This window comes from Cupressus sempervirens, chromosome 1, assembly GCF_028749045.1.
Source record: "Cupressus sempervirens isolate cs-2001-9-10 chromosome 1, ASM2874904v1, whole genome shotgun sequence".
In the NCBI taxonomy this organism is placed as follows: domain Eukaryota; kingdom Viridiplantae; phylum Streptophyta; class Pinopsida; order Cupressales; family Cupressaceae; genus Cupressus; species Cupressus sempervirens.
This window is the reverse complement of record NC_143118.1, coordinates 517,834,985-517,979,163: the sequence shown is the minus strand read 5'-3', so window position 1 is coordinate 517,979,163 and position 144,179 is coordinate 517,834,985. Positions and strand designations below refer to the sequence as shown.

The following is a 144,179-nucleotide window of genomic DNA, read 5'->3' as shown; positions in this document are numbered from 1 at the left end:
AGTGAAAGATTATTTTCACAATATTGTGTTTTCCATTTGTCCTTATTGTTTTCATTATCTAACAAAGTTTCCTTGTCCAATATGTGTGCTTTAAATACAGATTTTGTGAGTTATTCATTTCTATATATCATTCTATTTCATTATTTATCAATTCATGTATTGATATTTTTCCTATCTAAATTAAGGCTTGGACTAGGCACAATAGTGACATAGTAGTAAATATATAATTATAGTATTAAACTCATTTGTACAAACAAACACTTAGCACTTAGCCTTTGATTCAAGTAGTACAAAAGTTTATTTGTGTTTATTGGTTCCTTCAACTAGGGCTTGGACTAGACAATACAACATGATCAAGTTTTTATTTTTTATTTATATTTTGTAAAAAAAATGCATTCAAGAGAAAATAAAAATTGGAAAAAGAGAGAGGTAGCTTTTTATTTTCATGTGAGTCTTTATTAAAGCATGCAATAAGCATTTTTGTGTTGACGCAAATGATTTCTTGTTTCATTGATCTTATAGGACAAATGGTTTTTTTGGGAGGTTCGAGTAAAGAACCTTACAATACAAGACAATCAATTGCATAGAGTTAGAATTATTCCCACTTATTACAGAGAGAAATAAACACACCCCACTACCAATCAATGGTAGTCTTGATTATTCCATTAGTCAAAAGGCTCAATAAAAAGATATCATCAATATAAGTATCTGCACCATGATACAAGTAGTTTCTAATTAATATAGTGATAGATGAAACATATTATATCAAATGTTTTTGAAAAAATAAGTAGCAAGAGGGTAACATTGGCCCAAGGTTTAAAAAAACCCAAAAATTACAAGGCCCAATAAATAGGCCACCGATAGGACAAAGTCAATATGAGGGGTGCTAACACAAAAAAAATCAAAGAGCAAGGAATACATGTCATTTCTCAAACTAGTGGGCCAAATATCACGCCACAAGGGAAGGTGGGAAAGAAAAAACAAAAGCCTACAAAAAAAACATAAAGGAAAATCTCACAAAAGAGGGTCAAACTCACACCACAGAATATGGGGGGCATGAGTTCCTTTTTCACCTTTGGACTATTGTCCAAGCAATACAATCCTTAGGCTCCTCAAAAAAGGAGACCATGGTAGGATAATCAATAACACAACTACCAAAGTGTGGAATAAGTTGAGCCATGTTAACAGAACCATTGTGCAAGGCTACAAAAGAAGATAGACCAGAAGTAGATGCCAAGCTAGAGGTTTAAGCACTAGAAGCAAAGGTGACAATAATAGGAAGACTTGGAAGAGAAGGATGAAGCTAGTCCATAAATGTTAGTTGTAGTTAGGTCATGATCAATAGAAAGAGCCTCAATAAGAACATTTGTAGGAGTAACATCATCATTAGAAGAATGGGAGCCATTGAGGAGGACTCTGAGAGTGATCCATCTTCACAAACCATCAAATGGTTGAAACAAGCAGCCTTACACCAACTAGAAGCACCTTTACAACACAAAAGAGAACAATCCAAAGCCAGGTGACCAGTAGCAAAGAAGTCTCAATAGTGGAAGGGGAGGTTCTCATAGTCCATCCTTGTAGCTATGGCCAATACCCAACCATGACCACTACATCACCAAGGAGTGGCTGAGACAAGTCCAAGTCAACCAAAATACAAGAAAAATTAATAAGGCCCAAGGCTTTCAAAGCATCGTCAAACTTCAAGAACTACCCAAGGGAGTTCCCAATAGCCTCATAGAAAGAAATCTCTTATAAATGTAGTGGGATATTAGGAAGGAAAACTCATGGTGAATACATGTTAAGTGGTTCAATAAGAGGGTTGAAATAAATTGTCCAAGGTTTTTTGGAAAGGGAATGATTCCCATAAACTCACATCTTGATCACAATAAGATGTTGATCTTAAGGAGAGAAAGTGTAAATATTAAAGAAACCCTATGCATAGGGGTAGATCTTAAAAATCACCAGAGACAAGGGGTTTATAGTTGTTAGTTATCTAATAGTGAAGATCTAGGAGAGAAGGCCAAAGACTTGAAAATCAACCCACCAACCCATGTTGCTAGTAGCAGCCAATATTCTCCACCACTTTAGGACCACAAACCACTGTAGGTGAGGCCTTGGCATGGGAAATAGGATGATTTTTTACTCTTGAAGGATCAATAGAATAAGACTTAGCAACATGAGCATAACTCCTATTAAGTTAGAAGCATATTTTGGGAGGGTAAAACCTCCACTCCTAACATTAGGCCTAGGGCCACTAGAAGCAACCGCTTGAGGGCCAGCAAGAGAAACAAGTCCCCTATAATAGGGACCAAAGGGGAGGTAGAAAAAATAGGTGGCACACCCAAGACAAACACAAAGCCAGAAGAAGTCCCAAGCATGGAAGACACATTGGGAGAACTAGTAAAAATGAAAGCCACAAAAGAATTACCAATGACTGGGGTCAAAGCCCTAGCAGATTGAGGAGATCCAACACTAAAAAAGATAACGCTGAAAGAAGAACCCCAAACAACAGAAGAGGCCTAAAATGAATGATCCCTACTAATGAAACTAGCATGTACAACCAAAGTAGATGTGGAATAAGCAAGATCCACTGAATTTGAAATGGCATGGGCAGGAGAGTGAGCACAAGTCACAAGGCTTCTATTTTCTTAACTCAAAATTCATATATTATCTGAGACATTATGTCATCCCAATGGTTTATTTATTTCTATGCAAAGCTCAAATTAATAGAGCATTAAATGGTACATTGTTCCAATAATTACAAAATTCACACTAATATTGAATTTTTCACAATGTTTCAAAAAATAGAAAGAAAAAAATTTCATAGCTGGAAGGTGACAAATCCAAATTTGAATTTTCATGAAGATTGATTTAGTATTTGTTTTGCTAGATAAGATTTAGATTTCTAATGGTTGAATAGACAATGCTCTCATAACATGAAAATTTTTCACAACAAGAGTGTAGGTAAGGATTGAACATTTAAGAAGTTTTTAATGATTTATTTTTTTTGATATTTTAGGGACTTTTTAAATAAAATTATCTCACTGTTTTTACATTTTTTTTATTTTTTTAAGTGAAGAATCCAAACAAAATGTTTCAAGTTAAAAGAAATTTTAAATGTATATTTGTAAGTCTATTTGCATTCTTAAACCTTTTGTAATAAAGAAAATTAAATCAATATCAATTGTCAATAGTCAATTTGATATAGCAAATTTAATAAATTTTAAAGGACTATTTTCTTAGATTATTCTTTTATAGTGTGTCTTCTTTTAAATGACATATAGCTTAGACTTGTTATTAATTAAAAGTATTTTTTCTAATTTCATTTATATGAATCTTATTCATTTATAATAAAATAAATGAATATTATTAATTCAATATGTTTATCATATTCTTATTTTTTTAAAGTATTATTATTATTTTTTATTAATACATAGTCATAAAATTATCATGTTAAGAAATCTATACCAAAGCAAGATTTTAAAATATCAAAACTAATATTTTAAATATATAATAATTGCAAGTTCATATATATATATATATATATATATATATATATATATATATATATATATATATATATATATATATATATATATATATATAAAATCAAATAGAAGGAAATGTTTTAAAGTTAATTCCATATCTCCCCAATTAAATTAAAAATCAAAATATAATTATATTTATATATATTTCAATAAGAAAAGTTTCACATCATATTACAGTGACATTTAATAAATATTAAACTATCAGTGTAATTCTTGCACCCTTCAATGATGCAAGTGCTAGTTTAATAAATAACTTTAACTTGAAATTGTGTAGTGAGTAGTCTTAAGTTGTCAATATATTTAATAATATGATATAAGAAACATAGATTGGTCACATTGTAGCTGATTGATAAGGAATTTCATTATAAAAATTCCATGATGATGTTATTCTAAATCCCAATATTTTTGGGCATTTTAGGGTTCCCAAATACTAAAATTAAGCCACAACAACTACTAGAATCTATCTAGCACAAACAAAATAGTTCACAAATATATCAAACATATGAACAATATTTAAAAGAAAATATTCATTTCAATGTCTCATTTATGCCATTTTATGTAAATTTAATTCTTTTATGACCTAACAATCTTATTACATCCATATGCATCTCTTAATGATCCATAGCATGTGAGGAATCAAAATACAAGATTCTCAAGAAGCAACCTCAGGTTTTGATAATCTTTTCATAACTTGGTATCTCTAAAATTGAAGGAAGAGACTTTTAAAGTGCATTAAAGTGAAATGTTTATAATAGGCATTAATTATTTTTAGAGTGAGTAATTGTCAGTTAATTAAATTAGACAAAAAATTGTAGGATCATAAGTGTTGTTGACCAAAATGACATATTGACTATTCTTGAAAAATCACTTGTCATCCTTTTGTTACATTCTCTTTTGTTTTGTTTAGTACCCATTATATTATTACTTGATCAAGATGTAAAAATTCCATCTCGTTGAACATAAGTCCTTTAAAAGGTCATCTAGTCTCTCATTTCTCATGCTCACCTTTTTTTTGAAATTAATTAAAGTTTAGAAAAGAATACATCAAAAAAAGATAGTTGGGTTGCAAAACCTATTATATCTCTATGTGGTATAATTCTTGTATAAAACTTGACTTCTAGAATTTGTTCATTATTGATTCCTATACGTGTTTTGTGATACTTGTAGTGAATCAATCTTAAGGTTTAATTAATCTCACTATTGCAACAAACCCAACATTTGAATTTCGTGTCCTCAAGAAAAACTCTTAATTATTCACTTATTTTTGGAATCCTCCATCACTATTGAACATAGCACTGAGAAGCTTGGATATTGAACTATCACAAATTCCCTTGTCAAGTGTCATTTGAATTTTATTTATAATATAACAATAATTTGATAATTGATTTAAAATGTTACATGAACCTTAGAGAGAAGTAAACTAGAATGGATAAATAATAAAAATTAGATTATGTGTTAAAAAAGCACAAGGGGAAAATTAAAAGAAAATGGTCGATAAATCAAAGAAGTTATAATAAAGTAAAGATGAAATTAATCAAAGAGAAAACATAATAAAATTAAGAAAATCTCAAGATAAATAATAGGAAATTTTAAACAAGCACACAAGGGAAATGACAAGGAAATGTTAGATTAATCTGAAAAGGAAGTGATCAAAATTATCATATTAAACTAATGTAGAATAAAGGTGTGAAAACCCAATAGTGTGTGTGTATATATACTTGAGAAGTCAAGATTGTAGCAAAAGAAATGGTCCCAAAGACAGAAAATACAAAGCCAATAGAAATCACAAATATGTTTGTAAAAGAAAACCATAAAACTATATATAATATATGTAATATGGAAGTATATGAACTTGATATCATGACAAAATATATGAAAGTTTCGTGCAGTTGTATTAAAAATTACCCTAATGATATATTTCACCATTTGTTGTACTTGTGATGTCATACTAGGATAGTTAGTCTCAATAACTACAAAATCCTTGTAAGCACTTCCTTATGAATCCTATAAAAGCCAAATGCGGTTATAAGAAGCTACAAAAAATTATATTCAAGGTGCTCATGTCATAATGACTCATTGGGAAGGCATACTTTCAAGCTCTCTAAAGGTGTTGATGCAATTTTTTGGATCTTTATTCCAACTTTCACCTTCTACGTTCTTTGTAGCTCAATATTTTAACTTTGCCTTAAGTGGGGATTTATACATATTGTCTTTAGGAACTCATTTGTGGTGGTGATGTTAACTAATTTTTTTAACATATTCAAACCACTTTATAAGAAAATACCTTCCATTGAATAGGTCAAGCAATGATTTTGACTGCATACTTAACTAGCATTGCATCAAAAGGAGGTGCAACGAATATGCTAATAGTAATAATATGTTGAAAAATATGAAAACCCACATATAATCAAATACAATTTTACTCAAGAATGTAAGTTATAACAAATTATACAATGTCAAAATTGATTAATTTAAATAAATTTGTTATTGGCTATGAGAAAAATCATTCTTGACATTGTTGTCTTGAAGATGACCTTTTGTAGTATCTACTTGTAGAAAGATACATCATTTTTAATATATGTGTTGTATTTATTTAAGCATTTTATAACAAAAAATTATTCTAGTCAAAATGACTCTAAAGAGGAATTGAGTGTAGTCAATGTTCTTCATTGATTTTGGGCTATTGTAGATGAGTTCTACCTAGAATGAAAACATATAAACAATTAATATTGCCATGTTATAGTTCAATACTACTCACAGAATATAATATATAAAAATGGAATTCATGTGATGTGATTAATTGTAGGAAGCATGGAAGAGATTAAACTCTAAACTACATACCTATGTTTTGAGAGATAGTTATAATCAAAATTACAATTATTTTTTCCTTATAATTATGTACAAATTCTTTTGCATTTGATATAATAATTTCTCTTAAATTTATAAATAATAAATTATTATTATTATTATAAATTCATACAATTTTATAAATAATAGAATAGATATTAGATAAGAATTAAATATATTTAACTTAATTATTTTATATTATTTAATATATTAGATTATAATTATATATTAATTATATAAAATTATAATCAATATATTAAACCCAAATCTAAATTTTTAATATTATATTATATCTATTAAAAAAAGTAAATGTATTTGATCAATATTTCTTTCCTCTTTCTTTGTTAAAATGAGCTTTTTTTTGTTAAAATGAACCTTCATGATGAGTTTCCTTCGTTCTACAATAATAAATAACAAAAAAAATTAAAATTAAAAATTTTAATTTATTTTAAAAGAGAAGAATGGCATATAGCAAGCTTAAGTCAGCATTGAGCCTTGAACAAAATCAATGATTTACTAGCAAAATGTTTATATAACAATAAAGAGACTCTAGCACAAAAACAATAGTTGTAAATTGGTGTCATAGTGTTATCATGTTCAAATGTGATGTGTAAATATGTTTGTTGAAATTATAAGTGGTGGTTGTGCAATATCATTAATTAGAATTAAAAATACTCCACCAAAGTAGACACAGTGTTAAGGGAGAAAGGCCTCGTATAGCCTAGCATCTATTTTCTATGTGCTTCATATCTTCTTGAGATATTATTAATTTTTTTTCCTTTAATGGTTTCATTTATTTGATTGGAATTCTAAGTTTCAATATATTTAAATGTATGTTGCATGCAATGGTTCTAATAGGGGATAGTATAAGTATTAGGCTATTATGTTCTGGTGTCAGTCCCTCTAGTGCATTCCTTATACAAAGTTAATTAGGTATTATTTTGATGAACTTGTGGTTCCTTGAATGATCATACATAATAGTTTGTTTGAGTGGCACTTGTTGTTGTAATTTTTGAAAGCATTGGTTTTTGCTTCAATGATAATTTATAGATGGACCAGTAATAGTTGCACATCCAAGAACAAAAATGTGAAGAATAAAGAAAATATATTACTATAAAATATGAATAATAGAAATGATCATTACCTATGCTTTCTCAATTCTATAAAGAGGGGATGTTAACGAATCTATCATCAGGTTTTACAAAATATAAATCAAAAGGTGTGTGCTAAAGATAGATATAACCAAAATAACCCACCTAAACTTACTTATTTATAATATATTTTGCATACACTTATTCAAGATCAAATAAAAAGAAGAAGCAACTGAATTTTCTATGTAGCCAATAGTTTTTTTGTACACAAAGAAAGCCTTAAGTATAATATTCTATTAAACCACATATTAGAAATAGAACACCTTTGAATAGATTTTTACAAGATTGATTTTAAATAGTTGTCTCTAGAAAAATGTCTTAGCCAAAAATAGCTAGTTTGATGTTGGTAAGTGTATCTTTGATCTTCAAATACAAGTTCTTCATTTTGAGCATGGTAGATCCTCTAAAAATCCCTAAAATTGACAACACACAAAATAATCTTGGTGGCTTGTATTTGGAAACAATTTCTTCATTTTCTTTGTATGCAAGCTTGCAAACCTTGTTTTGAAACTCTATGCCAGTCACTTAAATATCCCCAAGAGTCTATCCTTGGTGCAATCATTTCATGACAATATTGAAATTCCTTAAATGAAGAGTGTGAGAAATTTTTTGTTCATAAGAATGAGAACAAGTGCTAATAACACAAAAAACTTAATGTAAGTAGAAGGATCTACCACTAATGATAGAGACAATGATGGGAACTTGCTTCAATTATATTTGTTTATGTTTTTAGGTAAAATGTGGGTTGTTCCATTCTAGCATCAACAACACCATCTTTTGTTACATTCTTTTTCTTGAACTAGTATTTGTATTAGCGACCTCTTTCTTGATTACTCTCTCTAAGGTGATGGATCTTTTTCCCTGTAGCCCTTACTTAGATAGGTCCTCAAAGGACTAAATGTGTTGGAGTTTAGTTTTCACATCATGTCCAATTGATTTTTTTTTATGAACATGTGGATCTTTTCCTTTATGGTTATGTTGAAAGATGCATTGGAAGAAACATTCCTCCAACATTGTAAAAATTAGGCAAAGATCTCCCCACCTTTCTACTTGGTAGTGCTAAGATGCATTAATGTTATTTCTATGATAGTGTTGTCTGAATAATGGGATATGAACTTTTCAAATAGCTCATTCCATGATCTTATCTCAAGAGGAAGTTTAGAAAATCACTCCATGGTTTATTCACAAAGACTAAGTGGAAATAGCCTCATGAGGTATATGTCACCATATGTCACTTCTATGCAGACTATGAAGAATTCTTGTATGTAGTCATGACTACATACAAGAATCACCCTTTTACTTGTAATTATCAAATGTAGGTGTCTCAAAGTTATCTAGAAAATGTGGCATGTATAACATCCTATCAAATGGATAAGGACTAAGATCATTTGATGTGTAAGACCTTTATGTAGATCTCTCTAAGTTTTGTTGTCTATTAATGTCAAACACTTAGTCCTATACAAGGTAGAGTTGGTTGGTCATCTTTGTGACTGAGTAACTCTATAAAGGTTGATTTGTGTAAAATAAATGTAAATAATCATGTATATGTCAAGCTCTATAGGAGCTAAGCAATTATTTGGTCATCGAGTACTTCCATACAAGCCAAGTTCAGTAATTGTCGAGTAAACAAAACATATGGATGTTGAGTCGTACAAAAGGATACAAGTTAGTCAAGGTTGAGAAGCAGTAGGAAGAATAGCTATAACTAAGAACCAAATACAATATGTACTGAGTAACATGGTGTGTACAAAAATGTCAAAAATGATACAAACTTTGAGGTAAACCATTTTGAGCGAAAATATTAATAACATTTAATGATTGTAGATTTTATTACAAAGGTTGCTATGCATTTTGACATGGATCATCAATCCCTATGAAGGAAGGACAACCAATCAAATGAAGAGGAAAAAAGGGAAACATCCAAATCATTGATCGAAGACTCTATAGATATCTTTATAAGGGAATATCCAAACCCTATTTTTATATAGTGAGTGTATGCATAAGATTAGAAAGGAAGAAAAGTATTATGTGAAGGAGTTAGGTTTTGGAGGTTGCAAATGAAAGTTTTAAAGTAATAGAGTTTAGAAACCTAGTAAAGTAGTGAAGGACAAAGCAAAGATATATCAGATAGGAGATCATATCAGAGACTAGAAAGAGGAGATCCATAATCAACATTGTAAGTGCAGACTAAAGGATTAGGCACTGAATCAATTTTGATAGATTGAATAAGGGAAAATCTCTTAACAGAGTGACTCTAATAGGCCTATGTAAATATCTTAACCAATTCCTTACTTTATTGTAAGTGTTAAATCCTTTAATCAAGGTAGACCTAATAGTTTTTGTAAAGCCTTTAATAGGGTAGACCCCTCACAAGGTAGATCATTAAAAGTGGTCAAATTTGTAGTCCTAATAGGATAACTTTGTTACTATAGTAATGAAGATTTGTGAGTGTCACCCCCACCCCAATTTTACCTTCACCTTGGAGGGTTTCTAGGTTAAAAAAATATGTGTTGTGTGTTTACATTTTCATGCAGATGGATGTGATACACAGTTAGAATTATTACAGTACTTGAAGTTGATGGATAATGCAGTGAATGTAGTCAAATTTTTTTGAAGGTTAAAATTTTTAGTGATCATGATTACCCCCCCCCCCCCCCCCCCCCCCCTCCTTAGTATCTCAATTTCCCAATAATACTTCTAGAACTTTCAAGAGTGCCTATTTGTATATTTATGGCCTATTGTTGGAGGGTTAAAAGTTGTTGAGAAAGGACTTCCATGGAATCATTGTGGATAAAACTACATTAGGATCAACAAATGGGATCCCACTATTTTAGGACAATGCCAAATTGTATGGGTGTATGTACCCCATGTTTGTATGTGTTGTAGGAACATAGGGTGGTGTTGTAAAATAGCAAGTATTAGATCTGATTGCTCCATATATGATAGAAAGAATCCACATATAACTAGGGTTGGTAGGAGATTGTGTTTGAGATACCCACTAAATGAGTAGAGGTGGTCCTTGGCTAGAAGGGACACCTAGTTGAAAACTAATAGGATTGTAACCTTTGGGAGTTGTGTTGGAAGAATCCAAGAAATAATAGAAATAACTTACACAACCCTATCACACTACTAAAACTTAAAAGTCCTCTTCTAGATGCCTGTGATTTTTACTTTTACCTTGTATTGTTGTCATGTTAATGAAGATCTCTTTCATAACACAATACCCTGGGACACATATGATGGGGATCTTGGGGGAGTATTTCCCCCCTCACACTAAAATAAGACAATGATTCATATATAAACCAAGTGAGCTCTAATTAATAGGGTTTTGGTCAATCTATGGAGTCTCCCTAATTAGTTTGTACATGTGTGAAACACTAAATTCCCTATTTGACCACATTAAGTCAGTAGGCACATAGGTCAAATCTAAACTATCATCAATGCACCTTGTCTGAGCTATGATTGAGATAGTTCTTGTATTTATCTAGTGTCTCATTTATATCTCGATTAGAAGGATTTGTCATTTTGAGGTCATCCTCTTGTGATTAAGTGCACCCCTAGAAAAGCCTCTCTAAAAAAGAAAAAGATTTTTAATCTAACACTAGAATGTACAAATGCACCAAACATTCAAGACACAAGGTCAATCAAATCAACCACAAAAAAAACAAATGTTAACTAATCTATGCATCACAAACACATGGGCTCATTTTTAAGCACCACACCAGATGAGATTTGTCTTATTCAATTTTAACACACTAATGCCAAACATATTTTGTCTTAACCCTATATCAATATTAAGCTCCAAATTAATTTTGTGATATTTTCTAATACACTGTTAATTTTAGGTGTACCAAAAGAAAATTGGATTTATTTTAGATAGAAAAATTAACACTATTTCCATGCCACAATCTACAAAACAAAAGTTAGTAACAAAAAAGACTAGGCCCTAGTAAATCAATTCTGGTAATCCATTAGTGCACTAGCATTAATATGAATGTGATCAAATTTATCTATTATCCTATCTAAATTTACCAAGTATGTGTTGAATAACCCTTCATATCTAATCTTTTCTTTCAATTCTTTGATTTGTAGCATGTGTGTTAGTCCTTTTTTCTACTCTCTCTCTCTCTCTCTCTCTCTCTCTCTCACACACACACATTATTCTCAATTTATGTAGATAAGTTTGTCAAAACAAAAGGGTATATAGTACTCTAATATAATAGTGTTTATGGCTACCAAAGACAATAACTGTGGTGAAAGCACATTGTAAAGATAGATTTTAGAAGTTGAGTGCTTCACAAAAGAGGAAGCAATAAAAACAGAAAGTGTAAACAATCAATAATATGCTATCAATTCAAACCAATGAATATGCAAATAAATAATTCTTTATTGTTCACCTTTTTAATGAACATTGGACTTTCACTTTTAAGCTCAATGTGGACAGCATAAGAATTCAAAGCATAATTTTAGTTGCAAAATAAGAGAAAGAACTCTCATTATATAGTGTTTTGGACATTCCAATCAAGATCTCTTGACTTATGAGACTGTTATAAGTGATTGAAGAGTGACTTTAAATTGACTAAGGAGTTGGTTCACTTTATTTCCATGTCAAAAAAACTCAATTGATCTATCAACTAAATAGATTGAATAGTTAAAGACTATAGAATGATCAATGAAGTGAATTAATTATAAGAGTTAATGATACACAAATATTTAAATACATTAACTTTTTTTGGAAATCACTTTGTTAGGGTTTTGCATGTTGTATACAATTTTTTATGAATCCACCTCTAGTTATGCATCTATCATACCACATTAATTGTGGGATCATTAGGGATTTTTATTATGGATTTTGTTCAACTTTAGCCCATTAATTTCAACTGGTGCTAGAGTTTCTATGACGGATGCTCATGGTTCCTCCTCTAAAAAATGGCCAAGAAAGTTTGTTTTGAAAGTATTTCACAAGGTAAGTACTCCTCCCCTAACATTTTTTCTTAACATTGAAGAGTTTTAAGATTTAAAAAAATGGTTAGAGCACCATACCCTAATTGGGTTTTTTTGGGATGCAATCCTCCTAAAAACATGCTCAAAGAATGGGTTGCCAAGAACTAGACTCCGCATGGAGTCTGACTTGATGACATCTAGATTCTTACAAAGGGCTTCTTCTCGTTTCACTTTGGTAACCCTTCCCTGGAAAACATGGTGTTTAACTATGGGTCATGGCCAATTAGGTCCTCACTTCTAGTGTTCCAATAGTGGTCTCGTGATTTATCAATGTTGGCTAACAAAAAACTGAAATTCATTATCTAGGTTGAGTTCTTAAGCCTTCCAATTCCCTACTGGAAGTCTATTCATGTTATTGCACAAACCCTTGGTTGGGTGGTTTGTGTTGAGCCAAAGAATTTTTCAACACTTGTCCTTAGAGGAGAGTTTGCATTGAGGTATACCTCTCTTGCAACCTTAAGGAATCTGTGGATATTTAGGTTGGTGTGCATAACTTTCCCTAGAAGTTTCTTACCACAACCTAGCAAAAAATTGCTATAGGTGTCAGTTGACTGATCACAAGATCAAGGACTACCTATTGGCCATGCCTTGTAAGCCAGCTCTTATCAAGGAGTCACAAGTAAAGTCTATTGATAACACCAAAAAAGATGAGTGGACAAATATGACACATAAGAGTAAGACCTCATTATTTCCTAAAAAAAAAGGGTTCTCTTCTTCACAAACTTCTTTGGAGATTGGTCATGTTTCTGCCTCGACAGTGCTTGTTTCTCTAGTACTCCATACACTCGTTTCAAACCCTGGTTTCTAGGGGATGACCTCGACTGCAAATTCTTCTTGACTCACTTGGGTCTACACCCCATGGGTGGCTTCTATAGTTTTTCCCCATGAATTGTAGCCTTTATATTGCTCATGAAGTACTGATGGATGTGGAGAAGACTCGTATGGGGGATGCCTCCCTAGCTGTCACCTCTAGTTCCTCCTTCCACAACATTTTCTCCTCTCTTGGGGAAGAGGATGATATGTAAGATTTTTTTCCATGAACGTTATCTTATGGATGGTTGAGGTCTCACTAACCTCTCTTGCAAGTACTATGTGTGAGATACTAGATGCAAGATAGGTATCGTAGATATCCTCTATCTCCAAGAAGTCACAATTTTTTATTTCATGTTAAGTGTTGAATGCCATATTATTTGGCCTAATGGCACTATTTTTTCTTTGTAACATGATGTTTGTTGAGGTGGTGTTTTTTCTTTGCTCTCACCTCATTTAATTTCTTCTGTTATTCATCATGGTTCTCAGCCCATGCATAGGATTGTGTGGATTTTGTTGTCCTTCCAAAATCATTCATTTGGGATTGTTAATCTTTATGCTTCCAATGATGTTGTTGAATGATCCCAACTTTGGTGTTGGATGTTGGATTCTCTACCACCTGCTTCTTGGGTCATTTGTGGGGAGTTTAATATGGTTGAAATGGCTATGGACAAGGAAGGCATTTTGTCATTTAGCTAGATAGCTAATGAATGAAAGGCCTAATACTACATGCACAATAAATTAGGCATTTTTTATCCCAATATCCATTACCACCAGATTGGTGGGATTTGGCACATGTGGTCTAATTTTAGAGCTGGTTCTAATAGGATTTTTAAAAGGCTTGATTGTGTGATGAACTCTACATAATCTTTTTTCTCCTTTTCTAAAGAATGGGATTTACTTGTTATTCCCATACCTGATATGACCTTATCTGACTATTTCCCTATTCTCTTTACTGTCACCTAGAAAATAGCTTAGCGACATCCTTCCAAGACTCATTTTTTTCTCAACACATCATTGTTGCATCATAAGCCCACTATGGCTCATATTCTACGTGTTTGGAATTTAGAGCCTCAATCCCACATGTAATTTGGATGGATACAATGGTGGAATGATGACATCACCCATATAGCTAGATTTCTCTAGATCTATGGTAGGAAACTTGTTATGTACCACAGGAATTTTTATGAAACCACCATCAAAAATTTGTGTGTCACTTTAGATGCTTTGATCTTAAATCCCTTCGACACTAATCTACAAATGAGGCTTGTCAATCTTCATCGAAAAAAGAAAATTGCTAACAATTATGCTACCAAAGGAGCCCAAATCAAAGCCTACCTCTACTAGCTTAGGATTGGAGATCGAACTTCCAAATATATTTTTTCAAGCTCTTTGTGCCCATCATACGTATGTGAGGATCAAAATAATCAAAGATGGGTAGTAGGCTCTTTCAAACATTCCTGGCATTCTTCAAGACTTTTTCTATCATTATGAAAATATTTTCACTGCCTAGGATTTCACTCTGGAGCATGAGCAAGCCTTGAAAGAGTGCATTGATGTTACTCCAAACTAGCTTGCAGCTAAGAAACATACTTTTTGTGAGAAATTTCTTACCATCAGTGACCTCAAGGAGGTTGTCTTCTCCATGGCAGATGAGAAAGCCCCTGGGTGTGATGGGTTTCCCTACAAATTTTACAAAATTTATTGGGATGCTATTGGGTCTGATCTTCATAAGACTTACCTAGAAGTATTTCACTCCAAATATTTAGGCAATATCATCAATAAGGGAAACATGAAGTTCATACCTAAATTTGGCGATCCAGGGGAGATTTGTAAGTGGCAGTTGATCACTTTGTTGAATGTTTCTTAAAAGATCACAACTAAAGCATTAGCACTCAAAATTCACCACCTTTTGTTGGAAATCTAATTGAAAAACTCATTGTTGAAGATCAAAGAGGGAGATTGTTGCAAAGAAGGAAGATTTTTGTTTTCAATCATTTTTCTATCATTGATGTCAAACATGCTATTTGTAGGAATGAAATTTGCTTATAATATCCAAGTACTATCACTTAGTTGATTGATGAAGAGGATTTTATCAATAAGATGTAACAAGGGAAAGGTTGAGTTATGATGGTGTAATGAAGTGCAAAGATCAGTTAAGAAAATGGTTAAATGATGTATTGATAACATACCAAAACATACAGAGGTTGCTCACACTTAGTAACATTGAGGGAACAAGTTGTAACAAGGTTGACTACAAAGCTTAAACTAAGATCATTAGTAGGTGTCAAGCATGTTAGTTGAAGCCGAGAAAATTCTCAGTTGGAGCTGAGTAATAGAACATTCTAGTGTGTGTTGAGTGATCTTCAGGTGTCGAGTGAAGTTCAAGTGTCAAGCATTAGAAAATCTTAGTTGGTGTCGAGTGATCTTTAGATGCTGAGCATCAGGAAAAACACAGTTGATGTCGAGTAACACAGTATGTGTTGAGCACCATTATTTCAATAGTGTTGAGCTACTACATTATTTTAATTAAGGAAGATTCACCAAATCTAAGCTGACAAAGTGGTTACCTTGAATTTTGTGAACTAGTTGGAGCATAAGGATGATGAGCTAGTGGCACAAAATTCTATGTAAACCATTCTTGGGTGAATTCAAAAGGATTATTCAAGAAGTTTCTAGAGGAAAAAAAATATGGGTTAGATGCAATGAATCCTACCTAATCCATACAAATTGAAATAAAAGAAAGGAAGAATCAAGCAGGAAAAAAGGAACTCCAAGACTTATATTTAAGGATTCATAGACCAAGAAGCAAATGTTGTTGATGTTGCTGCTACCAAAGAGCCAAATTACAAAGTGGTTTAGAAGGGTGTCAAGGAGAAAACATCTAGAAGAAGGAAGAGCATAGAGGCTCTACTTCTACAAGTGGTCAAGAAGAGATGATTGCATTGGTACATTGAGCATAGAGACTCAAGGAGATTAAGTTTGAAAGGAGGAGAAGTTTTCAAAGTTGCAAAGATTGAAGTCTAGGAAATGGTATGAGTTGAGAAGTGATCTAAGATCTGCAAGTTTAGTTGTATGTTGTAATCAGGTCAAAATCCCTAATTGTTACTCTGTAGCAATTGTATCAGTTAGGATAGAAGGGAAAATCCTATGGACTTAGTTTTGCCTAACAGCTATTTGTAAATCCTTTAACAAGGTGGCATTCCAAGTGTATGTTCTAAAGTCCTCTAACCAGGCCCACTTCTAACAAGGTGGTAAATCCTCTAACAAGGTCACATTTAACAGTGTGTTGTAAGCCTTTAACAGGTCAGGCCTTTCATAGGGCATCACTTCAAAAGAGTGAGAATTGAGTAGCATGTTACTGGTGGTTTTTTCCAAATTGGGTTTCCACATAAATCACTATGTTATGTGTTGATTTCTTATGTGTTATGCTTGCATGTTGATTTATAGTAACTTGTTGGTTAGAAAAGTTAAAGCTTGGATGAATGAATGATTGAATGGGCTCACTATACTTAGTAAAAAGTTTGAATAGGACATTTGGACCTTGAATAACTAATTCACCCCCCCACCCCCCCTCTCAGTTATTCTAAAGCATTTCTAACAATTGGTATCAGAGTCATCTGTTGATTTAGTTTCAAGGTACTAGAAGTAGGAAGATCAAGATGTCCAAGAGAGAAATTCCCAAGCTCAAAAAAGAAAAAATTTATGCATGGTATATTCTAATGAAATTGCACCTTGGATCAATAGTTGACTATGTAGAAACCTCAATTGGAATAAAACATGTAAATCTAGCAGGACCTCTTACTACAGATGATTTGAATAAAAGGAAGGAGCACAATCAAGAAATGTTGGAGATTGCCTCTACACTTAGTTATGTAGAATATGATGACATCAAAGATTGTGAAATTGCATTCAAGATGTGGAAAGCCTTATTAGATATCTATGGAGGAGACCAGAATGTCCAGAGAGAAAAGAGAGAAAGCCTAAGAGGAAAGTTTGATGAAATGAAAATGAAGGAAGGTAAAAATGTTGTTCAATATGTTGCAAGGATAAAAGAAGTGGTGAGTGAAATAAGAAGTCTAGGTGGTCAAGTGGAAGAAAAAACTGTCATCAACAAATACTTAAGAACTCAGCTCCCTATCTATGCTATTAGAGTTTCAGCCATTCAAGAGCTACGGTGTGTACAAGGAAACACAATAACCTTTGAAAGAATAGTGGAAAGCCTTATTGAATTTGAATTGTCCAATTTTGATAACTACAGACCTGAGAACCTTGAATCTACTTTCAAGGCCAAGATGACAATAAAAGACACTAAGTAGGAGTCATTAAGAAAGAAGAGAAGAAAGGAAAACATGCATCTAGTGATAGCAACACAAATGAGGTGGATGTGGAACAGTTAGAAGCACTACTGGCTAGAAGATTCCATAAAGGCAAAGGTAAATTCAAAAGTAAGCTCCCTATCATATGTTTCAATTGCAATGAAGTAGGCCATATTGCTGCAAGATGTACACAAAAGAAGAACTACAAAGAAGGAAACAAGTACAGGAACAAGAGAGAAGATGATAGAAAAGACTACAAGGAAAAAGGCAAGAGATGCTACATTGTTGAAGAAGATTCTAATGAGAATGATAATGAAATAGTCTATGTGGCCATGAAGGATGAATCAAATAAAGATGAAGACAAAGCAACAACACTGGTTACCTATGTGAACAAGAATGACAAGTGGATCATAGACAGTGGATGCTCACATCACATGATAGGAGATAAAAGTAAGTTCATTACCTTTACTCAATATGATGGAAATAGTGTTAGATTTGGTAATGATGCTCCATGTAAAATCAAAGGAAAAGGCTCTACTAAACTCATAGAGAAAATTTCATGTGATAATGCATACTATGTTGAAGGATTGAACTACAACTTGTTGAGTGTATCACAGTTAGGTAATGTAGGTTGCAAAGTAGAGTTTGGAAACAAAACTACACAGATCTATGACACCGATGGAAATCTGACAGGAAAAGGTGAACAAACTAGAAATAATTTATTTTACCTAGATATGGAAGATGCAACATGTCTTGTTCTTAGACTTGATAATGTGTAGTTGTGGCATAAAAGGTTGTGTCATGTTAACTTTGATAATCTGATTAGCATCAGCAAGAAGAAGAAGATCAGAGGGTTGCCCAAATTAAAGAAACTTGAAAACACAATGTGCAAACAATGTCAACTAGGGAAGATGACTAAGTCTAGCTTCAAAAGAAAAACATACACTTCCAAGGAATTACTAGAGTTGGAACATACAAACTTATGTGGTCCAATAGAAGTGCAAAGCTACCTAGGAGACCGATACATAATGCTATTTGTAGATGACTATTCAAAGATGATGATTGCTATGTTTTTAAAGCAAAAATCTGATGAATTTCAAATGTTTAAGTGCTATTTGGCCAAAGTTGAGAAGGAAACAGGAAAGAATCTGAAGTGCCTAAGGTCAGATAGAGAAGGTGAGTTTACATCAAAAGAATTTGAAATATTCTGCAATGACAAAGGCATCAAAAGGAAAACATAAGCACCAAGGACCCCACCTTAGAATGGTATTGTTGAAAGAAGAAATAGGTCAGTAATTGACTATGCTAGAACCTTGATGATGGAGAAAAATGTTGCACTAAAGTACTAGAGAGAAGTTGTAAGCACTGCAGTCTACACACTGAATAGAGTTTAAGTTAAGAAAGGTACAAATACAACACCTTTTGAATTATGGTATGGTCACTCACCCAATGTTAAACATTTCAAAGTCTTTGGATGTAAATGCTATATTCTTAAAGATACTAGAAATGGAAAGTTTGATGCAAAGAGTGTCAAAGGCATATTCCTTGGATACTCCACCAGAAGTAAAGCATATAAGTGTTTGAATACTAACACTAACAAAATTGTGGAGAGTGCAAATGTAAATTTTGATGAGCATGCAGAAGTTTAGGTTGATGAAACTAAGAAATTAGAGGATTATAGATCCTTGTTGGGAGTTAGCAATAAATTTCAGTATCAGTCAAGTCACAGCCAGTGAATGTCAAGCTGCATTTAGAAGATAAGCTACAGAATGTAGAAAATACACATTCTAATTTTGAAAATAACATACACAAGAGGAATAATGAAATATCAGATAGAGAATAAAAAAATGACTCTAAAGCTGAAGGATCAAACATAGAAAGAAGGACAGAACCAAGATTAGCCAAGTATGTGAGAAGATATCACCCTACAAATCAAATCATTGGTGACAAGGATACCAGAACAATGACAAGGAATAGGCTCAAGAATGAATCATGTCTATTAAGCAAGGTTGAACCCAAAATAGTGAAGGATGCATTGCAAGATGATGATTGGTATAAAGCCATGGAAGAGGAGATAGATCAGATTGAAAAGAACACAACCTAGAGCCTAGTTATTAGACCAGCTGATAAGAATGTAATTGGTACCAAATGGGTGTTTAGAAACAAACTTGATGAGAATGGTGAGATAACAAGAAATAAAGCTTGATTAGTTTGTAAATGTTATGCACAGGAAGAAGGACTAGATTATGGGGAAACATTTTCCCATATTACAAGAATGGATGGAGTAAGAACATTGCTTGCATATGCTACTTATAAAAGTTTCAAAGTGTACCAAATGGATGTGAAGTCTACTTTTCTAAATGGTATATTGGAAGAGGAAGTCTACATAGAACAACTAGAGGGATTTTTAATGACAAGAACAAGGACATGGTATGCAAACTGCACAAGGCACTTTATGGATTGAAGCAAGCACCTAGAGCATGGTATGAGAGATTGCACAAATATCTTGTGAAGATAGGATTTGAGAGAATAGATAACAACAACAACTTGTATATCAAAGCTGAAAAAGGTAAAGACATTTTGATATCAGAAATCTTTGTTGATGATATAATATTTGGAGGAAAAGATGTTCTTTGCAAAGATTTTGTTGAGCAAATGAATCATGAGTTTGAGATGTCAATGTTTGGAGAAATCAAATTCTTTGTTGGATTGCAAGTACATCAATTGAAACATGGCATATTTGTTACCCAATTAAAATACATAAAGGAGATACTCAAGACATTTGGATTAGAAGACTCAAAATCAGTTAGCACACCAATGGCAGTAGGACATAAGCTATCCAAGAATGATGAGTATGCTGAAGTGAATTAGACATTGTATAGATCAACAATTGGAAAGTTGCAATATGTTGTACATAGTAGACCAAACATTGCATTAGTTGTTGGAATAGTGGCAAGATTTTTTGCAAATTCAAGTGAAAATCACTTAATGATAGTAAAGAGAATACTAAGGTACCTAAAAGGAATTGATGACTTTGGTTTGTACTGCAAGAGGAGTGAAAATTTTAAACTAAAAGCCTACACTGATGCAGATTGGGGAGGTAACATTGATGATAGAAAAAGAACCAGTGGAGGAGCACTTTTCTTGGGAAAAAGGTTGATTACATGGACCAACAAAAAGCAAAGCTATACCTCACAGTCCACTGTTGAAGCTGAATATGTTGTAGCTACTATAAATTGCACCAATATTGTATGGATAAAACATTTGTTGCAAGGTATGAAAGAAGAGGTAACTAAGCCTATGATACTTTATTGTGACAATACAAGTGCAATCATCATATCAAACCAAGCACATTGCAATCAAATATCACTATGTAAGAGAGTTGGTGGAAGATAAACAAGTGAAGATGGAATATGTTAGCTCAAAAGAATAGATTGTTGACATCTTCACAAAAGCATTACCTAAAGATGCTTTTGAGTATCTTAGAGGCAAGTTAGGGGTGATACCCCTAGCCAAGGCTACTTGAAGAAAAAGCAAGAATGCTCTGCATCAAATGAGTTGATTGTTGAAAATTTTATACATTGATGCAGAGGATGTTTACTTTAGGATTCATGCCTAAAGTAGTAGAAGTGTTGAAGTTTCAAATCAGTCACAAGCAAGGTGACAAAGGGAGAAATTGAATGAACCTACAAAAGCTAATAAAATGCTAATAAGTCTTTGGCATTGTTGTCAAAGAGGGAGAAATTATGAGAAACTGATCAAATTTTGATGGTCTAGTGATGAGAATCTAATCAAATGAAGATAGACAGAGAAGTTGATAGAAATAATCAAAAGTTGATTAGAACAATAGAAGATGAGCAATATAGAGGGAGAAAAACAAAGAACAAGGATACAATAGCTAAGAGGGAGAAGTGGAAATGAAGCAATCAAGATAGTATAGGGAGATGTGAAAACTGATGGTAATACAATTTTTTTTTGCATCTAACTTACTATTCTAACCTAGATAGCATTTGGTTAAATAGTTTAGTCTGATGGTTGATCGGTTTGGTTTTCCATCAATGCCAAAGAGGGAGATTGTTGGAAATCTGATTGAAAAGCTCATTATTGAAGATCAAAGAGGGAGATTGTTGCAAAGAAGGAAGATTGTTTTTTTCAATCATTGTTCTATCATTGATGTCAAACCTATTATTTGTAGGAATGACATTTGCTTATAAGATCCAAGTATTATCACTTAGTTGATTGATGAAGAGGATTTGATCAACAAGATGTAACAAGAGAACCTAAGGGAAAGGTTGAGTTATGACGTTGTAATGAAGTGCAAGGATCAATTAAAAAATGGTTAAATGATGTATTGATAACATACCCAAAGATAAAAAGGTTGGTCACACTTAGAAACATTAATAGAACAAGTTGTAACAAGGTTGACTGCAAAGTTTAAACTAAGATCATTAGTTGGTGCCGAGCAAGTTAGTTGAAGCTAAGAAGATTCTAAGTTGAAGCCGAGTAATAGGAAATTCTAGTGTGTGCCGAGTGATCTTCAAGTGTCGAGTGAAGTTCAGGTGTCAAGCATCAGAAAATCTTAGTTGGTGTCAAGTGATCTTCAGATGCTGAGCATTAGGAAAAACACAGTTGATGTCGAGTAACACAGTATGTGTCGAGCACCATTATTTCAATAGTGTCAAGCTATTACATTATTTTAATTAACAAAAATTTTCCAAATCTGAGCTAAAAAAGTGGTTACCTTGAATTTTGTGAACTAGTTGGAGGATAAGGATGATGAGTTGGTGGCATAGAATTCTATGTAAACCATTTTTGGGCAAATTCAAAAGGATTATTCAAGAAGTTTCTAGAGGAAAAAAATATATGGGTTAGATGCAATGAATCCTACCTAATCCATATGAATTGAAATAAAAGAAAGGAAGAATCGAGGGGGAAAAAGGAACTCCAAGACTTCTATTTAAGGATTCATAAACCAAGAAGCAAATGTTGCTAATGCTGCTACTGCCAAAGAGCCAAATTATGAAGTGGTTTAGAAGGGTGTCAAGGAGAAGACATCTAGAAGAAGGAAGAGCACAAAGGCTCTGCTTCTACAAGTGGTCAAGAAGAAATGATTGCACTAGTACATTGAGCATAGAGACTCAAGGAGATTAAGTTTGAAAGGAGGACAAGCTGTCAGAGTTGCAAAAATTGAAGGCCATGCAATGGTATGAGCTGAGAACTAATCTGAGATCTGCAAGTTTATTTGTATGTTGTAATCAGGTCAAAATCCCTAATTGTTACTCTCTAGCAATTGTATCAGTTAGGATAGAAGGGAAAATCCTAGGTACTTAGGTTGGCCTAAAAGCTATTTATAAATCCTTTAATACGGTGGCATTCCAAGTGAATGTTCTAAAGTCCTCTAACCAAGCCCACTTATAATAGGGTGGTTAAATCCTCTAACAAGGTCACATTTAATAGTGTGTTGTAAGCTTTTAACAGGGCAGGCCTTTCATAGGGCATCACTTCAGAAGAGTGAGAATTGAGTAGCATGTTACTGGTGGTTTTTTCCCAAATCAGGTTTCCACATAAATCATTGTGTTATGTGTTGATTTCTTATGTGTTATGCATGCACATTGATTTACAATAACTTATTGGTTAGAAAAGTTAAAGCTTGGATGACTGAATGATTGAATGGGCTCACTATACTTAGTGAAAAGTTTGAATAGGACATTTTGACTTTGAATAACTAATTCACCCCCCCCCCCCCCCCCCCCCCCGCCCCCGCCCCCCTCAATTATTCTAAAGCATTTCTAACACCTTTTTCCATTGATTGTTTGTCCTAAGTACACTGGTTTCATCAAATCTTATTTTATCCTAGAAAACATCATTGATGTCTAGCAAGGTATGGAATAGGCCCATAGATCTAAGCAGCAAGCTCTTTTTCTTAAAATTAAATTTGCCAAGGCTTATGATTGTATAGAGTAGTATTTCATTCTTCCCATGCATTGTGCTATTGGCTTAGGTCCATTTTTTCTTCAGTCTAAAGAGATAATTTTTAGAGATTCCTTTGCATGCATCACCATCAATGGTAGACAATCCAAGGCCTTTGGTCTTTTCAGATCCATTTGCCAGGGTTGTCCCTTGGCCCCTGCTCTTTACATTATGGTTGTTGAAGGTTATGGCTATTTTTTGGTTCACTCCATTTTTTTTGGTCAGGTCTATTGTATTTCTATTATGAAGTCTCCTTCCAACTAGTTAATGGTCATTTTTTGATGACTCATTTCTCACTCTTATTGAGGATGAAGCTAATGTCAACAATGCCCTTGAATGTTTGGAAACTTTCTGCACAGCCTTTGGGTATGCCATCCAATAGCACAGGATGCTTTGTTACATGTAGTCCTTCCTCCATGCTCCACCTTGGCTTCCTCAATTCTAATGGAGATGGATCCATCATGGAGATATTTTTTGATTTTTGGGTATCCCTTTTGCTTTTCAAGCCTTGACAGTTGATCTTTAGAATGTTGTGTTGGAAAAAATTGCTAAAAAGTTGGACCACTAGCTTACTAAACCTCTCTCACCTACTGGAAAATTCTAAATTTTCTCTAAAGTTTTAATAGTGACCCATGTCCACTAATCTTCCTTTTGGGCTCCTTCTAGAGCCTCTTATGCCAAACTAGAAAAGCTTCTTAAAGATTTCCTCTAGGCCTCAGATGTGGAGCATCATGGCTTCCACCGAGTTACCAAGGAATATTGTTGTTTGCCCAAAGAATCAGGTGGTTTGGGCCTTATCTCCACTCAAAAACAAGGCACTTCCTTGTGTGTCAAGTGGGTGCTTAAAGCTCTCACTGGGGATGAAGCTTGGAAAATTCTCCTACGGCATTGCATCTCCTCCAATTTTCTTGCTTATAGGCCAGCATGGAAGGGGATGGGATTTCAGACCCTTCTCATCACCTCTAAACCTGTGCACATTCAAGGCTCTTTTATGGTTAAGAGCATCTAGAAATCTTGGTAAGTGGTCAAGTTGTGGCTTTTTTGGGTTGGTAATGGATTTAGAGATGGCATTTTCGTGAATCATCATAACTTGTGGTGGTCACTTTTGTCTTCCATTGAGGTGTTACTCTAGCTAAGATTCAAGGGGTCAGTGCTCTAATTTTTTTCAAATGTGGCATTAGGACACTCAAAGATTTATTTTCTAGAGTGAATATGAGTATGAGATCTTGGGAAGATTTGCAGGTCTAGTTTCATCTGTCTCACCCAGATCAACAGACTTTTGATTTACTAGTTTCTACTTTACCCTCTCATTTCCTTCACAAGCTTGGTATCTAGTCTATCAAGACTTGGTGGAAGGACTAGAAATGGTATCTTTGTACTACTCTTGCTAATTAAAAACCTAAAATGGGATACTTGTGGTGGGTGCCTCACATTCCTATGGTTGTGACTCTCAACCAACACTAGCACCTCCACTCCACATAGCAGAATTGGAGATATCATATTGATATTGTTTGGAAATCCATTATTGAGCCTAGTATTGCACACTCTTCCTAGTGTGTCCTCTTTTAGGTTCTACCCCTAGGTCCTTGACTCAAGAATCTGGGTATTCCTAACCCTTGGTGTTCGTGTTGTTGACAACTAGAGTATTTCCTACACATTTTCTGGTTTTTTCATAGAGCTCAACAATACTAGCTCTGGATTCATGATTTTTTCAAACCCTTTAGGCTAGATCCTTTTTCTTGACATATGATCCTACTTGGTGACTCCACTAGAATTCCCTTTAAGTTTTCTTAGATTTGGAATGCTTTCAAGCTAGAGATTTTATTCACTTTATGGAAAGATTGAAATGCAATTGTTTTCACTTGCACTTTTCTTGATATCTATGTATACGAAACCTTTCATATGTGATATTATTTTTCTTCAAATTCAAGTACAAGCCAAAAATGTGGCCCTAGATTTGACCTACCTATAGGAGTTTCTAAATATTTGGGGTAATTATATGTGTAGAGTTGACTGGGTGCCACCAATTTTTTCTTTGACAGAGTAGACTCCACCTCATGGGTGTCATGATGGGTGCAACTCTTTGTCCCACTTTCATAGATGCCCCTCTCTCGAGCCCCCCATAACTCTTCCAATGGCTAGTATGTTCATTTTCATCACTCTGCCTCTCTATGGCATGGCTCTAAGTGGTCCTCAATCGCTCCTCTAGCCTCTGTCAGTTGGTCGCTTCCTCCTACCTTTGATCCCAAGTGGTCCTTCCCTCACCTAGACCTATTCATTTCACCTCCTAGGGTTGAGGGAGAAGATAAAGATGAAGTTGTTGCTATTGATGATGGATGGACTCCCCCTAAGCTTCCTTCCAACCCCGTAGATTATTGGGGTTTTAATGATCAATAAGATCCTCCTCCCTCGGTTGGCACTACTTTGGCCACCTAAGGGCTTTTTTTTATGAAGCCTGGTGCCAAGTTGACTCTTGCAAGGTGATATTGTATCCCTAGCCCCTTTTTTGTAAATATTTAACTTTAATATTTTATCTAATAGAGAAAAGACTATTCATCAAAAAATTATAAGAGTTAACATACTACATTAGATAAAACGAAAGACTAAATGGATTCATTTGATAACTGAATTGATTGATCCATCAAAAAGAAAGGTGATTGAGGAGTTAGAAAACTTCGTATTAGTCACAAGCGGAAGAATAAATATGATTTAAAAATAAAAATAAATTTTTATTTGAACATGTAGGAATTATAAATAAATAAGCTTATTCATTTAAAAGAGAAAAAGTAAGTTCAATTAAATAAATATCAATTATTTAATTATTATTACATAAATGTAATAATTATAAAGAATAAAAAGTAAATTAAATAATGTAATATTTAACTTAAGTGTAGATATAGGTAGTAATTGATTAACATTCATTAATTATTTAATTACTTTATAAAGAAATAGTTAATGAAGAATGATTTAGACATTTAATAATTAAGTAATTAATTAAAATTATTTAATTATAGAAATAAAGAGAATGATGAATTTGAAATTAGAATACAATAGGAAGATGCAAATTAATTAAATAATAAATATTATGTGATTATTCATGAAGAATGTTAATAAAGTGGTTGCTTAGAAGGAATTGATCATTTTTAAGTGTCTAAGTAGAAAAACTTGATACATCCACAAAGAACGTTGCTAATTATCTAATAAAACAAAAGAAATTAAAAATCACTAGATCAAAATACTAAGCCATTTCTATCATTTTCATCATAAATTGAAAAAATTCCAATAGCAAAAAGAATCTTCAATAAATAAACATATTTCTATAAAATTGTAATCAATTTGGATCCCACATAAAACCATTTTAAAAATAAATTTTGTTTTATATTATACTTCCCAAATAGATATACCACCCTAGTAAGTTAACATGTGGCACCATGCTCCCAACTTGAGCCCAAATGGGAGCTTTGGAACAAGGTATGAACATCCATTGAAGGAGTGTGTTTGTTATTTATTGCAGTTGTAGACGTACTAATTGAGATCCAACCTCTCGGGTGCCCTCCTCGTCATCATTATTTTTCTCAAACAAACAAAATGGTTCTTATAATCATCATCTCTAACCCCATTTCCCTTGATGTAGAGGCTTGATTGAGGTCACTAGATTGTTTTCCATTGTTGCAATGGAATTCCTCCTAACGAACTCTTCACTATTCATAATGGTGATCACTGCTCGACAAAATATTTTAGCTAGCAATGATCTTATTCAAATTTGTATTTTATCAATCCAAAAACCTTTACCCCAAAATATTTCCACCACCAATGTGAGACTTTTATTGTGGAAGGTTTTATTGATTTCTTATAATTGAGTTATACATTAATTGCACAATAAATTCACAAAATAGAAATTCTACCTAATTTAGAACTGTTGGTGTAAATAATTATTTACTTATTACACTTTACTTAAGTTTATTTAGGTTAATGCATTATTTTATTATTATGAATTATTTTATTATTTCTTAGGTGACACACTTAAGAGTTTGCATACTCTTATGAGTTGTCATATTGACAACACTGAAGTAAGCAACTCTAATTCAACACATGGTGTCTACAACACTATCTAGTTTGCGTAATTAACTGAGTTGTCATGTAGACAACACAATTATTCACACTCATAATTTAGAACATGGTGTTTACAACATAATTTTGTGTGCTACACCTTTGTAGGCTTATCCTCTCATCATCACACTTACTCTTGTGCTTAATGAAGGATAATCCACATCAGGTGGACATGTGCCTGGTTGTATGACTTATCATGTTGATGATTCCTATGCATTTTAGAAGCATTCCAAAGGCCTATATATACAGGCACTCCTAGTGTACTTTCACATCATACATTAAATGAATATCATATCATCATTCTGATCATACTCTTTTGGTCTACTATTGTGCTTGTGCTTGAGTTCCTTGGTCTTGGGTGAATTTTACCTTAAGAAAAATTCTTACATGGTATTAGAGCTATACCAAATTCTTACATGGTATTAGAGCTTGGGGAGATTCTCTTTAAATAGTCGTTCGACACCATTCTTGCTTCAACACCTCAGTCCAAATCTAGAGAATCTGTAGATATTAGGAGCATCTAAAGCCAAAGCAAACCTCGTCATTACATCAAGAACATCAATTCGGTGAATTGACTATATGTTTGCCTATGTTAGGCAATAGTCAAAATTGAGGCCAAAAAATTTTGCAAACCGGCAACCCAAAGGCCTGATTTGCGAAATTGGTATGATCTTTTTAGATCTCTAAATTAATTTTCAAATTTACATTTTTTTCATCTGTATCTCTACAAAAAAAATTTGGATCTGCATTATTTTTTTAAAAAAAATTGGCCATCAGGCTAGTTGGAGAGATTTTTTGTAGGTGAAAATTGAAGCTTCTTGGTGCAAATCAAATATTTGCATCACATTTAGAAGATCAAAAAATCTCCAAATTAGATTTTGTTTCATCCAAATCAGACATTTGAGGCAAAATCTAGAGCCATTTGATTTTCAGAGGCACAATGGCAACGATTCAGGAAAGATAATTATAGCAACGATTTTCAAACAATAATATCTCCCTCATACAGACTACTTTTTGCGAGCAATTTTTTTGTTTTGGGATAGAATTTTGTGATCTACACATTGGTGTAGGTGGTTTGAGATCTCTATTCCTAAATTTTTATGCAACTCACAAATCCCAATTTTTGTCACTTCAAATGCTTAGTATAGGCTCATCTGGACACATAATCAAGTTCCATTTTTTTTTAAAGTGCATATTTTTTGTCTACTTTCTAGATCTGCAATTAGATTATAGGCTTTTGTGGATAAAAATACTACTTTTAGAAATAGGCCCTAAATTGGCATGTGGCTATTGCACTAAGTGCCAAATCATACATTAGTGGGGGTTGATTGAATATTTTTGCATTGTGGGGGGGTGCTTACATTCATTGATCTCATGGATGAGTTTTTCTTCACATGTTAGTTTAGGATTAGGCCTCCATTGACAAAAATGAACTATAAAAAATGGAGTGCTTTAGTCATTGATCATCTAAAAAGTGAGCATAAGGAATTATTTCCTTATTTATTTTCCAGCAAACTAATCTCTTACATTGAAAGATAGCCACCTATTAGGAGACTCTTGGATATTATTATAATGAATATGAGTTTTGATCCTTGGCATGTCATTAAAATGCTCATTCACCTATATGATATGTGGATGGCTCTTTGAAAAGAATATGGAGATCCCACAGTTCCTCCTTTTCCAGATGGAATTCTATCTTTAGTAGCCTTAGTATTGGTTCCTCCAACTCCAGATGAGATCACACCTCTCAATGTTCCTATTGATTCTACTAATCTAGTTCTAGCCATAACTGCTTCTAATTTAGTGCAACAGGAAATACCATGTCTTCCTACTTCAACTTCATGGGATCACTTCCTTCCAGACATTGCAATTCTATTTATTGAGTCTAACATTGAAGATGTGGGAGACATCATCAATGATATTTTTCTTCTCTTTGTTGAGGTGAATACTTCATTCATTTCCACAGTGATAGGTCCAACACAATAGGGTACACCTCATCTTCTAGCTCTAGCATTAGTGGATGACTTCTTGGAAAACATTGCAGGTTTGTTCATGAAGTCACACATCACAGATTTGGGAGACAACATTGATGATATACATCTTCTCTTTGATGAGGTAGATCCTTCTTTAGTTGTTGCAAGGGCTCACTCTGACCCTCAAGTCCATTCTCTACATGATCAATCTTCACAGACTGATGTGATTGTGGATTCTTATGTTCAGCAATTGCAAGAGGTCTCTTTATCATTTGAGGAGACAATTTATTTCTTTGGAATAGGTTCTTCATCAATCCTTGCCAAATCTACACTAATTCTTTTTAGAATTGTTGGAAGGGGTGACCATCAGCATCAACATAGGGATAGTTGAGCAAGTTTCAAAGACACCATACATCTTCAAGATTATTTCTACACGTAGGGAAAGCATCTCACTTGTACCTTTGCCATTATTTCTTCCAAAGGGGAGGAACATTATTCAGCGCTCATGGATCAGCTTCTACTTTGGAGCAGCTATCATTGATTGGTACACTACATTTAGGGGGGGAACTACCTTGTCTCCTTCTTCTTCTCTTTTATGGGGGGGATTTTTTTTCCTCGAATGGGGTTTTGTCCTTCTCCCATTCTCTCTTGTACATATCTCTCTTTTGGGGGAGGGCTTTTCCCATGTGGTTTTACCTCTTTCCCCATTTGCAAAGAGATTGTGTTGTATTATGTGTTCAACATTGCATTATGTACATGGGTACCTAACATGGCCTAGTAGTCGGGACCCATTATGCATTTCATCCTAGCTTTCATAAGCTTAAGTGTATTCTCCTAAGTTGCACTTAAGGGGGGTGTTGGTTTAAATAAGTATTTACTTATTACAGTTTACTTAAGTTTACGTAGATTAATGCATTATTTTATTATTTCTTAGGTGACATACTTAGGAGTTTGCATACTCTTATGAGTTGTCATGTTGACAACATTGGAGTAAGAAACTCTAATTCAGTACATGGTCTCTACAACACTAGAGTTTGCATAATTAACTGAGTTGTCATGTAGACAACATAGTTATTCACACTCCTAATTTAAAGCACATGGTGTCTACAACATAATTTTGTGTGGTACACCTTTATAGGCTTATCCTCTCATCATCAAACTTACTCCTGTGCTTAATGGAGGATAATCCACATCAGGTGAACATGTGCCTAGTTGTATGACTTATCATGTTACTGATTCCTATGCATTCTAGAAGCATTCCAAAGGCCTTTATATGCAGGTACTCCTAGTGTACTTTCACATCATACATTGAATGAATATCATATCATCATTCTAATCATACTCTTTTGGTCTACTGTTGTGCTTGTGGTTGACTCTATTGGTCTTGGGTGAATTTTTCCCTAAGGAAAATTCTTACAAGAACAAATCAATAAATTGGATTAACTAACAAACAATAGTCCAAGAAGTCAACCACAAAATAACAAATATCGCATGTATATTTAGGAAACCCTAGTGTAGGGGAAAAATTAACTTTTAGATCTTCTATTTAACCTAGGGGAGAGGACCTAGTAGTTGAGCACCCTAACTTCCCTCTTCTCAAAATCTTGTATGAAAATTTTAAATCACTCCCATTTTTTAGAGTAGTTTACTTGGAAATTCCCCTACTTATAACTAAGGTTTTAGAGCCACATCATCAAATATGATGTCATGTCACTATTTTTTTTTCCAAGGTGTCTAAAATAGCCCAAAAGAAAAGTGAGGCCAAATGTAGTGCATTAGAGACTCTTCTACTTGTGCAGTTGATGTGGCATCACATGATTGGTTGCTTCTAGGGAAAGGGGACACATTACAATCAATTAAGGGTAGTTGTCATTAACATAAAAAATTAAAGTCACAACTATTGGTACAATCTTGTCAAAAATGTTCGATATTAAATCAGCAAGTGTGGGTATTAAGTTAACAACTCCTATCACAACCATTGTAACATGTCCAAAAACTACGTCCTCTCCCCTAATAGTAAACTTTCTCTTCAAAAATATAATATACGTTTGCTAAAACAATCTTACATATATATAATTCATATATTTTATGTAATTTGCAAGAAAATAATATATCATTTCTTCCTTTGATATTTAATTATATATAAATTCATTTTTGGTTTTATTCAACCTTGCAAACTTAGAAATAATGTTTTTATGAAAAACAAAATTTGTTGTTTTTAAAATTCCAACTTTCGTCCTCTTTATTTGTCATTCTAAACAAAAGTCAATACTTCATCTTATATAGGAAGGTGTTCTACACAAAACTCAACTTATCCTTGAAGAATATATTCTTACTCTTCATCAAAGCCTTTGTCAAGATGTCTTCTATGTGATGGTCTGTAGGAATGTAGTAGGGTTTCATTGTCCCCTTCTTGACATAAACTTTGGTGAAGTGATACTTGATCTCATTGTGCTTTCACTTATCATGAAACACTGGATTCTTAGAGAGCTTGATGTAAATCTGACTATCACTATAAATGATTGTATTCTAATCAAAGTTCCCAACAAGAAGTTTTTGAAGTCATATAGCTTCATGTGTAGCTATATTGGCTTCCATATACACTTCCTTTGCAAAACTTGGTGTTATAGACTTTTGTTTCTTGTTGTACCGAGAGACTATTCATGATCCTAAACTAAAACCACACCCTAAAGTGATCTACGTATCATTTGTACTACTTTCCCAATCTACATTAGAAAACTCCTCAAACTTCACTTCATCTTGTTGAACATGATTCAACCCATAATCAATTGTGCCTCAAAGATATCTCAAAATATACTTTATATTTATCCAATGCACATGTTTAGGTTCAACCATAAATTGACTAAGAGAGTCCATTGCAAAATAAATGTTTGGCCTATTGTTGACTACATACATAAGAGAGTGTATCAACTATCAATATTAAGTCAAGTCCACTACCTTTGATATTGAAGAGTTAATCTTCTTCTAGATGCTCACAAGTTATGTGGATATGGGCTTACAATTACCCATCCACTTCAAGATATCAATTGAGTATGTCTCTGATCCAAGGAATATTTCCCACTTTTATACCGCAGCTCTAATCCCAAGAAAGTAGTGCATCATCTCCAAATCCTTTACTCTCCGACAAGATTTTCTTGTTGTGTGTTATGAGCTCCTCTAACCCTGTTAGAAATTAGTCATGAACATATGACAACAACAACATGAGAGGTTCCTCCTTCTCTTGAACATAGTACAATTTTTAGTCTACCTCACTCTCGATGAATCCCATTCTTTACAAGTGACTATCAATATGTAAATACCATGCCTTAATTAGAATCTTACTTGAGTACATACTAAACTCTTTTCAATCTAAAACCATGAGAATCCCTCTCATGTGCTTAAAATCCTTCTAGTTTCTCTATCTAAATCTCTTCCTCAATTACTCCATTAAGAAACACTTTAACATCCATGTGGTGAATCTTTGAATCCATCCATGTACCTATAAAAATTATAGCTCTTATGGATGAGTACCTAGATATAGGAGTGAGGAGTATTTTCATAGTTGATTCCTTCCACTAGTAGAATTGGCCTCTATTTTTGACAAAAATTGGTCAAATTTTCTACCCAAGTTGGTCGAATGATCCACAAATGGCTTTGTTGTTATGTTTCCAGTCAAAATTTTGATGAATCCTTGTTCAAGTCAAACTTTCTATGCTATTCCTTTTCAAAATTGGCACCAACATTTGGCCATTTTGGTTGTCACAAATTTGACCATTCTTGGTTGAAATGGATGCCTCATCTAACCACAATGCCAAACCAATGATGGTATGTTGGTCAATTATTTTGTCAAAATGGCAACAAAGGTTGGTCAAGATTTTGACTAGTCTTGGCTAAGGTGAGAAATGGGCACCACCATTTTTCTATATGTGGTTTTCAAACTTTCCACCAATGTTGGTTAGAAAGGGTGACCCATCTAACCAAGATGCCAAACCCACGATGATGACCTTATCGGTGTGTTGGTTAGAAGTTTGACAACCTCTAGTTGATAGTTCAACTAAACTTTTTTAGGTTTTAACCAAGGTTCGTCAAAATTGTGATGAATATAGAAAGTCAGAATTGAGTTGTTTTGTTTTGGTGATCAATGATGAAGTGGGTTATATCGCTACATGATATGGCAATAAGTGCTTTTAGTGATCAAAGAAAGGAAGTTTGTGTTATAGCAATTAGTGATCAAATTGGTTGATCACCATGTGTTATAGCAATAAACAAGTATAATTTTCAAAAGGGGTCACTATTGCCTATAGTGATGGATTGGAGTTGATTGTGGATTGTGTTTGAGTTGTTTTGTTTTAGCGATTAGTGATGAAGTGGATTGTATCGCTATATCATATGGTGATAAGTGCTTTTGGTGATTGAAGAAAGTAAGTTTGTGTTGTAGTGTTTAGCAATAAGAATGGTTGATCACCATGTGTTACAGCAATAAAGAAGTGTGATTTTCAAAAGGGGTCACTATTTGTTAGATTGTGGTGACTGATCAGGAAAGTACTGTACATACTTCATAAATAGTGGGGTTCGGGGCATCACCCCGAAATAAAAAAATTTGGGTAGTAGCCAACATGGTAGCCAACATATTATGGCCGACATATGGCCAACATGTTATAACCCTAAAGCGGATTAATACTTGTATAAAAAGGGCTTAGGGTTGGGTATTTTTTTCATAATGTTGTGATACAAAATTGGTTCTTGCGGCGGTATTGAGCTGTAAGGGATTACGTATTGTAATCAGGTTGTAATCATTGGATTGTAATAAGATCGGACTTGCTGTTTGGTGGACCTAGCCCAGGGATTGGGTGAACCACGTTAAATCTTGGTGTCTTGTGTTCATTTCTGTGTGTTCTATTATTTTTTGTTATTGGTTATATTTGCATGTAGTTTTTATTTCTGTCCGTGGTTTATCCTAACACTATTGTCTATAGTGATGGATCAAAGTTGATCACAGATCGCATTTGGAGAATAATGGACATCGTGATGAGCAATGGACATTTGCGTATCGCTGTGTATTATAGCGATAAGATGAAAACATGCAATGAAGATTGAAACTTGTGATCGCTATACTCTGTAGCAAAAACATCAGAGGTTGCAAAAAGGGGATTTCTTATATAGCGATGAGTGATAGGGTTATCACTATTTCTATAGTGATAGGTGTGAAAAGTAGAATAGATCGCTATTTAGGGGATAATACATAGCGATCAAAGATGTGTAGGCATTATTTGCTAGGAGTTGCAACAATCAAATATTTGAAGATATTTTATGGATCAGAAGAGTAATGACTAGAAATGATTGGTGACAATCTGTGTTGTATTACAATGATCAAAATATTTATGACATAGATTCATGTAAGGAAATAAATGCATAAGCACATAAGGCACATTGTACTGAGAGGGTGATCATTCTGCACTCCAAACTCAGAGAATTTCATAAAAGATGTAAAATTTTTTGTTAGTATACAGAGTTTGCAACAATATTATTCAGAAAAGACTTTTAGAGATGCATGGAAAGTTCTAGCTCAATAGCAAAGAGGAAGGCTAAGAAAGAAAATAAGGGAAAAAATGAGAAGCAAAAAAAAGAAGATGAAGTTCCTCCAAGAAAGTTGAATGAGGACTTGATTGAACAAATGGATATTGTTAGGCCTAAATCTAGAAGGAGTAAATTTGCTTCTTCTAATAAGTTGGAAGATAAATATAGTGCAGTAGGAGACATATGGACAAGGATGAGGGGTTATGAACTTTTCTTATACCATTATATTAGAAGAAATCACAAAGTGCCTATTTTTCATCCATGAGAGATGAATTTGGGAAAACTAATTGTGCTCACAGTATTTGTGAATGTTGAGTTGTTGAAGGTTATCATCAGTAAGTATTGTACACTTGATTGTGTCACACTCTAAACCCTTCTATCCAAACGATTCCATGAGTTTGGAATGCTTGGATGCCGGCTTAGAGCTCCCTATCCATGGAGTGCAAGAGAGTGTATTTCAAGTTCAAGGGCTCTCAGATGAGCCTTAGAGATACTCTTCTTGCTAGTAAACCATGCAATGGGAGGTTCCAAAGAAAAGATGCAAGAATGCAAATGTCCCAAGGAGTTCCTCAAGAATGCAATGCAAGTATGAAAACTAACCTAAGATGAGAGTGTTACAATCCAAATATTAAGCTATGTGAGATAGATTATTGCAAAATAGAAGCTAAACTAACATGCAACATGAATCTAAGTTAAAATGCTATGGTATGAGAGAATGTAGACAAGAAATAGAAGTTCTCCACAAAGCTCCAAAGAAACCTATTAGAAAACCTGCAGCATAACAATATTCAAAATGAGGATGGATTGAGGGGGAAAGCTCTCTCCCTTTTAAAGATGTATGGACGGTAGAGATCAAGATGAAGATGGTGGATGATCAACGGTGGAATTCAAAAAGAGGAGTGATCCATGTGCACACACAAGTCAACCAATAGAATATAAGTTGACTTGTCATATAAGACAAAAGTCACAAAGCCTTTTCTTTTAATTGCAAAATAGAAAAAAGGACTTTATGTGTGCACTTTAAGTGGGTTAGAAGAATGGGGTCTTTTATTTAATTAAAAGGGGACATGTTCTTTTAATCAAATAATGAACTTAGGATAGCATAGACAAACTATAGGTTATAATCAAATAAATTGATTATTAGCAATTTGGCTTAGGTAAGTGATTAAATTAATTTAGCCAAAATGTTGAAAAGGGGGCTAATAGTCTAGATGACCATTTTTAGGTGATTACATTTGCCCCTCTTTGACTAATGCGTGATCGATTTGGGAACACATTATGTCAAATAAAATCGAAGCCAAGTAGGCGATGATAGATATAGATGTTTAATTCCGAAGAGTGAAATGAAAAAATAGATAGCAAGTCCTGAATGCACAGCCTGATAGCAGTAGTACTAAACACTAGGAAGAGATGATTTCAGAATTCAAGAAGAATACTAACACCTAGAAAAGTAGATAGAGTGAGAGCAAGTGAGAAGATCAAACAAATGCTCCTAAGCAGTGATAGAGTATTTCTGCCCCCTCGAGATCGAAATTGAAATGAGGTAAGGGGATGCAAAAACTGGCTAGAAATGAGAAAATTAGAATATAGCAATGTCCAAGATGACAGATATATGATTAGAACCCAAGAATGACTATATAAAAAAATTGATAAAATGCCCCAGTTTGACTAGAGTTGACCTTGAAGGATATAGCATAAAAATAAGGTCGAAATGAGTAGAAAGGTGATTTTAGACATGAAATAGTGAATTTAAGTAGATATGAAGTATGGAAATGATGAAGACATGAAGACATGAAGATGCCCCAGTGATGATTCAGAGATTAGACCTCAAAAGGTCAGCTAACTACTTAGAAGAAAGGAGAATTTTAAAAGACAATTTTGACTATCAAGATGAACTCGGATTTGGATTTCGATCTTGAAAATGAATCTAGGACGTTGAAATTATTTAAGATGTCAAAACTTTATATAATGTGATGATAAGATAGAAATGAGATGAAGTGAAAGATTAAGAAGGTAAAGAACATGAACAAGAAGAAAGTAAAGAAATATATGAAAGGAGTTAGCCGATATGTCTATGAAAAGATGAAGAGAGAGCTCTCCCCATATGCAAGAATGCAAGACTAAGCTATAAAATGAACCTAAAATGCAAGCTAATATGCAAAGTGGTTTACCATCAAGAAGCGCATAACGTTTAGACTCTTAATTTCATCATTGAGCATTTATTAGGGACATCATGAGATCATACAACCATCACTAGTATAACTATGAGGATATGAATATGATTGATATTAGATAGGTATGTGGAAATCCAATCTAAGCATCAGAGACATGTAAGTTAAGAAAACTACACGACTAGATTCCCTCAGTTTAATTTAGCAAGATTACACCTGTATGAAGGCATAAGCGCCAGGATAAACCCTGAGTGTGGTCTTGCAAAATAGTCAAGGATGATACATTTGTAAGTCAACGTGTTGAATAGGACCAGCATAAATGCTTACAACACTATAGAAAAACAAAAGTATACCCACAAGCAGAAATCAAGAAAATATGTTCCATGCCCCCAGTCTTCTAGTCAATGACATCCTTGAAAGACTATTAGGGAGGGAACACATGGAAAAGAAATCATCATAGACAGCACACAAAGTAGATAAAGATCAGCATAGCTCAGTCATTTAAGTGTTAAAGTGCGTGTGTGCAAGTCACTTGGCCATTTCTTCAAGACTTGATTCTGATAGTGAGAAATATTGCGACATTGGAGACTATAGGTAAACTATCTGAAAAGTGTTGAAAAACACTTGATGTCAAGGTGGGGGAAGTGTTGAGAAATACTATTTTGTGATTTGTCAAAGAAACCCTAATGCACAAGAATACCTCAATAGGCTAAGAAATTGTGGCCCCAAGACGAGGACAAGAAACAATTCCAAGCTAGGAAATGTGTAGCAAAATAGGTGATTGAGACTGATAGACAGAGGTGCAAGGGTCTCAAGTAGCACCTGTTTCTAGATTTTCACCACTTGACAACTTTTTTCAGGACTTTTTTCCATTTTTTGTATTTTTTATATTTTTGATTTTTTTGGTGAGACATCAAAGTGCCTATTGCTAGGTTTTCACTAAGAAGATCTTTTTTTTAGGACATTTTCTGATTTTTAGGATTTTTTCATCATCATATATGATTTTTTTGGATTTTTTTAGAATAATTTAGAGATCACTAGTTCTCAAGCAAGATCACATCATTTTCTCCCAATGTCTAGCAAGGTATAAGACACGATGGAGAAACAAGCCGATAGATAAGCAAAGATGCATAAGAAAGGAATGTGAAGCAAGTGAAAGTGATCCTCAAGGACTGACTCCTCAAGAGTACCCAAGCTAGGGAAAGAGGTGAAATAGTCATATGAAGCATGTTTTGGATAAGCAATGGAAGTAATGAGAAAGATAGCGTGTAGGATAAGCGATGAAGCAAACAAGTGCGATAGCATATAAGATAAGCGATGGAAGCTAATTAGTAAGATAGCATGAAAGCATGTAGTCCAAAAGAGTAGACATATCAAGAGACCTAAGAACCATTTTTATTTATCATGATCAAGACCAAGGGGTCAACTAGATAGTATAGCAATGGGATAGAGCAATAAGAATAAAGCTCAAGATAGAGGCTATGAGTGGATGGGAGAGCACAATAGAAAATCTGGTGGATAAGATAGCCAATATGCAAAGATAGCTCAACATTGTCAAGATCAAAGAGAGAAGAAGGGATAGATGGATGATGGAAGAATTACGCATGATGCCTGTTTGCCAGGTTTTCATCATGGTACTTATCTAAGGTGCCACAAGAAGTAGTTTTCACCATAGGATAAATTTATTTCTCTTTACTTTTGCTACCAAAGTGCCACAAGCAGTGGTTTTCACTAAGGTACATTTTCATTTTTTTCATTTTTTCTATTTTTTTTGAATTTTGAATTTTGAATTTTTAGAAAGAGCTCAAGCTTTTTGAATTTAGATAGTGCTCCTATAGGAAAGATAAGCCATGATAAGCTAAGACCATAGAAAGGTATGCTCAAAGATGTTGATAGGGTGATGAAAGGGAAATGGTAGTAGGAAGAATATATTGAGGATAAGAGTTCATGTATAGAAAGTAAGTGTAAGCTTTAGAGGATTTCATGAGGGTAGTTGAAATATTGGACAAGATCAACATTGACACACACCTTGAAGGGTATTGGAACGATGGAGGAATCATAGATGAAATAGCTTGAGATTTAGATGTATGAGGTGGTAGAATAGATTTGGAAAAAAGTGGAGTGGAAGGCTTTGGAATATTTTTAGAAATATTTTTGGAAGAAGATGGAATAGAAGCCTTTGGAAGCTTGAATGTCAACTTTGAAGTATTTTCAATATTCAAGTCTTTTAAAAGAGACTTGGGAATCCATATAGCTTTAGATTTTCCTTTGGATACTTCAAAACACATTTCTTCAATAATGGGTTTAGGTACCCATATTTTCTTTGATTTAACTTTTTTAATAGTGGACCGTTGTGGTCTCTTTTGTGCATTTTCCTTCTTAGCATTCACATGTTGATTAGATGGGACATAGTGATCTTCATTTTTCAATGGATTCTTATGTTTATTCTCACTTCTAAAGGACTTGGGATTTGTGGATGAATAAGGATGATATGATTGGTTTAGATGTATAGATGGGTGAAAAGTCATCAAGGATGAGTGTCTTTGTTGATCTTGAGGTATTATAGGAGAGCTAGGGAATGAGCTAGGAGTGAATGTAGGAGATGGAGGAATATAAGGCCCCAATATGGATGGAAGGTTTGAATGCTTTAGCTTAGATGGATAAGGACCAAGGATAGATTTAGAAGATGCAAAGGGATAGTGGGAAGGGATATCAACATCTTTAGAATGAGCAACATGGTCAAAGCCATCAATAGACTCATAAGTACCTTTGATAGGAACAACATTTTTATTAGAAGCACTTGAAGCTTGAGCATAATTTTGAAGTGGATGTGGAGAAGTAGAACATGAGGGGATGCTTTGATCTTGACAAGTAGCTTTGGATAGCATATGAAGAGAAATTTTCTCATAATTTTTCAGTAAGCTCAAGGGAGATAATGGAAGTGGTATCTTCATCATAGTTGGGGGGTGGACAAGATATAGGATATGGAGGGGGAAAATCTTGAAAGAGATGAAAGGGTGCTTGATCTTGATCTTTCTTAACATTTATAGCTTTTTGTTTTTGAGAGTCCTCTTGACATGGAGCCACTTCTAAGGACAAGGGAGAATGAAGAGTGAATGGATTAGTGTTTAGATTAGGCATAGTACTACATGAAGGTTGAGGATGTTTAAGATTAGTAGCATGGAAAAGGTTTGCAACCAAGTGAAGGTTAGCTTGAGTTTCTTTTAGAGGTAGCCCTTGAGGATACACATAGTCAATGTGGAAAGTATTAGGTTCCTTTTTTGATAGAGGCATGTTGGAAAGCTTTGAAGTGTTGGGAGATGCACGAGTGTTAGAAGAAGTGGAAGATGTAATAGAGCTGCTACTAGACATAGGTTCATTAATGTAATCTTGCTCAAGAAAAGTATCCTCATCGCATGAATCATTAGAGGTATCAATAATTCCATTATCAATAAGATCTTGGATTTTATGTTTTAGCTCAATGCAATCTGAAGTACTATGCTCATTATGTTGATGATAAGCACAATAGATATCCAAGAATGGGTTTTCATATGAGCTAGACTTTGGTAACATGATGATCTTATTGCTAAGAAGTTTTTGCAAAGTGTCATCATAAGAATCTTTCAAGGGAGCAAAATTTCTATTAGAAGTATGTCTAGGATCTTCTTGTTGTTTCTCAAGTGAATAGAATGCATTCATGTCTTCATCATTATCTTGGTCAAAGATAGGTCCATCATGAAATTTTGGAATAGGCTCAAAGTAGGTATCACTTGCTTGTCCTCTAAAGAGGTCTTTAGATCTAGAAGATGAAGACATTTGATGTCTTGAAGTAGAGCATGTAGACCTAGAAGAAGAGGATGACCTCAAAGAAGGTGACTCACATGCATGTAAAGACCTTAAGGAAGATTCATGTAATGATGCAATCTTCTCCTCTAACCTTTTCTCAAGTTTAGACTTCATTTCCATCATGCGCTTAGAGAGACGAAGGTAAGAAAGATCATTTGTCTCTTCTAGTTCTTTGTATTGTGCATATAGATCTTGAAACTCTTTAGTCACATGGAGAATATCATGATCATCTAGATTTGGCCAAGGTTTGATAGCACAAGTTTTAGATCCCATAGTTTTAGATGCAAAGCCAAGCATAAAAGAGCCTAGAAGATAACTTGATGTTGAAACTATAGGAGGTAGAGTGTTCACTTGCCAAGAAAGTAGAGAGAGATTAAAGCGACTTGTCAAACAATATGTCCAAGAAAATTACGACATGAATGACTCAAGTCAATAGCTAGGCAAGATGCCCAAATAGCCAAATAAATAGAGCAAGCGGGGTGACAAGTGAACAACTCTCCAACCCAAGAGTGTAGTCAAGAAATCAAGGTAACCATTTCAGCAAAAATATAACTAGCAAGTGGACATAGACTATGAAGATAGAAAGACCAAGAGTACCAAGACCAAAGAGCCACTTTAAGCATGTTCAAAAACTAGAGACATAGAAAATCAAAGTCAAATGATGAGACTCCCCTTAGCAAGCAACACAAGAAAAATGTTAAGACTTAATGCTTTGACTTGGTTGAAAATTTTTGACAATAGTTGATAGCATAGCAAGTTTGATGTTCAAAAATAATTTATTTCCAAGCAAGATAGTGACACATGAAGTAGTCTTAAAACAATCAAACAAGGGACAAAGCACCCTTGCATGATACAAGCATATGTGAGGTCTTAAAATAAAGCCATATAATTATCGTCATGTGTATGTTCAAAAGATTTTCATAGGTATACCACATTCGAGAACAAATCAAGCAATATCTACCTAAAGTACATGGTTCATTACTCATCAACTTGGCCCACACTTGATGCTCCTTTGCCTCACACCAAGTGGTTTCTCACAAGAGATATTGGCTTTGTCATGAAAATGCCATAAGCATAACCCAGGGAACACATATGGTGAGTGTAAAATCTTGGGGTGATTCGGGTAGTCCACTAGGATCGATCCTTGCACCAAGAAGTTGAGTGGCTAAAAAAGGGTAGTTACTAACTTAGGGTGTTTAGATAGGGCTTCCGTTTATAGTGTTCCTCTTGCTCCCAATTACGGGACACCTCACCTTGCGATGAGTAACTAATCTTGCGACCACAAGAGTACCTTAAGCATTCTTGCCTAGTGATCTCCCTATGGTCAAAATCCCATAAGCGATCACACTAGGCAAAGACAATCACTATGTCTACCAAAGTTTTGTGTCCTTGATAGCCTTGAGTTTATAGTAGGTTGGAAGAGCCAGGTAATCGGCTTGTCCCCACTTGGGTCGTTCCTCTCAGGTTGTCCGAGAGCAGGCCCTCTAAAGGATTCTAACTACACAAAGTGGATCAACTTTTGGAAGTCAAGATTTCTGGTTCACCACAAAGGTGAAGAGCATACTCTCCTATTCCAATAGTTTTCTCCAAAACACACCAAGAAGATTTAGTTATCCCTTGCTTTTGAAACCAAATGGCAAGTCAAGATTTCTGATTCACCACAAGGGTGAAGAGCATACTCTCCTATTACCAAAAAAATCCAATCACAAGTTTTATGTGCCTATGAAAAATGAACAATTAGTCAATGCCACACATGAAAACAAAAAAGAAAGAAATTTTGAGTTTTTATGCTTTGGGCAGCCCTGCAAACAATGTTAGTAGCCCTTGTGCATTTGAAGCTTTGACATGCGTTCTTTTTATGCAATGTTTCAATTTTTTTTTTATAAGGATGGCAACCTGTAATCACAACTTGTTAGCACCAAAAGTTAGTATGAAATAACATAAAAATCTGCAATAAAAATTGGTGAGTTGCCTCAAAAATCCAATTTATCTTCCAACCAAGTGCATGCAAAGAAAGTGCAAGTTAATCACAAATGCTCTCATTTTTACTCTTTGATTTTGACCTAGTCGACAAAATTGGACTTTTTTGCTATGATTTTGTATCCAAAAATAAAAATGAAAAGAAGAGACCCCTGTTAAAAATCAGAGAGCTTTCCAAAAATGCAAGAAATTTAAAAAAATCTATTCATTTGCGCTCTAGAGATTGATTTTGTCAAAACAGGCCAAATTTCTCAAATTGAATTTTTGATCCTTAATACGACCTAAAAATTCAAAACACAAAGAAAGAACCTCCATTAAAATTGAAAACTCTTTCTGGAAATGTAAGTTTTTCTGAAAAATATGCTGATGTGAGACCAAAAACGACTTTTTATGAAAATAAAAGAAAATATCATAACTCCCGAAAATCACATCAAAATTCTCTGAAAATATGACTGAGACATTTTGAGCATATACCCAACCAGAAAAAAAAAATTCAGAACTAAACTCGAAGCGGTTTAAAAGATATGATCAAATCTTTAAACCAACTAAGTTTTTGGCCTTCAAACCAATTTACTTATGGGTTGGCCTTAAAACCAAAGTGATAATTCTACAAAAGCATTTGATTAGATACAAAAACTAGAGATGAAAAATAAAAGCAAATGGAGCTAGAAACTTGATTCAAACCCCACGGTGGGTGCTAAAAATGTACACTTGATTGTGTCACACTCTAAACCCTTCTATCCAAACGATTCCATGAGTTTGGAATGCTTGAATGCCGACTTAGAGCTCCCTATCCATGGAGTGCAAAAGAGTGTATTTCAAGTTCAAGGGCTCTCAGATGAGCCTTAGAGATACTCTTCTTGCTAGTAAACCATGCAATGGGAGGTTCCAAAGACAAGATGCAAGAATGCAAATGTCCCAAGGAGTTCCTCAAGAATGCAATGCAAGTATGAAAACTAACCTAAGATGAGAGTGTTACAATCCAAATATTAAGCTATGTGAGATAGATTATTGCAAAATAGAAGCTAAACTAACATGCAACATGAATCTAAGTTAAAATGCTATGGTATGAGAGAATGTAGACAAGAAATAGAAGTTCTCCACAAAGCTCCAAAGAAACCTGTTAGAAAACATGCAGCATAACAATATTCAAAATGAGGATGGATTGAGGGGGAAAGCTCTCTCCCTTTTAAAGATGTATGGACGGTAGAGATCAAGATGAAGATGGTGGATGATCAACGGTGGAATTCAAAAAGAGGAGTGATCCATGTGCACACAAAAGTCAACCAATAGAATATAAGTTGACTTGTCATATAAGACAAAAGTCACAAAGCCTTTTCTTTTAATTGCAAAATAGAAAAAAGGACTTTATGTGTGCACTTTAAGTGGGTTAGAAGAATGGGGTCTTTTATTTAATTAAAAGGGGACATGTTCTTTTAATCAAATAATGAACTTAGGATAGCATAGACAAACTATAGGTTATAATCAAATAAATTGATTATTAGCAATTTGGCTTAGGTAAGTGATTAAATTAATTTAGCCAAAATGTTGAAAAGGGGGCTAATAGTCTAGATGACCATTTTTAGGTGATTACAAGTATAATGTTGATGATAGGTGTATCTATGACATGCATGGAAAAAATTCATGGAAATTTCAATTGATTCCTTGAATGAGGTCTTCAAATTGACAGACGGGCTCAAAAAGAGGTTGTCATTTACTGAGTTGAAGAGTGACTACAAGATGTTAGATGTATCTTATATGCAATGGAAGCTAATGCTACATAAGATTATCAGGAAACCATTGACTAAGGTAGATGGACCACCATTTAACATTAAGATATTCAAGACATATCTTGATATGACATATCAATCCTGTAGGCAAGTGGGAGGAGTAAAATTTCTAGACCTAATAGAAATTAGACCCATGGTATTGGTATTTGATGTTCAAATGTTGGAGCCTAGGCCCTATGACTATGTTGACTATATTTTTGATAATATTCATTCTTATTTTATTGATTTCAATGATGTTGATTTTCCTACTTTTAAACATTATTCTCTACTGATGCACATGATTTTATATTATGGTGTTAATTGAGAAATTTATTGCATAAAAATTTGAAACTGAATATACAAGAAACAAATGGGAAGGAAAAGAAAGTTCAAATGTGGTCTTCCTTATGGGATTATAGATATAGTACATCTTGTTACCTTACTTTTGAAGATTATTTTGTCCATCCCCTATATACTTTGTTTGGGCATCAAGCCTTCTCCTCCATTAGCCCTGACATAAAGAGATTTAATTTAAGACCTAAGGATAATGGATTTGGGAAAAAGATCAAGCATAATTGAGGTGATTTGTATTCATATGATTATTTTGCATATTTTAGAGTATTTGGATTTGGGAGTATGTCATACAGAATGCTAATTTTAGTACTTGATAAGATTGATTATTTGGAGATTGTGAAGGAAATGTTAGAATCTAGCAAGAAGCATTTTGGAGGAAAACAAAAGAAGCAGAATTTTCTCACTGTCACTTTATCTTTTGGTGATTTTACAATCTATGCAATTAAATCATATGATAAAATTTGAAAAAATTTGCTAACTAAATATCATATCTACACTATGGATCTATGGACTCATTCTGATCCTAAAGGTTACATCCATGCTTGTAGAAAGTCACAGAAATTGGTTAACTATGTCCATCACAACGTTGAGAATGAAGAAAAATTCAAGACTATGGAATGGCTAGAGATTTAGCAGATGCTACAAGAATGAAACAGATAGTTGGAGGAGAAGAGGCAACAAGAGTTGCAACAATTCATAAATGATATAAAGAATCTGCTAGACTCCACTATTCTAGTAACTAGAACTCTAGAGATGCCAGAAATTCAAGCATTGGAATATGATATCCAGGTGGTTGGTAGAGTAGATGTTGAGAAGGATGAAAGGATCCTTGAGTCTAAAAAATTTGTGAGTGATGATGATTTTGTTAAATCAAAAGGATTTATTTCTTGTTTGTACAACTATAGAGGCAAGATATTAAGATAAAATGTTCAGCATATCACTCCAGAAAATGAAAAGGAGTTGATGGCTAACCTAAAAGAAGATATCAAGAAAGAAGTGGAGAATATGACTCCAGCAAAATGGAGACAATTTTTTAATGAAGCAGGAATCGGGGTTTTACCTGGATGGGATTTGAGTGTCTCCTATATATTTGATAGCATAATCAAATATGGAAAAAAAGACATGAAACTAGATGTGCAAGGTGTAAAGGATGTAATTATTGGTTCCAAATGTGTAGAAGATGAGAAGTCTATGATGTTATAGGCTCTTTATCCTTTGCACAAGAGGCCTCAAATTATTGATGTTGATCAAGCTTTTGGGCACTTGATGACATTGAAAGTGGGGATAACAGACCTTAATAAATTAGCTACCATGCAAGTGAATGTTTCCTTGTTTAATCAAGCATAGACAAAATAGGTGAAATTTGAACGAGATAATTAAAAGGCAATGTATGGGGCCCTATTGAAAATAGGAAGGTCACAGATTCAGCTTATGATTTGGTCACCTAATGATGCCTTGAAGATTGAGTTGAAGAGACTGCAGGAGGACAATAAAAGGTTGAAGGATATATCTTTGGTAAGGAGGGAAATATCTAGCTCTATGTTGAAAAATTATTTCAAAATATTGTTGACCAAGTTAGGGAAAGTTTGGGGCTTATACAATGGATAAAAGCCCTTGGCTATCTAGCATAATGAAATATATAGAAAGCTTATTAAAGAGAAGAATGAACTTGTAGAGGATGAAGATATTTGAGATGCAAACAAATTGATCCAAGTTCATGATGTGTACACTAAGGAATTTAAAGATACTTTTAAGTTATTTGAGAATCTGGTAGCAGATCATGGAGTTCCAAATTGGCATAATTCAAATGGATAGAAAATAGATTAGGAGATTTGGATGGAGATTTTCCATGCAATGTAAGAACAGGCCCTAGGAGCAACAAGGAATGATGATCTAGAGCTCACAAGGACCAATGAGCAGATTGACTAGATGATCGAGATGGAGGTTCATGAGCTTATCGCTGATGTATACTTGTTGAATGATGACAAATACAAAGCACATGTTCAAGCATGCATCAATTTTCTAGAGGAACCAATGTCAAATTCCTCTTGACTGACTCATTATGTTTTGGAACCTTTTTTTGATTAAGTCAGTGTATAGTTATGGGTTTATCAATTAGCCATTTTAGTTTATTTTGTAAACAAAAAGTCATGCCTTTTCATATTGTAACCAATTCATTGTCTTTAAATATAAAGACCGAATTTGGAGAAAGGACACCCATATATTTTCATATAGACATTTTTCAATAGAAAGGTTGATATTCTTGTCCATTTTGGATTGTGTTATCTATATGCACCAACAACACATATATTCATAGTTCACAATATCAACTTCAATACAAGGATTATATGTGCTCATTTGATCTTTTGGTGATATCATCTCTATCTCATTTATCTTTTTCCTTAGATTAAACTTCAAATTTACTTTGTTTGATTGTTCAATTGATTGAATGTTGTAAGTTATTTCAATATTTGTTAAATAGTAATTTTGTATTAATTGCTCAATCTCTATTGTTGTCTTATTGGGCTCTTCAAGAGAGTTAAATTCAATAGAACCTAATATTGGAATATACTTAAGTATTTTAACAATTTATACTTCATTAAAGTGATATAAATTTATCTTTAAATGGATTTATTATTTGTCTCTAAGGGTTTCTTTAATAGTTTGAATGATTGGCAGAATAATAATAAAGACTCCATCGATTAAGGCACTGGTCTTTGATTATTGTTTTGAGTTTTCATGTTGGATGTAAAAAGGACACGTATCCAAGTGACAAAGATTTTTGATCGATTATAAATTTATTTATATATCACACCAAAAAATATTTATCAATTTTATAATTAAATTCCTAACACCCAAGTCTCACAAATTATCTGCTCTAAAAAGCTTCAAGGGTGTGAGGTTAGGCCTACCAGCCTTGGTTATACGGAGCCAAAATTCTAGAGGTTCGCATTTAGCTTGAGTGGAACCTATCAATTGGAAAAATTCTACTAGGAATTCCTATAATTGGAATTTTTTTCTATACTGAACATAATGTGCTTTATTTTTCTATACAAATACTTTTGAACCTAGATGATGTATGAGTTAAGGACTAGAAATCCTGACTTTAATAGAAGCAACTATGTGATGAAAGGAACGTTGTTGCATTTCTTCCCAAAGGATGTGAAATTAACAAAGATGGAAAATATTCAATAATCTTTACATCCTAATTGAATCAATAATGAAATATGTTATTTTGAAGGTATGTTAGTTTGAGCTTCGCTTGGTTTCAGAAATAGTTTAATATTCTCTACTTAACAAGGTCAACCACATGAAGGGGGAAGCTCATCTGGCCTCACCCCTACCTCCCCCTAACATCAATCTAAATTCCCCATTAACATCTAATTCCATACTTCATGTATTCATCCATTCATCCATTCATGAACTATCAATACAATCACATAAAATTCATTAATACTAGACACTAATCAAGAATTTATTAACACATAACAACATTAACTAACATGACATAAAATTCAATATTAATATGCAACATTCATAGATAATTACTTAAAACAATGTTCTTTTATTATTCAACAAAGTTTATCAAACAAGGTTTATCAAAGAGCATTTTTTTAAAATTATTTTTTTCCTTAGATTTCTTAAGGAAAAGGCTGATAGGAGCATTAATATCTTCCTCATTCTCCTCCTCTAGTGGTTGTAATGTCAAATTATGATGCATCCTCCTACTTTGAGGAGCACGAGGTTGTTGCACTAAACCAGAGCCTCCTGCAATAACAAGTAAATGGGTTAAATTTGCACACATTTTTTTGTACTTTTACAAGTATTTCATTAACTAGTAGAACATAACATGCATTTTTCTTTACCTGACAATGCCGCACTATGTACAGTAACATTTTGATCAGCCGCCACCTCAACATGTTGAACACTTTGAACATGCACCACTTGTTCACCATGATGTTCAACATGCTCTAAAATATTCAAAAAAAGGTTTCACGTATGGCCAATTGCAATTGAAGATGTTTAATTCTATTAATAATTACATAATTTATTTCTAATAGAAAATTAATACCTCCACCACTATGATGCACATCATGGCCTTAGTTGCACGCAAGTTCTGTGATAGGATTTGAAGGTTGCAATGAATGTCATGCACATTGTTATCATTATTTGATATATATAATACAGAAATAGTCAATTTGTGTTGGAAATTAACACCAAACATGAAATTTCTCAACTATTCAATTTTATTTTCTTTTGATTTGACAAATTTACCTAGTTCTCATCTGGTACACTAGAGTCTTGGATATGGATTTCAAATTCTTGGCGTAGATGTGCAGCCACAACTTTATAGTCTTCCTTCAAGGTAATTTTTTTGTCCTCATCCATGGGCTCTACATTGAATTTAATCCCTATATTTTTTACTTAATATCGTCAATTTTGCATGTATGATTTGATCAAACAAGATTTTTTGCAACTGTATATAAAAAAATTGATATGAAAAACTATTTCTTTTACTTACAAGTCGAGAGTGAAGTTTATTATAGCCACCAGTGTTGAAGTTGATGAAAGATCAACCCCACAACTCCCAAGAATCACCTTCATTCAAACACCTCTCATAGAAATAAAGAAGCAAAAGCTATGGAGGCTGAAATTGCCAAATCCATAGATGAGACATTCTTGATGAGCAAAAAGAGAAATTATTATTATCAAAAATGAATTAATTAAATTACAAAGAGAGATCATCCTTATAAAGAAGATCAAAACCCTAACAAGGTAAAACCTAGGTTGCATGATAATAATTAATAAACTAATTAATTATTATATGCCTAAAGTTTAGCTTAAGTAGACTAGAGATAATAAGTGACTTGATAATTAAATCAAAATAATTTAATTAATAAGGCAATATCTTATTACTCTAACACCCCCCCCCCCCTCCCCCCAAGATAAACTTAGGGAGTAGCTAAAAACCTAGAAACTACTATTAAAAGAAAATCTAGGTCCCAACAACAAATCTTGATGAGGTACCCAAGCACAACCAAATCTCTAAAAAGAGGAAAATTAGAAAAAAAAAAAAATACATGGGAAAAACCCTACTCCAAAAAGATATGGAAATAAAATGTTCTAGAAGATAGGAACAAAAGGATGCTCATGAAGAACACCATTGGAGCATGAAGTTGCAAACATTGTTGATTTGACGAACCTCCATTATATAGAATATGACTAGGTAGAAAAGACTAAGTCTGAAGAGTTGATCAATCAAAGATGAAATGTATCTTCATGACCTCCAAAAATAGGAAGGAAAGAATGTTTATATGGTAACTAATCCATCTCACTGAAATACATAGGTATCTAGCCATTGCAATCGCCTAGTACATAGGATCAAGTAATGAATACATAGCTCACTCCATCAAACCAAGAAAGTAATAGGACCAACATAACCCCCCTATAATGTTGTGAGGTAAGACATAAACATTGAAACTCAATGCAATATCTCCTACAGAAAGAACTAGGAACATCGAGAGTGCAAAAGAAGTACAAACGCCTATAATGGAACATGTCATCGACACATCATAATGTTAATGTCGTGGAAGGAACATTCACTTGACAAAAGAAGATAACTAATATGGCCAACATGAAACCCCCCAAGGCACTTTATAATTTAGTGTGACTACAACAAAATATAAAGATGTGCAAGATCCTAAAATACAATAGAGTGGCACTTTATCTTAGTGTGTTTACAAAAATACTACAAAAGAGTGTCAACAAATATCAAAAGAGACATAAGGCTGATACAATGGATAGTGCAACCCATGAAAAATTATCTGAAATAACAAAATTGATATTTGGACCTGAAATAATCAAGATATCCATTAGAATATAAAAAAGCAAAAATTGAATGGGATGTGCTTGGAGCAAAATTTGGAAAACAAATATCTCGATATGTCTCCCAGAGTGTAAAATAGAACCTCTAAATTTGATGGCATAAACCAGAAACCAAATAGCATCAAAAATCTACATAAATTACACCATCATGACAAGCTCAGAATTAGCTTTCTAGCACTTCTTTTAGATTGAAAAACGGAGTCCAGATGAGCAAGTTATGGCCAAAAAATCACATCTAGGTCCAAAAAGTGTTGGAAAGGAAAAAAAATTTTACCACCTCAGGATCCATGCCAAAATGCCTTGAAAAGTGTGTTCACTAGTACCAAAAATTACATTGGGAAGTGTGTCATTTCTATACCAAAGTTGTCTTGATTTGTGTGCCAAAAATATTAATTTTCATGTCAAAAAATACAAAATCACCGCCTCTGGAAACATGCTAAAAATCTTAATGTTTGACTTAAAAATATTGATTTGCATGCCAAAAAATAGAAAATCATCGCCTCAGGAAATGTGCCCAAAAAATAAAAAATTTGTCACCTTAGGAAATGTGTTCAAGCTAGAAGCAATATTATTTTGCCTCAAATTCCAACTGTGTCCAAATTTGACAAATGTTATATGAAAATAGGGGTTTTTGGGCACTTTGAGCTCAACGGTGAGGTCTGTTTGGGCTCAAAGTGTACCAAAAAATTGTGACCCCGTAGATTTAATACAAAAAAAAAAAAACTAAGAAAAATGAAACCCTATGAACCAAAAAACACAGATCTTAAAGGCAAACCAAATTTTTGATAAAGAGAATAGGGGCATGAAGATCTGGAGCTCTAATACCATGTTGAAGTTGATGAAAGATCAACCCCACAACTCCCAAGAATCACATGCATGCAAACACCTACCACAAAAAGAGAGAAGCAAAAGCTATGGAGACTAAAATTCCTAGATCCACAGATGAGACATTCTTGATGAGAAAAAAGAGAAATTGTTATTATCAAAATTGAATTAATTAAATTACAAAGAGAGATTGTCCTTATAAAGGAGATCAAAACCCCAACAGGGTAAAACCTAGGTTGCATGATAATAGTTAATAAAATAATTAATCATTATATGCCTGAAGTTTAACTTAAGTAAACTAGAGATAATAAGTGACTTAATAATAAGGAAAAACCTTATTACTATAACAACTATAACAACCAGAGCCAAGTTTCTGTTGGCCAAGCTTTTGTACTCTCGCTTTTGTAGCTTTTGATGTGTCCTATAGTCTATGAAAAGTTTTAAACGTGTTAGACTATATATTTACAAAGATCATTGATTAGTGCATGATTACATTCTAATTAATATTGTCATGACATAGCTTATTTTTCCCTCTTCTAGTTAAATTCCTTTATCCTATAGCCTTTTTTCTTTTGCATCTTTTATTATTTCATTCCAATTCATCAGTGGAATCATAGGAGGACGCTTGTACTTTGGTTTAACCTTTACAGCCCTTTTATATTGGTCCCTCACAATCTTTATATGTTTGGATGCTCTTTTAAGAAGTAGGGCACCGTCAAAAATATTTTTTCCAAAGAGGTCCTCAAAATATGTAATGAGCTGATTTTTTAATTGAGGACCCTATTCATTCCACCCTTTTTGAAAAAGTAAAATTGTTAGATCAATAATTTTAATATAGTACAATAAATGGAAGAAAAGAAAATTATCACACCAATGATATGAATTTACGTACCTTTTATGTGTGGTGAGCCCAAATAGCTTCAATGTCATTTCAAAAAGAGTAACATAAAAAAACATCATTTCCTACAAAAACATCATGGGATTATCAATCCAAAATTATTTATGTATAAGTAAAATACAATTATAATGTAAATAATAACAATTTTAAAGCACCTGGAAGCTTTGGTAATTTTAACGGAAGCATAGTTTTCTTGTTCAACGACAATGACCCCACAAATGAACTAGTACCAGTAACACGAGTTGATCTAGGAAATGGTTCAACTTCAATACTAGGGTTCTTTGTTCTTGTATTAGTTGTAGGTGTATTTATTAGTGCACAAAATAGGTCCATGAGTATAAAATGCACCCAACAAAAAAATCAATGCATGATTAGCACATAACAAAATATAGAAAAATAAGGTTTTACCAATTGTACTTGGTACAGATGAAGATGTTTGCAAGCTCATTGTTACCAACATTGTAGTCGGTAATATCGGAGTGGTGATTGAAGGAGGTGTCTACACTTCATCATGAGCTGAAGAATACATTGTTAGCAAAGAAATTTGCAATTGATAAAGATCAAATGAGGTACTAGAAGCATTCCAAACATAAGTTGAGTCAATGCATGCAAAGGTTAAGTGAATGGTTAAAGGTTTAAGGATTGTTTACATGAAGGCTCTGGGCTGCTACAACCCTCACCATGTTGACCACATTTTGTAGGTGTCAAAAATGCCTATAAGAAAAACACATCATATTTTAGATTATGATCCATAAGATAATATAAACTATAAACATCTATTGAGCTTTTATTATTACTTAAGATTAATTACTGCTTACCTTCATACAATTGATTCCACGTATCAATTCATCTTTGAGTGTCTCTGTCACCTCAGTTTTGTTTTGTTCCATGACAAGGGTAAGAATTTATTTATCATATTTATTTATAATCTTATTAGCCATGAAGTCGAGGTCAGCACTACATGCGATGTCAACTAAAATTGCCACCTCAATTTCATATCGCATTTGATCTGCTATCATCTTTTCTTTTTCCAATCAATAAGTATCAAGTTGTGACATCAATATCAGTAAAATTCTATCAAAATAACTCCAAATTAAGCCATAAAGAAAAGAACATAATAATATGACATTTGTTTCTATATAATTTGTACAATTACACTAATTAAGGTTTACCTTTTGCTGAAAGTGTGTGAGGAACATCCCCACCTATGCCTTGTGGTGGATCCATGTCGCCCTGTGAAAAATATTAGTAATTCTTAGCAATTAGTAGCAAAATGAAAGTAATAGACTTAACAAAAAAATTATTAATAAAATAGTAGATTGTATATTGGAGTCAATATAAATTGGAGGCAAATGGTTTAAAATATGTTATACTTACCAATCCCATGATAGTGAATTTTTTTGCATCTACATGATTCAAATTGTAATCTATTAGAAGCTCTTCCCTTGAACTTAATGATTTTATCACACATACAAAAACACAATTTTACTCACGTGCATCGAAAATACAATTTGGTCTCTTATTAGTTGACACAGATCGATAACTATTTATAAAACCTACAATATTCCCTATTGCTTTTGTCCTTCCATCAATATATATAGTGAGTCTTTTACTTTGATAATTTTCTTTACATTGTATATAATTTACTGACAATGCATGCCTACACATACTTTTTTATTGTGCACAATCTGCATCCAATTATTGTAATTGTAACAAGGTCCTACATATTCTATCAATTCAACAACTTTATTACAACTAACCTTAATGTCATCCATGGAAAATAAGCCCAACCCATGTAATGAAGATGGAGCTATGCGATATATCCTTTTGCTAATAGAAAAAATAGTGTTAACTAGAGGTAGCTCCTTAGGTACCCATTCTTTCTAAAGGTATGTGTACCTTAAGGGAACCTTTATGTCGCCATTGGTCTCATTATCGTAAGAACATGATATCCCCTCAGCAAGGAAAAATTGCATTCGTTTATTGAATTTTCTTCTAATCTTTTGACCTCTAGTTGATTTCTCTATTTTAGACCTGCTAGATGCCTTAATTTTGTCTTCTATTCTCACATTTTCCTCACTCAAGGAAGACATATTAGAAAAATACCTATTTGGTGATACATGTAATTCATCAAATGAGAGACATAGTAAGACTAAAGTTAATATGGATAGTAAAGAGTCTACCGTAAATAATAAATTGTATCTATAGGGTCTATTGACTTATACATGTCGATCCATGTCATTGTGCATGATCATGGTCAAAAGCGTTAAATTTCCTACATATGTAAATCATTTATCTTAAGTTAGCCAAAACTTACATGATATGTATGCTACCTCTACATTATGTATGGTACCTATGCAAAAGCATTGTATATACTCCATGACAATAGAGTTCAACATATAATAACTTGATTATAAAAATATACAAGTCATAAAAATTTCTTTGAATAAATCAATACCACATACATGACATTGATCATACCTTGACATACATTTCATTGATCATCTTCTTCATCCATGTCATCATTGTGACTATCATCATCATCATCATCACCACCATCGTACTTGTCCCCTTCACCATCATCGTTGTCATCATCATCATCATCACAACCAACACCACCACCATCTTCATCACCATCATTATCATCTTCATCACCATTATCATGACCATAATCACCTTAATCATCACCATCTTCATCAAAATGATCATCATCATCATTATCATTACCATCATTGTCAGCATCACCAAAAGTTGTCATCATCGTCATTTTGTAATAGTCATTCATGATCATCATTTACTTCATCTTTTGATTCTTCAATACATTATACTTGACCAGCCTTCCTCTTTAATAATGTCTAGTGAGAAATGACCAACCCAGTTTATTTGGAATGCCAAAGTAAAACACTTGCTCACATTGGCTAGGAAGAACATAGGGCTTGTCTCCAACTAACTCAAATGACCTTGTATTAATCATTGTAACCCCACTATCATGTTCAATAACAATCCTATCAGAATCATTTTGATTATGTCGTAGCCTATACCATTTGATGACAAATAGAACTAATTTGAATGAGTTAAAGTTGCACTCAGGTATATCATCCAACATTTCATAGTATCAATTTTTAGATTGTTGAGGATGTATGTCATTTTTAGATAAAATATCAGTGACCTTGAAGACTGCACTTATCCTAGAATCACAAGTTTTCTTTATTTCATCTAACATTTTTATGTGAAATTTACGGCCATGGTAGTAAATAGCTTTGTGGCGTTTGATCTATAATGATTCAAACATGTTAAGATTATTTGTATTGATTTGTAAGTTGATATTAAACTTATGGTTCATGATTAGTAATCTTATACATACCTTTCTACCTCTTGAACCATATGCTAGATCAAGTACCATTGGCGTAACATTGGGATCTCCATTATGATTAGTTTCTTTAACTAATGATGCAACACCACCCCATGTTAATAAATGGACATCTTCTTGAGATTGTTGAATCCATACCATCATCCTATCAAGATTATTTTCAATATACAAATGTAGTTCATCTGACTCACGACCAAATGTAAAGAAAATAAATATACCACTTATAGACAACTTATATTGAATATTTATAAGAATTAATAAACTACAATAACATCTTATAATTACCTCTCACTTTCCTCAATCCACCTTTCTCCATCAAGTACTCCCCTTCAAATTTGTTAATAGAGTTGGGATCTCAAATGCAATCTACATGGATACTTGTTGCAAACTTGAGAAGATATTCACTAATGTACATCATAGTCTGGTATATCATATGTCCCTCCACCATAGAACCCTCAGGACATGCTCTTTGTCAAACCAAGCCTTTCATAAATTTCAAGTGTCTCTCAACCATCCACATTGGCCTAGTTTGTATAGGCCCACACAATTCAATCTCCTCAACTTGATGTATGAGGTAGCGTTCTTAAGCATGGAAAAAAGCTAAAAATAGACACTTTTGAATTTCACACATAAGTTGGAGGATTTTTCTCTTCCAATATTTTATTATATTTGTATTAATTTCTATAGATGATAACCATTTAAAAGAGATTTAACATGCAAGAACATACAAACAAGATTTTAGAAAAAAATATATACAATAAATTACATAAAAAGTAAAGCAAGTCAAAAAAAAATATACGTACAACAAATCTAAGAGATAACACTTCTAACCTCATGTATTTTCCAAGATCATATATAACTTTTTTAACACTATTATCAAACTCATGTGGGAGGGATAGAGGTAGGATGTACTACAATAATTACAAAATTATCTTTTCAATATATTATAAAATAATGCAATAATAAGTACATGCAATTTTACAAATATATATTGTAAATAAACAACATGACTTACCCTGACAAAGATATGTCAATCATGTGTTTTAAACTATGACCCAAAATCACCTTTCTTTGATACAAGACTGCTTACATTTTCAGCAAATCCTATGAGAAATTTTGTTTTTTTTATGACTTCTTTTAATAAATCACTTTAATGCTTCATTAAGAACCAAGGAAGGGCACTCATATTTATGCGGTCTCCATTGTTGTTTGATTCAATAGAAAATTTCAATGCATGATTGGATTCATGAATTTCATTACAAATTTTTGTCATGCCTTCCATCCAATATTTTTCTTAGTGTCTCTATTACATTCTTTCCAATATGCATAGCATCAAACAAATGCATGATTGGGAGATCCTTGTAGTACAACAACCTACTAAATTGAGTAGGATAACTTTTTATTCCTCTAAGAAGTTGGTCATTGATGCCTTGATGACCTTCATGAGCATCAATTACATCATTACTAAATAAAAAACAATATCAAAATATAAATTTCAAACAAAAGTCATCAGATGGAATGATATTACCTCGACGATTTAGTATATTGTATTCCAACTTCCAAAAACAAGGTGTCATTCTTCATGGACTTGATGTTGCCTCTTATTTTCTATTATAAATATATTTTTAAGTAATTTTATACTTATGATTATTGTGGAGAAAGTGTCTAAACTCATCAAACACCTACTTTCATAAACTTCTTGAATGATAAGATTTCATTTTTAGACCACAAATTGGACATGCAAATTTTTTTTTTGTTTGAAGACCTAAAAGATCATGTACAATTATCATGTGCAACTTAAATATACAACAATAATGTGTAAGCACTATAATATACCAAAAATATATGACCTTAACAATAAAACATACCGCAAAAATGAGTTATCTCAAGAGCATCATGTATTTTCCATACAAGCATTGCATGGAATTGAAATTGTCTTTGTCCTATTGGAGATGTCATACATAGTGACCCCATTCCATAACTTCCACAACTCAACAATAAGGGGTTCAATGCATACATTCATATCTTTAACTTGGTACTTAACTAGTTGAATGAATAGAAACATTACATAATTATTATGACCATTTTGATGAAATTTTTATAAATTAATTTAGGCAATTGTTAGATTAAAAAATACCTCGTACAATCATTGACAACATTGTGTGCTCTATCTTTATGGACACCCAAAGAGGAATGTTATTGTTAATAACAAAAATAGGCCACACTAAGTAAACAAATCTCATATCTCCAAATGGATTGACATCGTCTACTATCAATGAAAGCTTCAGATTGGTTCTTCTTTAAATATTGGCCACCTATCTTCTATATCCTTAAATGTAGAACCGCCCATAAGCATTCACATAATGTCATCTTGACTTCTATTGCATGCATGTTAATCCATAAATTGTGTCAAGCTTGTGCACCTAAATAATCGTTCAGAACTTTGAATAATAGGAATGTACTGAAGAATCTTGTGAGACCCATTTTTTGTTATTTGATCTTACTGATATCTACTAATATGAAAATCAAGGCATTATATTGCAAATTCATGTTGTTTATGGTATAGAATGTGATCATTGGGACATGCATGTATTTTATGATACTTCATTCCAATTTGATTCATAATAGTAGATAATTTTTGATACAAATGAGGGAGAATGTTTGATGGTGGTAACAAAAACTCACCTATCAACCTACAACAATAAATATGATTTGTTAATATAATGAATTGTAATGGTATGCTAACATTAAGATGACAAAAATGTCATACCTTAGCATATGTGACATTGCTACATTGGATAGACCATTCATAACCTTCAAGTTCACTAATAAAACTATAGTGAAGAGAAGAATTGTTTGGTAGCCTTGATATAGGGTCTTGTATGTCTTCTCAAGTATAGGTATATCAAGATAATCTTCATCAAAATTATCAGATGTTCTAATACCATCATCATCTTGATCAGTTGTGCCAATACAATTTTCTTCAATCATGTCCTCTAATACTATCAATACCATCGTCTTCAATTGTGTTCCCTATCGTAGGATCATCTTCTTCCATGGGAGCATAATCCTCAACTTGGATATTCACACCTCCATGTTCCTCCAGTTGGAAATACACATTGACCAATCGAAGAAAAAAATTGTGCCCCCCTTCAACATGACGATATTGTCTATAATGGCTCTGGGCTATTGTGATTATGATTCTTTGATTCTTCAAGCCCTTACACTTTTTGCAAACACAATTACATATATCAACTTTTCTTCAAAACTGAGACCACAATCTAGCAATTGTCTCATTATTTTGTTCTGGGTTCATATTGGCAGGTGTGGTCTTTCTTCACAAGAAAATATCTGGGCTATAAATATACAAAATGTAAACATACAAGCATTAGTAGTATCTTGCATATAATCAAAAATATATATATTACAAGATTTACAAATACACACACAAATCATGCTCACAAGATTAGGCCAACCAACTTGCACATTCCTTCCCAAATCATCTTCATTTCCCCTTTTTTTTTTAAATGTCTTTTCCATTATTTCCAAAGCTCACACATTTTAACATCTAGTTTCAGCAAACTCCTTATAGTGATATGCTCTAGTGTTTATGTAGTATCTTGATCTCTAGTCCTATTTTAGACCCCATTGATCAACCATGTGACTACATGTATCCCTTAGAATGCCTACTCTAGATATTTCTACACACAAAATCATTATTATTGAAATTGTGATGCTATTGTTGTCATCTAATGGATAGTTTTTATATTCTAAGCACATGGAATACCCCTAGACTCATATACTCCCACACATTAACCTAGGGCTTTCTCTAGTAATAACTACTTGGAGTTGTTTTATAACATTGTCCTTTACTCTTAACACCTACCATCTCATCCCACACCTAGTTGCTATGCTTTCACTCTATCGGCCCACACCTAGCTGCTCTGCTTTCACTCTATTGGCCTTTCACTCTAAAGGTGTAAAATACCATGCAAGGCCATAGATGGATTAAAATTTAATTTTAAAATGCTCATTGTAAGCCTTTTGACCTATTGGAGGTGCCAAGTAGGCATGTGGTAGCATAAACTGTCAAAAATGGAAAAAGTTGTAAAATATTGTAAAGTTGTCAAAAATGTTACTGACAACATTTTCTTGCAAAATGACAATTTTGGAATGTGAAGGGTCTTCAATCTTGTACGCTTGGATAGGAGTCTTTAGGAATTTGAAAAGTCATTTTCTATGAAATATATTATGCAATCCATTGTAATGAAGAGGGGTCGAAGGATATGGTGTCATTTTTTAATAAGTTAATCAGTTTTTGGTTATGCTAAAATCAGACTGGGTACTTGTATTTGACTACAATTTTGGTAATTTCTCCCTTACATCATGGATGTGATGATTCTTAAGTTTTCTATATAGTTTAATGAAGCATACAACTAATGTTAATGTTAAAGGTGTACCTAGCATCATTGGTTTATTGTCAAGATCTCATTGCTCAATGGTTAGACAAAAAATTGTGTATATTTTTAGAGTGAAGTACCCCAGTGATTGTATGATCTCAATATGTTGATTTAGGGAAGGTTTAAAGGTATTCCTTGTTCTTTGAGATTTCCCTCTCACAGATTCACACCATAACCCCGATCTTGATAAAGGATTTGTCCAAGAACCTATAAGATATTTGTTGTTGCATGAAATGGGAAAATTTGTAAAGTTGATTGATTCCAAAGTTACTTTCACCATTTTCATATCCAACCTTGAGCTTAGATTTATGTGTTGATAGTAAATGGTTGTTCAAATTGATTGATTTTTAGAGTAGTTCTTGTGGTCATGTATTTTGTAGAAGCTCTTGAGAATTTAACAATGGCGGATCAAAGTGTTAGCACTAGATCCAAGCTTGGAAAATATTATGAAGAACATGCGTAGCTTCTATAAAAGACTTCTAACTATATCTCTAGAAATGATCACACATGTAAGGACACATGCTACCATTATAGAGATTTTTTTAGTGGTACTTCATTGTTCATGTATTTCTTGGATAATGGAGTGAGGGAAGTACTAATGTGTAACCCCTGGCAAATAAACTTGGAGAAATTGATTATGATTAATTTATTCATGGATGTGGACCTAGTTAGGGGCCTAACAAAGTATCATTGCCCTCTAGCCAAACTGATAAGGAAAAGGGACAAGTCCAACCTGGTGAAGATTGATAGAGTGAGTTTCATGGAAGCTTTTGGAATAAGAGGTACACCCTATATTGATATCAAGTTGGAGGAGGAAATAAGGAAATATAACCTCCACAAGACTATGCTAAAGAGAAATTCTATACCTTGGTACATGCCTAGACTTGGTAGAAGGATAGCCCTACTTACAAATGATGTCAAACCACCATTTGATTTGGACACTTTTCATAATCATATGAGATACATTGTATATGTACTAGATAAAGTCCTTGGGATGGATTGTGATAAGAGTGTGACTTAAGATTTTGTAACAATAGAAATGAATATTCAATAAGATTCCACAAAGGTAGACTTCATGAATTATTCTATCCTTATGCATCTATTTTTTTTAAGTTCTAATATCGTATATGATGAGTTGATTTTAATGAAAGTAAATATGGATATACCTATGCTAGTTAAACAATGGACCAGTATTTGGGGGAATGGTACTCATGTCTTCTTTCCTTAATTTTAATAATTGGATAGTTACTCCTATCATAATTGTGTTAGGGTATCTCCCATTTCCATAGCAGTGTGCAATAGCTTAGTGAAGTGCTATATGAAGGAAGAAAAAATGATACAAAATCAATTGTAAATATTTTAATTGCACACATTTTGTTTGCAAATTTTCTTTTATCAAAGGCTGGAGAAACTTTAACTATATGTTGGATGTGATTCTAATTTTGATAAACTTGTTTTGACATATGGAGATACTAATGTCTTATCATTTTGTATGCTAATTTCACAAGGAATAAGTTCTATCCTACCTACAACTATGTTAACAATTGATTCTTGTGAGTGTCAAAAAAATCGTATTGAAGTTTTTTTTGTCCTTTGATGCAGTGTTAATAGATGCAAACGCATGTTAGTAGAGATTACTATCAAAGCAATTCTCATTGTTGCGGATTTGGTAAGAAAAGATGTTAACTTGGATTTGATTAAAGTTGAAGGAAAAATTAGTGGAAGGATGGACGATATAGAGCAGGTTGAAGGCATTGTTATTGATAAAGATATGAGTCATCCACAAATGCCTAAAAAAAATAAAGATTCAAAGACCTATAAATGGTTGGTAATTTTGTTGCTTCTGCAAGTTTTCTTAATATATATTATATACCAATACTAGGGAAGAGAGTATTCCTACAAGGCTAAATAGAATAATCAAACCATTACATATATAGAATAATCCATGAGTCTAGTGAGTATTTCAATTAATTAAGAAGAATATTAAGGGAAGCTCAAGTACCTCCACCATACGATATCATCGTCGGTTTGACGGATCGAGAACTAATACAAAATGGTGCTCCATAGCTCTCTAGCCAATATTCAACTCCAATGATATGGATTTTGGTTAACATATGGCGCTCCACACAATATATTGTGCCCAATTATCTAGATTTGGGTTAACAAATGGCACTCCACATAGCTCTCTAGCCACTACTCTAACTCATGCCTGCATTTGTTGGGTTAAAAAATGTTCATGTCCAATATAATCGACCTAAATGCATGAAATCACCAAGTGGATCTGATTTTTTTACATACTTGTACTATTGCACTTAAACCTTTCTCCTGCCTGCACGTAGCCACTAGATTGAAATGAAACGAGAATCAATTTTTATTTATTTTTTATATCCCATCTTGGTCAAAATTTCAACATTAAACTTTACAAAAGTCAAAATTTCAACCTTTTTGGGACATACACAAAAAAAAAAAAATCATAAGCCAAAATAGCCTTTGGTCAAAAAATTTGGTCAAAAATCAATGGAAAATGTACTTGTGTTCCTTTTGAGAAAAACCCTTAGCTATAAAAACAAGCTTTGAAATATTTCCCGCTAACATTTGTAGCATGTTTGATCTTATGCAGTCATCTCATGCCCTCCACAAACTTTTTTTTGGTCCTGGTACTACCTCTCACACGTTATTATTCATGATGGAAGACTATTCTTCCACCATAAAATCATTTCATTCTTGGTGCTTAGATGCCTCTTGAAAGATGGAAGGTTCTACTTCAATTACTTCACTCATAAGTGCAACATACTCATAATAATGTATGGGAGCCTTTATCTCTCTAAACCAACATATTCCCAGGCCTCTCTCAAAGTCTTAACAATTACCTTGTTTCTCCTCTCCTTTGTAATAGGAAGGTGAGGTCGAGGAATAATTTGTTCCTCTTCATCATCATGTTCAACTTGTTTGCTTTTCTATTTAGCTTGTGTAACTAAAATTTGAGGAATTTGCGCTACCTCAATCATGGATGATTGTGCCTCCTCATTCATGAAGCTACTACACTTCTGAAAAGTTCTCTCCTCATTGAAATTCACATCTTTGCGAATAATTTGTTTCTTGAGGGTGGGAAAACTTGGTAAGCATTAGAAGCTTCACTATATGCAACGAGAATACCCTTCTCTGCATTTGGTTCTAACTTGGTTCTTTCCTCCATGGGAATGTAACTGTTAGAGTGGGGTTATCGTTGCACCAAAAGATCAATATGTCAGTGCTTAATACAATCACTCAACTTACACTACACATGAGGTGGTTAATCCCTTGTCATGAGTCCTAAGGGGAGTGTTGAACATTTCACCAACAATCTCCCCCTTAGTGTTACCTAGGGGTCTGAGGATTTGAACTTGTGACCAAGCTCTGATAACACTTGCTAGAGTGAGGTTTTCATTATGCCAAAAGACCCACTTGTTAGTTCCTAATACAACCACTCAACTTATAATGTACAGGAGGCAATTAAGCCCTTGTCACAAATCCCAAGGGGAGCGTTGAACATTTTTCCAATAGTAATAATACACAAGGCATTCTAAAGATTTGAATGTCCCCCAAAACTAGTTTATTGCCATTGAAAATCCTCTACTAGTGTCAATTTGTTCAACACTTTGTAAGGGCTCCTATTCTACAAAATAGTTGTGTTGCAAGCTTCTAGTCATAAGAACCAAGATAGGTCCTAATCATGAAGCATGGCCTTCGGTTCTCCCAGCTTTATCCCTATTTTTCTACTCAACAACCCCTTTTCATTGAGGTTTGTACATAATTTTCAACTCTTTCTTGATAGCTTTCTAATCATGGAAATCTTTGAAGGAATTTGAAGTATACTCACCTCTATTGTCAAACCTTAGTATCTTGATCTTCCTTTGTGTAGTTCTCCGCAAGAACCTTAAACTTTTTGAGCCTATTAAATACCTCATCTTTTTTCTTCATAAAATATATCCATGTCTTCATGGAGTAATTTTCAATGAAAGTAACAAAACACTCATACCCATTCAAGGATTTGATTGAAATAGGGCCCCCACACATGTGAGAGTACAAGATCCAAGTCCCTCTAAATCTATTGTCACTACTTGAAATTTTGGTCTCTACATATCTCCCAAGAGCACATCCCTTACATGCCTCATGCTTTTCTGTCTTCATCTCATGCAATCCTATTACAATTTCCTTGAGTAAATTTAAGTGTTTGATGGTGAAGTGAACCATCCTCTTGTACCATAATTATGATCCTCTAAGCCTTGGCGTCTTTGAATTTATGTGAATCCAAAGAAACAATATCATTTATTGGTGGTGTCACTTTTGTACTAGCATAGATCCACAACTTGTTCTCCTTAGAAACAAATGTAATTCAAAACTTCCACTATAAGAAGTTCGACACACCCTCAAGCATGTCCTCGTATCAAACACTGATTGTCATAGCCACAAAGGGAATTAGAGTTGAAAATCTAATTAAAAAAATTATTGAAATCTACATCACAGATCTTGCTTTGTATTCAAAGTTTAGAGCTTTGATGCCATGTCAATTTCTTATAACCCAACTACAGAATTATCACATAATAAATTCATGTGGGAATGGAAACTTTGTCTAATTTATAACAATCAATACTCTGGGTTAATTATCAACAAATAATAATTAAGAAAAAAAATAACAACCTATCACAATATAGATAAATAACATATAAATACCCAGGAAACCAATATTTGGGGTGAATGTTCAATCTTCTATTCAATCTTACAGCAAACTTTCTCTTCAAAAAAAAAATACAAATTTGTTACAACAATCTTGCATATAGAAAAATGTTGAACCATGGTGAGCAAGGAGGGAGGAAATTTGAATTCTCACTTGGGTGAGAATTCCAACAACTTAGCAGGGGGGTCTTGCAGGTGTTGTGACATGGAAGTATTGTAATGCAAAGAATTCTAAGGGAGTTGTGAAAGATGCAGACCCACAGGGTGTCTAGGAAAAAGGTCAATGCGGAGGCTGCATTAAGTAAGGAAGCTGTCAAGGTGGGTACGGAGAAACTGAGAGGACCCGTGCGTGATCCTCTTCAGCCTCGATGTGGGGAGGTCATCTCTCACCCTTGGAATTCTTTTTAAGGAGTCAAACCTATAGGTAAGCCTCCATCCCCTATTATTACATATATATTAGATAAAGAGAAGGGAAAATTTTCCATTATGATTCTTGACCCGCTTATTGACCACAATATGTAGTTGATAGCTCTAACATTGGTGCAGAAGTTTGTGGGAGCTAGACCTAACATAGACATACTTAAGTTATGTGAAAATGAATTGGGAGTTGAAGGGAAAAGTGAAGATTATAGCCATGGCTAAGAGTTTTTTCTCATTCTCCTTCTCTAGTCAGAAAGATTTTACAAAAATCTTATGTTTTTGGGCCTTAGGTGATTGGTAAGTCAACCCTAGATCTTTAAAAATGGTCCCCAAATTTGGACTTGAATGATTCTTTTTTGTTCAAGATCTTGTTTAAGTTAGGCTGCCAAGGCTTCCTTGGAGTTGTGGTATAAAGAAATCTTTAATGGTATGGTGAGTTCCTTTGGGGAGTTATTTTCTATTGACCTAATCATAAATGCTCGAAGGAGGTTGACCTATGCTAGAATTTGTATTGGGGTGGAATGGAATAGTGATATGCCTGAGGTGATAGAATTTCACTCTAAGCTAGGAAAATGGATCCATAAATTAGATGATGAAAGCATACATTTTTCTTTCTTTCATTACAAGAAAGCAGGTCATACAATGAAGCAATGATCTACTTATATTTAGAAAGAGAAGGTAAAAAAAGCACATAAAAAGGAATGGATAAAGAAAGGAAATGATGGAGCAGGGATGCTCAGAATACTAGGTTATTACCAACGTTTATGCACCTAATTCAAAAAGTGGGAGAAGAAACTACTGGAATAGAATCAAAGATATAAGTTCTTTTATCTACCATAACAAGTGGACTATCATAGGGGATATTAATACCCCTTGAAGGGAGGAAGAAAAATGGGGGGGTTCAGACTCACAACTTGATAAAAGAAGGATCTAATGAATTTTATTAATGATCTTGCCTTTATTAATGTGGACTTCCAAGGTGTTTCCTTTATCTGGTCAAGTTACAAGCTTAGTAATGACCTCATTTAGGTTAGATTGGACAGGGCCCTTATTACCATCGATTGGTTTTCTTTTAATTTCTCTTTGTCTTCTCTAGTGAGAATCGACCCAGACCACTCTTATAGCCTTGGTGATGGACGCCCTTGATAGAAGGAGAAATTTTCCCTTTAGATTTGAAAAAATATGGTTGGCCCACCCCTCTCTTGCTCATGTGATTAAGGAATGGTGGAATATTAATATCAAGGGTACAACTATGTTTACAATGGCTAAAAGGTTAAGTCATATTAAGAATAAAATTAGAAAATGGAATAAGTTTGATTTTGGGAATATCTTTGAGGCTAAATATGCCCTTCTCATGGACATTAATCAAATTCGGGATATGGCCAAACAAGAGGGGTAGAATTAAGAAAGGTTAGCTAAGGAGAAGATCTTACTTTCTCAATATCATAGTATTGTTTCCAAGGAAGAAGTTTTTTTGGAAAAAGAGGTCAAGATCATTATGGCTTAAATAAGGTGATAGAAATACCAAATTCTTCCATCTCTCCATGTTGAAGCATAGAAAAGCTAATAGAATATTCAGATTAGTTGTGGGTGATGACATCGTTGGGGAGGATGATGAGATTAGGGCAAAAGCGAAGATATTCTTTGTTGGTCTTCTATCGAAGGACCCCTTATTATCCTATGAGGACCAGATATACTTTTGCAAAACATTTCTTCCCTCATCTCTGATGAATAGAATAAAATTATTTGTGTTATCCCTAGAGCTAAGGAGAATCAAGATGTTGTCTATTCTTTAGAAGGCAATAAAGCCCCAAGTCTTGACAAATTCCCGATGTTATTTCAAAAAAATTGTGAGATAGTTTTTTTTTTTTTTTTTTTTGATCAAGTAAAATAGGTTTTGAAGGGTGCCTAAAACCCTGTACAAGTCTAAAGATTTTCAATAAGTACAGAAGCAAAAGTACAACAGACAAATGAGAAACTGGTCACCCCCCAAACAAAGGGTAACCAAGGTGATAGAAAAGCCCTATCACCAACCAAAAACTAAGACCTAGCTAGAGGGAAAAAGACTGAACTGAGAACCAGATACTACAATGGAGCTCACAACTTGCCCTTTATTTTAGAGCCTCCCTTACACGATCGCAGGTTCATTTCTAAAGGAGGAGAAAATGGCTTAGTTTTCTTTCCTTTTACCACAATCCAACCATCCTCCACCTTAGCTACCTCAGCAATCCAATCCCTAGAAGAAATTGAACAATGGAGCCCAGTGGAATCAGAAGCAACAACAATCTCCTTAGCAGAGCCCGTAGTCAATTGGCCCCCAACAAGGCCAATTCTGGGAGATCCTAAAGGAATTTGGTTCCAAGAAGATCCTAAAGGAAATTGATGTCACCTTTCTTGTCCTTATCCCAAAGGTGGTTGGTGTTGATTCTAAGGATAAATTTCACCCCATTAGCCTGTGCAATTATTTTTATAAAATCATTTCTAAAGTGCTCACTCTCATACTATTGAAACTTCTTCCCTTAATTATCTGTGTCTAGCAAATGAGATTTGTGCCTTGGAGGCAGATTCTAGACTCTATCATCTCAATTCATGAAGTTATTCACTCACTTGAAGCTTCTAAAGCCTATGATAGAGTTGATTGGGAGTTCTTCAATAGAGTTCTCTCTACTTTCAAGTTTTTTGCTAAGTTGTGCCAACTTATATTGTAGATAGTGTCTTCTCCTTCTTTGGTAGGTATTGTTAATCGTTCCCCCTCTACTTTCTTTAGACCCTCCAGGAGTTTAAGACAAGGGGACCCCTTGTCCCCTATCCTCTTTGTTATTGTGGTTAAGTGCCTTGGTAGATTGATTTTCACCCGAACTATTGACAATTCCCTAAAAGGAGTCAATCCTTTGTTAACTAATAGCATTTTCTCCCATTGACAATTTGTTGATGATACTAGCCTTGTGAGAGCCTCTTTCATTAAAGAGGCTAGGGACATAAAAGCAAGTCTTAATTGTTGTTTTGATTAAGTAAAAACAGGTTTTGAAAGGGCCCGAAACCTTTTACAAAGGACAAGAAAGATATAACAATGAGGATCTTAAAACATCTATAGAAAACCACCCCACAAACTAGAGGGACACACCAGAGTTCCCAACAAGAAGGCAAATAGCCTAAGAAGCCATTGACCATCAAGATTTACATTTTGGTCTAGTCTTTTTAAAATGTAAAGACATATCAAATGAAGGTTTGGAGGATTTTCCTTCTTTTCCTTTAACTGGTGTCCAACCATCCTCCACCTTCTCATCAACCTTCTACCAATCCCCACTAACCCCTACAACAGGAGAAGCACCAGCAACAGTGTTCTGGACAGAGTTAGCAATAGAAAAACGGATAGCATAAACATTTGGACACAAAGCTGCCAAAGGGACAACAATCAAATCAACAGAAACAACAATAGGCGACGAGTCAAACACAATATTCTAATTCAAATCCATCGTAGGGATAGCATTTGAATCATCAAAAACAGCAACAGAACCCTTAGCCAAAGTGAGATTAGTATGACAAGAGTGTCTGACCCATCCACATCCGTGGATACTTTCTAAACCTTGTAGTGACCACCTGAAACCCCCAACCACCAAGAAGGTGATTTCTTTGATCTAACCTTGTCAAAGGAGCATCACGCAGCAAGATGGCCGGTCTTATGACATTTCCTACATCTAAAAGGAATACCCTCATAATCAAGAAGTTGAATCCAAGAACCATTTGGAGAAGTCAACTTCAACAATGTTGGGAGCCCCTTAGAGACATTCATCTCCACAAGGATGTGAATGTTGTCCTATAAACATTGGAAGAAACCAAATCAACCAATATGAAATCCCCAATGGCATCCCCCACAACCTCCAAGATTAAATCCTACCAAAAGTGAAGGGGAAGATTCGGCAACCACACTCTTAATTGTTGGTGTAAAGTGAATGGTCAATGGATTAATTGTTATAAAAGATCCTTGTTTTTTTATCAATACGCTAGAGGGGAGGCAGGGTTGCATTGTTGAGATTATGGATTGTCAAAAAGTTGATCTTCCAACAACTTATCTAGGTCTCCCTTTGGGTTCTAAACCCCCTAACTCTTTCTAGAGTAGTTTGGTGGACAAATTCAATTAAAAAATTTGATGGGATGGAAAGGTGTCCTCCTTAGTCAAGCTGGCAAAATCCAACTCTTAAAGAGTACTCTCGAAAATCTTCCAACTTATTCTCTGAGCCTTTTCTCTTTTCTTTCGAAGTACATGTAAGCAATTGCAAGAATCCAAAAAAGGTTTCTATGGTATGACACTAAAGACAAAATTTGGCTTCTCTCAGTGTGTGGGAAAAAGTTTGCAAACCTATGAAGAGAGGGGGTTTGGGTATCATAAGGTTAAAAATTTCAATTAGCTTTTGTTGGCTAAACAAGCTTGGAGAGTTTTTTAAAATGATGGAGTGTGGAGAGATATTCTTAAATCCAAATATCTTTATCATTTTCCCTCTCTCCGTGACTTTCTTTTTTCTTCAAATGTTCCTAATGGATCTTTTATCTAGAATTGTATTCTTGAATCTAACGAGACGATAGCTATCAGTCTCAAGTGGAAAGTTGGTAGTGGAGAGAGATGGTGAATTTTTGGGATGATGATTGGTTGGTTGTTGGGAAACTTAGAAACTGGGAAGATATGTAAGATGGAAAAGAATTTGTGAAGAGAGATTTGACACTTCTATTGCAGATTACCAGCAAGGGGAGGGTTGGGTAGATCTAAGGTTGGTTTATCCCTACCTAGACCATTTGATGACCATTATTAACTTGATGGCCCTTTCACAGAGAGACAGGGATGATTAGTTTGGGTTGTTATTCCTTCTAGTGTCTTCTTGGCAACTTCTACTTATGATCTTATTTCTATTGATCAAGACAATCCTCCTTGTTGGGCTAAAGTGTGGTGTTATGGGCTTTTACCCAAGATCAACATCTTCTAGATTCTCCTTCAGAATAGGATTCTCACATTGGATAATTTAAGTAATAGAGGATTTTACCTTCCTAATAGGTGTGTTTTATGTTGTAATGGTGAGGAGACTAACAATCATATTTTCTAACACTACTCTTTTGTTAGAGATACCTAGTCTCATCTCTTCAATTACTTTAGTGTTGATTGGGTCTTTCCCTCAACCATCTCAAACTATTTTACTCAATGAATTCATCCTTTCTCCTCTTCTATCAAGGCAAAAAAATTATGGTCCTTTACCCTCCCTCACATACTCTGGGGTATTTGGAAGGATTGGAATAATGGAATTTTTAGGGATAAATGTTGCTTCTCCCATATTGTTTTTTTTTCTAAAATTGAACGAGCTATAATTTCATTTTCTCCCCTCCCTTTTCGGATTCCTAGATGGAGTTTTCTTCTTTCTTCCAAACCCAATTGTAGGTGGGAGAGTAAATGCCTCTTTCCTCCTATGGATTTGTTTAAAGCCAACTTTGATAGGGCAACTAAGGGTAATCATGGGCTAGCTACGTGTAGAGGAGTGTTAAGGAACCATTTTGGCCAGTGCATTGTTGTTGTGGCACTCCCCTTGGGAAATCAAACTAACCACTATGCAGAACCTATAGCTTTGCTTCAAGCTATCCAATTAGCTAAGGAAATGGGTGCTAGGAAATTTTAGATTGAGGAAGATTCAAATAATATAGTAAGATGTCTGAATGGATTATCTAGTCCTTCATGGACCATTACTAACATTATTTCAAAAGCTTAGGACATTCTTAAGACTGTGGGTTCTATGTGTCTCATACCCTTAGAGAGTCAAATACGATGGTTGACTCCTTAGCCAATGTGGCAACTAGATCCAATCAGCAAAAGAGGTTGCAAGGGGAGGCTAATTTATCGTCAGAGATTATGTCACATATTTCTTATGACAAGATTAATGGTATAGGAGTACTATTAAATGACTGATTTAGTACTTGGGGGTACTAAGTTGATGATAACAAGGCAAGATTGTAAAATTGAGGCCAGTTGGAATAATTGTTTCACTTCTCATCCACATGTTTTGTGGGTACTCTTGAGAGGGATCAGTCTCATTCTTTTTATCAAGACCGTTATCTTTGTTCTGAGTAGTTGCTTTTACTTTGATCTCTGGGGTTGGAGGGTCAGTAAATTGGAGAACACAAAGAATCTAAAGTCTTTGAGGTGGTATGGTTGCAATATGGGAGGGCAAAGACATCGCAAAGAGCTTGTTTCTTGTGAGAAGTGGAAGGATCACAAGAGGGTTTGGGAGATCTTGAAGGAGGGAGGTGTTACTTCATTCATAGAAAGGCTTCATGGTGGTAACCCTATGGTTACTAAATTCTTTCTTAAACATTGGAACGATGAGTCATTGGTTTTTGAAGGAAAATTATTGTTAATGAGGAATTGGTCTTGTAGATCATCAACATTCCAGTGGTGGGGAAAAAAATTATAGAGATAGGAAAGTTTCTGAGGCGGTTGTCAATCTCTTCCCCAAGAATGTTGAGGAGAAAGACGCTTTGGTAAAAATTGGTAGAACTTACTACTTGCCAAATTCTGTTAAGAAATTTTGGAGGATAATCTTGAGGGTGATAAAGCATTATTCCTTGTTGGATGGTCATTTTTCTAGAATTTATTCCTATCACTTTGTGCTCTTGAATCATTTTAAGCACATTAGGAAAGTTTCTTTTTCTTTCTACTTGTTTACTTCACTCAATTCTAGCATCAATGGCACCCAATCTCAGGAGGTCACTAACCCCCCTTTGCATGACGGCCTTATGGTTCTCATCTATGAACATATTAGGGATAACTCTTTTGGTAGGCACATTCATGAGGCCCCTAGTAAGGAAACAAAAGACTTTGTTTCCATCGATGATGAGAATTTCTTAGACACATAGATGAGCAAGGGTTCCGAGTCAAGGGATGAAGATGAGATAGGCGCAAAGAGGAAAGGAAAAGTTAAAACCCCTAAAAACACCCCTACCAAGCTTGTGGGGAAGAAGAGAAGAGTGACTAGGGAGAAGTGTCGATTGATGAAGATTACAATGAGGATACTTTTTTTCTTCACTCAATTCTAGCATCAATGGCATCTGATCTCAAGAGGTCACTAACCCCCCTCTATTTGAGGGCCTTATGGTTCTCATCTATGAACATATTAAGGATAACTCTTTTGGTAAGCACATTCATGAGGCCCTTGACTCTGGTGAAGAAACAAAAGACTTTGTTTCCTTCGATGATGAGAATTTCCAAGACACATAGATGAGTAAGGGTTTTGAATCAATGGATGAAGAGGAGATAAGTGCAAAGAGGAAAGGCAAAGGTAAAACCCCTAGAAAGACCCCCTACCAAGCTTGTGGGGAAGAAGAGAAGAATTACCATGGGGGAAGTGTCAACTGATGAAGATTATAATCAGGATGGTGATGAGATGGACATCATGAAGAGGGACGAACCAGAGATACAAGGTAAGAAGAAAAAGATGGATCACCCTTGGATAGTGTTGAAAGGTAAGAACATTGAGAGGGCTTTGTTCCCCCCAGCCATAATTCCCTTATTACTAACAACATTGCTTTCCTTGAAGAGGATAACCTTATAGATGATTCTTCTCAAGCTAGGGAGACTAAGAATTTGGAGGATTTGAGGGATTAGGGTCTCAAGCCAAAAATTAATTGGGTTGTCAAGGGTAAGGAGGTAGGAGATGTGAACTTAGATCAAGTGATTGATTCCTCCATGCATATTCTCAGTGATGCTAGCAGGGAAAGTGGGCTTCATGACCTTCTAGCTACTAGGAATGGGATCTTAGATCATTACAGAGTTATTAAATGGCTCTTCATGAATGAAAAGAGATCCATCTCAAGATCAAGGCTCTAGATTGTAATGTTGAGATGCAAAACATGGTTGATATTACTAAAGATAGGGTTGATGAGGTTAACTTGACAAAAGGAAACAAGGGAGGTGCTATTGAGAAAGAGATGGGCAATGAGGGTCTTAAAGCTTTAGAGGATTGGGTGTTGGCTTTAGAAGGAAAGACTGACAAAATTGAAGGTACCCTTAAGAGTTTTGTTGACCAAAGCTTTGAATGAACATATTATGATCCTCCCAAAAAAGTTGGACGACACATCCATGGACAAGGCCATTGTACATGTTGTTGTTGATAAGGACTCCACCATGAACTCTCAAGTTGGGCCTAGCAACAGGACTAGAGCACATATTAGGAAGGAGTCCCCTCCATCAAATGAAGTCAAAAGAGCTTAAGAAAGTTGCAGGGGAAATGGAGAAGCTGGAGATGGAAGTAGTTGGAGCTGAAAGCAATGACCTATTGAGGTGTTTGGGATAGCGGTGTTGTGTCCTATCCTTTCTATCTAGCCTTTTGGTTTTTTTGGTTGTCCCTATATTGTCTTGAAGGTTGGTTGGCTTTTGTCTCTTGTTGTGCCTATTTTTTGTGTTTGTTTTTGTCTTTGGGCTTGATGGTTACATCTTTTCTACTAAATTGTGCAGAATTTCAGAGGCCTCTTCAGAACCTATTCTCATCTAATAAAAAATAATCTTACATATAGAACTTTGTTACTTTACTTAGCTTGCAAGAACAATCTTTGGCTTTAAATCGTATATAAAATCATTATGTTAAAAGAGTAAAAAATAAAGTTATTGCTAAATATCCAACTCAGGTTGCTCCACTCCACCTTTCAAGCTAATCATAAATTAATAAGTTTCTCCCTTGAAAAAGCCTATGGGCTAAAGAAGTTTACCTTGAACTAGTTGCAAGAAGCACCAGTTATTCTTATGTTATCCTTAAAAAAATTAACATTTTGTTGTTATTACAAAGTTGTGGAAACTTAAACAAATGAAAAAGTGACAACTCAAAAGTCATTAACTCTTTCCTTCCAATTCTTCAACTTCTAAATTAAGTGGGAGAGTTCATTTTCATAATGTCCCTTTAGTTGGATTGCCCTAAATCTTGCCAAAGCACCTTGTAAATATCAATTTTATTGACCTCCTCTCTTTGGATACCAATTGCTACTCTTTTAGATGAGTGTTAATGTTGAGTAGTTCAATCTTTTTTATTGATGCCTCAAAAGTATGGCAAGTGATAATTAATAATTGCCCTAAAAAGCTTATAGAATGAATCCTCCTAAATACTTTATTGATAGAAGGGGCGTCGTCTTTTGTAAGAAATAAGTCACCATTTTACATTGTTGCCATTAATAATCTATTATTCTCCAACAATGTTTCCGACAAATGTTTTTCTCAATGGAATTATCTCCCTTTTATGTGTACCAATGTGAGGAAGAGCCAACACCTCTTCATAAGTTCACAACCTTTCCAATTATCACCCTTCACAAGAGTCCCAACCATTTCTCATTGTTGTCCCTTTCAAAGGGTCACTTCCATCTTTTATGATTATCACCCTCCACAAGAGTCAACCATTTCTCATTGCTGTCCCTTTCAAAGGGTCGCTTCCATCTTTTCTTCCCATTTATTAATGCGCTCTTGATTCACGTGCTTCCCTCTTTCTTCTTTCCTTTCTACTCCCTTTTAAATGATGTTATCTTCTACCTTTAATATTTAATATCTCGCTATTGAAAGACTCTGGTCTTTTCATGTGCCTTTTGACCATTTATTAAACTTAATTAATTTTGATTATATTCTTTTATATTTTTAATTTCAGTTTAGTTTAATTTATTTATATTCTACTATTGTCATCATTTATTGTTATTAGGATGTTAGGCCGGAGGGGAGGGGGCGATCACTACCATATTATTATTGTTATTGAATCCTATACTAACCTAGGAAGTCCAAATTAACTTTGGTCAATATTTTTTCAAGTTCAATATTCGTACTCACATGTCCAACATGTCCTAAGCGCAAATTGAATTCTTTTTCGACTTAATCACCACCATGTTTTTTTATGATAAATATATTAATCGCCGTGTTTTTCGGGGATAAAATATAAAAACTCAGAAGTAGAAACTACAAATACTAACTACCTCCTTTCTTAAAAGTTTGTCGTTTTGGCTCGTTAAAGTAAATGAAAAACGCAACTTGAAAATAGCTTGCGACAAATTTCAAATCTAGGCAGTTGCGGTGTTCTCTTATTATACTTGAATATTTATTTACCTTACCGTACGGCTTAAGTTGTCAAATAACACTAGGCAGTGAATTTAAGAATCCTCTATAAAATTAATACGTGATTGTGATTTTGAAGTCCTCTGCATAGGATTGCATGGAAATGTGTAGAAATGGGAAGTTTCGTCATATAGATGCACATTCTTGCACTTATTTTGACTCTACATTCTCTAGATTGGAACTTCTACCTATTTATGACATTCCAGTAAGCAATAGCTATGAGTTGAAGTAATCAATATAATAACGAGGCATAATGCATCTTATATAACTACACCATATTATCTAAAGCTAACAGTAGCTCACTGAGGACATTTTGAAGTACGATACCAATCACAAGGCTTCTCTTCTTTCTGACTTGATAAAACAATAACAGCAACCACGGCTCTAGTCAAATGGGTTTATGTTGACTAAAAAACAATAGATACTACAGAGAAGTAAACAAGTATCATTCCTCCATATATACTGAATTGGCAAAACCAGAGAAAAAAAAACTCTTACCATACATGTCTAGTCTATCAGGGGAATCAAAGACTTATTTTGAAGAGGGATATCAACAATGGCAGAGACTGATGAGATCCATTCAGTGTATAACTGACTTAAAACATATAGGCTTTCACAATCAGACCTTTTAATCAATACAGATTTATTCAGAAGAACGTCCAAGTAGGTAACAAACCAAAACTGTGACCTACTATCTAATCTCCTGATAGACAACATGACAACATGCTGGACCACAAGCAGCTGAGTAAAACTAACACATCTAACATTCTTAAAAATTTCAGACAGCTGAAAAGTACTCTTTGCTCAACTTGGGGTCTGGCTTCATTGATTTTTCCCCTGGCTTCCACCCAGCTGGGCAAACTTCATCAGGGTTTTCTTGCACATATTGAAGAGCCTGAGTAAAGGAAAATATGAATTAGTTGTTTGGCAAGTAAAGAATAACAGAGTTCCCTACTCTTATTGGCAATCTGCAGTACTGAAGAGGAAGTGAATTTATGTGTACCTGTAAAGTGCGCATTGTTTCATCCACACTCCGGCCGATGGCAAGATTGTTGATTGTTGAATGTTGAATCACACCCTCTTTGTCAATAATAAAAAGTCCTCTTAATGCTATGCCCTATAAAAAACAATAATAAGAGATGCAGATTAATAGTAAAGTACAGCCCTTAGAGTTGACCACCATTGTTCAACTCAAAAACCAAAAGAAAAGAGATTAAAAAGGATAAGAGTCGAAATAACAGGACAAAAAAGTAGAGGAGATGCATATTACTAGCACTGTAGACCCTTAAAATCCACCAACGTGGTGTGACACATTAGTCAAGGAAAAGAGGTTCAAAAAGACGACAGAAGATAATAGATTAGATACACCGATCCAAGAAAGCAACGAATAGGAACTTATCAAAAAACAAAGTGATGAAAATAGGTTCTAAACTAGATTATATTGCCCACAACTTAACAAACCTGCAATGATGATTGAAGTGATTTCTATCAGTAAAAAATGAACTATAGAAAGGCATATTGTGGATATAGATAAAATGCAATAATGAATTTCAAGTCAGCAAGAACAGGAGCAATTTTAAGTCTCATAATAGGTTTCTTCCTATTCTTAAGTAATTGAAGTTGGACTATCCAGCTTTTTTAAAAGATTACATAGCATAAGAATTTATGTTAAACAACATTATAGGGAAGTGTAATTCGCGGACATATACAATGTTGAGAAGCTGTTTCCTATTTTAACAAAGGAAATGAGAGGTCATTTCTAATATAGAACTACAGTACCATTCAGAAACTAAAATTTGGAGCTCCAAAGTAGCTTGAGCTTAATACTGAAATATAGAGAAGTGCCATTTTGGAAGGTAGTGCCATTTAAGACTAGGCAAAAACAAAACTTTTAATGACATATTCCTGGTTCATCTATCAGATTGTAAAGCACCCAGCATTTTTAATACGCTAATATGGTATTTATAATATATATAATGAAACAGAAGAAAAGCACACTACAATAATACTGAAATAGGAAAAAAAATTAAAAATAAAGATAATATAGTATTATATTGAAGTTTTAAAATATTATTTAGAAAATAAAAGTAACTACATTGAGTTGAGAAGAATAGGAAAAAATGACTCTGCAGCATGTTCTGAAATCTTCTGGACTTGGCACTAGGGTTTCATTTATTCTCCCCAAAAACAAGGTTATCATTTGCCCATCCCGGTCTGCTCATCCAGGCTCGTCATTGAAGCTGGGGAAAAAACCAAAGCTTTTGCAGGAGAGTAGCTCCAGTTTGCTGGAGCAGCTGCAGCAGAGGGAGGTTCTTTCTGAGTCGGGGAGCACCTCCCACTCTGCTGGTCCGTGGAAGGAGACTGCGCCAAAACAGGGGGCTGTGAATATGCAGATGCACCCGGGGTTAGGGGGTCCTCTCCCTACGGGGGCCCATACTTTTACAATAAAACTTAATGGCATGCAAAATGTTGACAGTTCCTGCGGTGGCCCAATTAATGGTGGGGATGTCATTTGAAACAGAGACAGATGGGCGGGAAACTTGGGACCCAAGCCACAGGCCCATTTACAAACTGCAAAGAAACATTAAGGGTTTTCGCATCAGGTGGATTTACCCGATGGGAAGCTTTTGTCTATTTCCATCAAATAATTTCTGTGAATTTGGATAAGGAGGTCAGCTGAAGAAGTGGCTTGTAACCTTGTAGTTTTTTTCTAGGATGGCATTAATTGCACGTTTTAGACGGTTTTGGCCAAACTTACAGCAACTGCATGCCTGGATATTTGAAAACTGGGAGCCCATACTCACAGGTTGGGTTCAAATCTACCCTGTAGCTAAGGGTTTCTTCACTGTTGTTTTTTAGAAGACTCGAGGCAGAAAGATGATTCTATGTGACAAGGTTTGGAGTCACGAAGAGAAGTATGCGCTAAAGCTGAAACCTTGGCACCAGAATTTCAGCCCAAGCTCTGAAGTGTTTGACAAAATTGAAAATTCCAATCTGGGTAAGGCTTCCTAATCTGCCTCTTCATTTATGGTTCGATTCTTGTCTTGAGGCTATTGGGGATATGTCGGGAAATTTTTCGATGGTGGATGAGTACTCTTCAAGTTTGTATTCTACCTTTGCACGTATACTAGCGGAAATGGATGCTGCTGAAGAGCTTTGTACAGAGATCAAGATCCAAACCTCTAAGGGCTGCTGGGTACAGACATTGGATTATGAAGGTTTCTCCTTTAGATGCAGGATTTGCTTCCAACCCGGCCATATGGCGACAAAATGTGAAAAAGTGAGATCACAGAAGGTAGCTTCCTGATGGAAAGATGCTGCCCAACGGCACTACACAGTAGAGAACGAAGGGGAGAAACAAAAGAGCTTCTCCCAAGTTCTTATGGGGGAGCAGATTCAAAACTCTTCGGGGTCTTCTCCTCAGGCAGCACAACCAGAAAAACAAAGGCAGACTACCATGCTGGTGGGGGGGGATAGGGAGCTACAACTGAGCCCTGTTATTGTCAGAGAAAAACATAATTCATTGGGCTCTCAGGTGCTTGGGGCAATTGTAGCTGGGGAAGACCATATCCAACATGAAGGTTCACAGGCTGAAGCCCATGAGCAACATCCCGATGATAGACTGGTCAGCTGGAAGACTGAAGCTACTCATGTTGAAAATGGTTGGCAAATAGTGAAGACGAAAAAGGAAAGGAAGCTGAAGGATGCGTCCTTTGATATGATCATTCGATCTCATAAGGTAAGGGGCAAAGTTTAGAATAATGTTTGGGTCTTGTTGTTTTTAGTGATTGGCTAATGGATCTCTTTGTTTCAGCTTCTTCAGTGATGGCGGTACTCTTTGTTACTACCATTGGGTCAGGCCGAGCATTTTTTCTGGTTAATTATTAATAATAAAAGAAGCCTTTTAGGCTTTTACCAAAACTATGGCAGAATATTACAATTTATTTATGAAATTTTTAAAAATATTAAATACACCCAAAAATAAAAAATTAATAGTAACACAAATATCAGCTGTCAGAGTGGTGGAATGGGCTTCAGAAACTGGAACAGAAAGATTTGTTAATATTTGAAATATCACGAAAAGGGAGGGAATTAACTAGCCAGGAAGAAAGGTGTTTCAATGACACTACAACAGTGGGAAGTGTGCAAAATCAATAGAAGAAATCCACAGAGTATTATCAAAATAATTTCTGTTAACCTTTATTAAGTTGTAAATGCTGTAAAGTAATTTTAAGTAAAAAAAAATCTATCTCAAAAGATAGGGTACATAATGAAATGAAGTAACCAGACATACTAAGAATACTTCCTCTCTGATTGAGTACATACTTGATCATGAATCAAAACATTGTAAGACTTTGAAATAGACTTGGTCACGTCTGATATAAGGGGATATTTCAAATCACCAAGGCCGCCAGCTTTTCTATCAGTTTGCACCCAAGCCAAGTGAGAGAACTGCAAGCAGAGAACAAATCACAGTTATATGCATAAAACCAATCATGTGAAACCCCCTAAACAATGGAACATCTTATTAGTGCATACAAATCCTTTTCCTTTTGTACCAAATGCTGCAAATCTTTCAAAAAAGGGAAAAAACTTTCCAAAGGTGGGAGAAGTGCTTGCAGACAAAACAGTTTTCCCCCACCTTTACAAAAAAGTTATTAGATTAGACCCTCTTTCAAGCAAAATATTTTTGAGATGATCTTAATAAAATATTACGAAGCAAAGCAGCAGAAAAAAAAATCATGCTGCCTATATCCTATATAATCAGAACTAGTACCAAATGATTGAAGTGAGTAACCATATTCCAAACCATTTTCCTTTGCTGGTATCATTTTCTAATCCATGGTCCATTGGATATCAATCTTTAACATGGGATTAAAGAAAGTGAAAGGGTACATAAAGAAATATGCCAACTTCAAAGCTTGTATGTGTTTGTGATGGGATCCATCTCCATGACATTTATTATGCACAAATGTTTTGTTGTTATCAATTGTCAGGTTTAGTCGTGCGGGTTACATGGTATTTATGAAAATATAGGTGAATGGTTGTGACTTAATTGAAATGATAATTCATTTTTAAACAAAGGCGAGGGATACTCTTTAAATAAGAGAGAACAGAATATTTTTTCACAACAGAAATGATCAAGAACTAAAGACATAAATGACCTACGTGACCATTATAAGCTAAATATAACAATATTACTTTAATACCCTCCCTTGATAGTCATTCTACTAATTACACCAAGTTTGTCCTGAAATTTCACAAATTTGTCTGAACTCAGAGACTTGCAAAGAATGTCTGCAGACTAATCCTCAACTGGAACATACTGCAACATCACTGATCCATATTCTATAAGTAGGAGTATGAAATGACAATGAAGCTCCACATGTTTTGTACGCTTGTGGAAGACTGAATTTTGGCAAGCTTAAGCACCCCTTGGTTGTTACAAAACAAGCGTGAAGGTCCTGCTTGGCCCATTTTCATGTCAAAAATCATCTTTCGAAGACAAACTGCCTTGTATGCTGCTCTGAAAATTGCCCAATACTCCGCATCCATCAAGAAGAGAGCTAACAACTGCTGATTCTTGCCGGTCCACATTACTGCACCTGAACCAAGACTGCAAACACATCAAGTAGTAGATTTTGTGTCATCAACAAAACCTTGCCCAATCCATATCCATGAACCCAGCCAGCCAAGGATCTTCGCTTCTATTGTGCACAATACCAAAGTCTGGTTCCCTTTCATATATCTTAGTACTTGCTTCGCTGCAATCTGTTGTGTTGTAAACATGCCCCATTGTAAGTGGGGACCCCCTTTTTTCAATTTCTAGCTATGTGTCTGTTGATGTTCTTAGGCTGAAAACATTTTTTCGAGTTCCCTAGTGCTAAAATGAACTGGTGAATCAATTTCAACTGCAAAATCTAAGTTTGAGGAGGATTTCCTTCAAGAAATCCATCTCTAGGATCATGGCCCCTTTCACTCCTTGCATAAGTTGAGATGACGATTATTTGTTAGATGAGCATTAAGTTGAAAGTTGTGAATCGCCAAAGCTGGAAATTGAGGGAAAAGTTCTGAAATTTCTCCAAATTATAAAAGCTGTCAAAAATGTTGTGTTGTCAAAGTTGTCAAAATGTTGCTAAGGCGATGTATTGAGTGCGTAAATTGTGAAATGGAAAAATGGAAAAGTGTTGGTTTAATGATTGGAAAAATGAAAGAATGCTAAATGAAAATGTTCAGAAGAAATGATAATTCAAAGACTTGCTAGGTGTGAAAAGATTTTTAAAAAGTTTAAACTTGAATGATCTTTAGTTGAAAATGTATTAAATCCAGTGAATTTTAAATAAATAGTGAAAAAAGAAAAATTAACATTTTCACTTCATCCTCTCAAATGCACCCAACTCCAAGCCTATTTCCAGCTTAGTTGCTCAAAGGCATCTACCCTTTCCATCATTTAGCAAAAAATTGCAAATCTAAATTCTAACTTCCGGCTTGGGGTCTCAAATGCACCCATCTTGCTTGCGAATTCCAGCTCACAATTGAATTTGCATCCACATTTGTAGGAATTTCCAGCTAGGTCATGAATTTGCACTCCCCTTCACATTTCCAGCTCCACTTAGAAACTGTGCCTAACTTCAAGACACCATTTCCACCTAAAAGTAGAATTTCCCCCCTGTGAGAAGGATGAAATTCAAAGTCTAAAACATGACGGTAAAGAAAAATGAGATTTAAAGTTCTAAATGATGAAGGGTGGTCCTCAGGGAATTCCAACTTAACAATGAAAATCCAAGGCAAGTGAAGATTTAATTCAAAGTCAGAAGGGTAGAGAGAATTTTGTGCCTACTTCTCCTACAAATTTCTAGCAAATCTTAAAAATCTGCCCGAGGTATTTGCACCCACCTAGCCTTCACATTTGCACCCAACACACTTAGGGATTTCCACCTAAACTGCTAAAACCCACCCAGCTCTTATTCACTTCCACCTAAAATATGGATTTCCACCCAAGGCCGTTCATGCATTTCCAACTAAAATGTTAAAAGTTAAAACCCACCCAACCTTTCGAGGTCATTTCCACCTAAATTATGAGGATGCCCTCAACTTGTGTCATAAAGACTTGAGATGATTGAAATTGAAACAAAGTTAAATCGATGTAAGCCGACCCCTTTGTCAAGTGTGTTCCATGAGAAGTTCATAAAGGAGAGTCTAAATAATCACTTCGCAACTTGAATCAAATAAATTCAAAAGCAATTCATGGCAGAGCATGCACAGAAATTTCATCTTTTTCTTCCATAATCGCAATCCCTTTTTGTTTTGTTTATTGCATTTGAGGTGGCAAATCCTTTAGTGGTCAATACTCAATCTTGGGGGACTCAACTTATAATATCTGAAAATTAACAATCAAGATTGATTCTTGTTGCCTCACTTTTCACCATGTACCAATTTTGCAAAGTGGAGATTAACTTGTATTGTGTTTAGTTTAGTCGAGACAGTTGACCCTTTTCTTCCTCAAGTGATAAGTATCTCCATCAAGTTTTTCATCTTTTCCCTTCTCTCGCATTGTATGGCCGGGAGGGTTTTGTTTATCATCACGAGTCTTTGGGGTAGTTTAGGACCTTGCTCGATGGAGATTCTTAAATTATGTTACTTCAGATGAACTTACTTGCAGCTCATTTTGTTCCGGACATATAGAAAGTTGAACTGGCAAAAAATCAAGTTTCGTCTTCTCCTTGGCAGGTTTTCGCACCCCGAAGGTGAAACTCAGCCAAGATTCACAAATGTGATTTCCAAGCTTAAATGAAGAGAAGCGAATTATGTTATGGACAAATCATTCAAGTGTTGCAATGTTCTCGCTAAGGGAATCTTTCAAAACTCACTAAGATGATAAAAAAGGCATCGGCGGAAAACTCAAAAACAACTTCTCCTCGGCGGGTTTCGAACAAAGAAGTCAGTTTTCCGAAAGAGCATTTTTGAAAGAATAAAGTGAGTCAATGGGTCTCACCTTTCATTTGCGAGGCCAATTTTATATTTTCCGAAGGCTTAAAGTAAAGTGGTTAGCGCAGAGAAGGTAGAACAAGAGCAAAAGCGGAAAAGTGGAAATCATCTTCTCCTCTGCGGGGTTTCTACCCTTGAAGGCAGTTTTCCGCATCCAACGAAAAATCACTCTTGCAAGCATGGTTATTTGACGAATCGGTTACAGAAGGCTAAAAAAAAGGTAAGGGAAGCATGTTGATCACTTTGAGGAAGGTATTCTATTCAAAATCTGGCTGAGCAGAATTTTACTCACGGAGTACTCCGTTCTTAATTCGCCGCAGCTTGGTGAAAAACGGGAAAGTAAAACTATAATAAAGGAAAATAACCATTGGGAACAGTGAAAAGACAAGAAAGAATTCGTTGTAACCTCCACATTTTCCACAGATACAAAGTTCTACTCTATCTTATTTTGAGTTTTGGGATTTCCAATTTATCTCTACCTCAGTCGAGATGGCAACAAGATTTGTTGGATTTGATGGATTGGGCGGAATCAAGTCTACATGGCAAAATATCATAGACACTTCACTCCGTTTCTTTGACATGCAAGATTTCCAAAGAAGGTTGAGGATGGAACCAATCCATCCCATAACAGAGAAACTCCGAAGAAGTGGGCTGGTAGGAGCAACAGGATTTCCCGTAGCAGTACAAGCCTCTAAGCTAATTATTGAATGTATCAATCACTATAACCCAGATACGAAGCAAATCTTACTGCCTGATCAAACAGTGTTAATCTCAATTGATAGGCAAGCAGTGGTCAATTGTCTAAGGATTCCAGAAAGAGAGGAATTCTCTTAATTAACAATTGGAGGAGCTATGTCTGAATTCTCTCTGAAGAAAATGATGTGGCGAAAGGAGATCATGAGTTCTTGGTTCCAAAAGCCAAGGGGAGCTAAAAGTAAAGTTCCTAAAACCCTTTTTGGCACTGATCTCAAGCCCGAGATCGTGGACATTCTAGTTCTTCTGCATCGATTGAAAGGTAAGGTCGAAGCCCTGAACTTTGTAGAACAATACTTCTTTTTGGTGCAAATTATTTGCTCGGATACACAATATGTTGACTGGGCGTATGAGGTAAGTGAGCATTTGTCTAGGGCTCTCAGTGCAGCCAAGTTCTACAATTCATTTTATATGTCTTCTTTCTTGATATATATGTTGGCTTCCCTACAATTATGGTCGAGCCTTCCCAGAATAGAGAATTTTCCAGATGATGTAAAGAGTTATGAGTTTTACCCATGCTTGCAGTTATAGAATAGTTATGCAGAGTATATCAGAGTTAATGATGCATTTACAATGAGGCTTTGCAGGGAACTCCAAGGGTGTCCGGAGAGGAGATTCAACCCAGAAGCAATGGCGGCCATCGGTCAGTTGGGTAGTTATTTCATCCAATTCTCATCCTTTTCATATTTGCATCTTGCAGCTTTCGATAGATTTCCCCTGAAGCTGCCTAGATATCCGGATGACATGATCGTGCTCATTGAGATCGTGAGACAAGCAATCCAAGTGAATGTGCTGAGCGCCAATTTGAAGAAAAAGGGATACGAATTTCTAATAAAAGTTGGGGCATACAGTTGTGAGTCCCGATCCGATGCCAAAAACATGCTCAAGGCATTCGAGAACAAATTCAAATTAGAAGAATATGAAGTGGTGAGGCCTATGTTTGACCCAAATGGGTATGCCAGAGATGTGCTTCAAATTGGAAGCATGATTAACCATGTTACTACTGTGGAAGATTATTGGGCGAATTGTAAAAATGAGTTGGAAAGTCAAGATCGGGCTTTTGCTAGATTGACAATAGAACAAATAAAGACATATGGCATTAACTTAGATGTGGAAGGGCTAGAAGATGATGGGAAAAATATGTATAGTAATACATATTTGACCAAATTGAGAAATACTCCAATCAGTTCCGAGCCATATGTTGATGTGGAAGAAGACCTTGATGTTATGATGGCCCGGATTGTCAAAAGAACCGAAAAATGGGTCGAGTGGACAGCAAAAAAGGGCTGGAGCAGGAGCAAGACTACTCAAGCTTCTCCAGCTGCTACTACTCCCACTTCTTCTCAAAGTGCCACACCTAGCGTTACAACTTCGGCTGCTCAAGGACCTGCTCAATCTACAAGAGGAGGTGACCAACCCCCGGAGAAGAACATCTCAATAGCTCCAACTTGCCAAGGCGGTCCTCTACCAGTTATTGGAGCCCAAGCCAGCACCGAAGAAAAGAGGACCAAAGAGCCGAAAGATGGTGTTGCTGCTCCAGTTTCACCTCCTCATGTTGCTGCTCCAGTTTCACCTCCTCATGTGACTGCTACTCCATCTCCTCATCGTAGCCCTGGTCCATCTGCAAGCAATCCCCTTTTGAAGCCAACTGGTTCCCCCATTCAGATAGTAGAGATCGGGGATGAACAGAGTAGTAGCAGCGAATCCACTGAATTTGACGAAGCCGCAAGGAAAACTCAAGAGCAAGAGAAAGCCCCGAGTTCTTCTAGGCTTCTATTTCAAGATCCTAAGAATCCTTTTTCTACAACTTCAGCGCCAATGACTCCGATGAAGAAGAAGATGTTCAGTATAGAGTCACTTGGGGTTGCTTCTAAAGTGATCAGCACAGAGTCCTAGCTAGAAGACACCTTAGAAAGTAAGAGAATTTAGGAAAGAGGAGAGTATCCCTGCAAAGGATACTGTGTCTCAAGCAGTTCGCTCTGGATCTACAGTAGTGAAAGCTAAGAAGCAGAAGACTTTATCAATACTTAGGCAAGATCCAAAAACAGGACATTTAACAATGGAGGTAGCAAAGCCAAACAAAGCAGGGAGAATTGAGGACATGACACCCGATGATTTCACTCTGCATTCGATTGATCTTGGAGAGGCTAGGCATGATACAAAGGTGGGCCTATGGAGATCAAGTAATGAGGTGATAGAAGAACAATTGGAGAACCTCAAATTGTCAAAAATCAGAATGAAGGCCAAGATTGAAGAATTGAAAAAATTTATCAAGCAATTGGTTGTTCCATTGGCAACCATTACTGGTGTGCCTGCTACTAAGAACCCTACAGCAGAAGAAGTGCAAGCCTTCATCTCACAGCTTCAGAAGGATAGGCATTTTGGCCAGATCGAAAGAGAATGGATTGAGAAACTCAATGCAAATGGAACTGCTCTAATTGATCAAATTGGAAATGTTATCCTTCGATTGGATACTGAGAAGGATAATATCATATCTAATCACAACACTTTGGCCACAGAGAAGGCAAGGTGTGATGAATGTATTTCTCTCCTGAATATGGTCATCCAAATTAAGGCAAAAGAGGCAGTTGAAGCAAAGATTTTGAAGAAAGGGACTGAGCCTTTGTTCGAATGGCTTCAAAACATGCAATTTAAGCAGGAGATGATTCAAGAGGCTGAAGAAGGACTCAAAGAAACAAGGGAAAAAGTGAGGAAGACCCAAGACAGAGCATTCGAACTCATGCGAAGATTACACACTGACCCACAAACCAGTGGGCAAGGGAAAGCTCTCATTGGGATAGAAGTAATGAAAAACAACTTCTCCACATACTTGAGTAATCTATCTGGAATGACTTCAAGCAGTCAAAACAGAGTGGTAGAGTTGCAGACGCTTGGTGGATACGTACATGTGGCTGCTAGAGAATTGACAAGTCAACGAAATGCAATGAAGGAGCTGGCTTGAGAGCATTCGAAGTGGCTCTTAAGATTCACTAATGTACATGTGCCTAGTCACAAAGAAATGATTCCAACTATAGTAGCTGCTAAGGCATATAGAGCGAAAACTGAAAAGGGAAAGAAGTCTAAGTGATTCAGTTGACACTCCATTTTCATTCTCTGATGTAAATTTTGCAAATTTTGTAAATTTTGTAATACAACAAACTGGCATCTTGCCATTTGTCATCCTCAAAAATGAACCGATTAAAATTCCTATTGTAACGGTCATCTCTCAACTCTATATGTATGAAGTTGAACGATTAATGAAAGCTCAGCAAATTTTTGGTGTGAGGTACTTTTGTTGCAGAGACAATTTAGAGTATTTAATATCAATTATTTTTTGTTCCATAGGATTAGAAGTTAGTATTTTCCTCATATGATTTGAATTGGAACAAGGAAGAAACAGAGTTTTACTTCCCCTGTTCGTAATATAACGAATGAATGAGGTAAGTATTGTTATTGTTCATTCGAAGAGGAATCCCTAGTATGATTAATTCATAGTTCAAGTTTAGATTCAAATTCTCGTAGTTTAATTTTCAGAAATTTTTATGAATTCATAAGATTTGTGGATGCATAAAATCGATTAGCTATTTTAGAATTCAAACCTGGATGAGTTAGGTCTTGTCTAAGTCTAACTTGATTACACCTCTGCTGTTCTCGGGTTAAGAACACATCCTCATCAGATAGTAGGAACAAATATAATTGACTCAAAATCTATCATAGGGAGCTATACGTATCAATTTAGAGAAAAGCCTTTCATTTACGGGTGGCTTTTCAACTGTTGTATTCAGATATTGTTCCAGAAACTTGGGATTTAAAAAGTCAAAACAAAAAGAACAAATCTGTTTACCAACAATTCTTTCAAGGGGATTTCAAACTTCTCCATAATACCCTTTGGAGGAAGGTCCCCTTGCCATTCTCTCTTCCTCAATCCTCTTAATGATACTTCGTTTGATTGGCAATTTCTGATCATGTCCTCAAACAAGACCTCAAGAGGTATATCTTTTTCTTGCCCAAAACATCTGTGCCATATATCCTTCAGGATCACAAAGCCTAACGGGAGCAGTCTCCAATTTGTAGGCTTTCAGAAAACTGTACAATTCCTTCATTGCACTGCATCCCAATGTAAATTCTAGGAACTCTAATACCCTTGGTATAAGGTGCCTTTTCTCTATTTATCCACTATTCCTTAACAATGCAGAAAAGTTGCTAGAAGATTTCAGTCACAGCCAACCATGGTGTCACAAGCATTTGCAAAATGTGTGGGGGCTGAAGGCAGCCATACACCCTGCTAATGGTGTAGTTATCATTATAAAACCAATTGCCCCAGTTGTGTTCATAACTTTTGTTTGGCAACACATCTTTAAGTCTTAAGTTTTAACAGACCCCTGACTATTGGAGGCAACCTCTGAACAACAGTTCCAACATGATCAACAATTGATGTTACAAACAGATTGTAAAATTTGACAAAGCTGGCCTTCTGACAATTCATATCCCACAAATGTGTCCAGAACTGAATTGGTGCTCTGCTTACAACTTCATCTGTTCTTTGCAACTTCCAACCCTTGTCAAAGCCATCTCTGCTGTGGTACAACAGTAAATGGGACAAAAAAGAATTATATTTGAGACTTATTGCTTTCTCATTCTGCTTTACTTTTAATAATCTTTCATAAATCGGATGAATGAGATGGGAAACAAAACCATATTCAACAGACCTTAGGGCTTTGTATGGAAATTGTCATACACATCATTCCAACAGGCATTCTATTCTCATCATCCTTCCCCAGATCCTAGCACAGCGAATAATATGTGTATGCAAAAGACCTTTCAAAGAAGAAAACTGACAGGAGGTCTTTATCATCATCAGAAAGGCTGATAAGTCGGTGTTTAAATCCCTTGGGCCTATATCTCGGGACTTTTCAACTCCTCAGAATTACTCTATAAATCCTGTAAGTTTCTGCCTGCTGTCGAGATCAATTTATCTAACTGTAGCTCCACAGATCATGAAGACCTCAAAAATACTTTTCTTGTCCAAAACCAGCAACGGTGACCCATTTATCTTCCTAATTGTCTTTTTATAGGGGTCATGCCCCAGCTATAAACCTTAAGAACCCAACATCCATTAATATATTAAAGACAATTACTTTCCCAGATTGAAGCTCCATACACTGCTCATAGGGGACTTCCCTAAACCTATTATGATAGAAATTCATAGACAGGGCCCAGCTCAATGTTTTGCATCTCTACAGCCTTGACAGATGTCTTTCCATATGAAATCATTTGCTGTAGGACTCATACTCGAATTGGGGAATATGTCAATGAAGTCTTGGTATAAAGATTTTTTTTTGGCCACATTTATAGCCAGAGGTAGACGATTTCAACAAATTAATTTGAAAACTTCCTAGCTATCTAGGGTTTATGATTTTGAAAAGTAAGGCACATAGCCAAGGCTCTATTCTACAACAAACCATAATTTTAACACAGAAATTTACTTTCCTTTCAAAGCAAAATAGCAGAGGAAGAATTTGACTTACTATTTCCTACGGCTCTATAAAACCCTAGTTACTTGTAGAATTAACCTGTTCATCGCAGGAGCTCCTCATTTCTTTGTCTTCATGTAGTTGTGAATAAAATTTGAGCCCAACGGATGTATTTAATCCATTAAATTGCAATTATTTAACCATCTTGTCTCCTAAATTTTCATTCCATGTGATCACAATGTTCTCTACTAGCTGTGCATTGCCTTTTAAAAGTCAACTGCCAATTTTATCTGATTTGACATGACAAGATCGAGTCAAAAGTCTTTGAACATGCTTATGACTTTTCTTCTGTCCACTGCGGCACCACGTGGCAACCTCTTATTCATTTAGTTGCTTTGTCGACTAACTAGAAGCCATGTCATTCTCTCACCAAGGCCATGGGGCATTTCTTTCCTTTAACTTTATCTGTAGGTTCCACTTGCCATGCATTGCTTTTCCACTGCTCCACAGATCATGTAGATGCCATTTCATAGCACCCGCAGAGGCATGGAGCTTCAAATCCTGATCCAAGTGTCAGCATCCCACAGCTCCACTGCATCGCCTTTGTCTTCTCATTTTCTCCTCGCAGGGCTGCATACTTTTTATTTGCCCTTTCAGTAGAGTGGTCCAAATGTCACATTTTCACATCCATGCAGCCTGACACAGTGCCACATCATTACCCTGCATAAATGCGCAGAGGAAGTTTTATTTCATTATCCCGGCTCTCCTTTAACAAATGGCAGCATTCTGCTACACAATGCTCTGACAAACTTCCATGTTGGATTTACCCACGGAGCCATAAGGAAGACTTTTGACCACTGGCTGTTAAAAAGCTAGCAATTCATGTTTTACTTCACATCTAGCAATTATCTTCTGACAGTAGCTTAACCACAGCAGGGGTTTAAGAGACATACATTATAACTGGTAGGCCAAACATTAACTACTATACATGCATCCAACAATTATTTTTGCTGCTAACCTTAATTGTTGTGGGGGCGTGGGGGGAGCCAAAGGCTTGAACAGTCTAATATGTGCACATGATTAATTTTATGACTAAGAGTGATCATGCACTAGGCAAATGTGGAAGATGACTTAATAAACATAAGAATGAAGCCCAGAGACATGAAAACTAGACAAATTTTACATGAAGCCAACACTTGAGATATGGCCAAATAATTAGACTTAGGAAAATTTAAAGAATAGACCTGTGATCTCAAGACATCCTAACAAAGGGGTTGGTTAACTCATTGATAGAACACACCCAAAGACATGACTTAAACAACCTGTGACTGGCTGAAAAGTTCAGCTTAAGAATATAACAGTAGACCATAAAAAGATGCAGACTTAAGGTCCTTTAAGCAAATTTCTTTATAACAATGATATATGAAACCCTAAAATTGACAAAGGTGCTAACAACTTACATGGGCCAGGTAGTCCAAGTGCCAACCAAAGAGGACGTTCCAATTCTGTTTAGCTTGTTGTAGTTGGACATGTAGTTATTAGGGCTGTGGTTCATATTTTGTTTGCACCTTGAGTTGCATTTGATGGTATAGGTATTCTGGGCTTTGTCTTGGCCTTTCTGCTTTTGTAGTCTGAATGTTCAAGCTCCTTGTGTATTTTTGGTTACGACTTTTAAGGTTGGTGATCACTATATAATCATCAATTTACCTTTTATAAGTTTTCAAAGAAACCGTCAATTTACGTTCAAAAAATTTAAAATATAAATTATAGACATTATTTGCTTGGGTTTTCATTCTTGGGACATCAATTCAGATGTCACTATGTTCCAACCACATTATTTGCTTGGGTTTTCATTCTTGGGACATCAATTCAGATGTCACTATGTTCCAACCTTACTTTGTGGAGATCTCTTGTTTTAAGTTTCAACTTTCAAATTATTTAAGTTTCACGATGATATTTAAAATACGATGGTCACATGATTTGTAATTTCGACTTGTATTTAATAACATCCAGTTTTTGTAGACTTTGGATATCAAATTTAGTTTGCACTTCGCTGTGGCATCAAAGATGTATTAAATTTATATAATAAAAATATACATATAGTAAGAATTATTGAAATTGTTTCCTCTGATATTCATCTCTGAAACAAATATCTAGATGCCGTTGTGTTTCAAACTCGGTATTTTAGGATACTCTTCACTCTGACTTTCAAATTGATGATTGATGTCTTTAGGTTTAACATTACTGTGTGCTCAAATTTCAAGAGATATGAATGCTACATAGCGTCACACCATGCATATCCTTACACCAACATCCCAGCTACAGGGATTCACACCAAATGCTATGGCCCCAATACATGTATACCTACACACCCAAGTAACGCTACATTTTAATCTAATGTGCTTTTAAATTTCTATAGATCTTTTTTCAGAGAATCTTTTAGGTAATAGAAGCAAGGCATAAGTGACTAATATATTCTTTTATGTATATATGTATTCAAAATTCCTGATTCTTCTATATATATATATGAGAGAGAGAGAGAGATTCAAAATTTCCAATTCTTCTGTTTATTCAAAGTATCTACAAACTAGTAAACACATTGTCTGGGATAAAAGACCGCAGCCTTCTTAAAACAATCTTCTATAGTGCATTATTATGTTCATCCAAAACAGCATGGACTTCAATACAAATTCATTTAGGTTTATTATATACTAATAATCTCCAAAACTGGCTGCAAAAACAAATTTAACATAACACTTACCACACTATCAGTAGAAACCCCAAGTATTTCTGTGTTCAACTTCTCAAAGTCCGAGTATCTATCACTAAAAGCAGTGATTTCTGCAACACAGATAGAAAATACAAATAGTTATATACCCCTGATCTTGAATGGTATAATCATAATCTCTATTTCTAAATTATAAAATTTTGAAGCTCTTCTCAAGAAATGTAAATACATCTATTCCAAAAGATGAACACCTGTAGGGCAGACAAAGGTGAAGTCCAAAGGATAGAAAAAAAGAATAACGTATTTCTTCCCAATGTAATCAGAGAGCTTGACCTGCACAAATAAAAAGAAAACAACTACGAATTTTACTTCCTGCAGGAATGTACATACTTTTATTTCTCCCTTCTACAAATTATGAATAAGCAAAAATTTTGCTACAAAATTATATTTGAATCAATAATTCCGCTACAAAATTATAATTGCATCAACTCCTGCAAACTAAAAAATGCTCAGCTGCTTCACAAGGCATCAAATGGATTTCCACTTTACAATAAAGAAAGTACCCAGTTACTTCAAAATTTAGAAAAAGATTTCAAAAAAAAAATGAAAAACATACAATATCTTTTCATTATTTAGTAAAAATCAAAAGTATCTGAAAAGTAATATCCTTCAACTGCATGTGGTAATCCAGCTGTACATTATTCCTCAATTTCTTTTCTCTAACGGCCAAAAGATATTTAGCATCCATGATGACATGCTTTTCAACATCTACAAATGATAAGGCACGTGAAGTTGCAACATCTAACAGGAAGAATTTTTGACATCTGACCCATAGTAAGCCACTAGATTCTCTGTTGGTCTGAATAGACCATACACCACTTTTAGTAATCTCCCTTAAAACCCTTAACTACTCTGCTGCTTTTCATTTTAGACACTTTTGTTTAAAAGGTTATAACTTCTAAGAAACTCAATCACATACCTCAAACTCCCTCTAACTTTAGCGCTGACCTATTGAGATTTTATTACATCTTAGGAGACATGTCATTTCTCTATTTGATTTTTTGAAATCTATAAGTCCTCTTCAATAAAATCACAATCATTTGTCATCTGGGTTTCTTCAATAAAGGGAGAACACAACTGTACAAGACCTAAACTAGTAACATGGCAATAGATGTATGATTTGTGTGGACAAAATTTCTGGCAGAGGTCACTGTGTTTTTAGCATACCAGACAGAGGTAGGCCTACATCAGCCTGAATCCCAGTTAGCAGAGATTTATACGAATTAGGTTTGATGCACAATGATACAACAAGAATCACATGCTAGTGCATGGTGGAGATACTATACAAACCACAAGCATCCCAAGGAATATCTACACCCAACAATCCAGGAGCAAGATAGTAGGTTAACACCAAAGGCTATCAACTTCTTGTTGCCATTATGCCAAACATGCATTGAGTTACGTGAACTTATCAAACAATTGAATAACAAGAACATAAAATCTACTATGAAACGAATTCACGAAAAAAGATCCTGAAGATCCATCTACAGAATTATGTTGGGCAAACAGATAAGTGTAAGGAGATGTCATTGGTGGATCTTAATGATATGACAACAGTATGATCTGAGCTATTATGAGAAGATAAAATCAGATTAATGGCTGTTGCTTTGACCAATGATGCTGAATTTTCAAAAACATTACAGGGGATTATTGACTCTCTTTGAAAGAAAAAAAATTCCTTCAGTTGTAGGGGTTGAAAGTGAGCTAGGGATGAATTTGGATTAAAGAAGTTGGACAACACGGTCCTGCAGAACAGAAAAATCAAAGGAAAAACACCTCTAACCAATACAATATTTGAAAAAATTAAGTATTTTACAAATTGAACACAAGAAGCAATTCAATCCTAGAAGCTTGCCTAGTCCAAAGTAAACAAACCTAATGTTGAACATGCACATGTGCACGCACACACACGGTCATCAAATTGTCCTTGCTACTAATAAACTACAAATTGAGTAACATCAATTATTTAGATCAATAAATGAAACTAATCTATAATGCAGTACCTTGATAAATTCTTGATCAAAAACAGCCTCTGCTTCAAAATCAGGTGCTTTATTTCCAACCAATGGAAGATCGCTCTGTTTAAAAAAGAAAAAATGCTTGTATTAAAATGGCAGAGCATCAAATGGGCTCAAAAATCCATGATAAAAAAGATAACCAACAGGAAAACAAATCAGTAGAGATATATATTAGACACTTTGCTTCGGAATTTAGATATAGAATTGACCGTAGACAATTGACAAGATAAAAACAGAATTATTGTTCAATGACTCTAATTATGCAATGCCTGTAACATATCAAGTGTGACTTTTGCTGTGAGAAATCCAATGTAATATGAAAAATATGAAAAAAAATCATAAATTTACATTTCATGGAAAAATGAAACAGTACAAGGAATCAGTATCTTAAGTTTCCAGAGTCCATGATAATAGTATAAAGCTTCAGGGAAGTCCCTAAATGATTCGTCATCACCCTAATGATGGATAACATTCAGAGGTCTAAAAACTTAACTCTTCAAAAATCTCTATCACAATTTTTCTAGAAATTTTCAACTATTACATTGAACACTTTTGTGTCGAGTAGTTGCATGACGAAACTGATAGTTAACAACATACATTATTTAGCTTCACTCCTTTTAAGTTTTCATATATTTTAATTACAAAATGCCATTGCTATTTTATGTTAGGTAATTTAGAAGTCAAAACATCTTGTGTCAATAAATTGTACAAAAGATTAATTAAGTTGGCATGATTTCAAGGAGGTCTGTGGCTACATATTTCCAATTAATTTATGTAAATAAAGTATTCCTCATTAATCTTGTTTTAGAAAAACTGTACATGTAACATAAGCCTTCTGCTTCTGGCACAAAGAAATCGATTATTGATCACTTTCTAGTCACTGAATCCGTATTATTTCTACGAGTAAATTTCAACCAGACCAAGTAATCGAACAAGTCTGCTACAAGACACATTACTCAAGCTGCTGGGTTTTCCATCAGCTTGCTAAAATAATCCACAATTCAATATTACAATAGATTGTTTAAAAATAAAACTATCAACAGATCTGGTGATTGCAACTGGCAACCACTTTACTTGTCTTACTAACACTTGAAAACTTCCAATTAATATCAAGAAAACAGGAAATATTCTATATACATAATATCATCTAAGAAATAAAGACTACAAAAACTGTCAATATCGCAACTGCACATCAAATAAAGGGGACATGCAAATTGCTTGATTCAAATATCATATGGAACGGTATCAAGAGGAAATCTTAAAGAGACTAAAATTTAGCACAACAGTTAGGCTACATTATTTTCATAAGTTTATATAATAGAACTTTCCTCGGTGGTCTCATATGATCAAATAGTAAATAACTCATTTGTTTACAACTCAATGAAATAGATTATTAATAGCTTCATTGTTAAGAACTGCATTAAATCATAGTTGTGGTAATTACACGTTTGAACTATATTAAATATGGTTTGTTGAATATTGTGATAGCACTGTAGATTAAACATAGTGATTGCTTCTAGTTGAGAAAAAAGAAAGCATGTGGAGCTTAAAACTAAGACCCAAAGTCATTCTGTATATAGCTCTCAGAATTATGATTACAATCATCCATTTACAGCATAATTCATTGCAGAGTTTCAATATGGTGTATAAGCATAAAGTGGTTCTACTGGAAAATGCTGAATGCTGAAGCAAAATTACTGAGACTATTTGAGAGCAGAAATCACTGTGTCCATTTATTAGCAGTTTGATCAAAACTATTTAGAGCTGTTCATTCAGATCTGATGACAAAAAAATCATTGACAGAGAGTGGGAGAAGAGGCATTTTGGTAACCAACATTAATGTGCATGCAGACAGTGAAGTGACATGAGTGCCTCATTCACAGAACAGTACAGTAAAAATACAGCCCAATATTAACTAAGCAGTGGCAAAAAAGAACAAAAGATCCTATGGCACAAGCCATAAAGCAACAATTTTAATCTTGTCAGCACTCCAAATGCATAGCTTTTTGAAAGACAAGCAAAAGGCAAAATGTGTAAAGTGATTTCTGGTGTTTGAAAATAGAGGCTGGAGGACAATAGGAGGATGGAGGATAACTTCAACCTTGAGGTTCACTATTAGCTCAGAGATTACAGTAATTGGCTTGGTGGTATTTGGTTCAGAAAAAGGTTTCCAGTAGGGCACAGATCAACTGGAGAACGTCATATATGTCAAGGAATGACCCGTGCAGCACTTAGTGTGAATAGGGGAATTTTGTTTGCATTCACAGTACATCGTAAAGATCAGTAAGGCCAAGCCCAGTTGTGGCTAGCTGAGTGTGCCACTAGTACAAACGTGTTGCGGTCAATTTTGCATTTGAAAGACACATAATTTAGTATGTCCTGCATCCAGAGTATTCTATAGTAAAGTGTGTCCCCATTTCAACAAGTGTGCACATGGACTGCAGCATGTGCCCCAATTCATCCATTATGGATGTTTTTCAATGAATTATACGGTGTCCACATCCATCAATTGGTTGTAAATATGTTGAACTATGAGCTGTGTCCGTCCCATTTCACATGTGAAGTCTCTCTCCCAGTCTCAGAAATATGACGTAATAGAGGAATATTAAGAACTATACTGAATCACAGTTTTGTCAGTTGTAGGTTTAAATTACAAAGACAATCAATGCTTCTGGTTTAGGATTATAAACACATGTAAAGTAGATCTAGTGGTTGCTTGCAGTTGAGGAAAATGAGACAGAGCTTAAAAAAGGACCCAAACTAATATGCTTCAAGCTACCAACAATTCCATACCAAAATTTCAATATGCATAATAGATTCAAAAAAAATTTGTGTGTCAATTAGATTCAACTTTTTGTGTGTCAATTCAACCAGATAAAATATTCCAACAAATCTGCTACAAAACAACATGATAATTGATGACCTTTTCAGATTGCTAGATTTTCCCTAAGCTTATTAAATCAAAGCTGAATTCAATAGCAATACATACAATCATAAATGCCGATAAAGCTATCAACAAGAGGTGGCAACTGCCAACCACTTTAGCAGGGTTCAGTTTCTAACAATAGAGTAATTCTGATAAAGATCCAAACCAATAGGGAGTATTCTATACAAATAGTATCATTTTAATCCAAAAAAACATCTTAGAGTATTTTGCACATAAAAAGATAAAAAAATTACCCAACAAAATAAACTTAGATGTGTAATAAATCAATGTTTTTATTTGTAACACATACACACAGGCAAATATATAAACATTTACACAGATACATTATATCACAACGTTTGAGTTCATGTTTGTGTTGAGCAAAAAAAACTAGAAGAAGTTCAGCAAAGTTTAAATAATTTAAAAACAAATTTATAATTAAATTCGTCTATTGATTCATATTTTGTAAACTATAAGTAATAAATCCATAAAAATAAAACACTATTATGTTAAATACATTATAGTGAGTTTAAGAACAATTTAGTATAAAATAATTTTCACATTTTACTGCAAATATTATTAGATTCTTGCATTTCAAGATTAAACTGTGTATGATTTTTCATAATCAATGTTTCGGATCATACTACATGATCCATCATTAGAATGAAGCCATTGCTGGAGAGTAAAAAGGACGGAATGGCTGCAGACTCAAGAATTTAAATAGAGGCCAGAGGAGGAGCACATTATTGACATAAATAATTAAATATTTAATTAGACTTAATTATAAAAATTAAATTTATATACTATGTGAATAATTAATATATTATAATTAAAAATCTAATTTAAATATTTCAAAATATTAAATTGGGGCCCTGAATGGGAGAGAAGCTGAGCAAGGCAATAATATGATTCTCAAAAATTGAACCCAAAGTCTGTCTTTTCTGGTTCAACATAAACAAAAAACACATCATCTATCTTCTCCCTAAATCTAAAGATCAGAGAATTTCCCACACTATAAGCAGGGCCCCATACACAACAAGAAGGCACAAGCTCTAGATTACCAAGGGAATGCCCTAGGTATATCGAGTTGAAAAATTAAATCCAATCAGCTCAAACGGGTTACCAGGATGCTAATGCCCTTTCTCAACAAAAAAGTAAAGCAAGTAAATAATTGTGCTACTTCCTTATTAATAGTCTAAATGGTTAGAAGTTGCAGAAGAAGAGTAGCAAAATGATCCTCAGCTAAATAATCTCATTCTAAAACTTCAATGTGACTCATCTCCTTTTGATAAGTATGTTTGAAACGAAGATTTGTCAAGGTACAAAACTACAAAGATATACTATTTTTCCATTAAAAAATTCAACTAAACGAAGACATACTATCTCAAATGCATGATTTGGCAATAGGAAGACATTCAGGATTTTTAAAGACCAATCATCATAAAAAGAAAAATTTCTTTTAGGAAGGTATATAAAGCAAATAATGAGAAATTTGTTGTTGAATGTTTAATATGCCAAAGAAATAAATGTGAAACAATAAAGACAACAGGCTTCTTGCAATGACTATGCCTTCAACCACAATATTGGGACAAAATATCAACATCCTTCATTATGGGGTACTAGAATCTAATAATCTTGATGTAATTTGCATTGTTGTGTGATAGAGGGCCACACCACTCTAACAACTCACAACCAAGAATGCAACAATATAGAGACCAAGAAAAAAATACTTCACAAATAATTTTATTATACTTGAAAAATCCTTACAACACCCACAAGATGATATGACTTCTTCAACATAAGAGAAATCCTAAATAAGAGTCTTCACACCAAGAGCTTCACCAATAACTTCTACTTGAAGAGCTACACCTTTAGAGTTTTCACACCTTGAAGTCTTCACGCCTTCTAGCTTCTACTTCTCAAACTTGATTAGAAATGCTCATATGCCTTGCTTAAATAGGCACTTACCACCCCATGCATGGCTTATCCACAACCTTCTAGAATTCCTCCTACACAATATCCACAACCTTCTAAAACTTCCATAACCTTCTAGAATTACAACTAAGCACCACCATGTGGCCCAAAAATTACATTTCCTTTATGGATCACAACAAATATTAAATGCAAGATTTAAGAAACTTTCCACAAGCTTCTAAGATGCCACCTACACACCTCGATTAATGTAATGACAACTATTTTTTTTTTTTTTTCTATTTATGCCACCTATGCACCTCGAAAATAAAAATCCTCTTTTCCTTTCTTTTCTCCTTTTTATTTTTTATTATTTCTCCTCTAATTTTCGTCACTTTCTCTCTCCTCCAGATTTTTTTTTTTTTTTTTTTTTTTTTTTTGTTATAATTTTACATTCAACATGTCTCCCCTTTATTTCGGATGCAAGATGCTCCTGCATCATTGTGATTAGTCACAAGTCTGCAAGTTTTTGTGGACTTTCTCATCCATTTCATGCTAGTACTATGGCAAAGGAAGTCGTGGAAAATGTAAAAAAACTTCATGGAGTTCCCAAAATCTTCACTAGCATATGTTGGACAAACTTATTTTCATCATGGTGTACAAAACTAGCTGATGGTTCGTCTTCTCATCCACAAGAAAATGGCCAAAGAGAAACTGTGAATAAATGTTTGGAAGGATATTTATGTTGTTTTTCCTCTAGTAAACAAACACAACAATCCAAATGGCTACAACTAGCAAAGTGGGGGTGTTGGTTCCCAAAACCGCAGATTGGAATCCTACGAGCCTTGCCTGCTCGATGTTGGGATATCCAACCGGTTGAGGCCAACTTGACAGGATTGATCAATGTGATCTAAATCCCTTGCGCTTCTGGCTCTGCAAGACTGAGGCGGGTGTACCTGATCCTGGACGAAACACTTGAAGTCCAAGATGCTTAAAGCAGATTGATTAGAACATGAATAAAATAAAAGTTTTCTAAATGGCAAGAAATATAGGAAAACTTTAAACTTGCAGTTTATGAACTGAGAAGAAAAGTAAATGATTGAAGTAATGTTTAATTAAAGAATAAATATAGATTAATACAACATATGAATATATTAATTCCTCTAATGGAAAGAAATGAAACAATTGCTAGCATATGGATTATGAATCAAGAGTAAAAGACCAGTGCTTAATCAAATGGGCAATCAGAGTCAACATTATAAGCTGAGACGTACAACTTTATAAAGTTCAATATATTAAACTATAAACAATTTTAATAATTTAAATGCGATGGATCAATTATATAAACGCAATTTTAAATAACTCTAAAATGCACTTTAACTCCTGTGGAGACAAATTAGACATAAATACGAAAACAATAAAATATTTCACAATATTTACGTTTATCAAATTTAAAATGCAATAATGATCCAATCCACTTATCCAAATATTAAAATATTTATAGAAAATAAATAAATAAACATTTACAAAGGACACAACTTAATAATAATTTAAAACTCCGAAATATAAAATAAATAATAATGTCGAAAATAAAATCACAATAGAGACATTCCTTACAGAAGATCCATCTATTGCAAACATATTCGGATCGCACAAAATCCATCCAGTAACTTAAATCCACGGGCTTAGTTCAAAAGTCCATTTCTCCGCCAATTGGAAAAATAGAATATATTATAAAGCATAGGCCAGGAAAAAAGTTAAAGTATGAATATGAATATTGTCTCCCTCCCACTTGGTTTTTTACATCTATATTTATAAACAACGGAAAGGTGCGTGAGTGAACAGACACCCATTCGGCACCTAATCATATAATTTTTTGAAGATTACAAATTTTATTTATCCAATAATCCCAACCGCTTCAGGACTAAATAAATTTAATAGGCAATCGAAATTATTAGAGGAAAACCTTAGAGCCTTCCATACTATAATGGAAACAATGATGATGCGTCTCCCATTTTTTTTTAAAAATCACATTAATTCGGAATGTGCCTTGAGCCTCCATGTTCCAAGCTCGTGCAATCCTTCTCCTTAATCGCACAGCATACAGACCTGCGATCAAAACAAAACAACATTAGACATATATAACACTAATCAAAACTCCTCAATCATCAATGAAGATCTTCGTGCTTTAGCGGCTTTGTCCTTTTAGTTGTTGACGACATCTTTCATCGCACAAATCACCTCTTCCTTAAGCACAACTTCTCAGAATTGTCTCTGACTTTTACTTCAACCGAGCGTATCGCATGTATATTTGCATTTGCAAAGGTACATAGTGTTGTTCCATTGCCTTCAAATTATTCTCACAGGCACACAGATGGCGATAAAACCCTCAGCCCTAGATCTTTCCTCACTTACAGAAGATGCATCCTGCTGCTGGATAGCAGATACCGATGCTATATGCTCCAGAAATGAATCAACGAGCTTTTGAAACAGAGTGTCTAGTAAATTGGCAACAAATAATTTTCGTTATAAAAACTTGTTGCTAATGCTCTGCTCCAGCAATGAGATCCCCTTGTCAACAACTGCATCTTGATTTCTTCTTGCTTCCTTAGAGTCAAATCTCAGTAATGAAAAAAGTCTTGACTTTAGAATATTCTGGTTACTATTGCTTGAAATGGCTTGACCCAAACTTACGTAATCATCTTGTGCTATACTAGAAGATTCAGTAACTGTGATTCTCCAATCTGTGGCATTATAAAAGAAGCCAGTAAATTTGCATTGTCTTGCTGTATATCTCCACTGTATCATCTACTGTAAGATCTGATGAAGGAATTCCAGGAATTCATAGAAATGAAGTCAAAGTTTGAACCACTTCTGAACAGAGTAGCGTAGTTCAGGCTGCTAAATAATGGGGACAAAAACTCTCTCTAATCACAGATCATAGCTTCACCTGCCTATGATTCGAACCTCACTATTCCTTTTGAAAATACAAACTCCTTCATTCAAACATTTCCTTCTTACCATTGCATAGAGGAAGCTTTTATCCCGTCACAGATTTTATTCCATTCTTTAATAAATTTAATGAACAAGTCTGATCCTGCTCACATAGCTTATGAATTTTTCATAAAAAGACTGGAATCTGAATATCTTCCTAATAACTCATGGATTATTGATTAATGGTCTGCACAACAGGCATGTTAGATGATGCTTATAAACTATTTGGAGCGTTACAATAATCCAGTGCTGTAACCTCAATTCAAATGACAAACAACTCAACTTACAGCATTATGCTATACAGCATAAAGAAAGGATTTCCCAGTAAGCTTTTCCTAAACAATAGCACATTGCGAAGGCTGCCTGAAAGGATACAAATTTCTGATAAGCTCCAAGAAACTAATACTCCATCTCAGATTCCTGAAACAATAATGGATAGCAAAAGATGCATTGGTTCTGTTTGTTTGCTCCATTCACTCCTCTTATCAGCTTCCACATCAATATTATAATCATAGACTTGAATATATATATTGCAAACATATGCATCTCTTGGTTATGTCTTTCCCATTGGCTGATACGACATGGATAACGAAGCGATTAGGAGAATAGAGACTCATGAATTTTTAGGCTCCATCAGGGGGTACAACACAACATTTCACACATCCACTAATTATAGCTACCCCCACCATCTGCCACTTCTTATTTACAATCTCATCATAAAGGTTCTGAAGTAAACGATCATATTAAACACCAACAAGAAATACTTCAAATCCTTGAGGATAATTTAGTCATGGCTCGAAACAGAATGAGACAATAAGCTGATCGGCCTCATAGTGAGAGGAATTTTGAAAAGGGATCTTGGGTGTTTCTTCAATAACAACCTTATAAACTAATTTCCCTTCACAAACATAAGAACGTGAAGCTTGCACCTAATTTTTATGGTCCCTTTAAAGGTCTCCATTGAATAGGAAGTGTAGCCTACAAACTTAAGCTTCCACCCTATCCAATATTTAACCTGTCTTTCCATGTTTCTTGTTTAATGAAGGCAATAGGTAACAATATTCTAATCCTTTTAGAATTGTCAAAGTTAAATGAAGAAAAAAAAAAGTTTATTTTGAACCTAAGGAATTTATTTAGAAAAGACTTGAGATTGCAATAATTAAAGTACAATTATCTTCAAGTTCCTAATCAAGGAGAAGAACATGCCAATTGAAATTGCAACATGGTAAGCCGAACAATTTATACTAGGACATCTAAAATTGTTGAGCATTGAAAACAATGCATTTTTGAAGGTAAGGGACCTATTAGGCCCCTAATACTATAGCCAATGATATGACCCTAAGATCGTGGATTATTAAGTGTATGTATGTTCCTAGATATAATACTTGTAGTTAGTACTTTAAATACTCTTAATTAGGATGAAGGCTATGAGGCTATGTACTTATGATGCAGAGTGGAATCTGGAATCTTGACTAGGCAACCCAATCTCACATCCAGCTCATTCTCATAAGCAATATACACATTTAAAATCCAAACTCATATTGATTATGGTAGCTTCACAACTGAAAACAATGAGTTCAAACCCAATATTCTATTTCTACGGATTATATACAAAACTCACACCGAAGTGTTCAAATTTGAAAGTATTACAATTAATATACTTTTATCTTCATCTTTCAACATGAAGATGTCTTCCTCATTGTAAGAATTTGCTTAAGGCAAAGAATGAAACTGCCAAGATCTAGAAGCTCAAGGGATAGCACGAGAGACAAAAATGATAATGGGATACAATACATGTAGGTGTGTCTGATTATACAGGCAATGCATGATAACTAGGAGTAATACAAGTGATAACCTATCAGCTAGACAAGGTGTAATCAGATGTCCACTAAAGGTGGATCATCCTCCATTGTGTAACAATGTATGTGCAACATGTGCAACAATGAGAGGATGATAATGTGATAAGACCACAAGTTGGATTTCACAAACAATGAGATGTGAGACAACAATGTGCAAGTGGATTTCTCCTTCACCATGTGCTAAAATAATATGCAAACCCATATGTGTCTACATGACAGCTAATATGAAAATGCATTATCCTAAGTAAACTTAGGTAAAGTGTAATTAGTATTATTTTACTACACCAACACCCCCTGCCCCCTTAAGTACAACTTGGGGGATTGCACTTAAGCTTACAAAAGTTGGATGATAATGCATGATGGGCCCCGTCTATTAGGCCATGTTAGGTGCCCATGTACAATATGTAAAAGAAATGCAATCTCTTATAAAGTGGAGAAAGAGGGAAAACCTCATGGAAAAAACTCTCCCCCAAAAAAGAGATGACAAAAGAAAGCAAGATGCATGCATGGATGGAGTAATCAAGACCCCTCATTATGAAATACATCATGCATATAAAATCAAGAATCCCTTCATAGGAAGGAAATAAAAAGACATAACATCCCCCTATAGTGAATGATCTCCTCCAAGGATAGTGAGTGTTTGAAGAAAAAGCATAGTCCAATGCCTACAAACAACATTTCTCCCCTTAGGAAGAAGATAAATCAAGCACAAATGCAAAGAACACTTCCCAATGTGGATAGGAAGAAGGAAGGGGAATCGAAATGAAATATGACGTCTTTGAAGTTTGATGATGTGTGTCCATGTTCTTTGTTGATGAAGATGTCACGAACCAATTACGATCAAGCCTAACAAAAGAAGGTGACTTATCAATAGTAACTGATCTATGTAAGAATTTGGATCAAAATCCAAAGACAAGGATGCTTCCTCAACAAATGAAATAGGTAGAGAAGCAAGGAAACTCCCCCCAATGTAGAATGTGCTACACCCATGATAGATGCTCTTAGATCAATGTAGAAGTTGTACCAAGAAAACTAAATGATGTTCCTCCCTTTAGGAAGACATGGTGTCAAAGGTGTATCAAAGAATGCTCCCTAATCAGTAGGAAGAACTCTCAAAATGTATCATGTCTTAAGAAATTGAATAGGAATCTCCAACACATGAATATGATCAACCTGAACCATGCAATGTGTCATCTCAAGTAAAGCTTGAGACTCACCAATCTCCAAAAACTCAAATGTCTCCTCTGAAGTAAAATAGACCTCCTCCAAGTATTGTATCAAAGGATCCACAATCATGTCAAACTCGAAAGAATGATCAAGTGGAGAATGATGAGGATCAGAGTGTTCCCTCGCAACAATTGAAGAAGGATCATCCTTAACAAAGAGAAGATGAATAGAATCAATGATGCCTCCCAAATCCTCAATAAAGGACTCGAAAAACATACCTACAATGTCAATAAGTCATCAGCAGCAATAGTAAGGGAAGTGATCTCAACTAGAGAAGTAGGGACTACAGGAGGAGGCTTTAGATCATCAAGACTCATGAAATGCAAGTCTTGTGATTTCCACTAATGTATCATCATCATAGGGAATATCATATGCATCAAGTGGAATGAGACAATTTGCAATAGGTTCAACTGGTAATGGAGGACTATGTGGATCTCAAAAATTCTCCCAAATAATATTCCAAACTAGGTGAGGGGAGTAATTATTCTTGATCTTAGAGTAATATGGATGATGTTTAATGGAAAAGAGACTCAAACTAATCACATATCTAATATGAGAGTTTTTAATCAATCAAACTTGTCTCTTCCACTTTGCCTTTGGCTCAAGGGCCAATCCATAAAAATTAGGCAAAATGTTTAACCATCTACAATGTGTGATGATTCCTTTTGCCCATGATGCACAATTATCCCTAGTCAATTGTATGACAACAGGATGTATTTCTATGTCAATGATATACTTCTCAAATGAAATCAAGATCAATACACCTACTAAAATACAGTGAATCAACCCCCACCCCCCCCCCCCCCCCAAAAATAGTTTACTTTGGCACTTTATACTTAGTGTGTTTACAATTGCCACTTGTCAAAATGGACCAAAGTCGACTTTTGATTTGGATGATTACAACATCAAATATGAAGCTATAACAGACTCAAAAAAATAGGCACAAGATCACTCAAGGATCTAATAAATTACAAGTGCCAAAATATGCCAAAATAGACCAAATACTAAAAGTACTATGTGCACGTAGAATTGCTCAAAACTCGTACCAAACCTAGAAAATAAAGAAAAAATAAAGAACTTTCAAAAGAAATTGCTCCTAAAAATATGTCCATATGAGCTCGAACAAAGCCTTTGAGATTTAAAAACTGAGCTTTACAATTTTCTCAGGAACAAAGATCACAAACAACCTGCACCAATGTGTAGATCACGAAAGTCTACCCCAACACATAAAAAAAAATTGCTCGAAAAAAGGGTTTGAATAAGTGGTATAGTTGTTTGAAAATCACCTCTGAATCGTTGCCACCGCACCTCCTAAATTCACATGACTCTACATCTAGCCTCAAATGTCCGAGGTAGATGGAAAAAAAGTCGATTTAAGGTTTTTGGACCTTCTCGATGTGATGCCAACATTTGATTTGCACCAACAAGCTCCAATTGTGACATGTAACAAAATCCTCTCCAAAGTGTCTTCCAATGCCTATGCAATAAAACTCCTATTGCCCTAATACCATGTAAGAATTTGCCTAAGGCAAAGAATGAAAATGCCAAGATCTAGAAGCTCAAGAGATGGCACAAGAGAGACAAAATGATGATCAAATGAATAGTTCAATAATGATAAACGATAATGGGATACACATGTAGATGTGCCTGAATATATAGCCAATCCATAATAACTAGGAGTGATGAAAGTGATAAGTTATCAACTCGACAAGGTGTAATCACATGTCGACTAAAGGTGGATCATCTTCCATTGTGTAACAAAGTATGTGCAACATGTGCAATAATGGGAGGATGATAATGTGATAAGAACACAAGTTGGATCTCACAAACAATGAAGCGTGAGACAACTATGTGCAAGTGGATTTCTCCTACACCATGTGCTAAAATAATATGCAAACTCCTATGTGTCTACATGACAACTAATATGAAAAACATTATCCTAAATAAACTTAAGCAAAGTGTAGTTAGTAATATATAATTACAACAACACTCAATAATGTCACCAATGTAACACAGTACTCAAACTTCTTTGCTACTTATGCTATCCCCACTTTTGTGAGCTGCTTTCACATGCTTCTCATTACATCTTCCTTCCATCTAAGGGTTGTAATTGTCTTCTTTCAAAGGGTTTTTCTTCTTCTCAAACTTCTCTTCTAATACTCTCTCTTCCAGTTGAATCCTTCTTTCTAATACCCCTAAGGTGGCTTTGAGCTCTCCCACTTCTCCACGAAGCTTCCTATTTTCCACTTTCTCCCAGTGATATTCCCAAAATGAATCTATCAAAAGTCTTTCATGACCTATCTTGTCCTCTTCTTTCCTACTTATGCTATATGCACTTTTGTGGGCTGCTATCACATGCTTATCATTCCATGATCCTTCTAAGGGTTGTAATTGTCTTCTTTCGAGGGTCTTTTCTTCTTCTCAAAGTATTCTTCTCTCTTCCAATTCAATCCTCCTTTCTAATACACCTAAGTTGGCTTCAAGCTTTCCCAGTTCTCCATGGAGCTTCCTACTTTCCACTTCCTCTTAGTGATCTTCCCAAACCGAAATTATCATGGGCCTTTTCATGACCTATGTTGTCCTCTTTTTCAAACACATCACACTAGTTGTTGCAATCTTCACAAACACCTCCCACACAAGGTCAATTCCTCTTTGGTTTCCTCACATTCACTTATCCTCTACATAACAAAGACTCAAGAAGATGCACCTCTTCAAGACCTCTTCTAAACACTTCCTCTTACTCAAAGAAGTTTCTACACCACCTACCCAATTTTACCTCTATTGTAAGATAATCATAATCCTCTCAAGCATAATCTTCTTTGCCATGATAGCGATTTTCTAGATCTTTTAACCCACTCTCGCAACCAACTCATTCCTTAGCAATCTGCACATTGAAAAACACAAACTCAATTGATTATGTTAGCTTCACAATTGCAACAATTTGAGTTCAAGACCAATATTCTATTTCTATATATTATATAGAAAATTCACACAAAATTGTTCATATTAGAAAGTATACTACTTTTTTTTAATTTCAAATCTTCATCCAAATTAAACTATTGCTCTATTGATTTAGAGACTTGCTCATTCCCAAATATCCTCTATTGACTTACCACTATACACTCCCTCTCATTTCCAGTGCTCTATATTTTCTCTTATCTTTGTTCATAACCAATCCAATGCACTCCCAATACACCAATCTGCAATAATTTGCACCCTTCTTTGTTTATCAATCAAATCTGATCTAGATGACTCCTTTAAATGCTGCCACGATTGGTCTAGTTTCCAACTCACAATTTATTTTGTTTCCTGCACTCAAATTCTACTCATACACTTCCCATTAGCACTTTCTTTACCCTTTACTCACATTGTGTTCCCTTTTATTATCTTATTCTCTTCTTACTTCACGTAGTCCATTCCAATGCCAAACTTCTCTCTTGCCTGCACCAATGACTATTTGTTTGTTATTCCAGTTAGCTCTCAAAATCTATGTAGATGTCTTTTCTTCAATGCACTTTTACTCTATACAACTTCCTTTTGTTTATGCTTTCAGCTACACCTCTCTACCCATGCTATATCGCCTTTACTTTCTCACTCTCTTCCATCTTAGAAGTCTCCTCACACACCCTTGTCTTTCATCTGTAGTATTAATTTGTACAAAGCTCTTTTCATACCATGTTGCACATCTTCCTTATCTCAAGCACTCAACCTCAACTCACACGCTTTCATTTCACTCTCTCCAACACCACACTCACTCTCTCAATTCTCCTCCTATTCTCTTCTCAATATTTTGATGCTTTTCCCCCTTGTACAATATTTAATAGAAAGTATTATTTTTCTCCTTGCTCTCCTTCATTTTTCAAATATGCTAACTAATAAATTCCTTTTAATCTTCCATCTCTCCAAATTTACTCCTATTTGCTCGTTGTCATATTAGTTGCCAGTGTCTATTTGCATTTATCTAGGATGTTCCTACATCACCCTATATGATTAACCACTGTAACACAAGGACGCGTCCCCCCAAATAAATTTAAAAATCACATCTCCAAGACGGGGACTCATCGGTGACGAGGGGACGTCATTCTAGCAAAGACGGAGGGTTGTCCTGACGTCCCTTGAGGACACAGGGGTCATTTCAAAGTCCCCTAAGGGGACAAGGGGACAAGAACAAGTCCCTTGACCCCTCCAAGAGACAACTAGCATCCCCTGTCCAACCAAAAAAATGTTTGTTTTAAAAATAAATACACTAATATTCTATTGATCGTATTAAATATCATATCATGCTACTAAATGCAATCATCTTTATGATGAGATACTCATAATTTTGATATCTATGACTATTATTATTTAATATTTATATAACAGAAGTTAGAACTCTTCCACTTGCTCATTCGAGAATTTAAAATTTTAATATTTATAGTTCATTGTTCCATTTCATGTTCAATGTTCAATCTAATGCTCAAGTACTTAAATTTTAGTAAATTAGTATTTTGCATCTTTATGTCTTATATTGTTATACATATTTTCATAACTAGCATTATACGTACCAATGTATAGTAAATAGTCTATAGTATATAGCATATACACCCCGTCAATCCCTTGTCGTCCTCAAATAGAAGCCCCTCTATCCCCTTGCCCAGAAACTGTTGCCATTTTTTTGTCTCCAACCAAAAATTCAAATTTCAAATGCCCAGCCTGTCCAACAATCACTTCCCAATTTAATATTATTTTAACACCCCCAGGAATATCGAAAAATTAAATGATTGAACCTTATGTTATTCCTTGTTATATTTTTGAGGGCCCCCAAGTTCCTCAGCGTCGAATCTTCCATGATCTATGCTTCCCCGCTTCCCCACATTATCAAGATGCGCGACCCTTAAATAATGCGAGAAAGCCTTTTTTGGCCACATGTCAGGCGGGTCCCTCTTTCCCTGGTTGTTTCTCCAGCGTCGGACTTTGACAGATCCACGGTGGGCGCTATGGCGCTATTGGGAAATTGGTTCTTCTCGCCGTTAGCAACATAGCGCCCAGATGGAAAATAACATTGCGGCGAAATTTGGAAAATACGATGGGTCCGTGTTCCTTCTATGGGCTGCAGGCTATACAGGTGGTGGCTGAGCTGGCAGATCAATTGTTGCCCGCTTCCCCGCATTCTGAGCTTTGTCAAACCTTCTGACAATGCGGGAAAGTGGGTTGTTGACACGTGTCCAAATGATGTTACAGCGGATGGTTGCGGAGGTCCAGAAAGTACAAGTTACGGGCACCGTCGGATCTCCCCAAATCAAGGGCTGGCGATTTCCCGCATTATCAAGATGCGAGGAAATTAAATATTGCGGGGAAGCAGTTTGGCGACACCTATCTCAGTTGACGTCATGGGCCCACTTTCTCAAAAGGTATCGACAACTTGTCTTCCGTGGCAGTTGTCAAACGAGTCGGAGTACGACAAAGGCATCTCATTGGCCCATCTAGCTTACCAGATATACAGTTCTACAGATCTCTGAGCACCGTCCGATGCAGGCAGATCAAAGGTTGGCGCTTTCCCGCATTATCAAGATGCGAGGAAGTTTAAAAATGCGGGAAAGCAAGTAGCCGCCACATGTTTCTGCGGGACCAGTTTCTCTGTGGGAAGCCATGTGTTGCCAGGCGTGGTACGGATTGCTGAGGTGGCGCCAGGTGTAATGGGTTCGGGGCAAGAACAAGCGCAGTACACGAAGGAGTTTCTCAATCGTTGATCTCGTGGAGGTCAATGATCAGCGCTTTCCCGCATTATGGAAGTGCAAGGAAATTAAAAAATGCGGGGAAACGGGTGGAGAGCACGTGTCCCAAATGACGTCATTTGCCCGCCCTCTTCGCAGGAAGGTACTTGATGAGCCCTCACCATCCGATGTGATCTGATCAACGGTAGGCACTATCGCGCTATTGAAAGCTACAAGAATGATACGTATAGCGCCACAGCGCCCTTTCACCACGTGGATCAGTGGGGCCGAGTGTTGTGAAACCGCAGGGATGGTGCCAGTTCGGGATGAGTCAGATGCCAAGTGTGCTAACAGTGTTTCGTGGGCCCAGAAGTTTAAAGGCAAAGCGCAGGAAACGGCGAGTCTTCACGATCGTCAAATTAAGGAAGATCCACGGTTGGCATTATGTCGCTATGGAAAGTTGCACGTTGTTTTGCCATAGCAACATAACGCTCTGCCGCCACGTGTCTTTGCGAGCCCGGCCAGGGTTGACAGTTAAGGGCTGGCTGTTATGTTGTAAGCCGTCGCGGTCAGGGTTTAAGAGGTTGGCGCAGTTAGTAAAGAAAGGGGCGGTCAACTAAAAAAGACCTGCGAGGTGGCAAAATGAGGTAAATTGATTGGTCCACGTGGCTCATCCCGGTGCCAGGGTTAGGTTGACTTGCTGACTCTGCTGATTCAAGTGCTCAGGAACAAAGAAAGCCAGAATTTTACACGAATCTGATCTTCATGATCGATTCCAACCACCACGAAATGAATGCTAAACGCGGAAGAACACTCTACCCCCCCGATCCAATCCATCTACCCGGTCAGAATAGCTTAATGGCGTCGTTTCTGTCTTCTCAAGGCGTTATTTGACACAAAAGATCAGATTTTCTTCAGATCCCCATGATTGTTCCCTGCAGGACTTGATGGCGGTGGTTGCAAGATAGTTTTGGAGGGAAAATCTCAGTTATGCCTGCACTATAAAGGCAAATTTTGTAGATTTTGTTAAGGTCGATCATTCTCTGTTGTTCTCTGCTATTGCTCTACAATTCCAATGTAAATTTCCCTGTGCCTCTGAACTGTATGATTCTCTACTTTATCTCCTTCAGCCATTGGTATGGAAGTGCAAGAACTCTTTGCCTTCGCCATTGTTTTGTGGAAGTTTGTAATCTGCATGACTGTATCTCTTTTGGCATGTGAATGATATATAAGTGAATCTTCTCTTTCCTTGTGTCATTCATCTTGGTCTTCTGATCTGCATGTGATTATTTGATTAAAGCAAGTCTAAATGTGTATATCCTTAGTTTCATTCTGATTCAATAGTGCATATATGGGCAAAAATTGGTCTGAAGACTCTATTTTGGTGCATCACCTTTTTAGATTAGATTAGGTAGATTTGCTTTCATGCTTTCCTTCTCCCTTTTCCTCTCCAAGAGTAGTTAGGTGCACCCTGATAGTAAGAGGAAGCCGGCCTTCTCCAGAGACTCAACCTCACAGTTCAAGTCCCACAGCTTGGAGGTTGTTTCCATGTTTCACTAGGTTGTCCTCACGCATAGGCTTTGGACAAGGGTGCAAACCTAAGTGACAACAGTTTTTGGCACGCCCGGTGGGACAACATTTCAGAAAATTTCAAGCCTACTGGTGTCAAAAGGGAAGATTTCAAGATCAATACCGAGGAGATAGTACTGGCTTCCGTGTTTAAGCCTTCAAGAGGCTCATTCTTCAAAGTGCTTGGCGACTCTGAGCTTCAAATACATATCTAGTTCCAGGCCAAAGTTGCAGTGATTCATGCCTAGAGCTAAAACAAGGGCATCTTCTAGAGGTAAGTTTCAATTCCAAGAGCTTTCATTTTCAAACCCTAGAAGAAGGAAGACTAGAATATCTTTATCACCAGTGAGGAGTGTAATAGCAACAAATACACCTACAAGATCCATCTCTACTCCTCCTGCTGTTAGATCTCAGCCTAGACTACCATCAATACATATGAATAGATCACTTGTCTATATGGCGTTGCCTAGAGCTCATACTTTTGCCACATTTAATGGTGGGAGCCCTCTCTTATTAGCCCAAAGACATGACATACCAGTAGCTGCACTCAAAAGTATACCAGAGTTTACTGGTGAAACTTCTATCTCTCCCTCAAAACACATTCAAGAGGTTGCAAATGTTTGTAATATCCATGGTATTACAGAGGATGATGTTGCAGTTAGGCTCCTAGCCTCATCCTTGAAAGGAAAAGCACTACAATGGTATAGAGGTTTGGCTCATGGTTCTATAACAGATTGGGATGGATTAGGAGCAGGATTGTGTAAACATTTTGAGGATAAAAGTGACTATTTGTCACTTTTGGAGCAGTTGACTACTATAAAAAGAGCTCCCCATGAATGTATGGCTGATTTTAATTATAGATTTCAAAAGACATGGGATAGAATACCTACTTCAGTGAAGCCTACTCCTGGTAATGCCTTCTTGCATTACCTTAGAGCTTTTAACAGTGATATTGCCACTACAATCCAAACTATGGGAGGAGATACCTTGCGTAATGCTTATGACATAGCAATAAAATCAGAGAACATCCTAATACAAGGAGGTAAGTTAGCTCCAAGGCCTCCTATGCCCTTCTTTCCTGATGTTCCAAATCATCAACCAGCAATGGCTCCCCTTCCCACAACTTCTACATCTCAATCCCTTGTCCCAGTCCCGCAAGCTTCCACGTCTTCAAATGGGATAGATGAAATCAAAGAGATGATGCAATCTCTAATGCAGAACATGGATAAAAGAGAAAAGAACCTTGATAAAAGACTGCAAGATCAAGGGAAGAAGTTAGAAGATCAAGGAAAGAGGTTGGAGGATAATTTCTCTATGATGCAGAAAGTGAGCAATAAGGTGGTGACTTTAGAAAGACAGCAAGCTCAAGGTAGTGAGCCTCATCAATTGCAATATCAAGCTCCCAATAGTGGTAGGCCTCCAAATCCTAATCATTGGAACAATTCTTTTGATCAGAATAGGCAGGGTGGCCATGCTTCAACCTCAAATGTAAATCAAAGTAGGGCCATAGTCCCTCAAAACAACATGGCCCAAGATCAAGATTTTTGTCCATCCTACAATTACTCCTATGCCTATTGCATGTGTCAGAAGGCTGAATCTTTTATGGCCTTGACAGTCCAAGAACCTGCAGCAAAACAATCATACAAGGAGGACCAATTTAAGGATGCCCCATATGTGCAAGGATAGGGTGATTGCTCTTTTATGAATCATCAGATGGAGGAGCATTGTAATGTAAACTAGGATTCCATTTCTCATAACACTAGAAGCAAAAGAAGAGCTATAGAAGATGTTGTCCCTCCTCCTCCCAATCAGGCCTCAACTTCAAATGCAATATCTCCTGAGCAAGCAGCAAATAATCAATCAAGTACCTTTCAGCAGGAAAGGCAAAATCATGGCATTAAAGATACAAGTGATTCGCAGGTTATTCCATCTCAACCTCATACAAGTGCAGCTCCCAAGGCTTCTACCAAAACACCTACTATGCCATTCAGTATGGTAGAGCAAATGAAGAAGACAAATGCGAATATCTCCATGTGGGATGTTGTTGTTACTATACCCATGCAAAAGAGGCTGCTACAGCAAGAATTGGAAAAAATTGAACCAAAGGATCAGACACTCAGCATGGAAAGTGCCACAAGCCTAGTCCAACCATCAAGGGAAGTAGAAACAAGTAAAAAGGTTAGACCTCCGCCATTCTATGTTTCTCTAATTATAGGGGGCAAGCTAGTCCATAATTGCATGATTGATTCAAGGGCTAGCAGTTCAGTGATGCCTAGGAGTGTTGCTGATGCTTTGGGAATGAAATATGAGCCCATTGTTAGGGATGTATTACAGTTGGATGGTAGTACTGTCAAGACTGCAGGGATCCTTAGGAATGTGGAGATGGCCTTACAGGCATGCCCTGGTTGTACTGTAACCCAAGATATCTCTATTGCTGAGGTCAAGCCATATTTTGCCATCTATCTATCAATAGACTTTACTGCCCAAATAGGTGGTTACATATCTTCTGATTGGTCATATATGCTTCAATTAGAGCAGAGCCTCAAGCCCTCCATCATACTGAATCTTACACCCCCAACCCCATCAACATGAATTGCCCTATCCTAGAGATGGATGAGAATGACATACTGAATGAGCCCACCACTTCCCTAGCAAAGGTACCTGATTTTTTCTTGGATGAATAGGCTGATGCATATCAATTGATTCTACATCAGAGATCCTTGAGACAGGTCTCAGTACATATTGTATATTGGAAAAAGATGCTCTAGTTCCCAATCTTGTGGAGACTGAAGAAGATGTGAGTGGGATATGGAGTATGTACTTTGATGGCTCAAGAAATAAAAATGGGTTAGGAGCTGGTGTGATGTTGGTTTCTCCTGCACAAGTAAGATATTACTTCTCCTTTAGGCTCCAATTCAGTTGCACTAACAATGTAGTCGAGTATGAATCCTTGATTCAAGGTCTCCTACTTGCTCAAAAAAGAGGAATCCAAGCCTTAAGGGTGTATGGAGACAGTGAGTTGGTGGTTAATCAAGTGAGAAATCAAAATACCACCAAGAATGGTTTGCTCAAGTCTTATAAAAATAGGGTATGGGATTTGCTTGAAGGTTTTAATGCATTTAATATTCAAAGCATCCCTAGAAAAGATAATAGACATGCTGATAGACTTGCAGCAATAGGTGCATCTTATGATGTGCCAGGGAATCTTGAGGAGGAGAAGAAGCAACAGATCAGAGTGGTGGTAAGGCTTGCTATCCCTAATAATAACATCCATTGGCAAGTTGTTGTCTGATGAGCAAATTGTGAGCAAGGAGCTATCCAAATTGATTGAGGCCAATATAATTTTTCCCATCAAACACTCATCATGAGTAGCAAACCTTGTCCCTATTAGGAAAAAGAATGGAGAAATTAGATTGTGTGTGGACTTTAGGGATCTTAACCAAGCTTCCCTTAAAGATCACCATCCCCTCCCTTCTATGGAGCAAATTTTGTCCAAGGTCAGTGGTTCAAAGAGGTTTTCATTTCTTGATGGATTTTCTGGCTACAATCAAGTGCTGGTTAAAGAGTCTGCTAGGTACAAGACTGCATTCACCACTAAATGGGGTACCTATGCTTATTGTAAGATGCCATTTGGACTGACTAATGCAGGTGCTACCTTTCAAAAGGCAATGGAGATGGCTTTCAAAAGATTGATTGATAAGTTTGTCTTAGTTTACCTTGATGATATTACAGTGTATTCTAAGAATGCAGAGGATCATTTTGATCATCTAAGACAGGTATTCCTAAGATGTAGAGAGTTTGGAGTTTCCCTTAACCCAAGCAAGTGTGTCTTTGCTACTAAACAAGGAAAATTATTAGGACATATTGTATCTGAGGATGGCTTAACCATTGATCCAGAGAGGACAAAAGCAATACTTGCCCTTCCTCTTCCTAAACACAAGAAAGGGTTGCAAAGATTCCTTGGTAGGATAAATTTTGTGAGAAGGTTTATGCCTAATCTTGCTACCATGGTGAAACCTCTTACAGCTATGCTCAAGAAAGGTATGGTCTTTGCATGGACCAAGGAAGGGAAGGAAAGTTTTGAAGAAATCAAGGCAGCCATAGCCTCAGCCCCTACTCTCATGAATCCAAATTTTGAGAAAGATTTCATTCTTTATACCTTAGGTGGTGAGTCAAGTATCTCTGCTGTCTTGACTCAAACAAATGACAAGAATGAAGAGCAGCCCATAGCCTTCTTTAGTGAAGGGCTTAAGGAGTATGAAGATAAGTACAGATATGTGGAGAAACAAGCCCTTGCAGTCATCAGAGCTTTAAAGAAATTTAGACACCTCCTGTCTCATAATAAAATTCATTTGTTAGTACCCCATTGCCAGTGTGAAGGATTTCTTTTTGAACAAAGATGTTAGTGAGAAAAGAGCTGGCTGGATTACTAAAGTAATGGAATATGATGTTGACATTCAGATTACCAAGCTGGTAAGAGGGAGGGGGTTATGTAAACAAATGTTATCATCTCAGGAACCTGATGAGGAAGCCGCTATTCACTGACAGAGCAACAAGAGGTAAGAAATGGTGACCCAAGGAGTTGGATGGATGACATGAAGAACTTCTTATTAGGGAATGGATACCCTCAAGGATTAGATAGGACTAAAAGGAGACAGTATAGATTACAGTCAATTCCCTATGTCATAGTTGATGGTATCCTGTTCAGAAGAGATTTCAATGGAGCCCTACTAAGATGCATTGACAAAGACCAAGCTGAAAGAATGATCAAAGAACTTCATGATGGTCCTGATGCTGGCCACTTCTCAGCAAGGACAACTGCAATGAAGATCATGAGGGTTGGTTATTACTGGCTATCTCTGTTTCATGATTGTCATAGGTATGTAAAGAAGTGTGAAAAATGTGCCTTCTTCTCTGGCAAGCAGAAGCTTGCAGCTCTTCCCTTTCATCCTATTCAGGCGGATCAACCTTTTGCTCAGTGGGGATTGGATTTCATAGGCCCTATCAATCCTCCTTCCAATTCTGGTCACAAGTGGATTTTAGCTGCTACAGATTACTTCACTAGATGGACAGAGGCAGTTGCATTGAAGGATGCCACTGAATCTTCAGTTGTTGAGTGCCTTGATGGAATTGTGACCAGGTTTGGTGCCCCTTCAACTATTATTTCAGATAATGCAAAATCTTTTGTTGGAGCTCAGATTTGTGCATGGGCAGTGGATCATAATGTCTATTTGAGCACATCCTCAAACTACTATCCTCAGGGTAATGGTTTGGCTGAGTCCTCCAACAAGAACCTAATCAAAATCATAAAGAGAACAATTGAAGATAACTAGAGGTGTTGGCATAAAAAGTTGAGGACTGCACTGTGGGCTGACAGGATAACACCTAAGAGATCATTAGGGAATTCACCATTTGTGTTAGTCTATGGTAGATAGGCAAGGCTTCCAATTTCATTGGAGTTCCCAGCCTTGGAGTTAGCTGGTGCCATGACAGTAAGAATGGCAGAGCTGATGGAGCTGGAAGAGAAAAGAAAGAAAGCTATGCAGACCCTAGAGACACACCAGTAGTAGGTAAAAAAGAGCTTTGACAGGAAGGCTAGGGTCAGGATCTTCAGGGAGGGAGATTTGGTTCTGAAATGGGATGCAGATAGGGCAAAACCAGGAAGACACTCAAAGTTTGATGCATTATGGAGTGGCCCCTATCTAATTATCAGTCGCAAGCAAGCCAATGCTTTCCAGTTAAGCAAGCCTGCAAGTGAGATTCTGCCTATCCCAATCAATGGGATCTATCTCAAGCCATGCTTCTGATGAGGGTTTGAGTTTCCGTGTACATAGTTAGTTTAGTTTCGTTTCCTGTTAGTTCTCTACTTTTCCAAAAAGTGCACTAGCACAAGGTTGTCTCTCTGTTAGACAACAAGTTTTGAAGTTTTTGCAGATGAAGGAATTTTGGTCTCTGGTTCCAGTTGCAGAGACAGGGGTTTCAAGTTTTCCCTCTCAGAGGTAGGGTCAGGGTTTCACAGTGCTCAGAATCTACATATTTTACGACTTTGTAACCCAATGGATGCTTCAAGCCACTGGTCTTATGCATAGCAGGCTCGCATCCCCTGTGAGTCGCTAGAAATGTTGCCATTTTTTGTCTCCTGCCAAAAATTCAAATTTCAAATGCCAAGCCTATCCAACAGTCACTTCCCAGTTTAAATATTATTTTAAACACCCGCAGGAATATCGAAAAATTAAACGACTAAACCTTATGTTATTCCTTATTATATTTTTGCGGGCCCGCAAGTTCCTCATTGTCGGATCTTCCATGATCTACGATTCCCCGCTTCCCTGCATTATCAAGATGCGCAACCCTTAAATAATGCGAGAAAGCCTTTTTTGGCCACGTGTCAGGCGGGTCCCTCTTTACCTGGTTGTTTCTCCGGCACCGGACTTTGACAGATCCACAATGGGCGCTATGGCGCTATCGGGAAATTGGTTCTTCTCGCCGTTAGTGACATAGCGCCCAGACGGAAAATAACATTGCAGCGGAATTTGGAAAATACGGTGGGTCCGTGTTCCTTCTGTGGGCCGTAGGTTGTACAGGTGGTGGCTGAGCTGGCAGATCGGTTGGTGCCCGCTTCCCCGCATTCTGAGCTTTATCAGACCTTCTGACAATGCAGGAAAGCGGATTGTTGACACGCGTCCAAATGATGTTACGACGGATGGTTGCGGAGGTCAAGAAAGTACAAGTTACGGGCACCATCGGATCTCCCTAGATCAAGGGCTGGTGCTTTCCCGCATTATCAAGATGCGAGGAAATTAAATATTGCGGGGAAGCGGTTTGGCGATACCTGTCTCAGTTGATGTCATTGGCCCACTTTCTCAGAAGGTATCGACAGCTTGTCTTCCGTGGTAGTTGTCAGATGAGTCCGAGTACGACGAAGGCATCTCATTGGCCCATCTAGCTTACCAGATATACAATTCTACGGACCTCTGAGCACCGTCCGATGCAGGCAGATCAAAGGCTGGCGCTTTCCCACATTATCAAGATGCGAGGAAGTTAAAAAATGAGGGAAAGCGGGTAGCTGCCACGTGTTTCTGCGAGACCAGTTTCTCTGTGGGACGCCATGTGTTGCCAGGCGTGGTACGGATTGCTGAGGTGGCGCCAGGTGTAATGGGTCCGAGGCAGGAACAAGCGTAGTACACGGAGTTTCTCGATCATTGATCTCGTGGAGGTCAACGATTAGCGCTTTCCCGCATTATGGAAGTGCAAGGAAATTTAAAAATGCGGGGAAACAGGTGGAGAGCACGTCCCAGGTGACGTCATTTGCCCGCCATCTTCGCAGGAAGGTACTTGATGAGCCCTCACGGTCCGATGTGATCAGATCAACGGTAGGCGCTATCGCACTATTGAAAGCTACGAGGATGATACGTATAGCGCCATAGCGCCCTTTCGCCACGTGGATCAGTGGGGCCGAGTGTTGTGAAACCGCAGGGATGGTGCCAGTTCGGGCCGAGTCAGATCCAAGTGTGCTGACAGTGTTTCGTGGGCCCAAAAGTTTAAAGGCAAAGCACAGGAAACGGCGAGTCTTCACGATTGTCAGATTAAGATCCACGGTTGGCGTTATGTCACTATGGAAAGTTGCACGTTGTTTTGCCATAGCAACATAACGCTTTGCCGCCACGTGTCTTTGCGGGCCCGGCCAGGGTTGACAGTTAAGGGCTGGCAGTTATGTTGTAAGCCGTCGCGGTCAGGGTTTAAGAGGTTGGCGCAGTTAGTAAAGAAAGGAGCGGTCAACTCAGAAAGACCTACGAGGTGGCAAAATGAGGTAAATTGATTGGTCCACATGGCTCATCCCAGTGCCAGGGTTAGGTTGACTTGCTAACTTTGCTGATTCAAGTGCTCAGGAACAAAGAAAGCCAGGATTTTACACGAATCTAATCTTCATGATTGATTCCAACCACCAGGAAATGAATGCTAAACACGGAAGAACACTCTACCCCCCCGATCCAATCCATCTACCCGGTCAAAATAGCTTAATGGCGCCGTTTTTGTCTTCTCAAGGCATTATTTGACACAGAAGATCAAATTTTCTTCAGATCCCCATGATTGTTCCCTGCAGGACTTGATGGAGATGGTTGTAGGATAGTTTTGGAGGGAAAATCTCAATTATGCCTACACTATAAAGGCAAATTTTGTAGATTTTGTTAAGGTCGATCATTCTCTGTTGTTCTCTGCTATTGCTCTGCAATTCTAGTGTAAATTCCCCTGTGCCTCTGAACTGTATAATTCTCTACTTTATCTCCTTCAGCCATTGGTATGAAAGTGCAAGAACTCTTTGCCTTCGCCATTGTTTTGTGGAAGTCTGTAATCTGCATGACTGTATCTCTTCTGGCCTGTGAATGATATGTAAGTGAATCTTCTCTTTCCTTATGTCATTCATCTTGGTCTTCTGATCTGCATGTGATTATTTGATTAAAGCAAGTCTGAATGTGTATATCCTTAGTTTCATTCTGGTTCAATAGTGCATATATGGGCAGAGATTGGTCTGAACACTCTATTTTGGTGCATCACCTCTTTAAATTAGATTAGGTAGATTTTCTTTCATGCTCTCCTTCTCCCTTCTCCTCTCCAAGAGTAGTTAGGTGCACCCTGATAGTAAGAGGAAGCCGGCCTTCTCTGGAGACTCAACCTCACAGTTCAAGTCCCACAGCTTGGAGGTTGTTTCCATGTTTCACTAGGTTGTCCTCACGCATAGGCTTTGGACAAGGGTGCAAACCTAAGTGACAACAGAAACCTATCCCCCGTCATCCCCAAATTAAACCCCCTTTGTCCCCCTACCCGAAAACCTGTACCGATGTCCCCTCGTCCCCCAAGGCAAGGTAACTATGTGGTTAATGTTTCTCCCAAGCATCATAAATCTTATAATATGATTATTAATTGTCATTCCTTCAAAGTGGTCTATTATATTTCTTCATTTTTTCATTTATTTCACAAAACAAGAAAACATCAGACAAAACACTGACCAAAAAAAATTACACATCACAAAATTTATTATTTATTTTAATTCCGCTCATTGAGTATCCTCTAAATAAAATCATTCTAGTTCAAACTATACACATCAATAATTCTAGTTTTAATGACTAAAGTTGTCCTTGACTGTTGAATGCCGCACTTACATAAAGCATTATTTATTTACAAAAAAGTAATATAAGATATCATTTTCTTTTGGATTTCCTTTAAATGTGTTAAACTATTATTTCTATGTGAAAAAAGTTTTTTCCTATGAACTATGATTAACACAAATTCTTATTTCAATTTTATATACAAGGCTGTGTACTAGTTTCTTTTTCTTTTTCACTTTCCTTGAAATGCAAGTTTTCCAAATATTATTACTAAAGCAATAAGATCAATTATCATCAACTAGGTAGTTAGGACAATTTTAAAGATTACCCTTACAAAAAATCATAGTTATTAGGTGACAAGGGACCAGTAATAATAAAAGATAACAATACAATATTTTCAAAAATGTTGGAGAGGGGAGCTTTAAGATGGCAAATCTTGTTCTTTTTCTTTTTCTTCTACTCCTACTTCTTCTTTGTCTTTCCCTTCTCCTCCTCTCCTTTTTCTTCTTGAACTTCTCCTTCTCCATTGATTTTGCTTGTTCTTCTTCTTTTCCTTCTATTTCTTTTTCTTCTTATCCTGCTTCTCTATCCTCCTTCTCGTCTTCCTTCTTTTGCACCTCCTTCTACTTCTCCTACTCCTCCTCCTTCCAAAACATGTTCCATGATTCATCTAAGTTTTATCATATGATCAATTTTTCATCAAAGTTTTGGATCATGCTTTAGGAGTATGATCTGAAACATTGATGGATCATGCTTTTGGAGCATGTTCTAAAACATTGATGAAGGAGGTGATCATACAATCAAATCTAGATATCAACAAATTAGATTTAAGAATTTTCTTCATGATCATGTTTTATGGTCTATTCTTTCAGAAATGTTGATGATCGTGCTCCATAATCACTTCTTTCATCAACATTTTGAATCATGCTATGCGATCCATTGTGGAACATGATCAATTGGTAAAAGAAATTATCACAAGGTCAAATCCAAAAACAATCAGTGTAGATGATCATGCTCAATGATCAACTTTTTTATCGTAATGGAGCAAGGTCCAAAATATTGATGAAAATTTGATTACAAAGTCAAATCCAAAAACAGTTAAATTATTTTATAATAAATTGACTTTAATGTATATGAAATCTAGCTGTCCTAGAATGTAAAACCCAAAAAAAAACCTTCAAGATTTATTATTTTTATTTACTAATATATATAATATTATATTTATTCATTTATTTAAATTTATAATATTTATTATTTAACCAAAATTATGATTTGATATCATTTACCATGATTACTTTGTTATTATAACTTATTATATTATTATTATAATTATACTACATTATTTATCATATATTTGTTTATTAATATATAATATTATATTATTAAGAATGTATATTATTTATTTATTATTTATTCATTTAATTGGATTAGATCATAATGAATTCTAATGTTTCGTTGAGAAACAATCTATAACAATTTTACATTTACATTTATTATTTACCCCAAATAAATTACGGCCATTACTCATCTTTGTTTTACATATGCCAAGCAATGGATCATCACATACTAAACTCATCACCTTGGTCACAAACATTTATGATTTGTTGAACACAAACTTGTTCTTAGTTAAGATATGTATAGTGTCATTTTGCAGACTATATTTACTGTAAGGCCCATGTTCAAGCGAGCTATTTTGTTGAGCTTGAAAGTCATTGCTTTGTCAAAAAGAGAGCAAAGCTTGAGTGCCCACCATTCCCATCGTCATTGGTTTTATACCCCACGCTAGCCACTCACATCGTTGGGTGGCTTTGCTTTGAATGCCAAGTCTATTTGCCTTGTTTCTGCATGATATGGCCATAAAAAGCATTGCCCCAACTTTTGGAAGATGTTTACCCATTTTCACACTTCTAAAACTCATGTTGAACACCCTTGAGCACTTTTGTGCATACAAAACAAAAACAACAAAAATTCCTCACCATGCCCAGTCATAAAAGTTCCAATTGTTCCCATTTCACCCCTCTAAATTTCTCAAAGCCCAACACAATTTACAGAAGACGTAGCTTGTCACAAATAATTTAATTGCAATTAATTGGGCGTTTTTGTTTTTGACACGTTTCGACACTTCGTCTTATACTATTTCGACACTTTGTCTTATGTTGTTTCGACACTCTATATTATACTATTTCACCAGTGCGCTTCACCAAATAGGATAATTTCTCCATGTCAATGTGGGCATTTCCAGCAAGTCCTTTCCGGCATGGACCATTTCCCGGCAACAACAAGACATTTCCTAGAGTGAAACCACTCAAGTAATAGTCTATCAGCTAAATCACATATTAAATAAGCAATTTTTAAAAATGGAACATCTAAACTGATGAAAGTTATTTTAAAGATGGCAATGTGTGTGTATGCGTGCATGTGTGTGTGTGTAAATAAATAATAACTTTAAACTAAATATACAACTTTAAGAGCTGCAATATACTAAAATATTGAAAAAGACAAAAATAAACATTTAAAAATACTTTTTTTAGGTATTGAACAAGAGATGTCAAAGAAAACAAATATTCAATCCATGTATTATAAATAGTTAAATTTGAAATCATAATCACCGGAAAAAATGGAGATAATTGGGACTGAAATGCTACTATTTTAAAGGTGTGGTAGGGAAAAAGTTTAACTAGTTGAGCATCTTGACTAATTTTGCACCTCTCAAAATCTTATATGAAAATTTCAAACCACTCTAATTTCTTACGTAGTTGATTTTGCAAGTCCCTACTAATAATTGAAGTATTAGGTCCTCATCATCAATACAATGTCCCGGGGGGGCAAATTTTTAATTAAGATGTCCAAAATAACCCCAAAAACATTGTACACTTGATCATGTTTTATTCATAAATAATGATTCGTCACTCACATGATATGTTGCTTTCAGATCTAAGAAATATATTTCAATCAGTTATCATAACACCATTTAAAATCATAATTACTGATATATAATATAAACAAAATAAACCTTAAAACGACCAATGCTAACAACTATTAGAACATACTGAACCACTGATCCTTCCCAACTATGAATAATATGTGAGATCAACTGGTGTAACTTCAACGCATCTACATCATTTAAAGGAAATTCTGCTATAAAATCCAAGCAATTTTTTACTCTCTTTTTCAGCTTAATTAACTATGAAAACCTCAAGAACATAAATCATAGGAGATACAAGAATAAAATCATTAGTGAAGGAGAAGATTAACAGATCTAAGAGATATTAATCGAAGAATAGATGCTTACGGTAGCATTGACGACGAGGTTTCTCTTGAAAGAGGTGTTCCCATGGAGAGAGCGAGATGTCCATCCAAATCTGCATCTGTTGCTTATACCTTTCTCCACCTTCCCGAAAGCTTTGGGAACAACATTCACTCGTCGCCGAGAAGCAGGGGTTAATTTGGAGGGGGAAGAAGAAGAAAATGTGGAAAATGTAGTTGCACTTCTTGAGGACAAGGTAAGAGCAAAAGCCATGTCTACAGATGGTTATCTCTTCTACGTCCGCCTTTAAAACCCTTGCCCTTGGTCGCTGGAGTGTGCAAACACGATTAAGAAGAATTTGTTACTGGGCTCGAAACTAAATAGCTGGTCGTAAAATTGCGATGAAACGAAGAAGGGAATAGTTTGTCCACACAATATGGATGTGGCTCGCCTCGTCTCACTACCTTCCAAAAGGGGAGCATCGAAAGGGAAATACTATTTTCTCTACCCACCTTCTCTCAAGGACCAACAACTTACAAAAGACATTTAGGGAAAATAGTCCTTTGAATTTTGATGTTTTATAATTTAGGTTTTTCATTTATTTTAGAAATATATTTTAGGTAAATTATAGAAATAAATTTTTTCAGATGTAATTATTAATGTGATCTTTTCCAAATATGATTTCTTTCTAGAGGTTTTATATATAATTCATAAAATTATTTAGTTTAAGTTAATGATTTTAATAGTTGATCTAAATGTCCATTAAAAGTATTTAATATTTGATTTGGGTGTGTTCTAGAGTCGAGCAAAGGAATAGCTTGTTAGAATGGTTCTTCAACTCCTCCAACTTCTATCTAGCAGAAGGGGATGACACGGATGATAACTTTGTAGATGAATCTAAGGACTTAGAGAAAACAAAGGTAGGGGATGAAAACCTAAGTTTGGTAAATTTGTCAAAGGCAGACAACGATGATTTAATAAACAATAGGGAGGATGTAAAGGATGAGGAGGAAGAAAAGGAAAGCAAAGATGAGCAGGAAACACGAGTTTCAGATCTGGGACGGTTGGCTAATGTTTAAGGAAGGGGTAATTTAAGGAGATATATCAGAGTTCAAGGAACTACAAGACTCAAAGGATTGGTGGTTATAGGAGACTTCAATGGGCACTATGTTCAATAGAGGGAAATCATTTCACTAGTCTTTATCTTCTTAATACACAAATTACATAAATAAATGTGTGTGTGTTCTTATAGTATTACATGAGGTCTCTCCATTTTGTTTTTAATAGGAGAGACATTTTGTTTTTAGATGTGTAGTCTTTTATCTATAGGTGTTAGGGATGGTAACATGTTTAAAAACTAGTTGTGTAACTTTTGAACATATATTATAATAGAAATACAAGGTGTTGTCCCTATAATATATAGCATTTACCTCCAAAAAATGAATAAATTAAATTTATATTTATAAGAAGTAAATAATATTTTTGAGCTATTTTTTTAATATTTGAAATACGTTTCATTGTCATAATATTACCAAGAAATAATTATATGGCCTTATTTATGTTTCTAAGTAGGTTGATCTTGATTAGAACCTTTGAAAAGATGTATATTGGTCTCCTCTATACTAGTACAAAAACTGTAATATGTGATTAAAAAAACTACTAAAAAATTATATATAAATTACTAAACTTAGTCATGTGACTATTAGTAGTTAATATCCAGTCATTTATAATGTGACTACATTTACTACTAATTGATTTTAGTCATCTATATGGCCACTGATTTTGATCACTGATTTAGTCATATATTTAATCATATCATAGTCATATATTTAGTTGTCTATTTAGTCGTAGATTTAATCGTATATTTAGTTGTATATTTAATCATATTATGACACAATGGAATCAAACCACCATCCTTCTACTTGTAAATAAGATGCTCTTCCATTGAGTTGGCGCCTTTTAAATAATAATCATATAATGTGAAATCATAAAATAAGAGTATAAAAAACATTCATAATTTTCATGATGTAATTTTGAAAATTTGTATTGGCCATATTATAATTTTTATGTTGTGAAGACAAAAAAAAAAAAGTGAATTATAGTGACAATGTCATAATTGCACAATATCAAGGATATATTTATATATTTTACTAATCCTTACAAGTGGTGAGTGATTGAACTGATATACTTTCTATGATCTAAAAATAGAAATATCCAAAAATATGTTATCATTGTGAACTTTTTCAAAAATTAAGATCTATAAATATTTCTTCATGCATGAGTTCTTTAGTGATAATTAATGTAATATGGAACACTAATTCCATATTTATTGTGTCAAGTGTCACCATGTCATTATTTTGAAATATAATTTCTTCCAATCTCTAAACCTTTTCATAATCCATTAATCAAAATAATCCCAACAAATATGCCTACCTAAATCAAATAAATATCATCTTGCACTTGAATATCTTAACACCTTCTTGATTCTAGGTTTGATTAGTTGAATTCAACTCGACAACCATAAGTTTATCTACAGTTGGAATCACAAAGTCTACTAAAGGAAAGATAACCAAGCTTGTGATCTAATAAAATCAAACTAAAACTATAAAAAATCCATTTATATAATACATTCAAGAATCAAAAAATGGATGTCCTTAATAGTTGCAAATATGGGTCATCTATACTAGTAAGTAGTGTTCCCAAAAAGCAAAGCTTGAATTCATTCAGACTAAACCAATCTTACCACTCAATGTGGGGGTTGAGATTTTAAACTAAATAATATAAGCTTGCCTATATGTAGAAGAATTAGAAACTAAAACTTCAATACTAATCTAAATTTGACACCTAATTTTACATCAAGCTTCTAACAATCACCATGCACCCCTAAACTATTGTCCACGTGGTCAAATGAAAGCTTGATGATAGGAAATGTAAGTGACAATTTAACAAGGATGATATATTAACAACATTCATTTCTACAAGAATTGGAATAAACCTACATAAAACATTATTAACTATATTAAATTCTACACTTCAATATTGTTGTTTATTTCCTAAGACTTGAGCTTAAAATAATTCTTTAAAAACCTTTTTTTAGCACTAGAAGTAATTTAGAATTTGATATTCTATGCATATAATTTCAATCTGGAATCAAATCTTAAAATTGAATACAGATTGTTCAATTTCAAACCATATGTATTTGCCAACATGTCTATTATTTCATTTTTTTTTAAATGTATAATGTTAGAATATGTTGCTAATTTATATGTCGTGACCTAATGTGTCTTCTTGGTAGTTTTTGGATGTGTTTTTGGTTAACTATTTATCCAATGATAAATAAATTCAGAGCTAAGATAAATAACCCTAACTGCAAAGCAACTTATAATGAGAATATCATATTAAAATAACATATCAGAGTACATTAATCTACAAGCACATACTCCTAAAAATATGATCAACAAATATTCATAAATCTAATCATTTACTCTACATCTATATTTTATTAAAACTAAATGAGTAACCATGTTGTACACCTAACACTCACACATTCTCTCTACATATCACCCTAGATCTCTTGTATAAAACGAATTGACTTTAGGCTTAAAATTAAAAGTTTTTCATCTCAATGGAGTGCCTAGGCTAGGAAAGAGAACCTTGACCTAAAATATGCATTAGAAAAGAAAAGAACCCTTCTCTAAAACAAAAATAATAACAAATGAAATTTGCTTAATTAATGCTATAGAAGATAAATCTAATTAGGATACTCATGTCCAGTAGAAGGGGATTGAGATGAACACTTAAACTAATTCCTCTTAAATAGAACTTATCATCCAAAGACCAAGGGAATTAGAGAAACTCCCTTTGTGCTCATAGTTTTGGGTGGATGAGGATAGAAAAATAGTTTATGTGGCTAATGTCCTTGAAAGAATCCAAGGTAGGATAAAATCATAATATATCTCACAAACTAAGATGTAGTGTTCATTCAAGTTCAATAGGGTTTATTTTCCATTAATAACTCTAGTAAGATGCAAAATGTGTGTTATAATGTCATGTTTAGGTGAGAGAAGCTCAGATATAAGGAAGAACCAAAACTATGTTCGAAGACACAACTCTTAAGCAACTAATTCAACTACATACAGAAAGGAATATATAATGAGGACCAACCATATTAGATATGGAAGAGATCATTCTAGATTTTTTAAACCATTACCATGTATACACCTCCTTAATTTTGACATCCTAGTTTCTACACTCTTTCATTGTTTATAGGGTAAAGAAACTCTAGCACTCTGACTCCTCAAGTGACAGATAAAGGAGAGAGAAAAATATGCAATAAATTTGTGTATAAGGGTAGACTGTCAAATAATAGTAAATGTTGACCCAATTTAAACTATATATGAGGTATTAGATAATAGGTTAGGCCCTAAAAAGGTGCTAGACTATGTAAATGGTCATATTGTTATATATGGTACAAAAGGAGATAAGCTCATCTATTCACCTTAATCAGTTGTGATTTCTATTGTCAATAAAGAGGCTGATGCAAAATCAACAATCAAGCATTGAAAAGAAAAATGCCTAGGATGATCCTCGTCTTCTAGCTAAATAGAGTTCAAACAAAAAATATTCCATTTATAGAGATGCCTAAATTATTTTAAAATTAATTGATATGGTTGTGTATACCAGTAGCTTTAGATGAATATCTAAATTTTGAACTAATTCATTGTGAGATATGACTTTTTTCAATTGACCACAACCAATAGTTATTTAATAATTTATATGTACATTGATAGTTTAGTTATTCATCCAATCATAACGAATTATCAAGGATGAAAAGTCAAATCCTACCTAATAGGCATATGAAACATGTACATTCCTTCATTTCAAAATTAAAAAAAAATAAGAAGAAACTTTGGAACTCTATCCTTACCATTTTTTTTCAATGTTACAAAATTAAATTAGTATTAAACCTATTCTAGAGAGTAGAATGACACTGCTAATTTTTTTGATTAAAAATAAATAAGAAGAGAATCTTGGATCTATGTGATTTCTGAAAACTTACCTATAATAGTCAATTGTATAGAGTAAAACACTCAACTTTCATATTTTCAATTTTGCTCGTAATGATCATTGGTATGATAAAGTTTACCAAAACACAAAGAAAATAGATTTAAAACTCTTATCTCATCATATTACCTTAGCAGACTATGCTCTTTGTCCATCACAATCTTGTGCTTTTCTCTATACTTGAAAACTAATTGGAACTGATAAATAAACTCATCGATCATATCCCACAACCATTGGTTTGGCAATTGCATGTTAACAAACCCATGCAAAATAAACTTAAAATAAAATAAAAATATTTGTCATAAATGTGGATTAAATGGTGCTATACAAAATGTTTTTTTTTTTGGCTCTGTCATCTAGAACTTAGTAAGTTAAAGTGATTAGGAGTGGCACAATGAGAAAATGTAAATCTCTAAGCCTAGCAGGGGTTACTAAAAGCTAAGTCATTGGGCTCAATTCTCACATGAGAACTGCTAGGACAAGATCGTTTTAATAACACTGCCATAAAGCAACTAAAATACATGCAAATTATTGGCTATGTTAATCATTATAGATAATTATGCATAGTGATGTGAAAAAGCATATATATATTGAGTCTATTCACTATCAGCTAGCTAAAGTATCAATTGTGTAAGATGGTAGATACTTATAGTGCATAAACATAATACAACCATACCAAGATCAAATGATTCGCCTGCCTATAATTATTTAAAAATTTCCAACAATTATTAGAACAAAGTCATTGGGATCTTGCTACAACAAAACACGAACTATCCCAATAGCTAAACATATTAAGTTGTTAACAAATAAAACAATTTTCTTCATATTAAATAGTTGGCTCCACAAACTAATAATACATTAAAAATTATTTTATTATAAATCCTTTAACACCACAAATAAGAAATTGGAATCCTAGCTAACAAAAATAAATTGCTAAGCATTAGACAAGATACATTCTTGGAGATGCTTCAACTCCTTCTTAAATGATAGAGATTACACTATGAGTGTTGACTTGTACTACAACCCATGGTCTATATAATTTTGTCATATATTATAGGAGGTATTGAGTAGTAATGACATCATGCACTCTAGATTTGTTACCCATATAGAATTGCCTCTTAAGTTTTATCAGTGGCTTCTCCTAATTTTCTTGTCATCCACTTTGGCATTTTGCTAAACTTCATTTAACTTATGACTTCACGCTCTAAGAGAATCATATCCACTGGGAAAGTTGTACCTATGGGCTCGAAACTCTTCCTATGTTCCTCTACTTCTCTATGAAGATTAGTTGAAATCGAGGAGCTACTAGAAAGTTCCATACCTAATCTTTCTCTAAGCTTGAATATTTCTATGTGGAGCATGAGGTTATAATACCATAAATGTTGTTTGACCAAAAAAAGGTCAAATAAAAATTTCACATTTGAACCCCTAGAGGAAGAAGGAATTGCCCTCACTTCCAATTATTCTACATGTATAGATCTGTATTTTGGACCAACCATGATTGAGGAATGTTCAAACAAATTCCATGTGGGATATCTCTACCTCTTACTTCTTGAAATGCAATGTCTCTTGCAAGAATAACAAAGAATGTGAACTATTCATGCTATGTGAAAGGCAATTATAGTTTAATTAAGTATAATAAAGTATAGATAAACACTACGAATATGGTTATCTTTGAATGTGAATATCTGATAATAGATAAGGAGATGTTAGATGATTGAATTTGTGCTAAATAATATGAAGATAGGTGCAAGATTTAAAAAAGAAGAAGTAATATATAGTAAATTTATATGCAATTTTGAGATGTACAACTTGTACAAGTTTCCTTGTAAGTTTTCTTAAGGAATGAAAGATGAAACGAAGGTGTCGTTATCTATTTATAATTTTTATGGTTTTGCATTTTAAGTTTCAACTATTTTGTCTGATTGTTGCAATGTTCATAAATTTATTCTTTTTCTATTAAGTAATTTATTAGGTGTGTTATTTTGGTAGAGGGGCAATACAATAGATACAATCACTTGGGCTTGGAAAATCTTCTTTGACTAAATACCCAATTTGAGATTCTAACAATAACAAATAAATTGAGCATAGTTTAGACTTATTTATTTTTTTGTAGACATGTCATAGGCACTACCATAGAATAAAAAATTAGTAGTGAAAAAATATTGCTCTGTGGGCCAATATACAAAAGCTTCCAATAAAAAATGCATCAACAAAGAAATCAAATTTCCTAGAAAAACTAGGTTCCTATAAGTTCTTATCAAAAAGTAGTGGCCCTATTTTATGAGCTAGACAAAAGTACCAAACTAATTTTTTTAATTTACCGTGATTTGATATTTGACAAACTAAGATAGTTCACTTGTGTCATCTCCTCCATTTTAAGCTTTAAAATACATAAAATTACAAATCTTTTCCAACTTACCATAAGTTCTTCCCATAAGTATAAAAAGCTATAAGTCCTCGAGTTTAAACATTTTTCTTAATTCAATAATTTGATCCTCAATATATTAATTCATGTGAGATTGACACATAACTATTCATGGATAAAACTTAGATCAATGACACAATGGATAACTAGATGAATTATTATTTATTTTTATCATTGTCACTGGGCCCAACTATCTTGATATATGCAAGATGGTCTTCCACAATATGTAATCCTACACCAAAAATGTTAACTGCTAGCATCCATGTTATAGATAGCCTTTTGGGCATATATTTGAGAATATTTTATTTTAAAGAGACTACTTAGCACATAATAAATCATTTTTATAACATCAAAGTATGTGGGATACATGACCATCTCTCTAACCTTTTAATCCTCAAATAGTTGCACCCATCTAGATTCATTTGTACCCAAAAAGTATGAAGCCCTTATTTTAAGAGATATCTCATTACTAGTTGGTATTAATAGATAAACAATTTTTCAGCTTTTATCAGTTGAGAAACACATGTCAACATACCAAAACTATGACTGAAGGAGGGAAAATACATTGAACTCATTTAATCATTTTTTCTTCATGTGTTGATTATATTCAAGAATTCTACACATTCTAGATACTAGGATAAAAAGCCATCAATTTAGACCTAATCATTGGTGTCCTTTCAAATGGATATTATAATATCTGATAAGATTTCTCCAAACTTTAATCAAAGTCAACAAAATATAGAGAGATAAAAGATATGAAAGCATTAATCTAGAGAATGTCTCCAAACCAATTTTATATAATGGTATAGGTACTTATTTAGCTCGATATCTTTAATCAATTATCATTTAATGATAATGTACATAAACAAAAGTATTCTTTAAGCCAATTGCCCTCCATTAAAAGTTTACACAAAAATTCATAGAATATATTCTACAATAGAAGAATATAAAGTATCATGGAAGTACATTATACTAGTGATAATTCTAAATGAAGTTTAAGCATTTCTAAAGCTTTAAACCTTTCAAAAGGATGAAAAAAATACACTAGAAAAACTGTTGCAATTTCTAGATTTATTGGACATAGTTCTCCATGAATGCTTATTGAACAAATAGAGAAAAAAAAAAATCTATGAAATCTGATAGAGGCTAGTTGTTGAAGGAGCACTAGAAGTAAACTAAGCATCACAACCTTTACGTGGTCAAATTATGAATATAATAATTTAAGGAAACTCTAATGATTCAAAGGTTAAATATGTCTATCATGGTCATTTTGATCAAATTTGTAAGGAATTCTAAATTCATTGGTTCAAAGAAAGCCTATGAGTTCTTGAGTCAGTCAAATAAGGTCTTGAACATACTTGGACAATAAGAGTAACAATGTAATTTGTATTTAACAATCATATTTGACATGTTTAAAAAGTTATAGAGGAGGTTTGAGATCATTTAGTTCATAAGTTGTAGATTGCAAAAAAATGTCAAAAATTTGCTTCACAACTTTTGCAATTATTGCAAAATGTTGTTATTAAGTTGCTTAACCAACCAACCAACTTTTAAATCTGGTTGAAAATAGTTTGAAATGATTGTAATATTTTATAAAAATCTGAAGGAAGTAGGTGTTTGTTAGGAAGTTCAATGAAGAAAAAAGGGTTGTTCTAGATTTTTAATTGATCTCTCTCTCTAACAATCATTTTTTCCTTGCTAAAATAGATTAAATACGTTGAGAAACTGATTGTAGTAGATATAATTATGAGTCTACTTTCCAATGGGATTAATTTGAAGCAATTTAATAGCATATGGAGGAAGACAAAGATAACGAATTAAAAGTTGTCCAATCATTGGTTAAGGTAACTAGTAACATTTCAAAAATTATAACTTCCATTTTACAAAGTGCAAAAGTCTATAACTTAGAAAAATTCTCCCTTTTTATCCATATTTTATTAATCCAATTCTTCAGGTCAAATGAGAGAGTTTTTCTCATTGAAATAAGATGCCCTAGGTTGACTATTATAACAATTTTCATGTGACTGTGATAGTAAATTGTATTATTTTGTAAAGATGGATGTAAGGGAAGAGTTTCAATGTTTTGGATTAAGGTAAAAATGGGTTTTGGGGGGACCCGAAACCCCATACAAAAACTAAAGATAAACGATAAAAAGTCCACCTAGTTTTACAAGGACCGGAAACCTATAGTAACAACATCAAAAATCATGTTTTACAAGGACCTGAAACCTACAAGTAGCATTCTAACAAAAAAAACCAGCTAGAAAGAAAAAAGTAGTAAGAAACAACTAGCTTGAAAGTACAAAACCAAAACCAAAAACCCAAACCAGTAACCATGACCAGTAAAAGAAAACTAGGAAAACCCTATCACTCGAGCTCCTCCACAACCTTAGTCTAATATCTGGTAGTATCAACAATTCCTTGAAGAAGATCCTCTGTAATGGAAACATGGGCAACTTCAATGGTCGTTTTAGTACTCTACCTTATCCTTCTATTAGGCCCACTAGACATGTTGGGGTGCATAGGAGAGATAATTTCCTCATTGCTCCTCTTACCCAAACTAACTACCACCACAGAAGTTGGTTGTAATCATGTCCATCTATTGTCCATTGTCCTTGAGTAGTTGCCTAAGGCCAGCTTCTTAGGCCATCAATTTCTTAGGAATGTTCCCAATTTTCCCTTCAAGCTCAATTATTTTGTTTCTTTCAATATCCAGATTCTTCTGCAAATCTTTAACATTTTTCTTAAATGAAATGATTTCATTATAGAGCCATGTGTCAACCTAGAAATAAACATTGACCTTCATTTTAGCTTTGTCAAGAAACAAAAGGCTTCCACTGAATTTCTTCATCTTAGTCTCCTCATTAACACTCTTCGGCTCATGGTGACCAAAATCAATGTGGGTCTCTTCCAGAGTAGCTTCTTCCAGCTTTGAATTTGTGTCCCTAGCAAGATACTTTTCCTCGTTATCCATCATCTAGGTCGAATCAATAACATTTGGCTCATGGGTAGTAAGCATAGTTTTATCATCCTTCTTAGTTTCTAGTTGGCTCCCCTCATCCTCTATAGCTTCCTTTGTGGATACAATGTCTTTCACCTCAATATCTTTATCCTTTGAAATCAAAGAACTATCAAGGTTCTTAATTTCAAGGTTAAGAGAACACACATTACTCCATGTCTCGCCTGACTTAGCCACAAAGTCATCCTAACTTCCCAAATACCCATCATTGTCCGAGATAAAATCTCCACTCTCCATTTGACCTTCCTCTTCATTCTCATTCTCTACTTTTGTGGTGTCATTTTCCTCTTCCGAGCTATCTTCTCTAACCTTGAGTTTGTTCTTGCACTTCCTTTCACTTTTAACCTTCCATTTTTTCTTTTTCTTTGCACTTTCCTTCTTCCTAGTCTAGTCACTATTTGACTCAGTTTCCATATCCTTAATCTCCTCAATTTTAACATTGTGCATTTTAACTTTTTAAACCCTAGATTTATCTAGAATATCCTTCCTAGAAGACTTCTTTCTTTTACCAGTTGACAAAGTGAGCTTGATAGCATTCTCCCTAAAATATTCCTCAATAAGAAGGATCAACCCTTCATGAAGAATAGGCCTAGAAAACTTTTTCCTATGAGCATTGAGGTTGTTTAACAAGGAATACTTCAAGTAGAATAGAAAAGAAACCGCATCCTTGTATCTGAAGTGATTTAAAAAAACCAAATGAAAATTATGCACTCTCTTGGATGATACTCACGAATGCATGACAAAGCATCTTACCATAGAACCTTAATCTGGTTCAAATAAAAAAAGTCCCCTTGCTTAAGTAGTTTTCTCTCTTCTTTAGGGTTATTTAGAAAAAAATTTATGACATCATTCAAAAATTTTGTCTCTTTCTTGAATTTTATTTCCCCAATAGAAAGCCCAGTTATTTTAGCAATAAACTCTTCCGTAATATTCACAGAGACTTCATGCAAAGTCACACCATCCCTAGCCTAGTTTCTAAAAAAATCTTTAGTAATATGGGGTTTGTAGCCATGCAATATTTCAAGGTAAATAGTTACCTTACCTTTATGAAGAAGTTCTCGACCTTCATTTTCTCCTTCCAATTTTTACAGTTTGTAGGCTCTTGCTTCCTTGGCTCACCACCCATTCTGTAACTCAAGTAATCACCAAACTCATGCAATGAAAAAATATGTTGCAATAATAGGAAAGACGATCTTTCCCATTACAATTTGAGATCACCCACAATAGTTGCCAATCTAAAATGGTAATAATTAAGAGCTACCTCCTCAAAAATAAAATACCATTATCATTAAATTTACAGCCTCCTTCGATCTCAGTGAAATACTTAATTAAAGTTTGCATTGAATTTAGCTTCAATTGCATTTGTCCCATCAAGTTGAATGATCACCTTTAAATTTGCTTCCTTTCTTAGGACATCCATCCACAATAGTAGTTTGTCTATATCCCCAACTTTTTTGGCTATCCAATCAGCAACCCCATTCCCCTCACGGTAAATATGAGTAATAATGAATTTTTCAAAATTATTAAGAAGACTTTTGATTTCTTCAATAATCATTTCAATATTGCAAGTAGTAGAATAATTATTATTAAGCATATTAACAATATTCAAAGAATCCCCTTCCAACCATAGATTCCTAATACCAATTTCCATAGCCTTGTGAACAATAAACAAAGTTGCAATCACTTATGCCCTATGACTAGTAGCAATGCAAATAGGAACAACTATAACATCCACCACTATATAGTTATGATCTTTGAGGACTCCCCACACCTAGCTCTCCCTGGGTTGCCTTTAGCAAAACAATCAAAATTAGCTTGTATCCATCCATTTGGAGGTGATTTCTAGATCACTCTCTCTTTGCTTGTATTATCTTTAATCTCTTTGTATTTCAATGTATAATTAATATCAAATTGACCAATATTGTTGTTTTGATTCGGGATGTTTTCCATAAAAGCCCTAAGGATTTTGTGGCCAACTACCCAAGCAGGACATTCTTTCTCTTTAAACATTCTATTATTTCTTTCTCTCCATACTCCCCAACATATATGTGGAAGAGAATAGTTCCAAAGGGATTAGGCTAAAGAACCATTAGCAGGACATTTCCAATAGAGAAAATAGTCCATAAGGTTACTAGTTTAAACCCATTGAAGATTCAAGTACTCTAGATGGATATTCCAAACAATATAACTATAACTACAATGAAGAAAAAGGTGATCATTATCTTCATTAGCCTTTTTACATAGAATACATGTATTAACTATATATATATATACCCATTTTATGGAGATTGTCTATGGTTAAGATTTTATTTTGAAGAGCGATCCAAAAGAAAATTCAATTTTAGGGATTAGACCCTTTCTCTAAGCTTTTGACCAAGGAGGGAAAATAGTATTACTATCATATTTGAAGATAGAGGCCATTTTATAATTTCCACTTGGTATAAAGCCCCAAATAAGGGAGTCTTCCTTGTCTCCTTTAAGACAAAAGGAATTGAGAGCATTCTAAACAAATAATAGATCAAGATTAATCTCCACAAAATTCACCCATCCATCATTCCTCCAATAGTCAAAAATATAACTCCCATAGGTCTATGTACTTCTCTCAATAGAAAAGGCATCAAAATAGACCTAAATCAATGGAACATCCATAATCCAGATATCTTCCCAAAACTTCACCATTCTATTATTTCCCAATTTCCATCTACAACCTCTTTGAAGTGTATCTTTTATTCCTTGAACAAAATTCCATGTAGCAGAAGAGTTAATAATCCCAAGAAGGTTCAAATACTAAGAGAGAAGACTGACATTATTAAGATATTTGTGCTTCAATATAGTGATCCATTCGATGTCTCCATGATAAAGTCTCCACCCTTGCTTAGCTAATAGAGATTTATTTATACTCTTAATTTTCCTAATACCAAGACCATCTACACATTTAGGCTGACAAATATTATCCTATGCAATTAAAGGAAATATTTGTTAGAAATGCTTTAGAATAAATGAGTTGGGGGGGAGGGGGGGGGGGTGTGAATCAGTTATTCAAGGTCCAAATGTCCTATTCAAACTTTTCACTAAGTATAGTAAGGCCGTTCAACCATTCATTCATCCAAGCTTTAACTTTTCTAACCAGCAAGTTACTGTAAATCAACATGCAAGCATAACACATAAGAAATCAACACATAACACAATGATTTACGTGGAAACCCAATTTGGGAAAACCCACTAGTAACATGCTACTCAATTCTCACTCTTCTGAAGTGATGCCCTGTGAAAGGCCTGCCTTATTAAAGGCTTACAACACACTATTAAATGTGACCTTGTTAGAGAATTTAACCACTCTATTAGAAGGGGGGCTTGGTTAGAGGACTTTAAAACATTCACTTGAAATGCCACCCTATTAAAGGATTTACAAATGGCTATTAGGCCAACCTAAGTCCATAGGGTTTTCATATCTAATACAATTGCTAGAGAGTATTAGAAAATATTTGACCTAACTACAACATACAAATTAACTTGCAGATCTCAGATCACTTCTTAGCTCATACCATTGCCTGGCCTTCAATCTCTGCAACTTTGACAGCTTGGCCTCCTTTCAAGCTTAGCCTCCTTAAGTCTCCATGCTTAATGTACCAGTGCAATCATCTCTTCTTGACCACTTGTAGAAGCAGAGCCTCTGTGCTCTTCCTTCTTCTAGATGTTTTCTCCTTGACACCCTTCTAACCACTTCGCAATTTGGCTCTTTGGCAACAGCAACATCAACAACATTTTCTTCTTGGTCTATGACTCCTTAAATAGAAGTCTTGGAGTTCTCTTCCTGCTCGATTCTTCCATTCTTTAATTTCAATTTGTATAGATTAGGTAGGATTCATTGCATCTAACCCATATTTTGTTTCCTCTAGAAACTTCTTGAATATTCCTCTTGAATCCACCCAAAAATGGTTTACATCGAATTTTGTGCCACCAGCTCATCATCCTTATCTTCCAACTAGTTCACAAAATTCAAGGTAACCACTTTGTCAGCTCAGATTTGGTTAATCTTCATTATTCAAAATAATGTAGTAGCTCAGCACTATTGAAATACTCATGCTCGGTACATACTGTGTTACTTGGCATCAACTATGTTTTTCTTGATGCTCGCCATCTGAAGATCACTCGGCACCAACTAAGATTTTCTGATGCTCGGCACTTGAACTTCACTCGGCACTTGAAGATAACTCGATACACACTAGAATTTCTTGTTACTTGGCTCCAACTAAGAATTTGCTCGGCTTTAACTAACTTGCTCGGCACCTACTAATGATCTTAGTTTAAGCTTTGCAGTCAACCTTGTTACAACTTGTTCCTTCAATGTTTCTAAGTGTGACCAACCTCTGTATCTTTGGATATGTTATCAATACATCATTTAACCACTGTCTTAACTGATCCTTGCACTTCATTACAACATCATAACTCAACCTTTCCCTTAGGTAGTCTTGTTACATCTTGTTGATCAAATCCTCTTCATCAATCAAATAAGTGATAGTATTTGGATCTTATAAGAAATTGTCATTCCTACAAATAGCAGGTTTGAAATCAATGACAAAATAATGATTGAAAACATTCTTTTAACTACAATCTTCCTTCTTTGCAACAATCTTCCTCTTTGATCTTCAACAATGAGCTTTTTAATCAGATTTCCAACAATCTCCTTCTTTGGCATTGATGACAAACCAAACTGATCAACCATTAGACTAAACTATTTAACCAAATGCTAACTAGGTTAGAATAGTAAGTCAGATGCCAAAAAGTAATTGTATTACCATCAGTTTTCACATCTCCCTCTACTATCTTGATTGCTTCATTTCTGCTTCTTCCTCTTAGCTGTTGTATCCTTGGCTGTTCTGATCAACTTTTGATTATTTCTGTCAACTTCTCCCTCTATCTTCATTTGATCATATTCTGCATTTTCTTGTCATTTCTCCCTCATACTCTTGATCACCAAATCATCAACATTTGATCAGTTTCTCACAATTTCTCCCTCTTTGACAACAATGCCAAAAACATGTTAGCATCTTAATATGCAAGTGTAGCTTTTGTAAGTTTATTCAATTTCTCCCTTTGTCACCTTGCTTGTGACTGACTTGGAACTTTAGCACTTCTACCACTTTAGGCACGAATCCTAAAGTAAACATCTTCTGCATCAATGTGTAAAATCTTTTAACAATTAGCTCATTTGATGTAGGGCATTCTTGCTTTTGCTTCAAGTAGCCTTGGCTAGGGGTATCACCCCTAACTCGCCTCTAAGATACTCAAAAACATCTTTAGGTAGTGCTTTTGTGAAGATGTCAGCAATTTGTTCCTTTGAACTAACATATTCCATCTTCACTTGTTTGTCTTCCACCAACTCTCTTACATAGTGATACTTGATTGCAATATGCTTGGTTTTAGCATGCATTATAGGGTTCTTTGATATGATGATAGCACTTGTATTATCACAATAAAGTATCATAGGCTAATTTACCTCTTCCTTTATACCTTGCAACAAATTATTGATCCATACAATATTGGTGCAATTTATAGTAGTTGCAACATATTCAGCTTCAGCAGTGGACTATGAGGTACAACTTTGCTTTTTGCTGGTCCATGTAATCAACCTTTTTCCTAAGAAAAGTGCTCCTCCACTGGTGCTTTTTCTATTATCAATGTTACCTCTCCAATCTGCATTAGTGTAGGCTTTTAGTTCAATTTTTTCACTCCTTTTGTAGTACAAACCAAAGTCATCAGTTCCTTTTGGGTACCTCAGTATTCTCTTTACTGCCATTAAGTGATTTTCTCTTGGATTTGCATAAAATCTTGCCACTATTCCAATAGCTAATGCAATGTCTGGTCTACTATGCACAACATATTGCAGCTTTCTCATCATTGATCTATACAATGTCTGATTTACTTCAACTGATTCATCATTCTTGGATAGCTTATGTCATGTTGTCATTGGTGTGCTGACTGGTTTTGAGTCTTCTAACCCAAATGTCTTGAGTATCTCCTTGATGTATTTTGATTGGGTAACAAATATGTCATCCTTCAATTGATGTACTTGCAATATAACAAAGAATTTGATTTCTCCAAACATTGACATCTCAAATTCATGCTTTATTTGATCAGCAAAATCTTTGCAAAGAACATTTTTTCCTCCAAATATTATATCATCAACAAAGATTTTTGATATCAAAATGTATTTACCTTTTTCAAGTTTGATATACAAGTTTTTATTGTCATCTATTCTCTCAAATCCTATCTTCACAAGATATTTATGCAATCTCTCATACCATGCTCTAGGTGCTTACTTCAATCCATAAAGTGCCTTGTACAGTTTGTAGACCATGTCCTTGTTCTTTTCATCAACAAATCCCTCTAGTTGTTCTATGTAGACTTCCTCTTCTAGTATACCATTTAGAAAAGTAAACTTCACATCCATTTGGTAGACTTTGAAACCTTTATAAACAGCATATGCAATCAGTGTTCTTACTCCTTCCATTCTTGCAATAGGGGCAAATGTTTCCCCATAATCTAGTCCTTCTTCTTGTGCATAACCTTTACAAACTAATCTGGCTTTATTTCTTGTTATCTCACCATTCTCATCAATTTTGTTTCTAAACATCCATTTGGTACCAATTACATTCTTATTAATTGGTCTATGAACTAGGATCCAAGTTCTATTCTTCTCAATCTAATCTATCTCCTCTTCCATAGCTTTATACCAGTCATCATCTTGCAGTGCATCCTTTACTTAACCTTGCTTAACAGACATGATTCATTCCTCAGTCTATTCCTTGTCATTGGTTTGGCATCCTTGTCACCAATGATTTGACTTGCAGGGTGATGTCTTCTCACATACTTGGCTAATCTTGGTTCTGTCCTTCTTTCCATGTTTGATCCTTTAGCTTCAGAGTCATTTTGTTCTTCTTCATCTGGTATTTCATCATTCCTCTCATGTATGCTATTTTTAGAATTAGAATGTGCATTTTCTACATTCTGTAGCTTGGCTTTCAAATGCAACTCGGCATTCATTGGTTGTGACTCGGCTGATACTGAAATTTGTTGTTGAATCTCAACTTGATTTGTAGCATTGTCTTCAATAGTCATTCCTTCATAGAAGTATACAAAGGATTTCTAATCCTTTGATTGCTTAGTTTCATCAACCTGAACTTCTGAATGCTCATCAAAATTTACATTTTCACTCTCCACAATCTTGTTAGTGTTAGTATTCAAACACTTATATGCCTTACTTCTAGTGGAGTATCCAAGGAATATGCCTTCATCACTCTTTTCATCGAACTTTCCATTTCCAGTATCTTTAAGAATATAACATTTACATCCAAAGACTTTGAAATGTTTAACATTAGGTGAGTGACCATACCATAATTCAAAAGGTGTTGTATTTGAACCTTTCTTGACTTGAACTCTATTCAGTGTGTAGATTGCAGTGCTTATAGCTTCTCTCTAGTACTTTAGTGCAACATTTTTCTCCATCATCAAGGTTCTAGCATAGTCAATTACTGACCTATTTCTTCTTTCAACAATACCATTATGAGGTAGGGTCCTTGGTACTAATGTTTGCCTTTTGATACCTTTTTTATTGCAGAATATTTCAAACTCTTTTGATGTGAACTCACCTCCTCTATCTGACCTTAAGCATTTCAGATTTTTTCCTGTCTCCTTCTCAACTCTAGCCAAATACCACTTAAACATTTGAAATGCATCAGATTTTTGCTTTAAAAACATAGCAGTCATCATCCTAGAATAGTCATCTACAAATAGCATTATGTATCTATTTCCTAGGTAGCTTTGCACTTTTATTAGACCATGTAAGTCTGTATGGACTAACTCTAGTACTTTTTGGAAGTGTATGTTTTGCTTTTGAAGCTAGACTTAGTCATCTTCCCTAGTTGACATTGTTTGCACATTGTGTTTTCAGATTTCTTTAATTTGGGCAACCCTCTGACCTTC

The 144,179-nt window shown here is 35.0% G+C and overlaps 1 protein-coding gene across 1 annotated transcript; it reads right to left on the bottom strand.

Moving 5' to 3' along the window:
• Positions 1 to 76,559: 76,559 nt before the first annotated feature.
• LOC149578506 (2-Cys peroxiredoxin BAS1, chloroplastic-like) lies at positions 76,560 to 126,031 on the bottom strand. The gene is made up of 7 exons (XM_089829534.1): positions 125,728 to 126,031; positions 95,132 to 95,206; positions 93,320 to 93,401; positions 93,102 to 93,181; positions 80,451 to 80,576; positions 77,128 to 77,241; positions 76,560 to 77,019 (listed from the first exon to the last, which is right to left on the bottom strand). The coding sequence occupies exons 1-7, from the start codon at positions 125,953 to 125,955 to the stop codon at positions 76,903 to 76,905; spliced, it is 822 nt and encodes a 273-aa protein (XP_089685660.1). The 5' UTR covers positions 125,956 to 126,031; the 3' UTR covers positions 76,560 to 76,902.
• Positions 126,032 to 144,179: the final 18,148 nt, after the last annotated feature.

What these genes read in the sequence shown, in the direction of transcription:
- LOC149578506 (XM_089829534.1), bottom strand. Translation starts at nt 125,955, where the DNA reads ATGGCTTTTGCTCTTACCTTGTCCTCAAGAAGTGCAACTACATTTTCC. An exon ending in ACCTCGTCGTCAATGCTACC is followed by an intron (nt 95,207 to 125,727) that starts GTAAGCATCTAT and finishes TTTTTTAAACAG; the next exon opens with AGCGATCTTCCATTGGTTGG. An exon ending in TTGATCAAGAATTTATCAAG is followed by an intron (nt 93,402 to 95,131) that starts GTACTGCATTAT and finishes TTATTTGTGCAG; the next exon opens with GTCAAGCTCTCTGATTACAT.